General features: G+C 40.1%; 1 protein-coding gene across 1 annotated transcript; it reads right to left on the bottom strand.

Annotated features, from left to right (window-relative positions):
• Positions 1-34191: 34191 nt before the first annotated feature.
• LOC127029104 (importin-11-like) lies at positions 34192-140389 on the bottom strand. Its single transcript, XM_050914746.1, has 32 exons — positions 140344-140389; positions 139494-139572; positions 130366-130449; positions 129936-130079; positions 124398-124498; positions 118996-119068; positions 107242-107445; positions 103530-103662; positions 102517-102575; positions 101617-101665; positions 99848-99918; positions 98243-98435; positions 94987-95139; positions 94677-94720; positions 93741-93831; positions 91674-91721; positions 90917-91022; positions 85638-85764; positions 82782-82815; positions 82559-82599; positions 81351-81467; positions 79816-79929; positions 76554-76669; positions 74865-74941; positions 66833-66912; positions 66287-66367; positions 62633-62728; positions 58008-58121; positions 56996-57117; positions 45760-45855; positions 41652-41736; positions 34192-34563 (listed from the first exon to the last, which is right to left on the bottom strand). The coding sequence occupies exons 4-32, from the start codon at positions 130071-130073 to the stop codon at positions 34399-34401; spliced, it is 2928 nt and encodes a 975-aa protein (XP_050770703.1). The 5' UTR covers positions 130074-130079; positions 130366-130449; positions 139494-139572; positions 140344-140389; the 3' UTR covers positions 34192-34398.
• Between the last annotated feature and the right edge of the window lie 3790 nt (positions 140390-144179).

The raw sequence follows: 144179 nt of genomic DNA, 5'->3' as shown, positions 1-144179 counted from the left end.
TATAAAACTAATAAAATAATCATAGTAAAAGCAAAATTTGATAGTGAGCATACTATGTATCAGAGAAGGGTTGTGAAGTGCCTAAAACAATGGAATACTAGAAACAATGGGGCTATTAAGGTAGGAACGATGCAAGACTTGAAGCATCAGTGACCCTACCAACATATGGCATTGTGAAGCTGTCTCAGAGTAGAAACCAAAGTGAATGATAGTCTGCTTTGTTAACGATCCATGAAGGACCGCTTAGTGTTGCCAAGTTTAAGTGAACCTAAGGGAAAGGTAATTCCGGCAGGGGGAGATCACGACCACCGACTCATAGACCACCGACTCAAGAAACCCACCGACCCAAAAGGTTAAGGAAGTAAAGGGCTCAAAAATCGTAATGGGCATGCGTAGTAATTTGCATGGTAGGCGAAGAAATTTTAACCAATCATTTAATAGACTAACAATGAATATGTATTGAATGATTAAATATGTTAACATCTCGTGTATAAAAGGTGATGGATTTTGATGTGAAGGTGAACACAGTTTGGCGGAGCTATCCCCCGTGTTCCCAGCACTGAATTAAAGGAGTGCCTGCTTATCTGCATCTCATTGGTATTGATAAGTTCTTTTCGTCACGTTTGGTGACATAGACACTGTCATTTTATATGTATATTATACGTATGTATTTTTTATATATACACATACATACAAAGATATAAGAATATATAATGGTTTCCTAAAAATACAAGAATAAAGCTTAAAAATAGCTGTGTAGTTTCTCAGACAGTAAACTTGTTTTTTTAAGATTGCATAGAACTAAAATAGTGCAACCCCACTGGATCTCAGCCACGATTTTCTGGAAGGAATGGCTTTTCCTCCTTTCCTTCACCCAACGGTCAGTGAAGTGAGCAGCTCACCTTCGTGCTCAGACTGTGATGAGCTGTTCACCACAGTCTCACAGAAACCCAGTCTCTGATGTGACACACTTGCTGCAGTCTGTGACTAACCCCTCTGACACACTGTACAAGATGTGCAGTTCTTCTCTGACCATATCTATAACAAATAAACAAAATTAGTCCTGGAAAATGAGCAGTCAAGACTGCCAGTCAGCTTCCTTCTGGCTAGAATATTAAACAGTAAATGTGTCATTAGAATGAGATTGTTCCAGAGATATTCAAGTGTAATTTATTTTCAGAGTATGGCTGCTATGTGCATGTGTGCCTAGACACAATGATTAGATTCTTTAGGGAAAAAAAATCCCTCTATAGGTAGATTTCATTTTCCCACAGTACTTCAATTTTTCATCTTATTACAGTTGAAGAAGTTGTATTTTCACTGGCTTTTATTACCGCTTTCCTGTCTGCACCTGGGTATGGAGCCTCTTGATCTAGTCAGTAGTTTATTTCATCACTAAACTTATTGTGTAGAATGGAATACAAACAGCTGACAATAAAATGAATAGCTACACATAATGAAAAGGAGAATACACTTTTTTTCTTTTTAACTGCAAATTATATCTGCTTTAAAGCAAAGTCACAAACTTCTTTAGCTGAATTATAAATTAAGGGGTTTTTTTACACCATATAGTTTGATAGATTCCTACTAAGACAATTTTAAAGACTTACAGACTTAAGATTCCTGATATCTCACTTTTTCATGCCATCTTAGAGAAACAGATGATTAGATAACAACACTTAGTAGTTTCCTTCATGAAAGGAATGAGAGAGATAAAGGACATCTTAAAAAATAAAAGCCACCACCAAATGCTAGAAAACATTCATTTTCATATGTTTGAGCCCAAAGACTATAGACATGAAATTTTTGTGGTCAGAAGTATATCTTGTCAGCATTTATTTTGTGAATGAAGTTCTTGAAAATATAAACAATATATAAGCCACTGAAAATAAGACATGGAATGAGGTTAAATTCTGCACAGTTCTTCTTGCACAGCAAAGCTGGACAATGAGGGGACTATGGAAAATCTGCAAAGTACTCCTAGCTATTATGTCAAAAATGTCATCTTAGTTTTTTGTAAAAGCTTCTGAAAAGTATTATACTTGTCAACACTGTCTTCTTATTTTGGGGTTGCATTTATCTACTTCCCAACAGAAATTTAAAGCAGCTTGTATTTTTTGTCCTCCTTGGTCTTATAGAATGAAGACCATTGGCAAGAAGCTTTTATGGATAAGACTCAGGGATTTTATGATTATCCTATTCAAGTCAGTGAGACTTCTGCACCAAGTGATGGCCTTGCATTTTCATGCCCCCAAAATACCGCTTCATGGCCAGGAATTCCAATAGGATGATGTGGTCTATTGTGGTTGGTGAGACGGGGAGAGGGGAGATTTGTCTTGCCAGACTTATGCACACTTGGGACTGTTATGTCAGGGAAGCATGGCAGTATAGTTACAGAGGAATGGAAAGTGGCAAATGTGAAAGGAATTTTTTTTAATGGCTTCAGGGAAAACTTAAAAACTGTAGAAAACTACAGGTGACTGCTATGCCTGGTCAAGTGCTAGACACTGTAATAATGAATACAATTAGCAGATGCAGGGCTAAATCCAATATAATGAGGAAGAGTCAGCAAAACTACTGAAGTTCTTTAAAGGTATTGCTGGATATGCTGATAATGTTGATATGATGTATTTGGGTCTCCAGAATATTTTTGAACGGGAATCTGATTAAACCTTCAAAAATAAATTAGTTAAAGGGACAATAAGAAAGCTGTCTCATTGTTTGGTAACTGACTGGCAAGACAAAAAGTGAAAGACTATTAGTGGAAACTCATAAGGTCCTATGCTGGGAAAAAGCAAGTTTAGTGCTTCTAGGCACAAACACTGTCTGTAATCTTTGAACTAGATGAAACTTTTGAAAACTGTAAACAGTGTAGAAGTATACAAACAACTGAGCACTTTTTTCTCTAGTGCAGACATGAAGGTATTTCCTTTGGACTTTGTATAGTGCTTGCTTTTTCACTGGTGTCTGATTCTGGTTATTGGGGGGAAAAAGGTCTGCCTTCAAGGTTAGTTGCAGAAGCAGTACTGATGATGAACAGGTTAATGTTTTTGCAGAGCTGAAACCAAGCATGTGTTGTCACTGGTTAAAGGAAAGCAGGGTGGTGTTTCTGCTGCTCCACTGTAAACATAGCTTCTTCCTTGCCTGTGTGAATGAAAGCTATGAAAGAGAGAATTTAACAGTGGTATAAGAGGTATTTACAGGATAGCAGCTTTTCTTTGCAGAGTAATAAGCAAATAATACAGTCTAACACTTAAACTCCTGTCACTCCAGGAACTGGGAGAAAAACTTGTCCTCAGCTTATTAGAAATGGTCTTCATTTGAGACTAGTTTTCATTTGCTTTCTTGTATACTTGGTTTCTTATATATGATATGTATGAACTTTTTTGTCATGGCTCATATGTTTGATGGGATGAGTATCTTAACACCTCAGCACACAACTTCTGTGTGTGTCACCCGATCTATCTGTAGACTATAGGGCTTGGAAAAGAACAAGGGAAATAGTGGGTATATTTGATCCAAACTGCTTCACAAATTCCTGTTGCACAACTAACTTTATCCTGGGCAGCTGACCTTCCTTCTAGATAAATCAGTTTTCTAGCCTAAAAATCAACAGTCTTCCCGCTCTTCAGCACTTCAGAAACTGCTATTATACCTGATCTAGTTTTCATGCATGTTGTAGTAGGGATGTTCTTATTAGTACTTTTAAGGAAACCAACATTTACCTTTTTCTATTTGTTCTTAAAAAAAGAAAAAAAGTATTTTGTAAGCTATAGTTGTGATCTTGCCACACATTTACCCATGAGAAAAGCAATACTTTTGTGCTTTATTTTTATGACAACATCTTATCAATCTAAGATCATCTTTCAAGGGGAAAAAGTCTTGCAAGATCTGTTGAATAGGCCCAAGAACAGCAAAGACTCCCATAAATTGTCTAACAGGTGCCAGCCAAAATTGGCTTGAAGCTGGTTTTTTTTTTCAAGATCTACTAAAGGAAAAAAAAATCTTTTTTACTTTTGGTGGGATTCATTTCTCCTAACACTAGGTGTCTTCATATGAGACAGATGTTAAGATCCCATTATAGTTGATGGGGATTTTGTCTAAACAGTCAATACAGCATAACGTATCATTGTTCTCATCCTCTAGCAAACATCTATATATGGTCAAAGGCATCACCTCCTGGACTCTATTGACAGTAAAGGGACCATAAACACCTAAATCAGATGCAGGTATCCCAAAGTTATGAGAGATGAATCTCGTCCTGGAAGCAATTTACTTTTTTTTTAATCACAAAATTCATGTTGAGAGGATGAAAAAGGTGTGATCTTCCTGTACTTGTGCCTTATATTTAAATGCCAATGTGAGAAGCTGCAAAGTGAAATAAGGTGATTTGGGATGTTTAGCAATGGAAAAAAATATTGATAGAATCAATCCCATCAAAAATATCTGAACATGCGTTCATCGGGGTGTTCTGTCATGTTCAGGACCAGCTGATGCACTAGTATAGTATGAGAGGACAAAAATAGGATCTTGTGGGGTATGTGAATATATTTTCAAAATGTATTCAGACATATAAGGCAAGTAGCAGACTCCTAAGCAGTTTGGATACCATGTTTTCTGTTTGAAAATTGGCAAGTGTCATACAGTTTTTTAAATGCTACAGGGCATCTACCTTTGATACTTAATACTGTTGTAAATCTGGTTTGTAGCTTCTAATTAGATTCATCCATCTGGCAATATTTGTAAAAAAATTTAAAATATTCCCCATCATTAGATGCAAACAGAATAGTATTATTAAACTACAAGTTTACTGTCAAGAAAAGTGTATTAAATACTCTGTCTGGAGCAGATAAAATCAAAGCCAACTCTAAAAAATATTAATAATAATAAAAATTAGCTGGCTACATGTAGCAGTTGCGTTAATAAGTAACCACAACTGAGTGAGTAATAAACCCCATGAAGCACAGTTCCTAAAATCAACATTCATAATGGATATAGTGTGCCAAAACTAACATTGTATCAATACACTTTATGATAGAAAACTAGTTTAAAAAATGATAACGTTAAAAAATGAAGAATAGAATATCTTCCCATTAGCTATTTATTTTACCTTAATAGTGTCAAAGAAAGTACTCTTTCTCCTAAGCAAAACTGGAAACAGAAAAAGTATTGTGGCTTAAATGACTAAGTATTAAATTATTCAAGACTCATAAACTGTCTTTGAAAGTGGAAATTTAGCTAACCTGAAACCAGCAGATTAACCAGATATAAAATAGTAATACAGAGAAAGAAAATAATAGGGTAGGACCTTTCAAAGATAACTTTTTCAAATTAGCAATTTGCTTATGGGAACGAGATCTGTGAATGTCAGTGAGACCAATAGTTCGGAAAGATTTAGGCCCGTATTAAACATTAATGTGGAAATGAAAACCAAGCATAGTTATGCTAAAGACGAGAGAAGAGAATAAGACCTGGAGCAGGCCCTAAGCCATCTACTAGTGAAGGTTCACCTACTATATTACGAGCAAAGAGTCTGTAGCTATTTCTTAAAGGATTGCAACCCCTTCCCCTGAAATTCTAGGTTGGACTTTATGGACGTTATTATATTGGATTACATACTGTTGTGCTGCTCAGGTGTTGCAATTTCTGTGATTCTACCTTTAAGCATCTCTGTTGAGACATGAACATGAATGCTTATCTCAAATCCATGGATTAAGATTCTTCCTGTCACCATATCTGGATTGCATCACTCAGAGCTTTGTTGTATTTCAAGAGACTAACTCAGAAAGTTGAGAGAAATAGTCTGTCTCTCTGTGAAGGTTTAGAACTATGGATGATGAATGACAAAACCCTATGCTCTCTTGCATGGCAAAAACTATAATGTTGAATCTCCCCGGAAATTGAGAATGTTTGAACTGCAGTTTTTCACATGCTCTCATAACATTCTGGTTGGATCTGGTGTATTTGAACCATTGATGGAAACTTTTTTTCTCATGGGAACAGTATTTATGCTGGAATTTTTATAACCAGAAGAGGATCAACAAAGAAGCTTTATTTGCCACCCTTAGTTTCTTCTGATGTAAAATGTATTGGCTAGATATATTTTGAAATACTGTATCCTTTTATAACCAGATATGGCAAGCACAGACTAAATACATAACAAGAATGTGATTGCAAAACCCTAGAAAAAAAGGATGTTCAAGTTCTGCATACAAATCCCATATTTGCGAATGAAAATGGACTTTTAAGAATACAAAATAGTTAAACATATGCAGAAGAACCTATGTGCACATTACATTATGGCCCTGCACTCATAGTTATGAGAGCTGCTTAGAAAAATGAGCACATAGCTTTTCTCATGATGCATCTTTAGCTGCTTGTCTAGTGTACGCATCATCTGCCAGTGCCTTGGAAATTTGATTCTCTCTCTATCTCTTCTTCTCTCCACTTCAAAGCTAAACCAAACAGTCCCCTCCTAACTCTGCAGACCTCCCACAGAGAAACAAAGTGATCTTCTCCTCCTCCTGACAGCTTTATGAGTTATCTAGCTTAACTCTTGTCCATTGCAATTGACCCAAACTATAGGCCGAAATGACATGGATATTTGTTTTTCTGCTTATTCAATATCAACATAGCTTTCTTAACCAGTGCAGACAGGACTGAATATTTGCACTGTAGCAGTTAGGGGAGGAAATGTGATCAATGGAGCCGTACTCTGCCATCTATGATGCATACAAGCCAACTCAGCGTGGCCACTACAGAGGCAGGTCCAGGATCTGCTTTGTGTCAGGAAGAAGGCAGCATCACAAGGGATAAGGAAGGCTGGAAAGAAGGTTACAGCACAGAGCGGTAAGAGAATCCCCTCCTTACCCTCTAAGATACCATTAGGTACGAGGCCCTGGGTACGGTAGATGAAGTGCATAATGAGATAGAGGAGGAACCTGCGCAAGCAGTCTTGCCAAGGTCAGAGAGACCAACCCCTCGCAACAAAAACTGCATTAAGACCAGCGCCGAGAAGAAACAATGGCGAGTTATGGTCATTGGTGATTCCCTCCTGTGCGGAACGGAAGCACCCATTTGCAGACTGGACCCTCTTTTCAGGGAAGTTTGCTGCCTCCCTGGGGCCCAAATTAGGGATGTCACCAGATGACTGAAGAGCTTAGTACAACCTTCAGACTACTATCCATTCCTACTCTTCCACATGGGTACTAATGATGTTGCAACAAAAAATCTGAGGTCAATCAAAAGAGATTTCAGAGCCCTGGGAAGAATGCTATAAAATTCGGCAGCACAGGTAGTGTTTTCCTCAATCCTCCCATTAATGGAGGGAGACTTTGGAAGAAACAGGTGAGCCCAGGATATCAATACCTGGCTCCAGGACATCAATATCTGGCTCCAGGACTGGTGCCTCCACCAAAACTTTGGGTTTTTAAACCATGGAAGAGCCTTTGAGACACAAGGTATGCTGGGGCCTGACAGGATCCACCTGCCCCGATGGGGAAAACACGTCTTTGGGCGTAAGCTGGCGAGACTGATCAAGAGAGCTTTAAACTAAAATCGATGGGGGAAGGGGATACCAACAGGATTGCAGTAGGTAAGCCAAGGGTTGGCATGGCATCACCTGAGGGTGGCAATGCTAGTGGGAACATTTGCACTGCTCCTGGGAGCACGGAGGGCTCAGGAGCATATCTGAAATGCTTGTACACCAATGCATGCAGTATGAGAAACAAACAGGACGAACTGGAAGCGTTGGTTAGCTCCCAGATCTACGATATCATTGGTATTAGTTAAATAGTGTATTTTAAATTGGTATAGTATAGTGTATAGTAAATTGGTATGAGTTAAAAGACCGTTAAAGCTGTCCTCAATTTTTTATTGTTCTCTACTCACTGTATGCTTGACTGTGATAATTTAATGGTATCATTTCTTTCCCTAAGGACAACAGACATTATCCTTGAATTTTTAATGGGCTTTGTCTTCAAATAGAAAAGGTTCTTGACATTACATCTCTTGTTGCAGTTCATGTATCTGGACAATCAACTTCCCAAAGTAATACTGGATTTGAGGCAGATCTCAACAAATTCTTCTAAGGGTGGTGTCCTGGTTTCAGCTGGGACAGAGTTAACTCTCTTCTTAGTAGCTGGTACAGTGCTGGGTTTTGGACTTAGTGTGAGAATAATGTTGATAACACTCTGATGCTTTAGTTGTTGCTAAGTAGCACTTATCTTAAGCCAAGGACTTTTCAGTTTCCCATGCTCTGCCAGCAAGCAGGTGCACAAGAAGCTGGGAGGGAGCATAGCCGGGGCAGCTGACCTGAACTAGCCAAAGGGGTATTCCATACCATGGAATGTCATGCCCAGTATATAAACAGGGGGGAGTTGGCCGGGAGGGGCAGATTGCGGCTCTGGCATCGGTCAGCGGGTGGTGAACAATTGCATTGTGCATCACTGGGGTTTTTTTTTCTTTTTTTCCCCCTCTTTTTTTTTTTTGTTGTATTCCTTTTCATTACTATTATTATTATTATATTTCATTATTATTATTGTTAGTATTCTATTTTACTTTAGTTATTAAACTGTTCTTATCTCAACCCACGAGTTCTGCCGCCTTTCCCGATTCTCCTCCCCATCCCACTGGGAGCGAGGGGGGGGAGTGAGGGAGCGGCTGCGTGGTGCTTGGCTGCTGACTGGGGTTAAACCACTACAGGTAGGAAACCAGACACAGTTAAAATTATTTTCTCCAGCTCTGGTAGCTGGCTCTGATGGTGACAGGAAACATCTGTCATGTCCAAATGGTGCTGAAAGGATGTTAAAAGACAGGTTTATTTGTATTCTTGTATACTGTTGCTTTAACTGGGAATAACCCTGTTAATTTTAAATGGTGCTACCAAGATAAAATTTATTTAGGTGGAGGAACTGGAGAATTTAATTGGAAGCCACATTACAACAAAGCAAAATAGTAGTTAGCTTGGACTGGAGTTATGATGGCAATAAATCCCCAATAACTATGTTCTCTGATAAGCACTGCATCCTACAGCTGTTCAAAAGCTTTCCATCGTAATAACTTTGCAATTGAAATGTAGTTTTTTCAAAACACAAATTCTTTTAAGGGTAAAAACTTTATTTTGCAAAACATTTTGATATATTTCTTAGGAAGAAGGTAAGGCAAATTTTGTGTTCTGCACGATTGTTAAGGATTTTGTTCTAGTTGCAAAAATGCAATGCTGAAGTTTCTTATAACGGACATCCCAAATTTCCCTCATCTGTGCCACACTCTCACTTATCTCACATTACATTTACCTTGGTGAATTTCTCTGCATCTGCTGTGAGGAAAAGAATTGGGAAGTCACACTGACGTTTCAGGTTCGTGGAGTAACACAGGGATTGTAATGGCCCAGTGGAATTTACGAAGAGATACTAAATGAGATCTGGACTGCAGTTACACATTCCACAGAACCCACTCCACTGCCCATTGCCCCTTTTTAATGAAACCTCTCACCTGTGGAGAGGAAAAGAATTCCCATGAACTATAACTTCAAAGGAGTCTTGATGCCAAAAAGGTTGTTACCTGGGCCCAGTAATTTTGCAGGCAAGAAGACTCCTCATGGAAAGCTGTGATCTCCTGAGGTGGGACCCAGCTCCTCTAGGCTCAGACATTTGCAGCTGTTCCAGTTCCTTTCCAAGCCAACAGGGAAAAACGGACACTTATATGGTGTGGTGGGTTGACCTTGGCTGGATGCCAGGTGCCCACCAAGTCTCTCTATCACTCCTGCTTCTCAGCTGCACAGGGGGAGAAAAATACAATGAAAGGCTCGTGGGTCAAGATAAGGACAGGGAGATCACTCAGCAATTACAGTCACGGGCAAAACAGACTCAACTTGGGGAAATTAGTTTAATTTATTACCAATCAAATCAGAGCAGGATAATGAGAAATAAAACCAAATCTTAAAAAACCTTCCCCCCACCCCTCCCTTCTTCCCGGGCTCAACTTCACTCCCGATTTTCTCTACCTCCTCCCCCTGAGCGGCGCAGGGGAACGGGGAATGGGGGTTGCAGTCAGTTCATCACACATCATTGTCTCTGCCGCTCCTTCCTCCTCTCACTCTTCCCCTGCTCCAGAGTGGGGTCCCTCCCATGGGAGACAGTCCTCCATGAACTTATCCTATGTGGGTCCTTCCCACGGGCTGCAGTTCTTCACAAACTGCTCCAGTGTGGGTCCTTTCCACGTGTCCTTTCCACAGGGTGCAGTCCTTCAGGAACAGACTGCTCCAGCATGAGTCCCCACAGTGCCACAAGTCCTGCCAGCAAACCTGCTCCAGCGTGGGCTCCTCTCTCCATGGGTCCACAGGTCCTGCCAGGAGCCTGCTCCAGCGCGGGCTTCCCACGGGGTCACAGCCTCCTTCAGGGCACATCCACCTGCTCTGGCGTGGGGTCCTCCATGGGCTGCAGAGTGGATATCTGCTCCACCGTGGACCTCCATGGGCTGCAGGGGGACAGCCTGCCTCACCATGGTCTTCACCACAGGCTGCAGGGGAATCTCTGCTCTGGCGCCTGGAGCACCTCCTCCCCCTCCTTCTTCACTGACCTTGGTGTCTGCAGAGTTCTTTCTCTCACATATTCTCACTCCTCTCTCCCAGCTGCTGTTGCGCAGCAGGTTTTTTTTCCCTTTCTTAAATATGTTATCCCAGAGGTGCTACCACCGTCGCTGTTTGGCTCGGCCTTGGCCAGCAGCGGGTCCATCTTGGAGCCAGCTGGCATTGGCTCTATCAGACATGGGGGCAGCTTCTGGCATCTTCTCACAGAAGCCACCCCTGTAGCACCCCCCCGCTACCAAAACCTTGCCATGCAAACCCAATGCATAGGGTATGAGGGTCTGTCTTGTCTGGGACGCCTGCCTGTGGGTGGGATGACCTGTGCCTTAGAGTTGCCTGTAAGGGGAGCCTAAACAACTAGGTTGGACTGAACTATGTTCAGTCTGTAGATTTCTAAAACTAGGCAAGATGGATCCTTCCTTGTTGTTTTCCTGGATATAGAAGAAATCTCAGATGAGTCCTTTGATTTCCTCTCCTGACATACCTTTCACAGGTTTTTGCCACAAGAGTGAGCAATGCACCTTTGCTTTATAATGTGAGATGAAAGAAACATTTCAGAATTGCAACACTAGCTATAATCTGAAATGATCAGCTATATACAACAACAATTATATAATGGCATTAACCTAGTAATCATTGGTGATATCACAACAGAGAAATGTCAACATTTTAAAAAAATGGCAGGGCTTTATTTTCTCACACAAAACCTTTTTAGCAGGATTGCATAAGGTACCAAACAGTTCACAGTTGGACCCTTAGCAACAGAGATGTGCTGATGTGCTTGAGGATATACAGATTTTCAAACAGTATTTAAAAAAAAAAAAAAGCAGTCATCACACAATCCTCAGAAAAGAACAGTGAACTGGGTACGGAAATGAATCGGCACTCTCCAATATTAAAATATCCATTAACAAATATCAAGATGTCAGTAAATCCGTTTATATGTTATGAATACATGTAGCTGAGCTAGCTCTAACCTGTCCATCCTGAGAGAGAGATGGGATGGGATTCTGGTAATGAGTTTTGGAAAAAAGCTTTATTTTTATTCACTGCATGTCAATAAGAATTCAAGTCGAGCCTCACACAATTAAAGCAATATAACACTGCACAAGTTATTGAATTTGTTCAGGACTACTAAATAGTCTGTATATTACAGTATAGAAAGGATGTAATATATCCTATCATTCGAAAGTACAGACAAATTTAAAAGGGCATTATTTCTGAAAATAGAAAGTGTGACTATTTTTTTTAACTACAGAGAGAAAAATAATTCTACCAAAGTTATAAAGTATATTTTATATGAATATAAAACTATAATATTTGTGTGCACAGTTTCTCATAAACTAGACACACACACACAGTTCTGTTCTAGGAAATCCCAGTGGATTCCCCTGAATAGTTCTGATCATCTCTGTACATAAGAAATTCCTCTATATGGAAACCTTCCCTCCTCTCTATAAAGGAGTAGTGACTGAAACATTTATCTCAAGTTTAAAGACAAGATTCATGGATATGATATTGAAGTTGATGGGGGGGGTGTTCGAGTAGATCAGTTAGAAGAAGGATTTATAAAACTAACAACGTTCAGCACTTCCAGTTTAAATCGTATTGTGCTACAGACTAATGCAAAAAATCTCTGGTATATATTGAAATTAATTTCATAGATGAGAACAAATTACAAGAAGATTGCTACTGTGATGTGGAACTTTTAAAAGAACCTTAAGAAGCAGTGTAGAAAGATTCAACTGGAAAGTAAAATTGTAGGCAATAAAGATGTAGGTGTATCAAACATTCACTTTGCCTTATTTTCAGTCTGCTATTCTCCATTCAAAGAAGAACAGTACAAGGCCAACTGCTGAAGGGCTAGAGAGTACTACGGTAGGAATAATTAAGTATCATCCTGCAGTCATATCAATCACAACAAAATTCCACAGATCAAGGAGAACTGCTCAGGAGATGCTATATTTACTGTTCAAGCCTTAAAGTAAATCAGATCCCTGAACTGTAACTGAGAAATTGAAATGAGAGATTTTTGAAGTGCTAATCTTGACCTGATAAGAGCATACAGAGGCATAAAAGTTTGAGAGATGTGTTGTCAAATCACTGGAGGTGCTCAGTGCGTGATGTCCTTTTGCACATGAGACAGCATATGTGCTTATCCATAGAGACCTTCTGCACTAGCATTAATATCCCTCCACCACTTGGTACACAGACTAGGACCAAATCTTCACCTTCTCTTCTTCTCCATCAAAGGCTCCTGGAGACATTGTCTGCCTTCCTCATCGAAGGGAAAGTGGGAGAGCTGAGATATTGTGTTATAGGCAGTCCATCCCACAGAGCTTCCAGGTCAAGCTGTGGGGAGGACACAAGGTTTCCTTCCAAACAGCTCAGTCAGAAAGGCTTGGGCCTCTCCTAGGGATCTCAGTACTGAGCCTAGACCCCTCTTGAGCCAAGGCTAGAGCAAAGCTTCTGTACAATAGCAGAGGTGGGAACAGCATTCATCCACATGAGACATGGAAAAGAGTGCCACCATCACAGGAATGAATCTCAGGCTGATCAAGGAGCTCACACAGATAGAAACTGTCTTTTGGTTGTAAGAGAGCAACTCCACACCAAGCTGGGTGTGAGGATGACGTGCTCTGCAATTTATACCTTCTGTCCCTGGTGGGCAAGTACACAAACACATCTTCTCCAGGCAAAAAGGTTTTGCCTTTGTGTATATGTACACTCACAGGGCAATGTATATGTATGTTGTTTCATTTGAACTAGCTCTCCAGGAAATGAGAACACTGGAAAGCTACTGCCCCACTTCACTTTTGACTAAAAATGTGGGAAACAAAGAAATGTCATCATTTAAAAAACAAATCTGAAGAGCATGGTCAGTAACATTTATCAACTAACTACAGATGTTATTTTTATTTAATATGCCTACTAGTTTTATGTGCAATGTTCATTTTAATAAACTTACCTTTTTCTTTCTGTATCATATTTAAGATAGTTTTACTGAAGTTCTTACAATTATTTTAAAACATTATTTTCAGGGTATTTTAACTGATCTCCAACATCCACCCAAATGTAGGCAGACAAATATTCACCAAGAAAAACACCAATAATCTGAAAAGTAAACATTAAATTTCTCATTTTTTTCAACATAATTAAACTGTGAAATTTTAAAATCCCAGTAAATATTTGCTTAAGTAAATATGTAATGATTCTGTATAACCTTATGGTTACCAAAAATTACTGATGTTATTATAAAGGCAGTATTTAATTTGAAATCAGCATCTTTATAGCTATCAATCAACAGGAAACAACTTTTGTTAGCAAACAATTAAACAACAAAATGCAAAGCAAGATTAAAATTGATGTTGCTGATGTAAATCAGTCAAAGATTGACAAAATCTTTTTGGCAGCGTTACACAGCAATCACTCATGGAACTCCTCCTGAATCTTTCTGCAAGCTGAAGCATTTGGTGCCAATTTTCAGTGCTCAGTCATCTCTCCAGAGGGCACCTAAGAGCAGCAATTGGCTTTGCAGTTATTTCCATCACTATCTGTCAAAGTGATCTTAATGGACCATGTGTTCTCAGTAAAGGGTTTATTTCTCTACTGAATTCCTCTGCATACTGAGGAAGGATTATCCTGTCACATCACTGGGAAGTATAACACAGTCTCATAGGCAATCAAAACCCAAGTGCCTCCAATATTTTCTTCCCAACACAAGAGACAAAGCCATGTCTGCCAGATTACACTAAAGGGGCTTAAGCACTAACCTGCAGTGGGGCAGCATTGCTCCTGGGAGTCCCTTGGTCTCAGGTACAGCACAGTGCCACAGCTAGAGCTCTGCTATCTGGTAAATGTACCCCTTCAGGACGTATTTGGCCAGTTCAGTTACATCCGTCCCCATTTCAAGACGAGAAGCAGCACGTTCCTCACCAATACCCAATTTAGTTTTTCTTGGCACAAAATGCATTCACTTTTCACGTAGGCTCCCTCAGCCTTTCTTGCTTTTCTTGGTCTAAGATGTGACTTGGCAACTTCCCTCTTCTCCCAAATCTGCAAACAAGAAACAAGACTTTCATTCAACCTGGAGATCTCAGAGCTCTTCGGCTGCACTTCTTCAGATAGGGGAGAGCCTACACTAACCATAGCCGTACCAAGCTCAGGTTCACACAGGTAGGAGTCCAGCTACAGACATCGTGTCTGCAAAATGCCACATCATTTCTGATGTTTGTAGAACAACTCAATAGGAAACAGTGGAAATGTGCAGTGAAAACCTTAACTACTGTCTTGTTTTCTAACAACTTCAGCTTGTCAGTAACTCAACTCCCCTCCAGAGTTTAGAGAGCAAATGTATGTATTTAATCATAATTTATGTATATTCAGATGATAATTTCCTGGTATATGATCATTTTGAATATGTTAATGACAGTTGTAACTTGCATAACATGCCTGGATTAAGAAATTCTATTTATATATATTTATATTGCATGAATACTACTCCCCAAGAGTGGGAATATTGGTCCAGCGCAAAATATCCCACAGGGTAGTGATTGGCATATTTGATTATGCTTTTCTTTTTTTTTCCAGGCAGAGGGTTTTCTTAAGCAATCTGCCTAAAATGTTACATTACCCTCAGTGTACTAAAAACTTGATTACAAAACTCGCATCAAATCGGTATCATCAGATGCGTGCACATTAGAGTCAGTCTCTTGGTGTAAGTCTTTCAGAAACCCTGGGGACCAGATCCTTACAGGTTGCGCCACTCAGCGCGCGGTGACATGCAAACTCCTGTCATACTAATGCCGAAGGGCAGTTTCCATCCTGGGGAGGCTCCAGTCCACCCTGAGCAACTGGGAGAGGGAGGCAGAGGCCGAAGCAAACCTGCTCAGGGGGAGCTGCACAAGCAAAGCCCAAAGGAAATCCTGAGAAAAGCACTAGGGCATCGGCAGCACATGCTGGATTTCAAGGGAAGAAGATACACCGCAGGCAGCTTTTGGAGGGCCTGCACAGCTCTGGGTTTGGATATCTGCCCTCCAGGCAGCCCAAGGGAAGCCTCCTCCCGAGCAGTCAGAGCCTGGAGTCATGCAGGAAAAGCCAAAACATCCCCCTGACAGGAGCTCTGCTGCCCTTGGTAGTGTCTGGGTAACAGAATAACGCTCGGCCCTTTCAAGGGGAATGGAAGAAAACTCCTGTTGGGCTTGACAAAGCCAATTTTTAAACAAATTTGAAAAGAATTTCAGTATATCTCACCACTGCAAATTTGGTAAGCTGTTCAAAATCAATTGCCCAGTCCAAGCTGTAACAGGCAAGAAAAAAAAATTAAATCTACTTCAATGATGGCAAGGATATTAATAGCAAGACCCAAGAAACAGTGGTATATGCATGATGCATATGTTCCTTTGTGAGGATATGTGCACACAGCAAAACGAAGGTAAGGCTGCAGCATTAACTAACTTAAGTTAGAATAGGCAGTGATGGCAGTGAAGACATTTGCACAGGCTTTTGTATCTATCAGCAGCCATTCCTACCTTTCCCTGAGTGTTTTGCTCTCTGGTTGCATGGCTTTATTTGCTAGTACTCACCCCACATTGCTGTTTCTTCAAGGATGTTCTTTTATCCAAACTAGAGAGAATAAATTTGCACAAGTTGACTGTCATGTGATTCAGATAATTTCATGATGTGCCATTGATCTATCCTACCTCACTATAAGGCCTTCTGGAGTCACTTACCTGACTTTTATTGCTCCTGTCTCCCCGGGACACTTTGACAATTAATTACTTAGCAATTGCAAACATTTTCACCACCATTTTTGTATCATTTATGATAGAGTTGCATATGTATCTGAGAATGATGTGATGCATGCAAACCCCCATCAATCCTCTGATTTTATGTGCTGAATTATCCAATAACATGTTTACCCTGCAGCTATCATGACCCCAATTTTCTGAAGCAGAAGGATTGCTGTTGCAACGCCGAAGTAGTATTGTACAAAACGTTCCCTTAACTTAACTTGTCACATCATTTAAACTGCTGTTGACTATGCTGTTCTCTACATAGCTTTCAACAGACTTGTTCTTCAGCAAGCAAACTCAATGAGCCAGAGACCTGTGCACTCTCTCCCTTTGAGCAACAGGAAACTATGTGGTCTCGTGCTGCAGTACCAGTATACTCACCTTGCATCCCCTCATCAAAATACATCCCGTTCACATTGAGATCCATCAGCACTAACCTCTCTGGAGTACTATGTTGCGTTTCATTGAGTTGTTGGACTTCTAAACTCTTCAAATGCTCTGCTAGTTGAGGTGTGAGACACAGTGCTGGTCTGTCAGCAGTCAGTTGTCTGGCAGCACAAAAGAACATTTCAGAGCACCAGCTTCCAGAAGAGGCATAATTACTGACATTTGTGCTTACAGAATTATTCCAGCTCCCCTCTGTTGCTTACAAATCACTTCCATGAAAGAGGATAACATGTGAATATTGAAGAATATATAGAAAATCAAATCTATCAGATACTTAACACATCATTATAATTAAACATTATTTAATACAGTTTTGTATCATGTTAACAATCTAAAGACTTTGTCAGGAACGACTGTTCATTATGCTAATTGCTGTACCACCAAAGCAGGGCTGGAAGGAGCTGCAATTTGAATGGGGATGGGAGAGCTGATGGGGAAAAGGAGGCTGTAGTGGAAAATGGTGGTAGTATCAGTGGTGGAGAAGAGTTACCACAGTCCATTTGGTATCTGATATTTGAAAAAGTGAAGTATACGGAATATGCAGCCATATGCAAACAACATGTTCTGGCATTGCAAACACCACATCCCAGCACAGTCCTTCTCATCTACTCCTGTAGTTCCCTTTCACCAGAAGTCACTGGAGTCAGAGTTTGAAAAAGGCATTTCAGTTGCTATTTTTCGTTCTTATTTGCTAAGTTATTTTTTCATGTGTTTTGCAGGAAGACCAGAATGCATTTACAGTAGACAGTAATATATATTTCTTGAAAAGAAAAGAAAGGCATTTTTGGTCTTTTCTATGCATTGTTTGGTTTGGTTGCAAAGCCCAGCTTCATGTTTCTCGGTTGTTTCTGGTTGTGTAACAACAATTTCTCATTTCCCTTAGCAAGTTGCTGTTTTCCCTTATTGGCTAAATGCTTTGAAAATATTTAAAACCACTCAAAATAAACAATGACCTTTTTTTTTCCCATTAAGTAAGTCATTTGAATGTACAGTGCTAAGTCACAGCCTTCCCTCTCTCTTTCATCAACCCTATTGAATATTAGTCCTTCAGCATTCGTTGTCACTGAAGGCAGACATAATATTAATGGCTTCTTCTGGGAACAACAATGTTCGCTGCTTCTCATAAAGGCACAAAAATCTCATTCTGGCGGATAGGTCCCCAGTCAAAAGTTCTTGAAAACATTGGGTGATCTTCCTGGAACCGATGCCACGCATTCATAATTATAAAGAGCTGGTGTTTCCATCTTCATCCAGTGTATTGGGTTTGCATGGCAAGGTTTTGGTAGCAGGGGGGGCTACAGGGGTGGCTTCTGTGAGAAGATGCTAGAAGTTTCCCCTACGTCCAATAGAGCCAATGCCAGCCGGCTCCAAGATGGACCCGCCGATGGCCAAGGCCGAGCCAATCGCCAATGGTGGTAGCGCCTCTGGGATAACACATTTAAGAAGGGGGAAAAACTGCTGCGCAACAGCAGCCGGAAGAGAGGAGTGAGAATATGTGAGAGAAAGAACTCTGCAGACACCAAGGTCAGTGAAGAAGGAGGGGGAGGAGGTGCTCCAGGCGCCGGAGCAGAGATTCCCCTGCAGCCTGTGGTGAAGACCACGGTGAGGCAGGCTGTCCCCCTGCAGCCCATGGAGGTCCACGGTGGAGCAGATATCCACTCTGCAGCCCGTGGAGGACCCCACGCTGGAGCAGGTGGATGTGCCCGAAGGAGGCTGTGACCCCGTGGGAAGCCTGCGCTGGAGATCCAGTTTTTAGGAATAAAATGGCAAGATGGATGTCGTCACATCCCAATGGATGTGATCAACAAAATAGCAGCTATGTCTCCACCAACTAGTAAACAGGAAACACAAGCTTTCTTAGGCGTTGTGGGTTTTTGGAGAATGCATATCCCAAATTACAGTTTAATTGTAAACCCTCTCTATCAAGTGACCCGGAAGAAGAACGATTTTAAATGGGGCCCTGAGCAACAACAAGCCTTTGAACAGATTAAACGGGAGATAGTTCATGCAGTAGCCCTTGGGCCAGTCCGGGCAGGACCAGATGTTAAAAATGTGCTCTACACCGCAGCCGGGGAGAATGGCCCTACCTGGAGTCTCTGGCAGAAAGCACCTGGGGAGACCCGAGGTCGACCCCTAGGGTTTTGGAGTTGGGGATATCGAGGATCTGAGGCCCGCTATACTCCAACTGAAAAGGAGATATTAGCAGCATATGAAGGAGTTTGAGCTGCTTCAGAAGTGGTTGGTACTGAAACACAGCTCCTATTAGCACCCCGACTGCCGGTGCTGGGCTGGATGTTCAAAGGGAAGGTCCCTTCTACACATCATGCAACTGATGCTACGTGGAGTAAGTGGGTTGCACTGATCACACAACAAAGTCAAATAGGAAACCCCAGTCGCCCAGGAATTCTGGAAGTGATCACAGACTGGCCAGAAGGCAAAGATGTTGGAATATTGCCAGAGGAGGAGGTGACGGGTGCTGAAGAGGCCCCACTGTATAATAAACTGCCAGAAAATGAGAGGCAATATGCCCTGTTCACTGATGGGTCCTGTCGCATTGTAGGAAAGCATCGGAGGTGGAAGGCTGCTGTATGGAGTCCTATACGACAAGTTGCAGACACTGCAGAAGGAGAAGGTGAATCGAGTCAGTTTGCAGAGGTGAAAGCCATCCAGCTGGCTTTAGACGTTGCTGAACGAGAGAAATGGCCAGTGCTCTATCATCTCTATACTGACTCATGGATGGTGGCAAATGCTCTGTGGGGGTGGTTGCAGCAATGGAAGCAGAGTAACTGGCAACACAGAGGTAAACCCATCTGGGCTGCCCCATTGTGGCAAGATATTGCCGCCCGGCTAGAGAACCTGGTTGTGAAAGTACATCATGTAGATGCCCACGTACCTAAGAGTCGGACCACTGAAGAACATCTAGCCGAAACTATTAATAATTACACCCTTTACCTTTTCTCCTCGGAGAGCCAATCTATGGGGGAGACACCTTCCTTCACCTTCCCCTTCTCCTCCAGGCTAATTACAGTAGTGCTTGAGAATTTTGAAAATTTTGAATATCCTTGGAATGCTGAAAGTAACATGGTCCTATTGGTAGGAACTAGCATGTTCCTGAATGTGGTTCAGGTCTTGTTCAGGGTTAAACAACTATGTAAGAGATCTGCCCCAAGGCTGGAGAGTTATGAGTGGCAGGGTGTGTGGGGTAGCATGGGCAAATGCCTAGGACGGTGGGCACCTCCAGTGTTTTGGAACTTCACCCTTGAACAAGTGCAGAATCCTGAAAAACTAGTAGAACATTTGGAAAAAGCATGCTGTCACCCCGACAGTTTCCGGGAGACACAAATCACTGCAATGTGCTGGGGCCTGGCCCATGCCTACCGAGCCCTGTTCAACACTATTCAGTACCCTCAAGGGGAAGCGAAGGTCTCTGGATCTGACAACAAAATGACAGGCACTGCAGCCACTCCAACCCCGTGACAGTCACTGCAGCTGAACCAGAGAACCAACCCATGCTGGTATCAGTTGCCCCTGTACAGAAGAAGAAATACTCAAAAAAACCAGCTCACTTAGCAAAGGATGAAGGTGAACCAGGGTCATCACGAGAACAGGAGGAAGAGGCAGAACCGGATATGATATCATTGGTATTAGCAAGACTTGGTGGAATGAGTCCCACGATTGGAGTGCTGGGATGGAGGGCTACAGGCTGTTCAGGAGGGATAGGCAGGGCAGGCGAGGTGGAGGTGTGGCACTATATATAAGGGAGAGGTTTGATTGTACAGCCCTTACAGTTAGTGATGATGTGGTGGAGAGCCTCTGGGTGAGGATTAGGGGGATGGAAAACAAAGCAGATGTTGTAGTGGGTGTCTACTACCGATTGCCCAGCCAGGATGTAAGCACTGATGAGTTATTCTATAGGCAATTAGGAGAAATATCTGGATCGGTAGCCCTTGTCCTTATGGGAGATTTCAACTTCCCAGACATCAACTGGGAATACCATACTGCTGTGACGAGCAGGTCTTGAAAATTCTTGAAGTTTGTAGGAGATGATAACTTCTTGCCACAAGTACTCAGGGAGCCAACTAGGAAAGATGTCTTCCTAGACTTGCTAATTGTGAATAGAGAAGGACTCGTGGGAGATGTGATGGTAGGTGGCTGTCTTGGCCACAGTGTTCATAAATGAAATGGTTGAGTTTAAAATTTTCAGTGTAACGAGAAAAAAGGACAGCAGAGTTGCTACCCTGGACTTCAGGAGAGCAAACTTTAAGCTATTCAGGGAGCTATTTAGCAGTGTCCCCTGGGAATCTGCTTTTGAGGGCTTAGGAGTCCATGAGTGCTGGTCAGTGTTTAAGAATCACCTTTTAGAAGCACAGGAGCAGGCAATTCCACTGTGTCATAAGTCAAGCAAGCGGGGCAGAAGACCAGCTTGGCTGAACAGGGAACTCCTCGTGGAGTCCAAGAGGAAAAGAAATTGTATGATCTCTGGAAGCAAGGTCAGGCTTCGCAGGAAGATTACAGAGCTGGGGTTTGTATGTGCAGGGAGAAGACACAAAAGGCCAAAGCTCAATTAGAGTTGAAACTGGTCAGTGTTGTGTCAGATAACAAGAAGGGCTTTTTTAAGTATGTTAATAGCAAGAGGAGGTCTAAAGAAAACATTGGACTGGTACTTGTTGATGATGGTCTTTACATGTTGATGATGCCTCAGTCTTTAATAATACTGACAGACCTTGGGCTGCCCGGTCCCCTGAGTCGGAGGACCACGAGTGTGGGAACAGTGACTTTCCATTTGTGGACACTGAAATTGTAAGGGACCAGCTGTATCAGCTGAATGTTCACAAGTCCATGGGGCCTGATGGGATTCATCCCAGAGTACTGAAGGAGCTAGCGGATGTTATGGCAGGACCCCTCTTGATCATCTACCAAAGGTCTCGGGAGTCTGGGGAGGTCCCCGCTGACTGGAAGCTAGCCAATGTTATTCCCATCTACAAAAAGGGCATGAGGGAAGACCCAGGAAACTACAGACCTGTTAGTCTAACCTCAGTTCCTGGTAAAATTATGGAGCAGATCATACTGGGTACTACTGAAAGGCATTTCAAGGACACTGCAATCATCAGGCACAGTCAACATGGGTTCACAAAGGGGAAAGTCCTGTTTAACCAATTTGATATCCTTCTACGATAAGGTCACCTGCCTAGTGGATGAAGGGCAGGTGGCGGATGTAGTTTTTTCTGGATTTTAGTAAGGCTTTTGATACTGTCCCTCACAGCATCCTTCTGGACAAGTTGTCCAACTGTGAGATGAGCAGGTACATGGTGCACTGGGTGAAGAACTGGCTGAAGGGCAGGGCTCAAAGGGTTGTAGTGAATGGGGCTACATCTGGCTGGCAACCGGTCACCAGCGCTGTCCCTCAGGGTTCAATCCTAGGGCCAGTTCAATATTTTTATCAACGATCTGGATGCAGGAGTTGAATGCACCATTAGCAAGTTTGCTGATGATACCAAACTGGGAGGTGCTGTTGACTCTCTTGAGGGCAAGAGGCCTTGCAGAGGGATCTGGATAGATTGGAGCATTGGGCTATGATTAATGGGATGAAATTTAACAAAAACAAATGCCGGATTCTGCACCTGGGACGGAGTAACACCGAGCACAAGTATAAATTGGGAGAGGAGTGGCTGGAGAGCAGCCCTGCAGAAAGGGATCTGGGGGTGCTGGTCAACAGCAGGCTCAATATGAGTCAGCAGTGTGCCCTGGCAGCCAAGAGGGCAAACCACATCCCGGGGTGCATCAAACACAGCATAACCAGCTGGTCAAGAGAGGTGATTATCCCACTGTATTCAGTGTTGGTGTGGCCTCACCTTGAGTACTGTGTGCAGTTCTGGGCCCCACAATTTAAGAAGGATGTTAAGGTACTCGAATGCGCCCAGAGGAGGACAACAAAGCTGGTGAAAGGGCTGGAAGGCATGTCCTATGAGGAGCAGCTAAGGACTCTGGGGTTGTCTAGTTTGGAGAAAAGGAGGCTGAGGGGCGACCTCATTGCTCTCCACAGCTTCCTGAGGAGGGGAAGTGGAGAGGGAGGTGCTGATCTCTTCTCCCTGGTATCCAGTGACAGGATGTGTGGGAATGGTTCAAAGCTGTGTCCGGGAGGTTCAGACTTGACATTAGGAAGCATTTCTTTACCAAGAGGGTGGTCAAACACTGGAACAGGCTTCCTAGAGAGGTCGTCGATGCTCCAAGCCTGTCAGTGTTTAAGAGGCATTTGGCCAATGCCCTTAATAACATGCTTTAACTTGGTCAGCCCTGAAGTGGTCAGGCAGTTGGACTAGATGATCATTGTAGGTCCCTTCCAATTGAAATATTCTATTCTATCTCAAGAGGTCCCTTCCAACCAAAATGATTCTGTGAAATCTCATTTTCAACTGGGTGACCTTGTTCAAACTCTCTCTCCCTCAGCAATTGGACCCTCTAGGTTTCCATTTCACCAGCCCTGAGGAAAATGTGACACACGAGGGCTGATCCTGAACGTCTATTGCAAGGCTGATTAGCCTTTCCCAGCACTGAAGCTTCATCTGCCTTTGTGTTGCAACATCACCCTGCTCAGTTATGTTCCTTGCAGTTCTTATTTCACTGGCAATTTTTGCCAGCTCACTATTCATCAACACTTCCAAACCATAAATAAAGTTTGATAAGAATCAGTCCTAATACAGAATCTTGTAGGATCTTGCAATCTTTTGCCAGGTTGAAAATTGCATATTCACCTTCTTGCTTTCTACCTCTCAGTTATTTAGACGTTAGAATTTAATCTCTGACTGCACAACCACCCAGCCTCCTTACCAGCCTCTGTGCCGCAGCTCTCTGAAAGTCCAGTTCCTCTCATTCAGCCATACTTTCATCAATGTGCATGCAAAACCTCAAGAGGCACAAATAACCTTGTTGATTTCTGCACAGGTATTTTAGGAGGTGGAGGAGGAAAAAGAACTGCTGTGGAGCAGAACAATTCTGCTTGCAGGGCTCCAGGCCTGATTTCAAAAGTGAAAAAATACATCAAAATGCTTCAACAAATGAGCATGGCTAGCAGAAAAAAGCCAGAAGAGGACTCCTGGGATCCAGGGACTATTGACACATGATTCTCCTGTTTTTGGCTGGGACAGAGTTAACTCTCTTCTTAGTAGCTGGTACAGTGCTGTGTTTTGGATTTAGTGTGAGAATAATGTTGATAACATGCTGATAGATCATAGAATCGTTTAGGTTGGAAAAGACCTTTAAGATCGAGTCCAACCATTAACCTAACACTGCCAAGTCCACCACTAAACCATGTCCCCAAGTGCCACATCTACATGTCTTTTAAATACCTCCAGGGATGGTGACTCAACCACTTCCCTGGGCAGCCTGTTCCAATGCTTGATAACTCTTTCGGTGAAGAAATTTTTCCTAATATCCATGCTAAACCTCCCCTGGCACAACTTGAGGCCATTTCCTCTTGTCCTATCACTTGTTACTTGGGAAAAGAGACCGACACCCACCTTGCTACAACCTCCTTTCAGGTAGTTGTAGAGAGCGATAAGGTCTCCCCTCAGCCTCCTTTTCTCCAGGCTAAACAACCCCAGTTCCCTCAGCCGCTCCTCATAGGACTTGCTCTCTAGACCCTTCACCAGCTTTGCTGCTCTTCTTTGGACACTCTCCAGCACCTCAATGCCTTTCTTGTAGTGAGGGGCCCAAAACTGAACACAGTATTCGAGGGGCGGCCTCACCAGTGCCGAGTACAAAGGGACAATCACTTCCCTAGTCCTGCTGGCCACACTATTTCTGATACAAGCCAGGATGCTATTGGCCTTCTTGGCCACCTGGGCACACTGCTGGCTCATATTCAGCTGGCTGTCAACCAACACCCCCAGGTCCTTTTCCACCAGGCAGCTTTCCAGCCACTCTTCCCCAAGCCTGTAGCGTTGCATGGGGTTGTTGTGACCCAAGTGCAGGACCTGGAACTTAGCCTTGTTGAATCTCATACAATTGGCCTCAGCCCATCGATCCAGCCTGTCCAGATCCCTCTGTAGAGCCTTCCTACCCTCAAGCAGATCAACACTCCCGCCCAACTTGGTGTCGTCTGCAAACTTACTGAGGGTGCACTCGATCCCCTCATCCAGATCATTGATAAAGATATTAAACAGAACTGGCCCCAATACTGAGCCCTGGGGAACACCGCTTGTGACCGGCCGCCAACTGGATTTAACTCCATTCACCACAACTCTTTGGGCCTGGCCATCCAGCCAGTCTTTTACCCAGCAAAGAGTATGCCCATCCAAGCCATGAGCAGCCAGTTTCTCCAGGAGAATGCTGTGGGAAACGGTGTCAAAGGCTTCACTAAAGTCCAGGTAAACAACATCCACAGCCTTTCCCTCAGCCACTAAGCAGGTCACCTTGTCATAGAAGGAGATCAGGTTAGTCAAGCAGGACCTGCCTTTCATAAACCCATGCTGACTGGGCCTGATCACCTGGTGATCATTCTGTACATGCCGTGTGATGGCACTCAAGATGATCTGCTCCATAACCTTCCCTGGCACCGAGGTCAGGCTGACAGGCCTGTAGTTCCCTGGATCCTCCTTCCGGCCCTTCTTGTAGATGGGCATCACATTTGCTAACCTCCAGTCAACTGGGACCTCCCTGGTTAGCCAGGACTGCTGGTAAATGATGGAAAGTGGCTTGGTGAGCACTTCCACCTTGGGTGGATCCCATCCAGCCCCATGGACTTGTGTGTGTCTAAGAGGTGTAGCAGGTCGCTAACCATTTCCCCTTGGATTATGGGGGCTTCATTCTGCTCCCCGTCCCTGTCTTCCAGCTCAGGGGGCTGGGTACCTGGAGAACAACTGGTCTTACTATTAAAGACTGAGGCAAAGAAGACATTAAGTACCTCAGCCTTTTCCTCATCCTTTGTCACTATGTTTCCCCCCGCATCCAATAAAGGATGGAGATTCTCCTTAGCCCTCCTTTTGTTACTAATGTATTTATAGAAAGATTTTTTATTGTCTTTTATGGCAGTAGCCAGATTAAGTTCTAGTCGGGCTTTGGCCCTTCTAATTTTCTCCCTGCATAACCTCATGACATCCTTGTAGTCCTCCTGAGTTGCCTGCCCCTTCTTCCAAAGTTCATAAACTCTCCTTTTTTTCCTGAGTTCCAGCCAAAGCTCTCTGGTCAGCCAGGCCAGTCTTCTTCCCTGCCGGCTCGTCTTTCAGCACATGGGGATGGCCTGCTCCTGCACCTTTAAGATTTCCTTCTTGAAGAATGTCCAGCCTTCCTGGACTCCTTTGCCCTTCAGGACTGCCTCCCAAGGGACTCTGTCAACCAGGCTCCTAAACAGGCCAAAGTCTGCCCTCTGGAAGTCCAAGGTAGCAGTTCTGCTAACTCCCCTCCTTACTTGTACAAGAATTGAAAACTCTATCATTTTGTGATCACTATGCCCAAGACGGCCTCCAACCATCACATCACCCACAAGTCCTCCTCTTTTCGCAAACAACAGGTCCAGCAGGGTGCCTTCCCTAGTTGGCTCACTCACCAGCTGTGTCAGGAACTTATCTTCCACACACTCCAGGAACCTCCTGGACTGTTTCCTCTCCGCTGTATTGTATTGTATTTCCAGCAGACATCTGGTAAGTTGAAGTCCCCCACGAGAACAAGGGCTAGCAATCGTGAGACTTCTCCCAGCTGCTTATAGAATATTTCGTCTGCCTCTTCATCCTGGTTGGGTGGTCTATAACAGACTCCCACCATGATATCTGCCTTGTTGGCCTTCCCCCTGATTCTTACCCATAAACACTCAACCCTATCGTCACCATCATTAAGCTCTAGACAGTCAAAACACTCCCTAACATACAGGGCTACCCCACCGCCTCTCCTTCCTTGACTATCCCTTCTGAAGAGTTTATAGCCATCCATTGCAGCACTCCAGTTGTGCGAGTCATCCCACCATGTTTCCGTGATGGCAACTATGGCATAGTTTTCCAGCTGCACAATGGCATCCAGCTCCTCCTGCTTGTTGCCCATGCTGTGTGCATTGGTGTAGATGTACTTCAGTTGGGCTATTGATCCTGCCACCTTTTTAGGGGGGGGAGAAGCCCTAATTCCTACCTGACCGTTCTCAGGTGCTTCTGTGGTTTCTAACACATCAACAACCCTTGCGTCTTTGCTGCCGCATGGATCTCCATCCCCTATCTCCACTGAGATGGCAGACCAAAGGACCTCGCTAGCACACCGTCCCTCAAACATTGGCATGCTGCCTCTAGGCTTATCTCTAGTGAGCCTGGTTTTATCTCTTTCCCCCTTCAAATCTAGTTTAAAGCTCTTTCGATGAGCCCTGCTAACTCTTGTGCAAAGATCCTTTTCCCCCTTTGAGAAAGGTGTACCCCATCTATCGCTAGCAGGACTGGTGTCGTATAGACCGACCTGTGATCAAAAAACCCAAAATTCTGCCAGTGACACCAGTCTCAAAGCCAGGTATTGATCAGCTGGGTCTTCCTGTTTCTTCCCTCATCATTCCCTGCAACTGGAAGGATAGAGGAGAACACTACTTGTGCTCCTGATCCCTTAACCAGTCGTCCCAAGGCCCTGAAGTCTCTCTTGATTGCCCTCAGAATTCTTGTTGCAACTTCATCGCTGCCTACATGAAAAATCAATAATGGATAATAATCCGAGGGCCGTACCAAGGTAGGAAGTTTCCTCATCACATCTTTAACCTGAGCCCCAGGGAGGCAGCAGACTTCCCTAAGAAGTGGGTCCGGTCTGCATATTGGGCCTTCTGTTCCCCTCAGGAGAGAGTCTCCTATGACAATGACCCGTCTTTTTTTCTTAATGGAAGTGGTTTTGACACAGGGCGTAGGCCGACTTAACCTTGGCGACATTTCCAACCTAGATGAACCATCGTCCTCGTTATTGTTCAGTTCCACTTGCAGAACCTCATATCTATTATGCAAGGGCACCTGGGAATGTGGGGTAGTCACGGAGGAGATCCACCTGCTATGCCGGGCAGGAACTTGTCGCTATTGCTCCCTATCCCTTAAGTCACCGCATTCAGCCAGGTGGAGAGAGGACAGGGAATCCTCTGTATCATGTGTCCTGTCTGCCTGATGGGCCTGTCCCAGGGAAGGTAGGGTGCAATTCCAGTAGTCTATCTCTCTCTCGCACTCCCTGATACTCCTCAACCTACTCACCTCCTCTCGGAGTTCTGCCACTAAGTTGAGGAGTTCCTCTACCTGGGTGCACCTCCCACAGGTGTGCTCACTACTGCCGGCCGGAGAGTAGGGCACACCATGCAGCCTGACACCTGGGTGCAGTGTGTTCCTGTCGGAGCTCTGTCTGGGAAGCTGCATCAGTCGTGGCAGATGCAGAACTTCAAGTGGCCATGGCTTTCTGCTGGGTGGATACCATTGCTCCCTGGTTCAGCTAGCAGAGCTACAGTGCCCTTCCTGCGTGCCCTTCTGTGCGAACTGATGCGCCACACCCTGTTTGCCCGCCCTGTTAACTGCCCTGACATGCCCTTGCTGACTGTTGTGGTTTAACCCCAGCCAGCAACTAAGCACCACGCAGCCGCTCGCTCGCTCACTCCCCCACCCAGTGGGATGGGGAGAGAATCGGAAAAAAAAAACCAAACCCAACTCGTGGGTTGAGATAAAGACAGTTTAATAGGAGACAAAGGAAGAAAAATAATGATAATAATGATAATAAAATGACAAAAATAATACTAAAAGAATTAGAATATACAAAACAAGTGATTCACAATGCAATTGCTCACCACTTGCCGACCAATGCCCAGTTAGTTCCCGAGCAGTGATCTGCCCCTCCCAGCCAACTCCCCCAGTTTATATACTGGGCATGATGTCATATGGTATGGAATATCCCTTTGGCCAGTTTGGGACAGCTGTCCTGGCTGTGTCCCCTCCCAGCTTCTTGTGCCCCTCCAGCCTTCTTGCTGGCTGGCCATGAGAAGCTGAAAAATCCTTGACTTAGTATAAACACTACTTAGCAACAACTAAAAACATCAGTGTGTTATCAACATTCTTTTCCTACTAAATCCAAAACACTGCACTATACCAGCTACTAGGAAGAAAATTAACTCTATCCCAGCCAAAACCAGGACACTGACGTGCCACGCCCTGTTTGCCCACCCTGTTAACTGCCACACCACGCCATGCCCTGTTTGCCCACCCTGGTCGCTAGCGCTCCCTAGGGGCTTCTTTCATACGTGTGGGGGCTTGGCCGCCGTTGCTCCTGGCCCCGCCCAGATCTCGTCAGCTGCTGTCGCGTGAGCTGTGGGCTCTTGGTGGCTCTCTCGGGTCCCCCTGAGGTTTCCCCGGTTCAGGAAACCCCCCCTGTGCACCACGCTAGAGCACTCCGCTGCAGATAGTGCCGGCACCAGAGTTGCTCGCCTCAGCGACTGAGTGTTAGTTTCAGTTACATCGTGTTTAAATCTCCCACTATTGCTCCTGACCCCGCCCAGGTCTTGTCAGCTGCTGAAGTGACAGCTTGACTTCAAAATCTGTTGGTATTTTAAGAATCTAAAAAAAGAAATCTAAAAAAAGAAATACAACATTAAACCTTAGGCCAACTAAAATATTTTTGCCAACCCACCATTTTTCCCTTCTTCAGAAAGAGAATGAAAAAGTCAATTACTTGCATAGCTCCAGCACAGGAAACATGCTTTGCCACCTGCCGACAGCCACTGCTGACTTTTGTATAGTCACTTTTAAGGGGCATACTTTAGTTACATTTATGTATTGGTGGTAGAATTTGCTTGTTTGCAGCAAATTCACTTTTGCTCCTTTTCACTTCTTTTTAGACCCCTTTCTGGAAACTGATGTAATCACCCATTTTGTGTAAAACTGAAAAAGTTATTCCTTCATGATCAATATTTTTAAGCAAGTAGTATGCAACAGTCAGTGCAGTAGCATGCACTCAGCCTAACAAAATGGTACCTAGTCAGCGTGGAGAACAGAGGATGTAACATTTTTAAGCACTCCTTATGTATCCCAAATAAATTTTTGAAGTGGGTTGACTCCAATTAATTTGATTTCATTTTCCCCAAGAGTCAGCAAAGTCTGATATGAACAAGCTATTGTACCTTATGAAAAGTTTCTACAGAACCAGTCAAATCTGATTATCTGATTAGTCATCATTATTAATCATAACTAGCAGTAAGACAGAAATTGTGAACATTTTACAATTAGCAATTAATCATTTATTTTTTGAAGCAGCAGCGTGATGGACTTGGCAGTGTTAGGTTAACAGTTGGACTCGATCTTAAAGGTCTTTTCCAACCTAAACGATTCTATGATTCTATCACCTGAACAGGCACTACACAAGTTTTTCCCCACCATCTCTGAATAAGTTTTTCTACTATTTTAAGCTGAAATTTCTCCACTTTCTCAGTATTAGACTGCTGCTGAGCACAGATGGACACTTGTTTTGCATTGTGCTGACAGTGGTTGTCATATAAGCAGTTATGGTGATGATAATTATTTTCATTTATAGTCCAAGCCTCAGAGTAAAATCTTCCAAGATGAAAAGCTAAACATTTAGTGACAAATTTAACTTATTCCCTAATGCATACGAAAATGAATACACTTATTCAGAGGCATTACTCAGAAAAGTTAATCACAATGTTATCATGCCGTTATTAGCCAAAAGTATGTCCATCATTCCTGACAGAGTCTGTGCCAACATTAGTTACCATGCACTAAAATAAATTGCAGTTAACACTCCACCATGTGAGGTGACCTGACCGCAAGATGCTGCACAAGGTCCTGTGCATGTCTGTACAGCGCTAGGGGGCTTGGCCATGCTGCATAAATGCAGAGCGCAGCCTTTTGGCCGGGGCTGGACTACGGTACATAGGACCTCCCTCTGTCTGAAACGTCAGGGAGCACCACGCCGTGCTGCACAAGTGATTTTACCAAACCGTGATACAGAAGTATTGCTTCCTGACCTGAAGTTGTTCTGTACGCCATGCAGTGATGCCGTGCAGTGTCGAAGCTAGTGAGGCTGACCAGATCTGTGCTAGTTTTACACTGAGCCAAGCTGAGAGTCTCTACAAATTAACTATGCAACAAATGCAATTTCAGTCAAATGACATCAGATTCTGGTAACTGTTTGTAGTTCACAGCTGGAAGTGACCATTAGCACACCGAGTCCCTTCCCTTGCAAGTACCAAACATCACCAGCCAAAACTCTTAATTGTGAATATTGATGTTGGTGGATGATTGAGGAAATGACATGCACATAACATACAGACAAATTGTAACAATTCTAACAAACCTCCCTAGGCCAAGGTAAGAAGCAGGAAACAATGGGTTATCAAACAACTTCTGCAGACAGATGCTGCTGGCTAGGTATAGGGGAGGTTTTGCATTCAGAGGTGTGAGAACCCTAGCAGCCTCTGCCACTGAAGCCAAAGGAAAAGCAGGGAACTTCAGGCTGCTTCTGCAAATGGAAGGAAGGTTTTAAAAAACAATTACTCCCCAAAAGGGCAGTAAAGAAAAAGGCTCAGATTTTTAAAAGCATCTGGTTATCTGGTAAGATTATCAAAAGCCTTTAGGTCTTTAAACAGCTAATCACCTCTGGAAAAAAAAAACCACAAACAAACCTGTCCTAATAGCTTAATCATCCCTTAGTGAAGCAAACAAAGTTCACTTCAACTCTGAAGGTGGAAGATCAGAACTTAAAAGGAAAATCTCAAAATGCAAAAGAGCCTTCCCCCACCCCCCCAAGTTATGAAAGACAAAGGCACATAGAAAGGAGCAGCTTTATCCTGTCATTCCTACAGTTGTCCAGGTAACTAATAAATAATTAAAACTCAAAGCAAGCCTCACATTTGCAGGTAATTATTTGAATTGTGACAGTCTGGGCTCAAACTTTTCAGTAACAATTCTGAAGTATCCTGATGATATGCCTTTGATGAAAAAAGCAAAGAATTGAGGTACAAAATAACAGCAATTTTAAGTCCAGGTACAGCCAAGAATTAATTGGAATTAATTACTTGTTTACCTCTGGCAAGTTTCTCTGTATTATGACAGCTAAAAGTGAGTGTTACAAGCAAAAAGCAGGTGTGGATCCCTCAGGGACGAGGCACAACACTCAGCGAGTGAAAGCTTTGGCTTTACTGAAAGCGTAACGTTACCACGGTGGGAGCCCAGGACACCGACGTTAGTCAAAATGGGGACCCGATGCAGCAGAGCCCTGCTCGGGGGTGAAGCTCAAGGGAAAACACCACAGAGGAGGATAATAAAACTTGAGCTGATTAACATATCATACATATGCAATGTCTTGTTTTGCTCATTAGCAAACTCGCTGATGTAATGCAGGTGCTGTTGTCCAAATTCCGAGATCCGCAGCTGGCTGCCACTTGGCGCCTGTGCAAGGGTATGTGCAGATGGGGGGAAGTGAACTATCCTGGGTTACCGTGACAATGAGATAAAACGTGCTTGGGACTCTACATACTCAGATGGGAAGAAGCGAACTATCCCAGGTTACCGTAACAAGATAAGACGTGCTTGGGACTCTACATACTCGGATGGGGGAGGAGAGCTATCCTAGGTTACCGTAACAAAGTCTTCTTGTGCCCTACAGTGAGATAGAAGGAACTCAAGAAAAAAATAAATTTTTCATAATAGAAATAAAGAAATTGGTGATAAAAATGAAAACCCACATCTTCAGATAGAGATATACATTGACATTCTCTAACACTTCTTCAAATACAATTTAAGCATTACAATCTAAGTTTCTTTTTCTCCGAGACAATTCAAATGGGAATTATCTTTCTCTCATGAAGGAATATTTCTGCTCACAGTCTTACTGCTTTCCTAACTCTTTCTGCTTGTATGGTTGAATGTACAGTCAAGAAATGGTAATAGGAAGGGGAGAAAATTATAGGTATACAATATCAAGACAAGCAGCTACTGATACTGAATTATATTGCTGGATTAGTAGACACTCCATTAATATATATTACTAAGTTCCTTCAGAACTCTCAGTTTATGACATAGTACCATTTTTTTGTACCATCACTGGCTTTTTGGTTCACAAACCTATCTGAGACAGCATATACCATGTTAGGAATCATGGAAGTGTTACTTTGATGATAAAACCCTAAGTACATTATTAAAAACAACAAAGCGTTACCAAAGTTAGTTTAATAGCAACAACAGAAACTTAGGATGGAAAACAGTTTTTCTCTGTAATGGTAATGGAAAGTAATGGAAATACTAACAGTGTGAGGGTTAACTCATGCAAAAAAGATTTTAGTCAATCTTAAAGCAAATAAGAAAATTCAAGACAAGAGCTGTAGTGACTTACCCTAAGTGTCATTCCTTATAGATTCAATAAGGTCAGTACAGGAGGGCATCATTCTCTAAGTTACAGGTAGTGTTTTACATACTGTAGTAATGGCATACAAATTAAGTCAGTCGGAAGTGAGGTATCTTTCTAAAGTTTAATTGACACTTTCCCATTCGCCTTTTTGGAAGCATCAGAATTTGTAATGCAGTTTTACAGCTCACAGGGAACACAGGACTCCTCAGTTACGTGCTGCGCACAGACATCTATAGAGAAATCGTACTGTGCATTTTGATACCCCACTTAAAAAGTCTGCCACCATAGGAGAACTAGAAAAAAATTAGGTTTCTCCTTGTTCCCCTTCCCCTCAGCATTTTTTCTCTCTCAAGGAATAGAGGGAATGGAAAAACACTGCCTTTGAATCACCAACTATCTTCAAGATTTCTCCATCATTTTTCTTAAGTCTACTATCCTTGCTACATCCTACAGGGTCTGCTCTAAAAATCAAATGTACTCAGTAGATTTGTGATGTCCTTAATCTTATGAAAAGGACACTACTCAACAATGCTAAATATATCATAGAACCCACTCTTACTAAGACTGATAGCTTAAATACCTACAGTACACTCAAACCCTATCAGCTTGAAAGAGAATTCACATTTTGTAGTTTTTTAATTTGAAAGGAAAAAGTGGTGTTCAACTTCTTAAGCCTGGGAATCTTAGAAATACACCAGTTTATGTGCACATACAATGTTTAACAAAATTCAATTAAAAACTGTTTACTGCTGAAACAGTTCCCTACTTAAGCAGCTGCTGAAAAATGCTGTCACTAGCAATTAAGTATAAGGCAGAGAAATTAAGATGTTACCATTGCATAAAAAAAAAAAAAATCTCCAAAATCAGCTTCCACTTCTCAATGTGGAATCAAAAAAATCTTCCTTTTTCTATTAACAGCAGAGGAAGCAAAAAAATTAATAAACATATTTCCTCATGCAATCTATCATTCTTTATACACAGAAAAATCACACACACTCATGAAACAAATTTGTAAACTCTAGCCAGGAGTCAATTTACATTTATTCTTTCAACCTTACAGCAAGAGGAAAAAAAAAACAACAAAAAACATTCTGCTCTTTATTTTTTAACACAGGTTATTTTCAGCTTTCATTAGGCTCTTCCATACAAGAGGGAAGGCTAGAGTTTTTTCATATTTTTTTGAAAGGGAAATTGGACATACAAAATCTTGTTTATGCTCATTTAGAAGCCTTGTAAAAATTCTTGTAGCTGTGCAACTATTTCTGTATCCACTGTTTCCATAAGTGCATGAAAACCTTGTTCTCCCAGTAATTCCTGCTGTGCCTTTAGCTTCTCATAGATGAACTGCTGCAATGACACAGTGTGTACAGGGTCCTTCAGTGCAAGCTGTGGAAAACATGTAAGAGAAAAAAATATAATAATGCACTAAAAAAATACTCTGCGACTTACTCATCTCTTTTATAACCTCAGCCCAAGAAAGAAATCTTCTGCTTTTCTTTGTACTTAATTGAGAAACAAGAGGAAAAACTCCTGTAAAGCAAAGAACAAATTAATTATCATCAAACACAAATGTCAGTTTAAAACTATTTGAAACAGTCTCAAATCATGGACCCAGTCTGTTGTAAGATTTCACCCTTCTATAAGATAAAACAATTTCAAAGCTGCTTTGTTAATTACTGCTGAATGAGTTTCCCATAACTTCTAAGAAACACATCAGATGTTACCATGATAAGCACTTTAGAGATGGCATGAACTATGGTCAGTTAGATTTTATTAGTAAGGAAACAAAACAAAAATAATTGAACTGGTTTAGATTTATATGACAAACAACAGCTAAAATAAATTGTCCATATACGTAAAGAATAAACACACTTTTGGGCAGGGAGGGAAAGAGTATTGCTCTCTATTTTCCACATATTAACTGCTTAAAAGCAGTTTTTGCTTAAAAGCAAAAAGAGGTAAATGAAAGGCCTACATTGACAGAGGGCCTATTTATAATTTTAAAATCAGAAGAGAGGTATGGACAGGCTAAGGACATGGATAGTTACGCAGCATTTGTCTTTCAGCCCACCAGGCTGGATGAAGGGGGATGGGAGGTAAGGACACCTGGAGCTTGCAGCATCATAAAGAAGGAGGATGTTGAAATAAACATGAAATTACTGCAGACCCATGATAATCTGCTCATCTTAGTATCAAAACTAAACAACACTACTATTTATGCTGGAAGGTCAGGAAACAAAATATAATGCTAGATCTCAAAGCCCACTGAAATAGGAGACACTTCTGAGTTTGTAATACCCTGCTATACTGCTATTTCCAAATAAGTGAGGCATGTTAAACTTGCACAACTGCTCTTTCTTTATTCCCTCATTCTTATTTCATACAATTTATGGCATAAGTTTGCTGCATTATTACAGCATTATCTTATCAGCCACCATGTAAAAATCCAAAGTGAAAAGTACAGAGGATTTTCCTGTAGACAATGGATACAGCTGATCCCATTAAATTTCAGTAACATGTACATTTTTTGATCAAATTCCCTTGTTGAGTTGAATCAGAACTAGGAAATAAGGCATTTAATTCTTCTCTGATCAGAAGCTATGGGATACAATTAGTATCACATGGAATTTATATCAAATGGGAATGCAATATAGGAAGTATGCTTATTTAATAAACTACCTGGCCTGACAAATGAATTTGAACATAGACACATCATCAATAAGAGCATAGATGGGCTACTGCCTGAACCAGAGCATTCATTTTTTTGTAGCAGTAGTAAGCTTAGGTCATTCTCACCAAATGAGCTGCGTTATTTTTCTAACATTCGTGGATGAATTTTCTAATAAAAAGTTTCTTCAAAGAAAAAAATAATATTGCACATTCATAACTAATTTATACATGCCATAATGATGCATACTTTGAGATAAAAAACTACAATAAAACATGAAGAGAATCCTTTCCATTTTGGCATGATACAAAAAAAGTAATATTTGAATTTTAATACGGAGTAAAAGACTTTAAACCTTAAGAATATTTATTTATTTATTAAACAATATTATTCACAAAATGGGGGAAAACTGATTGAAACAACCACATAAATATAAGACAAAGAAAGAGTAAAACATCCAAAAACATTGTAATTACCACAAAAGATAAGTTAAAGTCTTATTTCTTATGAACAACTCCAGTGAATAAGCAGGGTGCTTCTTAGCATATTCCATCAGTGCCTGCAAGTTCTTCTTTCTTATTATGGTCACCTCACTGTTGTGGTTTAACCCCAGTCAGCAGCCAAACACCACGCAGCCGCTCCCTCACTCCCCCCCTGCTCCCAGTGGGATGGGAAGGAGAATTGGGAAAGAAGGCAGAACTTGTGGGTTGAGATAAGAACAGTTTAATAACTAAAGTAAAATATAATACTAACAATAATAATAATGAAATATAATAATAATAATAATAATAATAATAATAATAATGAAAAGGAATATAACAAAAAAAAGGGGGGGGGGGGGGGGAAGGAAAAGAAACCCAGTGATGCACAATGCAATTGCTCACCACCCGCTGACCGATGCCAGAGCAGCGATCCGCCCCTCCCGGCCAACTCCCCCCTGTTTATATACTGGGCATGACGTTCCATGGTATGGAATATCCCTTTGGCTAGTTCAGGTCAGCTGCCCCAGCTATGCTCCCTCCCAGCTTCTTGCACACCTGCTTGCTGGCAGAGCATGGGAAACTGAAAAGTCCTTGGCTGAAGATAAGCGCTACTTAGCAACAACTAAAACATCAGAGTGTTATCAACATCATTCTCACACTGAATCCAAAACACAGCACTGCACCAGCTACTAAGAAGAGAGTTAACTCTGTCCCAGACTAAACCAGGACACTCACCTTTCATACTGTAAATCTCAATCATTCCCTCAGTATTCCTAATATTGGCTTCTTAGCCTTTGATCCTTCACCATTTTCTAATATCCAGCTATTTTACATTTCAAAGGTAAGATATGATCTTTTTATTACTGATTCCTAACATTACACTCTTTTGAAAAGGGGACTAATTGCAATAATAATTTAGTATTCTATAGTAATTCTTCTCAGTATATGCAATCTGGTCTCTAAAACATAAACAGACTTTTCAAATTGAAATACTCTAACAATTTCTAAACCACAGCTACTGTAATCAAGATTTGCCAATGTTAGTGATATCCTTTTGTAACAGTGTTAGCACAATCTACAGGGTAAAAAAAAGATCATCTTGCCAAGCAAAGAAACTACCAGTTTCTGAACAATTTGCATTTCTTAACCGATGATTGTAATTTGGGACATATAACACATTTCTAATTAGTTAGTTTCAGTAATTTCATAGCTCTAAACAGTCATGTATAAAATGAATGTAGGGAATTTCGCACAGAAAAACAGATATTAAAATTGCCATAGACAAGTTTTCTCATACTTGTGACCCTGATACAGCAGCATGCATGACAAAGTCACCTTGGGAAACACCTCCAAAAAGCCATTCTTCAACAACCTTTTTACCCACAAACCAATTAATCTACATATTTAGTTAACTGTATGACTTATGTGACCCTACTATAAACCCTTGTTTAAGTTAAAGTACTCAGTATTAGAAAGGGAAGTCAGAACGATTTGCCTTAAAAATATCAAGTTCAAGTATTTTTTCTTTCTACTCTACCAAGACAAATTAATCTAATTAGTAATTTCATATTACAAAGTTTATTCCCCTGATATCTAAAAAAGAAAAAAAGAAAATAAAAGGAAACAGACTTCAAGTCAATGGTAAACAAACCTCTCATTTCTTATATGTCAATGTTCACTAATAAGCCTCAACTTTAAGTCCAAATTTTTTCCTAATTTTAACAAGCTACTAGAATACAACTATGCATGTAATGCTGTTCTAGCATCTGAACGGTGGTTTTCAAATTCTGAACAGAAGTGCTGTATTGTTTTGAAAATAAAGGATTTGAATCCTTGCTTATTTGCAAAGCTTGCTGGAACTTCAAGACTGAGCTATCTCTAGCATCTCTTATAATAATAATTATAGATCTGCTCTCTAGCATCTCTTAGAGGTGCTAACCCTCTAGCACCTGCCTCATGACAGGTGACGATGGGTTTCCAAATAATCCTCTGAATCATCTCTGCAATACTACTGAAAAGTAATCCTGAAAAAATAACCAAAGTGAAGAAGATGACAAAACTTAATATATTACAGAATTCAAAGTTAATCTTTTTTATTCCTAACTTAGCTGCTAGATTTGCACAATGCAGAGAGTTATAGAAACAGGCTACCGTATGCACTACAACACTGATACATAATTACACTGATATCAGAAGTATTCTAATTCCACATTTTCTTTTTCATAAAACTTCAGTGAAGTTAGTCAACTTTATATGTAGTCTTTCCATTAGATAGGAAAGTAACTGAAACATTTCTGATGCATATTTACCAACATATGTTCTATCAGGACAAGTGAGAAATTGTACAAAACTCTGTTTAGTTTATTGCAACAAGCATAAACCCATCCCTCACAGTTCAAAGCAGCAGCACTGTAAGCCAGTAGGGACTTTTGTAATACGATTAATGCTTGCTGCTAGAAGCAGCATCCAGTATCTCTAAGCCAAATGGGACTTAGAGTCTTCAGACTTAATTAAGGCGTCAATACACTGAGTTGATTTCATTCAGATAGTCATGTGTCCTGGTTTTGGCTGGGACAGAGTTAACTCTCTTCTTAGTAGCTGGTACAGTGCTGGGTTTTGGATTTAGTGTGAGAATGATGTTGATAACACTCTGAGGTTTTAGTTGTTGCTAAGTAGCGCTTATCTTCAGCCAAGGACTTTTCAGTTTCCCATGCTCTGCCAGCAAGCAGGTGTGCAAGAAGCTGGGAGGGAGCATAGCCGGGGCAGCTGACCTGAACTAGCCAAAGGGGTATTCCATACCATGGAATGTCATGCCCAGTATATAAACAGGGGGGAGTTGGCCGGGAGGGGTGGATCGCTGCTCGGGCATCAGTCAGCAGGTGGTGAGCAATTGCATTGTGCATCACTGGGGTTTTTTCTTTTTTTTTCCTCTTCTTTTTTTTGTTATATTCCTTTTCATTACTATTATTATTATATTTCATTATTATTATTGTTAGTATTATATTTTACTTTAGTTATTAAACCGTTCTTATCTCAACCCACGAGTTTTACCTTTTTTCCCAATTCTCCTCCCCATCCCACCGGGAGCGGGGGGGAGTGAGGGAGCGGCTGTGTGGTGCTTGGCTGCTGACTGGGGTTAAACCACGACATCATGTCAAAAATATTTCGAATAAATTAAAAAGTTTCCTGCAACAATAATAAATTTGCTTTCCTTTCACTCTACATTTTTGGAACTTGCATTCAGAACTAACAAAAAAATGAAATAGCTTGGTATAATTAGTTTGTCGACAATATTAGACAATCAGCTGCAGTCTTAGCTGAATAAGCAAGCAAAATCATCATTTTGGAAGAACAGTAAGCACTGTTCTTTATTCGCTGTATTTTCGTTATGACAAAATTAAAATAGTATCTGGTTTAAGAGAAGACCCTTAAGATGTTGTCAGACTATTCTATTTGTTTTCTGGAGGAAAAATCATCCTCTTGAAAATTGAGTCTCCAGCTTGCTAAGCGCTGAGCATCCAACATCGTTCTAGCACAGAACACAACCATATCAGTATTAACACTGGCTACATAGTCTGTAAACACTGGGTGGTCAGGGACCATCTTTTTGAATGTAAGTATGTATGCTGAATTCCTAGCTGTGTGGCCAGAGTTTTTTTGATTGAAATGCTCCTGATTCTGAGAAGAGCAAACCACACATTTTCCAGTTAAAAAAACCAAACCAAAACAAACCACCCCAAACAAAACAAACCACCAAAACCAAACAAACTAGAAAATTCCAACAGTTCCTTAGCCAAAACAGCTAAACACAGAAAACAGAAGCTTGGCGTTACTGAAATATGCTTTAAGCTGTTCAGTGAAAACTTGATTCGACTAGCTTTTGAATCTAGTTACTTTACAAATTGATCTTGAACCTGGACACAGGTTGGGGCTGGACTGAAGAAACAAATCTTCTACCTCACTGGTTGTAAAAAGCAGTTTGAAGGAGAAAAGCAGTACAGAGGTTTTAGAGAACAACCATTTCCCATTCCTCCAAACTCCACTCGCCAGCATCGATGGCATTCTGCAGAATTATCAGTTGTTTGAAACCAGTATTTGTTAGGTGGAACTCTTTCCTCAACATCTTTAGACAACACTACTGTCAAAAATCACACTGTTTCCAATATACAATTATATATTATTCCATACTAAAACAGTGATCTAATCATGACAAACAATAATACAAGCCAGTGGAATGGCATTAGAATGCAAGAACAGGCAATAAAAGTCTAATAAAACTCAAAAAAAGTGTGTTGGTGATATCTGAATTAAATTGTTGAAAAGATTTCCAGACCTTGAGATATTCTCTTCAGTTTAAGTATGGATACTTTGATACTAAAGAGGGAGCAAGAATGCACAAAATTATACATATTTACCATGATGGTTAGTACCTTGTGACTGTGATGCTCTGGGAAAGACTGGAAAAATCATTTAAAGAGGGAATGTATACTTTAGTTTTAACAGTGATCTAAGATTATAAAATGGAGCCAGACAATACGAAAGGCTCCTAATATCAAAGCTTTTTAACAGATTCCATTGGGACTTGGATTACATCTGTGGCTAATTTGTAGATTAAGTGTATAGGGAGAAATTATACCCCAAACAACTCAGTAAAAGTATTGCTTTTAGTAAACCACAATCATTCAGTTCCATGTTTTGCATTTACTCAATGTCAAGCAGTTCAGAGACTATTTTATTCTACAGCATTTGTACACTGCAGTTTTCTGTGTGAGGAACCCGTTTCCCTGAAGTCTTACAAAAATAAAGTAAATTATGAAACATTCACAGATTAGGTCAGACAAAAATAGCACAATTGCATGGTATCTAATCCAGATATATTAATCTAAATCTATGCTCCTTATTGAGAGTTCTTTACATTAGAAAAAGGTTCTATGCAAGCACATAGATCAATAGCTGTTCAGGTAAAACACATAATCCAATATAATATTGTTTTAAATATGAGAAATTTGGCCTGCCATGACATTTTGGTAAGCTTTAGCCCCTGCATTTTTCAATAAACTCTTTTTATAGTGTCTTAGTATTATAATGTCCAGATTTTGTGAACATATGATGTTTATTTTGGCAACATTTTCCAAGACTCAAAGGAATACAGAAGCATAAGCACTGTGGCGGCAAAGATTGTCATCAAAGCATTTTCCTTTTTCATTCAAGAGATAAATTTTCCAAGAACAATAGATGAACCAAATTCCAAGGGAAAGAATTTAGTCTGACACAAGTGAATCACATAATCGGTTCTATAATTGAATAATAGATCTAAAACTTACCTTTTTTTTCCTTTTGTCTTGTTCTGTGGGAGGTTCTTCATCTTCTGTTACTTTGGGCTCTTCAAAATGAGACATCAACATGCAGCTAAGAATGGGAATAAGAATAGTTTTAACATACACTATCATTAAAAATTATTTTAAAGCACTTCTAAAAACACAGGACAGATATGAGGGAGTTTGATGAAAATCAGGCAATCTCTGTTAGCAAGTCTTTTTTTTTTTTCCTGAGGACAGTGAATCTAAAGCAGCATTCTGTATCCTATTGATATGAAAACCAAAGTGGCACATATGCAAAACTAGCAAAGATTTCTCATTACATTCATGGTTTTTTCCGTGAGATCTTTAACAAGAGGATCTGAAAACTCATATGGTCACTGCTATTGGTTCTAGACACTAAAATCTGCAAGACACTGAACACTAAATGTTTAGGTGGACAGAAATGAGTTAGCTTCTGCAGTCATTTATTTAAAGGGTTTTTTTCTAGGCAGATAAAACAAGGCTTTTAAACTTATTTTTTTGTTTTGCTCCACCCCCAACTGATAGGTAACAATATGCACAAGTAAGAGTAATATTTTAATTATTATTTTTGTGGTAAGTATATGTCCTGGTTTCGGCTGGAATAGAGTTATTTTTCTTCTTAGTAGCTGGTATAGTGCTGTGTTTTGGACTTAGTGTGAGAATATTGTTGATAACACTCTGATGTTTTAGTTGTTGCTAAGTAGCGCTTATCTTAAGCCAAGGACTTTTCAGTTTCCCATGCTCTGCCAGCAAGCAGGTGTACAAGAAGCTGGGAGGGAGCATAGCCGGGGCAGCTGAACCAAACTAGCCAAAGGGATATTCCATACCATGGAACATCATGCCCAGTATATAAACTGGGGGGAGTTAGCTGGGAGGGGTGGATCGCTGCTCGGGTGTTGGTCAGCGGGTGGTGAGCAATTGCATTGTGCATCACTTGTCTTTTCTTGGGTGTTATTTCTTTTTTTTGTTATATTCCTTTTCATTACAATTATTATATTATTATTCTTAGTTAGTAGTGTATTTTATTTTACTTTAGTTATTAAACTGTTCTTATCTCAACCCATGAGTTTTACTTTTTTTTTCCTCCTCCTCCCATCCCACTAGGAGGGGGGAGGGGGAAGCGGCTGCGTGGTGCTTAGTTGCTGGCTGGGGTTAAACCACGACAGTATAAAAAGAGAAACTATGAAAAAAACTAGTTTAAATGCCAGAGTTTTTTCTGTCTCTTGAAATAGTTTGAATGGACTTTATAAAGACATTGGTGAAATCTATCCTATAGCAAACATGCTTTCCATTCACCTTGCATTCTCTACGTTGGAAGAATGCACAAATATTCTATCACTTTAGCAAATTTTTCCTAGAAAATCTGCTTTAAAACACAAAAGGATGTAAAATCACTCAGGTGACAGCAACTTGCCACTGTGCATTAGCTATGTTTTATGGCAGGAAGACACAATCCACATATTACAAAGTGCCAGGACAGATGCACATTATCGCTCATTTTCAGCTCTATACTAGTGTGCATTTTTAATTGCTGCATTTAGCTACAGGAACATTTCACCTGCTAGTGAAGTTGAATAACTTGCTTTAAAGGATACTAAAAAAAGTTGTGATTTTATGTGAAAACGTTCAGATTTACTCTGTTCATATATTCAGTTCTCTATTAACAGGTGTTTAGAGCTGAATGAAACACTTGCTAAATAGCATGGCAGAAGAGTCAAACGTTAACACAGAAGCCATTTCCAACAAAGAGATTAGTTATTTCAAAACACTACAGCAAATCTTATGTCTCCTCATAAATGGCATGATTTCTTGCAACTCAGTTTAAAGAAAAAGGAGACAAAAATATGTCAATTGCCAAAACATACAAAATGAAATGAAATTTTTCAGACCTCAATAAATTTTAAGTACCACAAAAAGTAATTCAAAAAACTAAAGGAGGAGGGAATAAAAAATAAAAAATAAAAAAAGAGAAGCAAGATGATAAAATTGGGAAATATGTAAATATTGGTGAGACAAGACTAGAGCAATGGAATGCTCCTCTTTCCAGAAAATCTGAGGTCCGTAAAGCTTTCTTGTAATTATCATTACAATGCAAAACATAAATGCTAGGAAACCTGGCTGAGTGTAATCCCTTTGTATTGTAAGCCAGGGCACTGTGTAATCATTTTCATAACCTGATCAAAATTCCATCTAAAAACTGGCAAGACCTTTATCTCTGCGTTTGTATTTGGAAAAGCTCTTCTAGAATCTCATTGCTCTAACTACAACAGTTTCTTCAAATTTCCAGTTTAAACGTATTCATGGTCAGCTTACACTTAAGCCAATGCTGTCATTTAATTTGTACAGTTTTCCTTGTGTGTGTTTACCCCCTCTTCATCCTTTATAGGCTGCAGTTCTATATTGCTTCAGCCTTGATTTTCCTATGCTAAACATGCATGTTGTTTTAGTCTCCACACTAAGGTAATTAGATATTATGATAATCAGTGGAGTACACAATTTTTTTCTGAACCAGTTCAGGCTTAAATTCATTCTTCTTCAACCTGGAGAGCCAGAATAGCACATATGACTCCAGATGAGTGCTCTCACTTTATTTACTTTCAGATGATGTTGGAATGTATAACACAAATGTCAGAATCTTTTGAACAGCCCATTCAGTATCCATCAACAGAAATATGTCCTTGGTTCAGTGTGTCTATATCTTATAAAGCAAAAACAATGTCCAGAATTTGGAAAAGTACAGTGACAAGTTCTACAAGCCTTCATGCTTAAAATATGAAATGAACTAGGACAAAGTTTTATTTATTTCTCTGTGAGAACTCTTTTCAACAAGTGCTGGCAAAGCAACATGTTTACAAATAGAAGGGACTCTATAATGTTGTTTCTGATAGTAAATAAAACACAGTGCCAAAGCACATTTCCAGACTTGTGAGTTAAATCTTCTATACTGATAAATAGTTAGGAAAAAAAAAAAAAATGTACCTTTGCAAGCAATTCTTGGGCATAGTTCAGGTTTAGCATTAGTGTGGACCATTCTCAGCACACACTTGTGTGCAGACCACCTGTTTAGGAGGAGAACTTAATAGCTTGCATGCAGACTGTTCTGTGCCAGCTGGCTTCAGTGCCAGCAAACATCCCCTTAAGCAATTAATTAATTAGTCCAGATACAGTCTGTTCCATCACCAGGTAATTATCTGAAAGTTAGAAAATGTTTGATTCTTAGCACCCAGTAAATACTGTTATTAGAATATATTATGTCTGTAGGGACATCCTGCAGAGCACCTGTTTTTTCTGCCTTACAACTCTCCATCATTCTAAAACTATGTAATCATTACAGAGAAAAAACAACATTAAGATCTCTGTCCAAAAAAACTACTTATTATTCAGTGCTTTTTTACTTCTCCAGCTTTGATGCAATACCACCAATAACCTGGGAGTCAGTAGGAGACAAACGAGTGTGGTTCTGGGTGGCAGTACACTCTGAGCACCCTGACACCCACCACCCCTCCCTGCCATAAATGAACCCTTGCTCCTGGCTCTGGAAACAGCCTTTTGAGGTATGCCCTGTAGCAGCAGGTGTGTTAAGTGGAACAATTGAAGGGGGAGAATTGTTCTTGTGGAATAGGTTTCCAAGTTCTCCAGGCCGTGAAGTACTGTACACTAGGTACACTCAATGAAGCCGAGGCATTTAGGAAAAAATCTTGGTTAAACTCCAGATGACATATTCAAAGAAACTCTGAGCTACCACCTATCAACTTATAAGCCTGTTGAATTGCAATTTTAGATATAAAATAGTCAAGTGAGCAAAAAGCAAAGCTAAGCATATGAACATTTTAAGACCTCATTTAGTAGATAACTTAATAAACAATATAAAAAGTTATACTGATTGTCATTTTAAGCACTCCCTTCCCCCATTACAATTATTTTTCTTAAGACCAAGAATTTCCTGTCTTCCTAAAACCTCCACTATTGTGAAAACAGAACTCTTATGAGCATGTCTCAACCACCTACAGATTTTTCCAATCAAAAGACTACATATATAACAGTACTACTACTGTCAAACACACAAAAATTAATTAGATTTTCCACTTACTCTTTGTATGTTCCTGTTTCAGTATCTTCAGTCATAACATCATGCAGCCCTTCCACCGAAATGTTGATGATACCACAAAATTGATCTTGGATAACACTGGAAAAGAACAAAATTTATCTTGGATAACAATGGAAAAGAACAGGAAAGTGACTTAGCTAAAGGAACTAAACAGGAAGTTTGATCAATAACTGTAGAGCACATTTACTAAGCAGTATTTGCATTGCTTACTGCTTAGCTGAGCAGGCTATCAAGCAGCTAATTCAATTTTTTTTTTAATTACACAAATGCCTTAAAGTTTTCAGAAATATGCAAGAAACATTAACTTTGAAAGTGTTTTTTCTTTAATAGAATGAAACCTTATGTGCCGCTGTTGAAAACATAGAAATAATTGCAAATTGAATAAAAGAAAAAATACATTAGCACAGGCCTCAAGAACTGAGTGGGGAAGGCATGCTCCTGCGAGTAGGGAGGTCAGGGTATTGCCTTCTATTGCTGTCCTGGTTTTGGCTGGGACAGAGTTAATTTTCTTCTTAGTAGCTGGTACAGTGCTGTGTTTTGGATTTAGTGTGAGAACAAAGTTGATAACACACTGATGTTTTAGTTGTTGCTGAGTAGCACTTAAGGACTTTTCAGTTTCCCATGCTCTGCCAGCAAGCAGGTGTGCAAGAAGCTGGGAGGGAGCAGAGCCGGGGCAGCTGACCTGAACTAGCCAAAGGGGTATTGCATACCATGGAACGTCATGCCCAGTATATAAACAGGGGGGAGTTGGCTGGGAGGGGTGGATCGCTGCTCGGGCATCGGTCAGTGGGTGGTGAGCAATTGCATTGTGCATCACTGGTGGGGTTTTTTTTCCCCTTTTTTTCCCCTCTTCTTTTTCTTTTGTTATATTCCTTTTCATTACTATTATTATTATTATATTTCATTATTCTTATTGTTAGTATTATATTTTACTTTAGTTATTAAACCATTCTTATCTCAACCCATGAGTTTTACCTTTTTTCCCAATTCTCCTCCCCATCCCACTGGGAGTGGGGGGGAAGTGAGGGAGCAGCTGTGTGGTGCTTAGATGCTGGCTAGAGTTAAACCGTGACACTAAGTTAGATATAACTTTTAGAATAAAGCATACCTATTTGTAACAGTACTATTGCTTTATCTATAAATCCTTTATCTTCCATCTGGAATCCAAAATGTTTTATTAAATCAATAGCAACAGTTATACTGTTCTATCTCTGTCTGCAGAGTGTATTGGGTTTGCGTGGCAAGGTTTTGGTAGTGGGGGGGGCTACAGGGGTGGCTTCTGTGAGAAGATGTCAGAAGCTTCCCCTATGTAAGATAGAGCCAATGCCAGTCGGCTCCAAGATGGACCCGCTGCTGGCCAAGGCTGAGCCAATCAGTGACGGTGGTAGCGCCTCTGGGATAACATATTTAAGAAGGGGGGGGGAAAAACCTGTACAGCAGCAATTGCGGCTAGAGAGTGGAATGAGAATATGTGAGAGAAACAGCCCTGCAGGCACCAAGGTCAGTGAAGAAGGAGGGGGAGGAGGTGCTCCAGGTGCCAGAGCAGAGATTCCCCTGCAGCCCGTGGTGAAGACCATGGTGAGGCAGGCTGTCCCCCTGCAGCCCATGGAGGTCCACGGTGGAGCAGATATCCACCTGCAGCCCATGGAGGACCCCATGCCAGAGCAGGTGGATGTGCCCTGAAGGAGGCTGTGACCCTGTGGGAAGCCCACGCTGAAGCAGGCTCCTGGCAGGGCCTGTGGACCCATGGAGAGAGGAGCCCACACTGGAGCAGGTTTGCTGGCAGGACTTGTGACCCCATGGAAAGGACCCACGCTGGAGCACTTCCTGAAGAACTGCAGCCCGTGGGAAGGACTCACATTGGAGAAGTTCGTGGAGGACTGTCTCCTGTGGGAGGGACCCCATGCTGGAGCAGGGGAAGAGAGAGAGGAAGGAGGGAGCAGCAGAGACAACGTGTGATGAACTGACCGCAACCCCATTCCCTGTCCCCCTGCACCTCTCAGGGGGAGGAGTTAGAGAAGCCAGGAGTGAAGTTGAGCCCGGGAAGAAGGGAATGTTTTAAGATTTGGTTTTATTTCTCATTATCCTGCTCTGATTTGATTGGTAATAAATTAAATTAATTTCCCCAAGTCGAATCTGTTTTGCCCGTGACAGTAATTAGTGAGTGATCTCCCTGTCCTTATCTCGACCCATGAGCCTTTCATTATGTTTTCTCTCCCCTGTCCAGCTGAGGAGGGGGAGTGATAGAGCAGTGGTGGGCACCTGGCATCCAGCCAAGGTCAACCCACCACACAGAGCAAAACTGCTCCTAATACAAAGACACTCCAGTAGCACAGCAGAGAGGGAGAACACGGGAGGTCTGGAGGGCAGAGCCTGGATACACTGCCATGGTGCCTCCTGCACTCTGTCAAAGCACACCCCGCTAGCAATCCCAGAGAAGCCTAGGAAATCTTAGAGATGAGAACTGCATGACGTGGCACAAAACTGCTGTGTACTCTAAGTTATATTTCATACTTGATCCAGGCACTTAAGACTCACTTTAGGCCACTTTTTTGAAGTCAGCTTATCCAGACAGGCCTATGTACGTTCTAAAAGTCACACCTTCAGTCCATGGCTTTAGTTTACTTCAGAATCCCCTGTGCAGATAAACACTTAGTGCAAACATGTGCGCAATAAATATCCCTCTCACTTAAGTACCTGAGATTACATCCTCAGTTTATCCATCACAGGGACTAAATACCTGCAATGTCCAGTCACATTAAAGGGGGAAATGGGAAACAACAAAATGAGATGGAAAGTTAGAGATTAAGCCTACAAATAGCAATGTAACTTATAAAATCACGATATATACTATAATGAGATCTTCCACTCAGCAAAACAAAGATGACAATGCCCATCAACAGCCATAGTCAAGGAAGAGACACTACAAAAGAATCAAGTCACTTTGCCTACAATGATCTCACAGAAGAAGCACGAGTTCATGTAAGGGGCAATGTATCATCCAAATATCTTTGCCTATAATAATCCAAGCTGAAATGCACGAAGCACATGAGCAAAAGAAGCAAAATAGACAAGGACACACTTTTGAAGAGGCTTTCTTCCAAATTCTGCCAAAAGAAACTTACATTTCTAAAGCTTTCAAAAACTATTTTTAACCATATAACTGGGTTTTTATGTTTGAAATCTGTAAAATGCACAATATCAACAGAAATTTTCCTTTAATTTTTCAACTTGAGCTGACCAAAATTACCTAGAGTTGGGATGGAGGGGAATGTTTAAAAAAAAAAAAAGACAAAAATTAACAATCTTCAATTCTATCAGAGTCAATACAATATCTAAAGTAAGTATCTCTTACAATATCTAAAGTAAGAAATCAGCAGAACCTGTAAAATTGGTCCATGGGCCAACTTTAGACAAAGCCTGTATCAGTTACAACCCAGAATTTGAACTGCATTTGGTTCTTCATTCTGAGACCATTAAACCAATAGGAAAACTAATTGTTCTTTAGAATGAATTATTTATTTTCACATTTTAATTTTAACAACGATTCCTTGTCAATACAAGCATGAAGTCTGAGCAACAGCAATTTGTCAAATTCTGCATAAAATGACAGGTCAAAGTAATTAAAAGAACATACAAGCACTGCACCAAGTGCTGCCTTTCCAAACCACCTCTATTTTCTCACTGATCCATGTTAGATTAAAGCCAATATAATTCTGGTTATGAATATTAGCTAGCATAAAATAGTCATCCAACTCAATTTATGTATAGCAGAAAAACATGCAACAAGTTCAAAAACAGGTTCTAAAGTTATCCATCTTTAAAATTTATTAAAGCCAATTTTTGAAGAGGGATTTCATTCTCATAATCACTACAAAATTATGTTAAAGCTCACACAATGGAGGAAAACCAATTTTTAGCACTGCAATTATTCTTTTGAGCTTATATGAGTGAAACTATCTGTTTCCCTCCCACTGTGTATTTATCAAGTACCTCTTCTTGCAGGTCCTTTCTTCTTTCTTCTTTTATTCTCCACAGGTGGGCTATGATACAACTTTCTTGTTTTGTTTTCAAATACCTACTCGCCTTCTGCTCACATCATTCTCCAGATACAACCTCGGGTCAAAGTTATTCAGCTGCTAACCTACTGCTTGGGTAGCATATACATCAACATTTAATCTCATTTCACCTAGCTACATCTAGTAAGACCTGCTACAGACACCTTATTAACTTATCAGACCTCAAAACCCTTTTTTGTTTTTCTCATTATCATCCAGATTATCTCAAAATTTCTGATTATCTCAAATATTGCAGACTCCTCCTAGTATTTCATATTCCTGCCTAGGTAAAAAATCTTGATTTGCTGCTTCAGTTACTGAAAATTTCTCTGTTCCACAGAGTGCTACTCCACTCTCTCATAATAGCAACATTGATTGTTACAAAGGGGAGACACAGGCACAGAAATTGTAATACCAAATTAATAACCCAGCAAAAACATTCCTGTTTAATAAACCCACAGTACTAAACATTTATATATGCAAACATACATCACAATCTATTTCAAAATTATGAAGCTGTCATTGTAACTTATTTTCCTTTTTATTCTTGGCATTTATTATTTTTGATTAAATTATCAAGCAGGTTTTGCAACATGCTGATAAACAGTAAGTAGTAAAATTATTTTACCCATTGAGGATAAGAAAATAAATGTCTCCCTTTTATAAATCTTATTTGGCTTTAAACTCTAGTAAAATAATATAACAGAAAGCTCATATGAAACTAAGAGCTCATTTTGAGAAATTGTTAAGAGTAAATTTCTCACCTAGTAGTAAATAATTATTGCACCAATGAACTGCATTTGTCATGCAAACTGACAAGAAAAAAAAAAGTTTTCTACAGAGTGAGCAGTAAGCCTGTGAACAAAACAATAACATAAAAAAGGTTGGCCATCAATGAAATCCACAGATGTGATATGCTGAGGAAAAACTATATTTATAGCTTTAGCCTCTACTATTCACTGCAATATTTAGTAAACTGTTCAAACTAGAAAAGCAATAAGAAATGTACTCAATATGAATGCAATTGAAACCAAAAGATTTAAAGAACTCAAACCAAAATAATTTCCCAAATTTCAACCAGAATAACTAATTCACCTCTAGAAATTTATTCAAAACTAAATCCAATTGTACAGCTTTCAGCAGCACACTGCCTGCTAGTTTAGGAGAAGCATAGGCATGCACTTAGCATAAGCAACTGATAGCTTCTAAAAATTTTACAAAAAAGAGAAGGCATAAACAATTAGTGCATTTCCTGAAAACTACTGTAGAAAATACCATACGCAAAATACAAAAGCTATTTCTTCTTTAAAAATACAAACATTCGTTATGCTACCTCACTAGACATTTCCTTAATATCAAAACTTGATGTTTTAAACCATCACTTTCTCATTAGACTGTTTGAATTTGAAATGTTCATTTTTAAGACAATACTTATTTGCAGAAGTTCTTGTAGTGACATGCGTTGTGTTGTTAACCACTCTTGGGATCTCATCTCATCATAATAGTCTTGCACTATTAAGAAAAGTCACAAAAAATCTCAGCTACTCTCAGGCAGTCTCAAATTTCAGAGAGTATAGAGCAAAAAGATAAGTAGATGTACCAAACCAGCTCAGAACAAGCTGGAAAACCAGCTACAAATCTGTACTGATTATTTTTAAAAATGTTACAATCTTGTGATTTTTGACTCATTTTTAATAATATGGTATACTTTAGTCACTGCTCATTCAATAACTAATTTGCAAACATGTAAACTGCACGTTACAGAGGATAAAGATAAAAAGTTTGAAGAAAGCTATTTAGTCCATTATCATCTTTTGCTGCCTTCTATATAATTAAAAGGTTCAATTTTAGGGTAGATTATATTTAAAAGAGTTTTAGGAAAGACTTCTGAAATTCTTTATATAGGTCACAAACAAAAGCAAGATATCGGCAGCAATCAATCCCTTATGACTGCAGTTTGTTTTCTGCAGCAATTCAGCTGCATTTACTAACATAATCCCTTGCCATCAATTGGTACATTTTCCCTTGCAAACAAGCCTCATGGGTCTTATGGGAAATGACAATTTGTTCCTGACCAGTCCATAACAACAATTAGGTGTATGGGAAAAATTAATGGAGATTCTGAACAAGCAAAGTTTAAAGAGTGCATCCTCTTGTCAATGCTATGACATGACATACAATTAAGGAAGTCTTAGTACTATATGTAACACTTGAATGATGCAGACTCTGATACTCAGACTAAGACCAAACCCACATTTTTCACTCATGTCATTAAAACTGCACTGCTACCTGGCAGGCAAACTAAACAAATCCAAGACCAAACATGGGCAACAACTGCAAAAACATAATTTAAAGAGCTCCTTTTAATGCTAATAGTCTATTAGATGTGTGGGTGAGCACACTTTTGACTAGAAGAACAAAAAAAGAGGAGGGGAAGATAGGGAAATGGCTTCAAAGGTACATCCTCCTTTCTTTATAGGGATGATAAAATGAGTTATGTAACAAATTCTGACTTTACATCCCAGACCTAGATTTTATTGCCTTTGAGTAAAAGCAATGTTGGCAACTTCCCATTCAAGAATGAAAGGCATAGCATTAATAACACTTACCAGCAAAAGGGGAGTGCTTAGCTTTCAACGTTGTGTCAAATGCTACCCGTGCTTACAGTTAGGACCAGACCAAGCTAAGCTGATCACTGACACTATATTTTTCCAAATTCTGTTGTTTACGTTTCCTATTAGAGACCAAAATATTCCTTTCACTCTTAAGCATCTTTCAGTAGTGTTTGTATTCTACCAAGATACATAGATAATAACTGAAAGAATTAAAAAAAAAAATCTACTTTGCTAAATAGATCACTAAAAACTCTCAATATCCCAAAATAAGGACTTCCAAAAACACTGTAATGCTGACATTATACAAAGTGACAAAAGCACAGTAAGCAAGCTGATTATGATTATTTCCAGAGATATATAGGTATGAGAAGGGGAAGAGGTACAATTTTAGCCACTTTTGTCTCAGAAAAAAAAAGAATGGTGAAGATGTGTATCTCAAAATGTAGCACCTAAGACAGTGGTGCCCACATCCTTTCCACAATGGCCTAAAGAAAATTTATGCTGCTGCTCCTGACCATGTTCACTAGGCACTATTTTGGGGACCAAGTGCACATCTAATAAAACCCAGCTACATCTACTGTACTGTACTAGAAGAGAACTCTTGAAGCTGTAGGATCACAGACAAGCAATTAAGATAGTAGACAAACTGGAACATGACTAAACTAGACCAGGAATTTGTGACATTTGTGAATGCGCTCATCCTTAGGACTCCAGGTTGCTGTCACCTCTCATGTCTCACACCCTAGCTCAGACATGATTCTCCTCCACCAAACTTCAAGTCCTTTTGTGTTTTTCAAAAACCCCTCACTGTTCTAGCTATTGTGTGTCTATGCATACTTCCCTCAGGTGTTGAGCATGGAGACACCATTACTCGATAAGTGTATCCTATTTGCCTAAATCTTGTTGCTGGACCCTACTGTTATTCCTTAAAAGGTCCTTTAAAAAAAATGGCCCATAGTTAGTAAAAAAAGATTCACTTTATTTTATGAAGTACCAAGAGCTTTTAATAAATGAATGAAAATGCACAGGGATAGATATGAGTGGCAAGCAGGCAGTAAGAGTACAAAATGTGGAAAATAATACAGATGCGTATATCAGTCAGACACAAAAAGTGCTAACACTGAGTGGTCAGACTCAGGTAGCAAATGCAGATAACTAGGTAGTATTTAGTTTATGCAAAAACCCAAGTAAAACCAGGAAATTACAGCTAAGTGAAAAGGTGCTGCAACACACTAATCAGGAAAGAAGCAGTTATTGTTCTTTTTAAAAAAAAATTTTTTTTTTTTTAATATGAACTTCTAAAGACTAACACAATGTGTAGCTGGACTGAAGGACTATATGCATACATGATTGAGCTGGTTTTGGCTGGGATAGAGTTAATTTTCTTCATAGTAGCTAGTATGGGGCTATGTTTTGGATTTGTGCTGGAAACAGTGTTGATAACACAGGGATGTTTTAGTTATTGCTGAGCAGTGCTTACACAGAGTCAAGGCCTTTTCTGCTTCTCACACCACCCCACCAGCAAGGAGGCTGGGGGTGCACAAAAAGTTGGGAGGGGACACAGCTGGGACAGCTGACCCCAACTGACCAAAGGGATATTCCATACCATATGACATCATGCTCAGCAATAAAACTAGGGGGGAGATTGGTGGGGGGCTGCTGCTCGAGGACTGGCTGGACTGACTGGCTGTTGGTGGTGAGCAATTGTTTTCATTTGTATCACTTGTCTTTCTTGGGTTTTATTTTTCTCTCTCTTTTTTTTTTTTTTCTTTCCCCTCTTTTCCTTACTACTACAACTATTATTATTATTTCTTTTCTGTTTGATTGATTTTTTTAATTATTAAACTGTTCTTATCTCAACCCATGAGTTTTCTCACTTTTACCCTTCCGATTCTCTCCCCCATCCCACCGGGGGCAGGGGGGGGAGTGAGCGGTTGTGTGGTGCTTAGTTGCCGGCTGGGGTTAAACCATGACAATGATAAAATGCGAAGGTACTGTTGCTACTGAAGACATGTCATTGCATATAACTCTGGATGATTTTGCCTACACAAGAAAGCTATAGTTTGGCTAATAAACTGTCACTTTATAACCTGCTTAGTTCAACTAATTAGCCTGAGAACCACTGTGAACTACAACTGCACTGCAGCGATTCCCATCTTATCTGCTCTAAAATCCTTCACTCATGACAGTCAAAGGAGCTATATTTGAAATAGGATTATTTTTTGTTTGCCATACTGGTTTTAACTGAATAATGATAGAAGCTTTAGCTTCACCTAAAAAGCAGAAAGTCATGAGTCCACATATGTACAGTTGTAAACACGACCACTAACTAGAAAAGTATCTAAAAACAATGAAATAATACTATACAGTTTAGAGGGAGAATAAAAAAGGTCACTTCTTAATATTTTCCCCAACATTTTATCCATAAAGCAACTCTGAGGGAAGAATGAGAATACACATTATCTTCATTTTTTCCCCCAATACTTTTGTCTATTCCCTCCCTTTCCTCTCTAAAATAACTTGATGCTCTCTGGGACAGCTCTAGCTATAGGCTAGAGGAAGCAACTGACAAAAAGAGCAAAATCCTCAGGAAGTGCTAGATGCAGCGCAGATGCCCGTTTTCCCTATAGCAGAATCCTGAAAACCTGAGCTTGCTACTGGTACCACCCCTGACCATTGTACAGGAGCAAGCTGAGCGTGGAACCCCACTTTGAAGCAGGAAGAGCCGCACGCTTGGCCTTCCCGAGTGAGCCCGTCTCACTGCCATCCTCAGGAGACAAAATTCTGTTCTGTCTCTGCAGCTGAGAAATCTTGAACTGGCATTGGATATCCGAAGGAATATCTAATCAGGAATCTGGTTAGAGAGGTACTCCAACAGGAAAAATTACTTAGCTTTTCTTAAGTTGTTTATATGAATCAAAATATTTTGTTTAAATACCGTATTGTTTAAAACATTTTTGCTTAAACTCTGCAAATTGACTTGCACAAGAAGCCTACTTTTGAAAAATTTTATTTTTAACAGAAGTTTCAGATATGAGATGCAGCAAGCACAAGTAATATTATCTCTATGAAACAGCAAAACCAGAGTGACTCACATTATTCACTAGTAGAAGGAACAATCACTTGACAGAATCAATTTCACACATTCTGTCAGAAGGTATGTTTGGCCCTGGCAGTCTATCAGTTGTATAGTAAAATTTTCGTAGCTTTTTCATAAATATGCCCACTAAAGAGAGGCTTTTATTTGAGAAGAAGCTTTCTTAAATTATTTGAGTATCTGAAAGATAAAGCTGTCATTTGCAGAAGGTTTTATTGTGTTAAGGACTGCCAGAAATAATTGGTTCTTGCAGCAGGAAATTTGGAGCAGCTGAAGGTAGTTCAAAATAACACAATTATTTAAAGCAAGTTCTTTTTTCCTTCCTCTCTTTAAAAGAAACTTCACAGGAAGACAGACATGTAGTTCTGCACCTTAAATTTTAGATAACACCTCTTTAAGAACCTTTTGAATATACTCATAAGTAATATAACATTGTTACATTTACTGAAAAAAATAAAAGCTTTCTCATAAAGCAGCTGCTTGGTTCACCTTTGGCTAGATATTTGTCCTGATGATCTGGGACAAAAAAAGGAAAGCTTCTGTGCACATTAAAAGCAATGAAACCTCTTTAAGTTATACATGTAAGAGTTCCCTGATTTTTTTTGGTAGTGACTACATATTCTACAGCTTTACAAATACTAACGTAGCTTTAGGATTTGTAAGCAACATCTAAATTACCATTAGAAAATACTTAAGACTTTTCAGGAAATCCAGCAGACTAAATGTAAATTCATGCAATATTGTCTTCCTGACTTTCAAAGCAGACAAGAATAATCTGAAGGTAAGTATGGACTGAACTCTGACCTAAACATGTGTTATACATGAATTCTAGTAGTGAAAATTTAAGTCAGTGTAACATTATTCAGCATCTTCATTAAAAACTTTCCTTTTGTGTGTTTATCCACCAATGACAATGGCTAGAGAAAGGACAATAGTATAAACTGCTTGCTATAAGAACTCTACAGTGCAAAAACTGTTTTCACAGTCTTTCGCAGGAACTCATCCACTTAATGTCATAAAGGGAAAAAACAGGGTGAAAGTTCAAGATCTACCCTCAACATGAAAGAAGACTGAACAAACATTGTCCCCTGAAAGGGACACCAAAATACTAACAAGCCAACTAAAGCAACTACTTAATCACAGATGAGAAAAGCAGCTAGTTCAATATTAACATGAGAACAGGCAATAAAATACGCAGTGCTGTTTCCTCACTTTTACTAAATGACATTTTCCATGAAATAGAAGAAAGTTTACTATATTGCTATGAAGCCAAATAAAAAGTTAATATAATGTAGCATGAAAATTCTACCCTTTTAAGTTTCTTTTGACGAAAAAAGAGGCAAAACTACTTATATTTGAATATTTATCTGTAGAATTGTGAAAGACCTTAAAAACCATCTTAAGGGCCTTTGCAGCATTCTTATTTAAGGCATTTTAAATTTGCTCACCTATTCAACGATGGCAGAAGTGAAAGCAATGCCAAAGCAGAAAGTTTTCTTCTTTCTGGCTGAGTGATGTTATCCATCCGATCAACCCACATTTCAATCATGTTACCAAGAATTTGATCCAACTGCAATGGGAAACAAAACGTTCCTCTTCATTTATGAGTACTTCAGCATATTAAGAAAATCACTTATTTTAATTTTTCTACCAATTCAATACATTATTCAATTTGGGAAAGACACCATACAGTTACGTATACCTGACAGAAGTAGCAGCAACAGGTTTTTTTTTTTTTAAATTTTCTATGACAGTGCTTCCAGGCCCTGAAGCCCCCTCACCATTAACTGTAAACTAGAAGTTAGAAATTAATTTAATTCATGGACAGATCACAGATTCAGAACACTGAATTACTCAGTCTTCACATAACAATCTAATACATATAAAGCATGTGAATTTACTCTGTTTTACCTTCATTGGTGGCAGCAACAACAACAACAGACTTGACTTTACCTGTTTGAAAACTGTATTATACCTGAGGATAAAAAACGTACTAAATTTCACTTAAAGACACAGTAAAACACTTGTAGTCAAAGAACCTCAGTAACCTCATCAGTGAAAACAGAGTACACTGAACCCGCTAGAAACTGAGAGAGAGTTCTCACAGGAGAATTAGACCATTATCCCTGGTGTAAGACTCATCAAGATGGGACAAGGAAAGAAACTTTCACCCTTTAATACCATGCAAACTAAAGGGGTTTATATGGCTTATTGTGGGATGTAGCAGGAAGAGAATTTAGAGATTGTATAAAACTTCTTATGAGATGTTTTAAATGAATTGTGGGAACATGTAAAACTTGTTACGGGATGTTCAGGGGAAGGACCAAAGGAGGGTAAAGAGCCCCTTTCAAGTTGGACTGGGGAAGAACAAGCATGGAAAACAGAAAAGTTCTTTCAGGTCAAAAGAATGCAAGACTTCCACATGCAATCCAGTTGAAATATCAAGACAAAAATTCTTACCTCCTGACCCAATTCACATGCCATCTGGCTCAAAAGTAATGAAAAAAAACTTGCATTTTGTAGCAGAACTCTACCCATGACCCCCAGATAAGTAGACATCACCACTGGGTATCTCTGAAACAAAAGTAAACCAAAACAAAGGGGTTCTAGTTTAATTAAGAAAAAGATACTTAACATATTGTGGTGGGTTAACCTTAGCTGGATGCCAGGTGCCCACCAAGCCACTCTATCACTCCCCCTCCTCAACTGGACAGGGGGAGAAAATATGATGAAAGGCTCGTGGGTCGAGATAAGGACAGGAATATCACTCAGCAATTACAGTCATGGGCAAAACAGACTCAACTCTGGGAAATTAATTTAATTTATTGCCAATCAAAAGTCAGAGTAGGATAATGAAAAATAAAAACAAATCTTAAAAAACCTTCCCCCCACCCCTCCCTTCTTCCCAGGCTCAACTTGACTCCTGATTTCTCTACCTCCTCCCCCCGAGTGGCTCAGGGGGATGGGGAATGGGGGTTTGGGTCAGTTCATCACACGTTGTCTCTGCTGCTCCTTCCTCCTCTCACTCTTCCCCTGCTCCAGCATGGGGTCCCTCCCACAGGAGACAGTCCTCCACGAACTTCTCCAACATGGGTCCTTCCCACGGGCTGCAGTTCTTCACAAACTGCTCCAGTGTGGGTCCTTTCCACAGGGTGCAGTCCTTCAGGAACACACTGCTCCAGCATGGGCCACAAGTCCTGCCAGCAAACCTGCTCCAGCATGGGCTCCTCTCTCCATGGGGTCACAGGTCCTGCCAGGAGCCTGCTCCAGCGCGGACTCTCCACGGGGTCACAGATCCTGCCAGGAGCCTGGTCTAGCACGGACTCTCCACGGGGTCACAGCCTCCTTCGGGCACATCCACCTGCTCCAGCATGGGATCTTCCACGGGCTGCAGGTGGATATCTGCTCCACCATGGACCTCCATGGGCTGCAGGGGGACAGCCTGCCTCACCATGGTCTTCACCACAGGCTGCAGGGGAATCTCTGCTCTGGCACCTGGAGCACCTCCTCCCCCTCCTTCTTCACTGACCTTGGTGTCTGCAGAGTTGTTTCTCTCACATCTTCTCACTCCTCTCTTCCGGCTGCAATTGTGCAGCAGTTTTTCCCCCTTCTTAAATATGTTATCACAGAGGCACTACCACCATCGCTGATTGGCTCAACTTTGGCCAGCGGCGGGTCCATCTTGGAGCCAGCTGGCACTGGCTCTATTGGACGTAGGGGAAGCTTCTAGCAGCTCCTCACAGAAGCCACCCCTGTATCCCCCCCGCTACCAAAATCTTGCCACGCAAACCCAATACACGTATAGAGCAGAAATACATGGAAAATACTTGCATGCATCCTTTATGTATTTTACTAAATTAGAAATTATAAATTGTAATTTAAAAGCCTCTAAGAACACAAGACTGAGTGAACAGTCATTACCAGAGTTTCTCAATTCTTACAATAGGAAAAGTATGGCAATCTCAAAGTCAATTTCCCCCCAAACAGCCAAGACAGCTTGCAAAGTGATTTTACTTTACATTTAAAAACCTGCATCTTAAGCAATAAACAATATATTGTACTGTTAAAAAATTACTTTCAAAGTTGATTATGGTTCAAAATTACTGTTTACAATTTTAGTAACATTAAAAAGTGCTTAGTATTTCTGAAGTTGTTGTTACTTATTTCTCTGAGAAGCTATAATAACATGTGCCAAAAACTAATTTGCATGTGTCTCAAAATTAACTGGATACACTAATAAGCTCATTAGTTTATTATCTTTTGTTATTATTTTTAATTTTAAAAGAAGCTACAGATTTCTTTTTATTAAACTCAGCATCTACCAATATAACAGTAAGTATTTTGTAGAATTGCCTATTTGAAAAACAAAATGTCAACATTTACCTGAAAATGTTAACCCAGACTAATACCTTTTTGAATAGGGGGCAATGAATTTATTAGTCTTAAATCAGAAGACATTTTAATAATCCACTCTCCAGTTTTGTGTCTTTCCTTCAACTGCAAATTGTTCAAACTATCTTTTTTTGTGTTCTGTACAGCAAAAAGTACATTGCTAAGTAATATTACTTGGTTTAATCTTGGAAATATCTTAATAATAATGGGAGCCAAATATTGATATCTGAAAGTCTTCAACTCTGAAAAAAGCAAAGGTTTTGATCAAAAAAGTCAAGAGCATAGAGAATTCCACCCACTGATTCTGCTGATAAAATTATTTTTTTCTCCTGCTAGTACTGCAAGGTTCAACATAGTTAAAGCATATTGGATTTTACTCCTTTTTATCCAACATGGAAAGTTGTTGAAGGCAAAGAGAGAGAGAAAAGGGAGAACTTAAGACATCTAAGCAAGGAAAAACTTAAAGCATCTTCTATCTCACATAAAGCGTTCTCACATCCTTCAGCTCTTCATATTAGTTATGTCAATCAGAAAAAGAAGAAAAAGAAGGTCAAGTCAATCTTCTCCTTTGTGTTGGTTTTGGCTGGGACAGAGTTAATTTTCTTCATAGTAGCTAGTATGGGGCTATGTTTTGAATTTGTGCTGGAAACAGTGTTGATAATACAGGGATGTTTTAGTTATTGCTGAGCAGTGCTTACACAGAGTCAAGGCCTTTTCTGCTTCTCCCATCACCCCACCAGCGAGGAGGCTGGGGGTGCACAAGAAGTTGGGAGGGGACACAGCCAGGACAGCTGACCCCAACTGACCAAAGGGATATTCCATACCATATGACATCATGCTCAGCAATAAAACTAGGGTGGGGGGGCCGCTGCTCGGGACTGGCTGGGCATTGGTCAGTTGTTGGTGAGCAATTGTTTTCATTTGCAGCACTTGTCTGTCTTAGGTTTTATTTCTCTCTCTTTGTTATTTTCCTTTTCATTGCAATTTATTATTATTATATTTCAATTATTAAACTGTTTTTATCTCAACCCACGAGTTTTCTCACTTTTACCCTTCCAATTCTCTCCCCCATCCCACTGCGGGGGGAGTGAGCGAGCAGCTGTGTGGTGCTTAGTTGCTGGCTGGGGTTAAACCACGACACCCATCCCTTTCAGTTTGTTTTTCTCTGGTGCAGGTACACTTAAAAAGGAGTAGTATAAGTGTCTTAAAGCACAACAAAAAACCCCAACACCTTCAAAGGATCTAAGTGTATAGTCATAGGAACTTTTCAGTATTAATAATGAAGGAATAGCAGAATAAAAATTGTATTATTTTATTAAAATAAACACTAGATTTGGTGGATTGACCCTAGCTGGATGCCAGGTGCCCACCAAAGCCGCTCTATCACTCCCCCTCCTCAGCTGGACAGGGGGAGAAAATAAAACGAAAGGCTCATGGGTTGAGATAAGGACAGGGAGATCACTCACTAATTACCATCACGGGCAAAACAGACTCGACTTGGGGAAAAATTAGTTTAATTTATTACTAGTCAAATCAGAGCAGGATAATGAGAAATAAAACCAAATCTTAAAACACCTTCCCCCCACCCCTCCCTTCTTCCCAGGCTTAACTTTACTCCCGAATTCTCTACCTCCTCCCCCCCTGAGCAGTGCAGGGGGATGGGGAATGGGGGTTTGGGTCAGTTCATCACACGTTGTTTCTGCCGCTCCTTCCTCCTCAGGGGGAGGACTCCTCACACTCTTCCCCTGCTCCAGCATGGGGTCCCTCCCACGGGAGACAGTCCTTCACGAACTTCTCCAATGTGAGTCCTTCCCACGGGCTGCAGTTCTTCATGAACTGCTCCAGCATGGGTCCCATCCACGGGGTGCAGTCCTTCAGGAACAGACTGCTCCAGCATGGGTCCCCCGCGGGGTCACAAGTCCTGCCAGCAAACTTGCTCCAGCGTGGGCTCCTCTCTCCACGGGGCCACAGGTCCGCAGGTCCTGCCAGGAGCCTGCTCCAGCGCGGGCTTCCCACGGGGTCACAGCCTTCTTCAGGGCACATCCACCTGCTCCGGTGTGGGGTCCTCTACGGGCTGCAGGTGGATATCTGCTCCACCATGGACCTCCATGGGCTGCAGGGGGACAGCCTGCTTCACCATGGTCTTCACCAGGGGCTGCAGGGGAATCTCTCTCTGCTCCGGCGCCTGGAGCACCTCCTCCCCCTCCTTCTTCACTGACCTTGGTGTCTGCAGAGTTCTTTCTCTCACATCTTCTCACTCCGCTCTCTCTGGCTGCAACTGCCACTCCCCTGTAACTTTTTTTTCCCTTTCTTAAATGTGTTATCCCAGAGGCGCTACCACTGTTGCTGATTGGCTCAGCCTTGGCCAGCGGTGGGTCCGTCCTGGAACCCGCTAGCATTAACTTTATCAGACATAGGGGAAGCTTCTAGCAGCTTCTCACAGAAGCCACCCCTGTAGCCCCCTGCTACCAAAAGCTTGCCACACAAACCCAATACATTAATATGTTGCTTTAACTCTTGTGCTACTATGTTACTATTTACAGACTTTTAAAATAGCTGTCAAAGACCTATCAGATGCTCTTAAAACTAGAGAAAGTGAGAGCAGTGTCAATATGAGAAAACTGGGCCAGATAACAGAAGGTACTTTCCTGTTCAAAAGGAAAAGTAGACAGTAGTTTAAGAGTAACTCTTACCTCCCCATCTATAATCCCCCTGAATACAGATGGCAGAACGGATTGAAACATTTGAGGACCCAAAACAGGGTTTACTTTTAGGACATTTTCCACAACCTTAAGAACAAAAGCAAATTAGACAATTAGTAAAGTACATTTTAAAATCTTAACTGTAGCTTTAAAACTACATATACTGGTCTATATATAAAGTTCTGGTAGGATGTTTACCATTAAATACCAGCAAAACCCAGGATTGCTGAAAGTATATTCTAGTGAAGTACTCTGCAAACCTGATCTGCATAACAAACCTGATGAAAACTGACATGCCAAGTGAAACCCACCTAGCCAAGCACCTCCTCATCAGCTTCCTCCTGGCCCTGGCAAAGCTGGCCAGCCCCAGGAAAAGCAGCTTGATGAGGTGGGTTGACAGGGAGGAGTGCCAGCAGTTTAAGGCTTATTTCCATAGCTTTGTCCTGTCACTTTTTTGAAGAACCATTGATTAGGACCTACCATCTCTTTGCAGGTGATCAAGTAAGATGTGCTATTCTCAGTACACACACACCCCAACCCCCCCACCCCTCATTCCCAGTTTTTACATTATTCTCTGCTCTTTTTTTCTTCCCCTATGAGCTGTTCCCCGAAGTAATTTTTTTTTTCTGTGTTCTTCAGGCTTTCTTCTCCCCAGCTGTTTGGGCTCTCTCCTTGAACCAAGATGGAGAGGGGAAGAGGCTGTGAGAATAATGGGCTGATACCTAGCCACTCCTATGGGGAGTAAGGATAGAGACCACACATCTATGCACAGATGTGTATAAAAAAGAAAGAATGGGGCAAGCATATAAAGGTACCTCCCTTAAATGCTCTTCCCAGTCTCCACCTACTTTCAAGCTCAGGGGGACTTCCTCAAGGAACTATTCTTCTGTGCTCTTGTCCAGTCTCCCCTGAATCCATGTTTATGTAAAAATCCTGCTGCTTGAAGAAAGAGCTTTGTTTTTTTGTGTGGGTTTTTTTTTTTTCTTTTTGAACCTTGTTCCTACTAGCTTCATTTAATAGCCCCTATTTCTTGCCTTGAGAGAGATGTTAAGGAGTTGACCCCTTTCACTGCCTCTCAATTTTGTAGACCTTTAACATACTGTTATATGGGGGAGAACCATAACTTTTCCCCCACTCATATCTTCTGGGAACTGAAAGTTTTGGCTAACTCATTTGTTTCTTGTACAGAATCTTTTCAAACCTTTGATGGTCTCTCTCAGATAATTAGAAAATCAAGTCACATCAAGCCTCAGCAATCTTGAAATAAATAGTCTTATCAGTCCAAATTAATGTTTTTCAACCTTATCCATTTATTTACTGTTCTAATGTCTATTTTCAATCCAGCCAAAGCTGCTTGTAAGAAAATATTTCAGAGAACGCTCCCAGGTGTTTATCTTCCCAATATTTATCTTAGGGTTTTTTTGTTTAACAAGTCAGCATAGTGATGCCTGACAAAACATTTTCTTTTTTATAAAAATACTTACATGGATTATATCTCAGTTATCCCTCTGCAGGTAGGCATACTAGGAAGGTGTTCAAAAGTATACTGGACAAACCTTGTGGGTAATGCAAGGTCACACTGGGAGCCAAGTGGATAAATGATACTATATTAGCAGCATCATTACATTTTAGGGATCAGATTACAAGCTGCTGCATCAAACATTTGCCCAACTATAGACTCTAAATAATAGTATTGATAGAAATGAATTGACATTTTAAACTACGGGACTAGAGTCCTTAAGCTCCTCACAGAAGAACTACAAATGGAGAGGACTATCAACTTCTGTTGCTTTCCTTTCCTGGGATTCTGCAAGCAGTTGTGCAACCCAAAGAGGTAGGTGGGCTCTAATTTTTGCCTCCATTACATGTATAATGAACTGAAATCAAGTCCAAGATTTTATAAGCAACACAGAGTTCCAAGTACAGCCACTGGAAACATAAAAAGTAATACGCTACAGTTACTACTCAACTATCTTTCAGTGCATACTCCAATTTTATTTCCTCCTGAAATTCTTCAAAAGGCACATTTAAAGTATCATGTTTAATATTTTAAAAGCTTATGAATTACATAACATCTGTTTCATAATACCATTTGAAGTTTGTGCGAAAATAGTTTTTTAAATACTTTGAAAAGCTTCTAGCAACTCTATTTAAGCAGTTGTTGCCATTACAACAGCAATTCATGACAAAAGCAAAGATTAGTTGAACACTGTCATGGTACAAATGCAAGTATGCTACACAAAGGAATGTGATAAAGAGAGCACATATATCCAACATTCAATAAAGATTGGAAAAGCTTGGCTCTAGACCTATTAAGTTCTAACAGTCATACAGAAATGCAGCAAAAAACCCAAAAAGTGAATCTTGATCCTTTAGTGCTTATTTAATCATAAAATCACCTAAACAGTTTTTATAATAATACACATGTATGCAGACTCATTACTTAACCCTTATCTTGCCAGTTATTCAAATGTGCAGTTACAAAAATTGAACCATATGATTATTTTTCTTATTGTATTGAATACTGAAAAGGAAAATTAATATATAAAAAAATTAGTAGATATAATAATGTTGTTTGTATGAGCAAAGGAATCAATACTAGCTGATAGGGTAGAGACAAAACTCACAATTTGGATGGCTAGATACAGCAATTAGATAAATACCTACCTTTTTACATTTTGATTAGAAACACTCAAAATGAACCCAGATTATTCATACACAAGTATAATTTTGGCTTTTTTAGGGTTAAATAATTTCTTAGTGTTGCATTTTCATCCAAATAATGAAAAATATTTTTCTGAATTCTGAACCAAGCTGAAAACTGAATTAGGACAGCTTCTAAAACTCATTAATTAGATTAATTTTGCCTTTTTATTTTGTAATTAGAAGTGTGAGTATCTTTTATGTTATACTTTGGTACTCTTCTCCATTCCAAAATTCAATTAGAATTGAACAACTCTAACTTCCATGAGTCCACTGATAGCCAAAGATTGAATCAAGTTACTTTGATCCAAACACAATCCTTGCTTTGCGACTTAATGCTCTCAAGATTTTCTATGAATAGCATCATCTTTGTGATGCAGTGACTGGTCATCTGGCTGTTTAAGCGTGCTGTTGCCAGGCTGTAGAACAAACTATTTTCACGAGGGTCCAAGCCCTCACTAACCTCCTTTCTCTAGTAATCTAGAAAATAATCAAATGGGAAAGATCTCTTAATCTAAATCCATCTGTACAAACTCAGACTCAAACTAGCTTAGAACTCATTTACCTAAGGACAACACCTTGGAATCACATGAAGTAAAGAAAGGACTGCAGAGAAGGTACAGGAACAGTGTGTTAGGTAATTATCTTTTAGGGTGCTCTCTTTGGGGCTATACTAACCTTCTCTTGGGAAAATTAGTATTTTTTTAAAATATATTTGTGTGCACATGTATATATGCACTCTCTATACACACACACACTTTAAATATGTAGTTTAAAACACCACTGACTCCAATGACGTGTGCTAAATAAGCTGTTTTTTTCCTACACGTTCTATATTCATCATACTTGAAAATATTACTCTAACCTGACAAAACACTACCAAGAATACAGATGTCCAGAAATGAATATCTGGGTATTAACATTATTTTCATTAGACTCTACCTTTAAAACTTGAACTTGACCTTCAGTAGTTATGTCCTTTAAGAGTTCACAAAATGACTGGCATAAGTCAGCAGCATACATCTGAAATTAAATGAAAAAGAAGGGGTTTTTTTTTTGGGGGGGGGGGGGGGGGTGTTGCTGCTATTTCCTGCTAGAACTTATGATCATAATTTTAACATGGCAGGATAATTAACAGAATAAGTATTACTAGCCTGCATAGGACCTTTTCAGGTACCAAAATACTAAATCAAGCCACAAAACATTAATTCTAAATAATAATCTTTCTCAAATATGATTTGATTGAGTGTCCACCATGTGCCATAAAGAGCTAACATCAGAACAATATGCTTGTATACACATAAATGAGTAAGAGTATAAATGTCTGTGTGTACGATGTTTCCCAACATGGGGGGGGGGGGGGGGGGGGGGGGGGGGGGGGGGGGGGGGGGGGGGGGGGACACACGGACATGACGGGACCAACCAAAAAACAGTTTGCCAGTAGGGAACTAAGGTGCTAATATGAAGCTTTATATAATGGTAACATACCTGTAAAAATTCAGAAGATGATAAGAAAATATAAGCATTGATGATCTTAAAGCAGTTTTTGAGGTTTTCTGAACTCAGCTCTGGAGAAAAAAGAAAAAAAAAAATCACAATTCAGAACGTCATCATCACATTGAAATACAACTAAAATGATTCACTTCTAAAAGTCTTTTTCCTCACACAGCATTTAAGTGCCAGATGCCTACAAATAGAAAAAAGTTATCTTAGATTCAGTACCATTCAGGTTCTGTCTCCCTGCTAGAGACAATAACAAAAGAGGGATGATAACAGCTCTCATGTTCTCAAATGGAAGCACAAGAAATCCTATGACCTCAAAAGCTAATGCTAATAAATAAAAAAATTAAAAAAAAAAATCAAGTTTTGGATGCGATAGTGGGCTAAGAAGATATTAAAGACAGAACAAATGAAACACATACTTAAGAGACCTGCAATTACTGGTGAATGATCTCTCACATTTGAGTCAGTAAATGCTGAGTAGAAAGAGTGAAAGAAAGATTGCAGTTCTGCTCTTCTGACCCAGGTGCCACATCAAATGGCACTGAGCTTTAGGTCATACCTTGAGTATTTCAGTAAGGAAAGCATATCCATTTAAGAGACAGATACACACGGGAGATGGTATACAGTAGCAGTTTGAAGAAAGAGGAAAAAAAAGACATGTCCTCAGGCAGTATCTGAAACACTGTTAAAAAAAAAAAAAAATCACCCCAGAACAACTACAAACACAATTCATAGCAAAACCAAAGGTTTCAAAGTTTTACTTGGAGTTTGATACTAGCGCAGAAAGCCAACAGCCCTTGTTGTCTGAAAACAAAACAGAACACCAAAAAACCTCGAAGGGCTTGCTAAATTTTCTTAAAACCAGGTTGGCACACAGACTACTCTTGGTAAAGTAAGTGGACTTCTGCTCTACCACCTTTAATTAATATTCCAATAAAATAATCATGGAGAGCCAACAGGAAAATATTTTAATATAAGTTTTAAATAAAGTTCCTTACTGTTTTCCATTATAACATCTGAAAAGTTCTGGGGAGTTTTGGCAGTTTCTCTTCTTTTCCCTCCCATTAGAAAGAGCATTAATGCTTCTGTTACCTGGCATGGCCATTGGACAGCTTTGAATGCATGGCTACTTTCATATCTCAGTGCTTGGACAGGTCATGTCTTGTTATCACTTATTTGGAATATTCACATATCTTGACTCGAAAAGAGATTAATTTTTACCTATCCATCCAATATCCTCATCAAAAGATTCCAATACATCTATATATTAGCTTTAATAGCTTATTACTAGTATTACACTTTTTTCTTGAAGTTACTGCATTCTCCTTGGAGGCCTGCAGCTTTTTTTCTTAATGATACAATGTCCTGGGTTTGGCTGGGATAGAGTTAATTTTCACAAGAAGCTGGGAGGGGGCACAGCCAGGACAGCTGACCTGAACTAGCCAAGGGGATATTCGATACCATATGATACCATATGACGTCATGCTCAGTATATAAACTGGGGGAGCTGGCCAGGGGGTAGGAGGGATCGCGGCTCGGGAACAGGCTGAGCATCAGGTTCCGGGTGGTGAACAATTGCATTGTGCATCACTCGCTTGGTATATTCTTTTATTAGTATTATTGTTATTATTACTGTCGTAGTTTAACCCCAGCCAGCAACTAAGCACCACACAGCCGCTTCCCCCTCCCCCTCCCAGTGGGGTGAGGAGGAGGAAAGGGAAAAAAAGTAAAACTCGTGGGTTGAGATAAGAACAGTTTAATAACTAAAGTAAAATATAATACTAACAATAGTAATAATAAAATATAATAATAATAGTAATGAAAAGGAATATAACAAAAAAAAGGAATGGGGGGGGGAGGAAACCAGTGATGCACAATGCAATTGCTCACCACCCGCTGACCGATGCCCAGTTAGTTCCTGAGCCGCGATCCGCCCCTCCCAGCCAACTCCCCCCTGTTTATATACTGGGCATGACGTTCCATGGTATGGAATACCCCTTTGGCTAGTTCAGGTCAGCTGCCCCGGCTATGCTCCCTCCCAGCTTCTTGCACACCTGCTTGCTGGCAGAGCATGGGAAACTGAAAAGTCCTTGGCTTAAGATAAGCGCTACTTAGCAACAACTAAAACCTCAGAGTGTTATCAACATCATTCTCACACTAAATCCAAAACACAGCACTGTACCAGCTACTAAAAAGAAAGTTAACTCTGTCCCAGCCGAAACCAGGACAATAACTTCTTCTCTCCTTGTGTTGTCCTATTAAACTGTCCTTATCTCAACCCACGAGGTTTTACCTTTTTCTTCCAATTCTCCTCCCCATCCCACCTGGGGGGGGAAGGAAGGAGTGAGCGAGTGGCCACGTGGTGCTTAGTTGCCGGCTGGGCCTAAACCACAACATACAACCATATTTTAAGTTTCAGATACTGATGCAGTAGACAAATTGTAAAGAAATGGTCATATAAACATGAAATGCTACCAAGCTTTCCATAACTTTCCATTCTGTGATAACTGATACAAAGGTAATAAAATATGAGTAGCAGAATTGCAATAAGTTATTTCAGAACAGAAGGAAAAAGCAGGTAAGATAGATGTCCTGGAAACCACAGAATTTCAGTCACTCATCTGTGTGTAAAGCTCAATGTTCAGTAAAAGCATTTTTTCTAAAAAGGTATTACCTTCAACTGATTACCTTTAGAAATCAATAATGCATCAATACTCTTGCTGGGTTTTCCTGAATCAAACACATCTTTTTCTGAATTACTTTCTTAGCCTCCTCTGGGTTTTGTTGGGAACCAGAGGAATTATTCCAGTTCCTGTAACCTGCTTTTTGCCATTACCTTTACAAGCTCAGCACAGGCACATTAAACCTGATGCTTCTTGAAACAGGTATGTCTTGACCATATTGCCAATCTGAAATTATATCATTCAACTGTCATTTTAAGCAGTCTCACTGCAGAAATACATCCATCCTCAAAGAATTAATGTATTCCTCCATTCCACATTATTCAATCTGCTGCACTGAGATGGATTAAAGAACCTCTGCAACCCCTCTATAGGGCAATTATATTTCAACAGAATTTAAACATTAGCAGTGCTGATATGAAAATTAAATATTACAATTATGCTGTGAACGATTATTGTACATCAGTGATAGCACCACAATCTTTGAAGGAAGGTCAGTTATGCAAGTGAAATCAAGTCTTCATATCTGTCCTGGTTTCGGCTGGGACAGAGTTAACTCTCTTCTTAGTAGCTGGTACAGTGCTGGGTTTTGGATTTGGTGTGAGAATGATGTTGATAACACTCTGAGGTTTTAGTTGTTGCTAAGTAGCACTTATCTTAAGCCAAGGACTTTTCAGTTTCCCATGCTCTGCCAGCAAGCAGGTGTGCAAGAAGCTGGGAGGGAGCATAGCCGGGGCAGCTGACCTGAACTAGCCAAAGGGGTATTGCATACCATGGAACGTCATGCCCAGTATATAAACAGGGGGGAGTTGGCCGGGGCGGGGTGGATCGCGGCTCTGGCATCGGTCAGCGGGTGGTGAGCAATTGCATTGTGCATCACTTGTCTTTTCTTATTTCTTTTTTTTTGTTGTTGTATTCTTTTTCATTACAATTATTATTATTCTTAGTTAGTAGTATATTTTTATTTTTACTTTAGTTATTAAACTGTTCTTATCTCAACCCACGAGTTTTACTTTTTTTCCTTTCCTCCTCCCCACTCCACTGGGGGAGGGGGAAGCAGCTGCGTGGTGCTTAGTTGCTGGCTGGGGTTAAACCACGACAATATCAAATGCAACATTCTCCTCCTGTATCTTTAAAATTTAAGGATAGCATTGATTACTTTTTAATAAGCAAATTAACTGATTTGTACAACTCCTCTGACATCCAGTTCCAACAGCAGTAGTATTCTGAAATGGATATGAAAAGCTCTTTTCAGAAAGATGAATATATCTGAAAAGAAACAACTATATATTACATTCAGACTAGTTAAAAAAGAAAAATCAGAAACATTTCTCTATTTTTCCCCTTTCAGTTGTTTGTTAAAAATTAAAGAGATGTCATTGCACTGACATATACCTATGGTGATATATGCCACAGGCCTGTGTCATGGCCATGATACAGGCATGTTCAAATAATGAAAAACCTAGTATGAATCACTAAAAAAAAAAAAAATCATTAACTAAATCTCAAACCAATTTTTTACACATCAAGCATTGGAATTGCTTGCCAACAGATAAGCGTGTTTTTAAAAAAATCTCCTAAAAGATGCAGGAGAAGCAATGGCAAGCAATTACTTCTCTAGGCTGTAAATTTAAATTAGGAATGAAAGTCAAAGAACACTGAAGGTATTCTTGTCAATAAGACAGACAATCAGCTCCAGCAGAGAAAGCACGAGAGGAGGCAGCACAGAGGTCTTCAAAGTTCAGGTTTCTAAGGTATTATTGGTAGACCAGGAAGCAATGATAGACAAGCAAGTGCTTATGCAGTACATAGTCTTGGTAAGCATCTTAAGAGCACTTCAAAAAAATTGTGCAACAGATGATATATTCATTTGCTGTCATCTAAACATGCATTCATCAACAGGAAACAAAACACAGCAACACCTTTCTATTAAATGATATTCATAGCACACTTCAAAAACTACCAGACATAATTTGTGCACAATATATCTCATTCAGTTTTATACCACTTTGCTGAAGAAAACGTACTGTTACAATGCAGAAATCTTAAATCAAGTTTTTTTTACTTTGATAGTTAAGCTAAACTCCCAAATCCAATGGGAAACACTAGATGCTCAAAGAGCTCTTAAGGGTCCTGAATCAGAACTGACAATCTATCACTGCACACCTGAATTTTCTGAAAAAAATATTGTATACAGTCACAATCAAGTCCCACAGGACCTTGCCCACAAAGGCAATTAATGCAAAGCAAAATCTACAACACAATGAATAACCAACAATCTCAATAATACACAATCCAGCCTATTATCTGTACCTCCTTCAACATAACCAAGCCATCTAATTTTATATAAATGGTTATCAATATTATTTTCCACAGTTCCTCTGGGTCTGAGTTATCAAAACTGCACTGTATCTATTTACATACACTGTTCAATTCCCACAGTAGTTTGTCCCCTATTATTGTATAGGAATATCTCTAATAAGTAACATTTATGCAAGACTTAAAAAAAATGCTATAATCCGACCATGAAGAAGATAAAATGTCTTCTCTCCCTCTCCAGTTTGATGACTTCTTGCCACATCTGTTTCCTCCTCTTCAGCAGGACAGAATCTGCTATATACCTCTAACATCCAAAAGTCTCGTGTATGAACTTCTTCCCTCCCTTCCTTCCAGCTCTTCTAGTTCAACTGTGTTGACCTCTAATAGGACACTTTTTCTGAAGGATTTAATTACTGATGGAGCAGTTAAACACACCAGAAAAATAGTTACACTACCTGTATATTAGAGTAATTCCATTCAGTAAGAATAAATTCAGAAACTAAAAGTCAGGAGGTTCATATTCCTTATATTTCATTTTCAACAAAATCATTTTCTGTAGTGCCTTGAAGCTAGTTCTCCACCCTGTTCCAAAAGACGTAAGCAAGGCAATCATCTACTCAGAACTTCCCTTCACCAGATCCGCCCTTTGGCTTCCACTTTGATAGCTTAAGACTGAATTGAGAACTGGTCTCAGGTAGACTTTTTGTTTTGCCTTATCTCAGGCAGCTAAAGCACACAAGACATCAGGATTTTGAAAGTTTACATTTGAGGATCTCAAAATTTGAATGGATTTCTGCATTTGTCCAACTGAAAACAGCAGACTTCCCAGTTAAAATACCTTGTCCTGACAGTTACATCAATGTGGTGAGAAGAATAGGAAGTGTTTGTTCTTAAATGACAGAAGTTTCAGGTGAATACTGCCACTTGTATACTGGAGAAACTGTACTACAGAACTAAGACTGAACGGTTAATTAACTAACTTGCACAGTTGATCATCATCGATCAATACATTTTCTTCTGCAAGGGGCTGCAGCTTAAACTGTGCTGTTGCACTGGATTTAAGTATCCCTTTTACAAGTATACTGAATCAATAAAGTAGCTGCTGGAGGGGTACTGGATGGAAGTATTGTACTGCTTTTATAACCACCAATTTTTTAAAACATTTAGCACTAATCTAAGATTCAAGCTCTATTTCAACATCACACTGCCATGGCTACGATGTGTGGAGGCTGTCCAGCTAGATTCTCCTGATGTAAACAGAAGGGAATTGCAGGCAAAGAGCGTACCAGAATGGTTTCCGCTTTCTAGCAAAACACACACCCATTTGGTCCACGGCAATCAAAATTTCTGCCTGACATGACACTCAGAAAACAAAAGGCTCTCAGAAAAATGCTCAGAAAGTAAAGTAGTATCAGAAGTCTATATGAGGAAATTGGTCTATGATTACACATTGCAAGGGCTGCTGTGTTTTTGCGACTCGACCCCATCCCCTGATTAAAAAAAAGATTTGAAAGAACTGTGTTTGAAGCCTCACCTTAAGGAAAACCTACCTAGCTTAACTGTACTACTTGCTGTATCAGCATCATAGAACAGCTTTCATTTTTCAGAACAAGGAACATTCCCTTGAGGATATATTTTTTTCCCAAAGGAGAGCATCACTAGTCTCCAGGATTCATTCATAAAATAAGGTAATAGTTACAAGTATAGAAGATTTCTGAATACCTCCACCTTTTGTTAGAAGAATATGCCAAGGTTTCTATTCATACTCATCACTACACTGGAAAGTATCGCATGAGGACCAGGTGGGACAGGGTGGGGAGAAAATAACAGTAGCAAATATAAGCAAACCACAAATACAGATTATTTCCGAATTTAACACAAGCAGAACAGCAGTGTGATACAACTATGAAAATCAAGACCATTTGTATAGTGCAAACTTCCTGTAGCAGATTCTATCTACTACTAACACAGAACAAAGAGGAGGAAGGGTAGGCGTGTAGATAAGAATGAAGATAAATAGTATGTCGGCTACAGAACCTAAGAGATAGCTCTGGAGTTAAATACTAAAACCACTACAAAACACTACTTTCCTGAGCACAGTTTCTGTCATTAGAGATCTAGTATACACAGAGAAATAACAGGAGGCAGTATCTTGCACCTACCCACCGTGATGCAACTTTCTATTGACCTTCAGTCAGAATAAAATATTAAGTGCTGAATACAGTAATCAATTAAAAAGCCAACTTCTGTAATTTTATAAACACATTCCTCTAAAAAAAGAATCCATTTGCTATATTAGCTCCTACAAAAGCACAGTTAAAGATTTCATTAAACAAAAACATATTTACATAATAAAATTAAACTGCAAAATTTTTATACTCCCTTTAGTTACAAAACAAAAAACCCCCAAAAATCAATATTTCCTAAGCACTGAATCTTAATCCTCATTAATAAGTTTATATTTTGTCAACAACTCAGGCAAAACTACTACTATTAATTTCAGTGCTGCTTGCCCAATACACTTAAAGACATATTTAGGCAGTTTGAAAACCTCCTACATAGTTATTAACTGAATAATGGAAAAGCTAATAATGGAAACTTCAATTCTTCAGACTAGAAATCATCATTCTAGTTGTAAGTAGAACAGGCAAGTATTTTATATAATCAATATCAGTAAAACTCAGCACATTTGGTGTTAAATTTCAGGAACTTCTTAAAAAAACCTCTGAAATGATAAACTGAAATTTGTCTTATCTTTTGGGTACAAAGCAGCTATCAATTTATTAAAAAACAGAACTAGGGTAAGTAGATAATAAATATTAAAGAAGATGGGAAAGTCAAACAATAAAGACCTGTTCTTCATTTTTGAGTAGTTACAATTTTGCCAGCCCCTTAGTTCTTGTAGCCACAGCAGCATTAATTAATGCATGAATAACACTGGCAGTAGAAAAAAAGAAGAAACAAACAAACAAACAAAAAAAAAAAACAACCAGAAATTTTATTAGTAAAAGACTCACCAAGAAGGGCAGACATGTTCTGAAATATTCTCAGAAGCTCAGGTGTAAGACATGGACTATTCTCCAATGTCACTAACCTAAGAATAGATTAAGAGAAATATTTTAGATGACCTATGAATAACATTGAGCAATCATTCTGACAGATGTAAAACATTGTAACTTATAGTAACCACCTATATGATCCTTAAATAATGTGAAATATGCTTCAAGGAATTGTTACAAGTGCAGTATTAGTCTTTACAACACACCCATCAATATAGGCACGGGTCTTGCTAAGGTAGGAAAAGAAAGAAAAACATGCTACTGTCTTTTTCTAAAGACAACATAACCTCAAAAATGCAGCAGTGAGAATGCTTAAGTACCCAACTTGGGGATCTCAGGCAGAACTCAGAGAAGGTGGGGAGAGAGGAATATTCATGGTGTAAGGACAACACGTGTAGCGCTCTACACCTCTAAGGAGCAGCTGTGGTGGCGACCAGCTCAAACCTTTACGTGTTTGGTTTTGGTTTTTTTTTTCTTTCCCTGAAATGATGCATTGATTACCATATGTAAAAGAATGACTATATGCTCAGCGCTGTTTGCATCAATTTAAAATTCCTGAGGTTTGAAAACAGTAACTATAAAAGAAATTCATACTTAAAGCCACAGCAACACATTCCAGTTTCTTCCCAGATCTCAGGTGTAGGATTACTGTATTTAAATAACATTTTTGATTATGTAAAGTATCTTAGCTGGCCTCCTGCTCTTGGTTCAGGAAGCAGTCAGTGTCCCAGCCATATCTGCCAGCCCCATCCAGATTTCTCTGATGCTCTAGGACATCTTAAAATATCATATATACATTCTTCTGCATAGGCATCAGAATAACCACCTCATGATCAGTATTATTAAGAAGATATAAAAGTTCTGAACTGATACATTAAAAAGGCCCATCTTAAATTTTATGAAGAACTTGCACTTCGAAGTTGCTCCCCCACCACCACCAGCATTATAAATCTTAGTTTTGCTGCACATAAAACAGATCACTTTTAAGTTAAGTATTTGTAATTCAAATGCAAATCTACAATTTATATCAAAGGAATCCCTCACTATTTCAAGACAAACTCAATATATTCCTTTTCTGCAGGAAACAAACATGTTGAATTCAGTCCAGGTAACGGTTTCCTCCTTTTAGAGTGTCAGCTGCACCAGAAACAAACAAATTAGCCTCATGGCAAACCAATCACAGTGCCACTTGTTGTTTTATGTTCAGTCACCAGATAGCTTGAGACTTGGAAGATGACTTCTCCTGCATTTTATCCTTGTAAACTCACCATCTCTTCCAGTGACCAGCTCTGAGAATCATTGGGTTAATGTGCTCCCAGTCAAGCATGTCAAATTGTTAGATTAGCATGCACATTATAGTGAGTCTAGACTTTTTGTCTTGCTGTTCATTTTCACAACAGAACTGTATCTTGCTATCAACTGCTTGAAAATAGATTACCTACTCAGTTATTTTTAATTGTGTTTCTTTTATTTACTTCCTAACCTCACCTCTTCTGAGAAAAGGTATGATATAGATGATGTCAAGGTAAGATAACAAGAACGTATAAATTCTTAATACAGTCAAAGCTTTTGTTAAATCTTTTTTTTTCTTCCAGGGATACAAAAATAAAATTTTAAAAATTAGAATTTGATAAAGAACATTCTTACCACAACTCTAAACCATCTTCCAGAAGATAGACATGCAGAGGCTGAGAAACATCTGTACTTAGCTGAATAATTGGAAGTAGAAAAGGATAGAGATTTTTGCTGTCTGCACCCAGTCCCTATAAAAGTAAATAAAAAAATGTAAAATACTTCAAAAACCTCAACTCAAGCATTTCAAGAACAGCACTGAAAAAGATCTGTGATGCTGTTCTATTCGCATACTGTAAACATGCATTCAAGAAATCAAAGGTTGAACTTGCAACCATTTCATACAAAAGAAAATATTTAGTTTGATACTCCTGAGCTTTCTCAACAAGTCTTGAGAAAATTACGTAAGTTTTTAGAGAACAAGCAGCTTATCAATGGTATGCAAGAAAAAAATTATAAACAATACACATTCCTAAAAACATTCATTGGTCATTCTCTTTCTGGGAAAGGTCACAGCTTTAACAAATACTAAATGCTGAATAAAATGTGTTAAAGATTAAGAAAAGAATTACTCTTTGGATCTTACCACATCCTAAATCTTTTGACATATTCTAAGAATCAGGAAAAGGGTTTGTTTTCATTCCTAAACAAAGAATCACAGATGGATGACAGTGATTTTATTAAGTGATCCATGAGTAATACACAAAGATGTCTTCCCAAGAACACAAAGTAAAAAAATTTTTCAACGATCACTTAATAAAAAACCCTAATTTTTAAAAATAAGCTAGAGATAACTATTGTCAAAACTAATCATAAATTAAAACTAATCTTAAAGATTGGAATTCTTAAATTGGAAACTACTGGCTATTTTGTAATATTACTAAAGAGAACTGAGGCTAGTTGAATGCTGCTTTTGCATAATTACTATATTTGGAAACTTTAAAATTTAAAATTATTTTATGTTTCTCAGTTAAAGCTTCTTTGTGGAACAGTTTATTTATTTAAACAAACTTGTCTTAAAAGAAGAAGGATCTTCCGTACATTTGTCTAATCTCTTTGAGTCCACCTATCCTTTTGGCCTCTACTGTGGCCAGTAACGAGAAGTTCCACAATTCGTATATTGTGAAAATATATTTTGTGTTTGTTTGAACTAACTCTGCTTTTAAAAGAACCCTAAATTTTCCTTTAGTTGTAATGTGTAATCATTCCCTTTCCACTTTCTCTCCACTGTTAATGTTTTCATAGATCTCTATAATAATATCCTTTATCCAGAAAGTCATGCCTTTCTGCAAGTTCAAGACTGCCTACATATTCAGTCTGTTCCTGTATGGACACTGCCCTACATCCTAGGAGCCCTTCTCTCGATCTTTGCTAGTTCTATAACATCTTTTTTGAGATGTAGTAGGGGTTGGAGAAGGTGGGATGGCATATAGCCCATATTAAAGAAGTGCTTAATAGCACAGATTCTGCAGGCAATATAACTACATATTGTTTTATTCTTCAATCTTTCCTCAGTAACCTACTACATTTTATTTGCATTTTTACTGCCAACAGCACAGATATTTCTAGATATTTCAAGTTTAAGGATTATTTAAGTTATACCAAGTTCTTTTCCTTCACTGATAAGAAATTCAGTTAATTTTAACTATTATCTCTAGATAAAGCAAGCAGCTAATAATTTCTGTAGGCTTCCAAAATTCTCTACCAAGGTACTTACAGTAAGCCTCTAGAGGAATTAGGGAATTTATTGTACATGTTTAGAAAAGCAGGGAAGAGAGGCAAATTACCATCAAGAATCGAAAACACCCAAAAGGTCAAAACTCATTTATCTGACTACAGATTACTAGCAACTTCCATTTAGATACAATGTTGCTCAACATAGCTATTAATGTTATATAGCAAAATCTGGGACCAAAAGTTATCTAGATTTCTTGAGTTTTGAGAACTGTAAGACACTAAGTGAACTAAACAAACTTAGCTAAATGAACAACTACGGGCAAATGAAACCTAATGTTAATAAATGTAAGCAATATATTCTGGCAAAGGAAAAGTTTCCTACAACACACAGATATACAAAAAAATCTACAATAAAAAAATGGTCTGAGAATAACTATGTTCACCTTTATTCTCAGTATTACTATAATTTTTTTTATTATTGCACTTAGAAGCCGCAGCCACGAACAAAGGTAAGGTGATAGTAGTCCCTGCTCACAGATATTTTAATAGTTCTGACCATTCTGTTTTAAAACAGACATTGAAAAAGAGGAGATATTCAAGTATAGTTAAAAAGAAAATTATGAGCACAGATGAATACTCAAAAGAAGAAAAAAAAAAATCAAAGATTGAAATACAAATAATAGGATGTGATACAAATCTATTATATAACAAAGCAGGCAGCTCAGATCTGCTATTATCTTTGTTTCACATAAAATATGAACAAAGCAGAAGAGAACATCATAAAAGCTGGGAAATTTAAGAAGGGATAAAATAAAATATTTTTTCCCCATATGCTATATAAACATGTTGCAGAAATCATTGCAAAAGGACATAATAGGTATCAGAGTTATGCAGTAAAAAGGTAATGGTAAAAATGGTAACAATAAAAGGGTTGGAATTCTACATAAACAAGATGACCCCCAATTAGTCAGTGCCAACAACACCCTTGAGAGACATTAAACCTAACAGTTATGATTTAAACAAGAAACATTTGACACTAATCTGAATTAAAACACAAATTTAAAGAACAGGCAAAGTGAAGCTTGTTATGGTGGCCCATATCTTGGCCTATGATTTAAAAATGGCTCACGTTCACAGAAAGTTTGCAACCAAAATAGAAAACTCCACATCCCTGGGAGCTGAATGGAAAGCAATGGGGAAACAGATGTGCCTATGCTGCAGAATCAAGTCTGAACCACGCACAACGTTTGTAAGAAGAGACTGACACTCTGAATGCCTGCTGGGAAATAAAGGAAGCCTGAACAAGTTCTTTTATATAGACTATAAAGGCACTAAAGGAGGTTCAATTCCAAGATTACAAAACCAAAACAAAAATCCTCCAGAACACAAGCAAATCTGCCTAAAGAACTGCTTTTACTAACAAGCCCCTGGAAACAAAACAGTTTAGTGCTTAACATTAGCCATGTTTACCTCCACTATCAGAGAACCATGTCTTTATTATAAGACTGAACAGCATTTGGAAATAGCCTATAAAACCAAAACATACCTTAATTTTACACCTTATACCTTAATATACACACACACACAGAGAACACGAAGGCATGTCTGAGAAAGAACTGAAGGAGATACTGGCAACATTTATGTGATTCCGACACTTTACCTGAACAAGATGGATAAGGGTGGTTAGAATGGCACATCGTAGCATATCGTGCTCCTCACTCTGTTTCCAAAGGAGTGGTAAATACTGAACCAAACATCCTACATATGGTCGTATCTGAAATTCAGAACACAAATTTTTTTCTTAATGTGTGAAACAAGGCCATTAATTTATCCCAGGCATAATTTCTGAAAGATTTAAGAGCTGCTTTTGTCACAGTAAAAATACAGAGTTTGCTTTAATTTACTCTTCTTTCCTCTTCCTAAAACACCATATTCCGTACTCAGTGACTGAAGTGACTTCTGACTGCACAGGGGTTTGAAAAGAACCTATTACCTATGGTAATGTTTGTGCATGACAATCAGGCTTAAGTACTAAATGGAACATAAAAAAATACTTAATTTGATAACTGAAGTTGTTTTCATATTATTATGTTCTTCACTTAGACAGGATTCCTGAATAACTGCATCCTCTAAGATGACCAGAAACAGTCCCAGGAAAAATAAAAAAATAAAAAAATAATGCTGAATAACCTCTGAAGTTACACATGCTTTGAGCAGGGGTTGGACTACATAACCTCCAGAGGTTTGTCCTAACCTAAATTTTTTCTATGATGCTCTACAACACTAAAGGGCTAATCTATTTGTCTTCTAAAGTATTTAATTATGAATTAACCTTAACGGACTCATAAAGGCTCTTACTCAACTTGGGTTTTTTCTGCTGCTTCTCCAGCTGATCTAAAATGCAGGGAAATCTGCTGTCATGTTGACTTTTCCTACAAGGGACAATTAAGAAAGCCAAATTTGGCTCTCAGACAGGATTACTTGTAGAAAGAGGAGATAAGCTCCAAACCATGCATTATCTCTGTCCTTAATACAGTAATATCACAAAAAAAAAAAAAATGGAGACAAAAGCAGTCAACAATTCATTTTTATTTCTACAAAAACATCTTCAATTTCTTTACGTTTAAGCTGAAGAATATACTTTAACACTAAGAAGGAAGTACTGAAAATTGAGAATGTGAACTAGAAACTTTGCATGCAGTTAAGGAGAATGCTGTATAGGCAATCACGATCCATACCAGTGCCAATGAGAGATTACAAATTTAACTGCACAGTCCCTGGGAATTTAAAGCATTTTGTCCCCCAAAATGTCTCTTTTAATATGTAAGGTTTAATAAAATACTAGCTCAGATATGAGACAATTAGAATTTGAAAGTGGGAATAAAAAAAAAATTGCAAGAAATGCATTAAGATAAGCAGTGGAAGTCATTCTGTACTCCAAAAGGTGAGTCAATGCAAAAAAAAAAAGTAAATAAAGAAGTAGTAACTGAGCAAGCACATATTACACAAAAGATAAATGAGAACTGAAAAGTGAGAAGAGAACCAAGTAAAGCAAATAATGCAGGCATCTACCATAACAATAACCATTCTATCAATGACATTTTTCTACTATTTTTGTATAAGTCAAAAACATTAAGAAGTCCTCTGTGTTCTTAGTACAAAGCTAACACTGCTTGAAGTCTATAAAAAAAATACCTGCATATTGACTCTTTCAATCACACAAGACAGAACGTGAAGAACATGCATTTTGGTGTCACATTCTGTTACTTCCTGAAGTAGCTGAAAGAGCAGTGTAAACATGGATTCCAGATACTAAAAAAAACCAAAAGAAACTACAGATTAGACCATCAAAAATACAACTGGCGACATGAAATGGTGATTTTCCCATATGCTTACAACACTAAGACATCTACGAACTTTGAAAGACACTTACAAAGTGTGCAGTGTTACTCTTTCATTTGGAAAAATGCACACTAGCCTAAACAAGATAAAATAATTCAGATACACTCTTGCATAACAGTTCAAGCATGTGATCAATTTGACCATATATAATTTTGATGTTTTAGTAAGTATAAACATGACTTCACAGATAAAATTCTATAAAGCTGAAGGCCATCTCTCCAGAAGAAACACTTTGTTAGGGTCAGAGCAAAGGTATGGTCTTCCAGCTTTTGGGTCAGTAGATAAAATTTAGATAATGAACTGAAAAAGACAGCTTAAAAAATTCCAATGTTTACAGTACAGATGCACTCTGCATTTTTGTTTTGTTTGTTCCCAGAGTTGCAATTAACATGGAGGTCCTAATCAAACAAGAAAAAAAAAAAAGCACCTGCTAAATTTGAGTGATCCATATTTGCTGTATTCATGACTAACATGTCGTTGTTTACTTAATGCCAACAGCAGTCACCACCATAAAGAACACGAATATAGGAAACCAAGAAAGTCTATGTTTTTAAGGCACTATTTTAACCACACACTTATATTTAATTTTGTGTGAAACAGCAAGTTGGTAAGTACTGTGTGAAACAGGCATACTAGAAAGTAAGTCACATTGGTGAGGAGACTTATTTGTTAAAGACAGCATTCATACTGTCTTAGCATGAAGAAACTTAGCATCTGATAACACATGATGTATATAATACTAAACACAATGATAGGAAGTTGTAATACTCATAATACTAAAAGGTTTTGAATTGTCTGTCTACATATTGCACATTTAGCAACCTTAATAGCAAGAGTATGAGTCTTTACATGCTTTGGCCTATGAAGACCAAAAAAATTATATACACACACACACTGATTACTAAATAGTCTGGTTTAAGATGAAATTGGAAATTATTTTTTCCTGCTTTCCTCTATGGATCTATCTGCTCATCAGAATATGCCCATATAAATGCTCTTACCGGTAAGAACTGGTCAGTTCTGAACTCAAAGTCATCTACAGGTAAACAACCATTAAAGAAAAATAACAGAGACTGCAGATGGATATGAAACTCAAATAAGCAAATATTCCGTGGATACACAACAACTATAATGTGAAGAATTTGGTAGTAAGTTTAAAATTGTTTATTTTCCAGTAGCTCCAAATTAAAAGCTAATCAAATATCTTTGCTAATAAAAGGATATTTAACTTCAGCGTCATAGCTGTCTCAATACGGACCTGAAAGACAAAAGCCAAGAAGCATCACACATGTCCATTAAACATTATTTTGATTATCAACATAATACCTGAAAATATCAAACCCGTTGCTGTTTTGGCAATTGAATTATCCTGCGTGTTCTGTCACCCTAAGAAGTGCAGTTAGTTTGTATTGGGTTTGCGTGGTAAGGTTTCGGTAGTGGGGGGGATACAGGGGTGGCTTCTGTGAGAAGCTGCTAGAAGCTTCCCCTATGTCCGATAGAGCCAATGCCAGCTGGCTCCAAGATGGACCCGCTGCTGGCCAAGGCTGAGCCAATCAGCGATGGTGGTAGCGCCTCTGTGATAACATATTTAAGAAAGGGAAGAAAAGTTACTGCACAGCAGCAATTGCAGCCAGAGAGAGGAGTGAGAATATGTGAGAGAAAGAACTCTGCAGACACCAAGGTCAATGAAGAAGGAGGGGGAGGAGGTGCTCCAGGCGCCAGAGCAGAGATTCCCCTGCAGACCATGGTGAAGACCATGCTGAGGCAGGCTGACCCCCTGCAGCCCATGGAGGACCCCATGCCGGAGCAGGTGGATGTGCCCCAAAGGAGGCTATGATCCTGTGGGAAGCCCGCGCTGGAGCAGTCAGTTCCTGAAGGACTGCACCTCGTGGAAGGGACCCAGCCAGGGTCAACCCACCACATAGTTCAACTCAGAAATATTTTCGTTTCCTTTTATTTTAGTATCCTTTACAGTTTATTTAGCATTGCTGAAGTGATACTGTGGTGGGCTGACCCTGGCTGGATGCCAGGTGCCCACGAAGCCGCTCTATCACTCCCCCTCCTCAGCTGGACAGGGGAGAGAAAATATAATGAAAGGCTCATGGGTCGAGATAAGGACAGGGAGATCACTCACTAATTACTGTCACGGGCAAAACAGACTCGACTTGGGGAAAAAAATTAATTTATTACCAATCAAAATCAGAGCAGGATAATGAGAAATAAAAACCAAATCTTAAAAACACCTTCCCCCCACCCCTCCCTTCTTCCTGGGCTCAACTTCACTCCCAATTTTCTCTACCTCCTTTGCCCCCGAGCAGCGCAGGGGGATGGGGAATGGGGGTTGCGGTCAGTTCATCACACATTCTCTGCCACTCTTTCCTCCTCAGGCGGAGGACTCCTCACACTCTTCCCCTGCTCCAGTGTGGGGTCCCTCCCATGGGAGACAGTCCTTCATGAACTTCTCCAATGTGAGTCCTTCCCACGGGCTGCAGTTCTTCACAAACTGCTCCAGCATGGGTCCCATCCACGGGGTGCAGTCCTTCAGGAACACACTGCTCCAGCATGGGTCCCCCATGGGGTCACAAGTCCTGCCAGCAAACCTGCTCCAGCATGGGCTCCTCTCTCCATGGGTCCGCAGGCCCTGCCAGGAGCCTGCTCAAGCATGGGCTTCCCACGGGGTCACAGCCTCCTTCAGGGCACATCCACCTGCTCTGGCGTGGGGTCCTCCATGGGCTGCAGGTGGATATCTGCTCCACCATGGACATCCATGGGCTGCAGGGGGACAACCTGCCTCACCATGATCTTCACCACAGGCTGCAGGGGAATCTCTGCTCTGGCGCCTGGAGCACCTCCTCCCCCTCCTTCTTCACTGACCTTGGTGCCTGCAGGGCTGTTTCTCTCACATATTCTCATTCCACTCTCTAGCCGCAATTGCTGCTGTACAGGTTTTTCCCCCCCCCCTTCTTAAATATGTTATCCCAGAGGCGCTACCACCATTGGTGATGGGCTCGGCCTTGGCCAGCGGCGGGTCCGTCTTGGAGTCGGGCTGGCATTGGCTCTATGGGGGGAAGCTTCTGACATCTTCTCACAGAAGCCACCCCTGTAGCCCCCTGCTACCAAAACCTTGCCACGCAAACCCAATACAGATACCACCTGTAGAAACTACTCAGGCAAAATCTTCATGAAAGTCAAGAAAGAATTAAACAAGGAGATATCTAGGCTGTGATAAAAAATCTTGCAACAAAGGAGTTTAACTTGGGATTATCTCATGGGTTGCTGTCACTCAAAAAGCACAGAATCAAATAAACTCAACAAATTAGCGTGTTCTTCCCTGGTAGATGTTCAGAAAGCATTAACTGAAAACAGTCACAACACTGACGCAGAAATCCATCCTACTTTGCTAAAGCTGTCTGGAATCACAGAAATAAATATTAGTAATTGGCATCTAACAGTTAACTAACAAACTAGATAGGTTTGTTTGTTTTATTTGTTGAGTAGCTGCTAGGTCAGTTTGCTTAAAAATAAAAAACAAAAAAACAACTGCAAAAACAACTGCAAAAACAAGCTGCTTAACCTCATCTGCTAGCAAACTGAAATTGTAGCTTAAAACCACAGAATAGTACTCAACCAGCTTAGCAGCCAATGCCATTTATCATATCCTGCCAGCAGATAACTATGTTGATGCTTAAATAATATTGTATACTGCAGATACTAGTAACAGAATAACTCCATTTTATCTACACAAAGTGTTCATTTGTTTATAAATTATTTATCTCAAGATGCTTCACAACTCTCTTCTTACAAAAAAGAGAGACTGTTGCTATTGCCATTCATTTTCCCACTGAAGCCATCACCTAGTGAACATCTTAAGGGTTCGTTTCATGTCTTTGATCTTGTTTTTCAACATCTCCACAATTAAACACCCCCAGAACTTCCCAACAGATTATCTTTTGCAAGACACAACAGACTTTAAGGTGTGATGTTATGAAGTTTTCAACCAAGTTTACATAAGGTATGGTATGTATGTTTCACCTGTGTTTACAGAACAAATGTGTAATCCAAAACACTACTTATACTTACCACTAAGTCTTGGTCTTGAAGCAAGTTACGAATTGCCTCATATAACATAGGCCTCAAGTCCAATTTGAATTTTACAGAAATCCACTGTCCAATCAGCCAAATTACTCGTCGGCGTATTGGCTTATACCTTTAAAAGTGGAAAGAAAAAAAAAAGTATTGTACTCATTAATTCATTATACTTGCTGTTCTAGAATGCGTTGATGAAAAAGAAATCTAAGAATCACTAGGAAAACATTATTCCCCAAAACAATTATTAAAATATTTAGTTTGTCAAGACCAACTTTAGAACTTTAATGCAGAAATTTTTTTAATCAAAATTCTTCACTAGAAGGCTCAGGAAACACCAACTTATGTCTGAAAAAAACAACTCTCTTCCTAAATGACTGAATCTTGAAAGTCTCACTAGAGATACAGTTTATTCTGCACATAGCACACCAATAAAAGAAACTAAAACTAAATCTTATATTATTACTGCCATCATGGCATCTTACTGCTTTTATCATACTTTCCAGCAATTTCCTTGACATTCCTTTTGTGCTCAAAATTTGAGGTCAGATACAATTTAAAAATGCAAACTTAGCTACTGCATTACAGAAACTGCCAGAGCATTTCATGTCATCAGTCTAAAACTATTCTCAGGAAGAACTGACATTACCTAATCTTGCACCAGTGCCACAACAAGGGCATAAACCAAACAGCTTTAGAGTCAATAGGAAGAAATAAGAACCAGAATAACAATGAGCTGAATTGCCTAACAAAGATTGAGAAAAGCATTCCATAGAGCCGCTATTTTTCTCCACTGATTATAAAAGCTGACCAGAAAGAGTAGCTCAGATTTAAATGTTTAACTTGCAGACATATAAAGTTAGGCAAGATGAACCCTATTCACAGAATTTTAAGTAACAAATTATTTTGCCTTGTTATCCTAATTTATTTTTCATTTGATGAACTTCTGCCTTATAAGCCATCAAGACAGCGATTTAAACTGAAGTTATTGAGGCTTCTTTACATTAAATAAATTTATTAAAAATTCCCATAAGATAATTAAAAAAGCACACCTTTAGAGAACATGGAAGTTGTGAAAGTAGCATGTATAACAGCAGTTCATTAGACTGGAACACAAAGCTAATGAGGAATAACATTCCAGTGTTGTGAAGCATGAACAACCCATTTCCTACAAAATATTGCTGAAGCATGACTTTCACAAGATGTTGCCTAACACATCCTTCTATTTATTCGAGAAACTGTGATGATGCTACTTTTTCTATTCTTAGAATATTCATGCCTGATACACAACCTTGTAAAAATCAGAATATTGAAAAAACCTAAGAGTTTTTCTTGAGATTGGCATTGGATAGTTTTCAAACCACTATCACATAAAGAAAAGTTCTAAATGACACTTGACATAAGTACATAACTGTCTGCTGACAGCAAGGATTTTCAGCTCTGGTGATATTTGTTGTACAATCCATACCTCCCTACCTGCATCTTTATATATTCTCTCTCTCTCTCTGGTAGAGAAAATATAGCGTGCATTTGGGGGGTTTTGGGGTTTTTTTTTGTTTGTTTGTTTGTTTTTGGGTTTTTTTTTGTTGGTTTTGTTTGTTTTTTAAAGGACTTAAGTTCCTAGAAATTCTTCTACTCATAGGTGCTCATTTTTGAGGTCCTACCTTTTCTATGTTCATTACTTCTGGGGCAAAGCTCACCTCTTAGTATATCATTAGCTTTTATGCTAAGAGCACACACTAAGTATAAGCAGGTCGAGCCTGCTGGACCTAAAGTTCACATGGGAAAGTGGCCATACTGCAAAATAAGGCAGCTTCTGTTGCAATAGCCATAGGATGGTAGCTTTAAGCACTCTGGACAGCATTCACACATTCACAGTCAAAAGTATCATACTTGATACCAAAGTACTAAGTGTCACATTGATACTTTCTCTCTCAGCAGGAAAAGAGTTGTTTTTAAGACTGAATTATTGCAAAAGACTGTATTCAGTAAACTATTTTCATGCTATGGAAAAGTTTCTCCTTAGTCAGTACAAAACTAAATATTATGGCAAGTGATAAATTTGGCAATGCAATGTTTCTAAAAGTCTTTAAGAGGTTTATTTTTTCATTAATCCCATATTTCTCCTACTGCTATGGTCATGGTTGACAGTCTCACTATCAACAGACAATGAACCACTCAAAGAAAACAAAACACAGCAAATCCTATGGTCACTGCTGACAACACATAGGTTTGTGTTCCCAAACATGAACTAGTTTGTGAACAACCATGCTAATCACCATGGGACATTCTGTAGCACAGCAGATCATACCCTCCAATCTGCTTTATCTGAACTGCATATGTATTCCTGAAGTTGTCATTAAAGCAACACTCCATTCAAACTACTAATGCTGTCTCCTTTATTCCCATGGCAGACTCCAAAGATGCTGGCAGTAGAAGCAGTTCAAGCAAACAAGGCTTCAAACTTCTGGACAACTTATACTGCAAGCTTCTGTCCCCACAAGAATTTCATCACAAATGCCAACCAGATGGTTAGATCAGGTGTCTTCCCTACTGTAAATACAACTATATCAACTGTAGAAGACTTCTGTCAGTTTTACTGTATGGGTGGATGGCATAAAAATGCCAGAGCCAGCATGTGCTACAAATATCATGGCAGCTTTATTCAAAGATTGATGCTGGTGCAGCACAACAACAAAGGATCAATCGTATATACAAGATCTCTAATTTTTTCCTGCTCTTCTGACATTTAGCCTAACCATTAGAGTGCTTGGCCACTGGTAGAGAGTAGGGTGAAGTTGAGATCATATAAACAAAAAAAAGACTAATGAGAAAGAAAAAAAAACATTAGGAGACACCAGGTAAACAACTGTGGCAATTATTCTGTGACCCTGAAGTAAGGTTACACATCCAAAAGTAAATAATTCATTAGGAAAAAAGTATATTGTAATGAAAAGAATTTTTGTAATTTTAGCAGGATCTTACACTTTACATGAAATTGAACTGTATTTGTAAAGAAAATGTTTATAATTGGCATTTGGAAATAAAAAAGCTGGACAGCAACTCGTTATGGAAAATCATTTACAATTTATGGTAGCTCCTAAGGTTATTAGCAAACAAATTAGTTCATATTTCAGATAATGTCTGGTAAGATGAATTTCAAATGTATAAGAAGAAATAGTAAAGTCTTTCAAAGGCCATTAGGGTCACTGCCAATGACTCTGATGAGAAAAATAGGACATCTTTATTCAGAGTCAAAGGGTGTTTCGGAACTTATCTGATTAGGATTAGCATGTACAATAGCATTCACTGTCCTTCTCCTGAGGGAAGAGTGACAGTTTGAGGAACTGGGAGGAACACTGTCTTCCTAGTCAGTTGTAGATATGGATAGCTCAGTCTACACCAAGATGCCAAAACTGATCTTTCAAAACACTCTATGATATCCACTAAACAAAACAGAGGTATTCATGTGAAGGCCATCCAAGTGAAGAGTACCTTGGTGAGAAGGAAAACCCACAGCAGATGGGCTATATAATACTCTTCACATAGAACCAGCCTGTAATCATTCACACTTTACAACACAAATCAAATCCTTACTTCCCCACTTTATTACTAGCAAAATTAACTGAAGAGTGTTACAGAGGACTTCTATTTGAACTAGTAAAGAAAAACAAATCACTATTTTGGCTAAGCTACAGTTTCACAAAGATTATTTCCACATATTTCAGTGGGACTTTGCTGCCTAAAGGGCTCTGGGGACTCGGGAGGTATAAGCATCTTTCTTCAAATGAGCAAAGGTGGTTGTCCTGAGAAAGTTTAATCAACTCAAATATATGCAAGAGGACAGACTTATAATAATAATCGGTCTAATATAACAGAATCCTGGAAGTAGCCACCACACAGCAATTTAAACATAAACAGAAACTGCCACTGTCATGAACACTGTCACTTCTGTGACTGTATCAGTTATTGTGGTGAGCTGACCCTGGATGGATGCCAGGTGCCCACCAAAGCCGCTCTATCACTCCCCCTCCTCAACTGGACAGGGGGGGAGAAAAATATGACGAAAGGCTCGTGGGTCGAGATAAGGACAGGGAGAGATCACTCAGTAATTACAGTCACAGGCAAGACAGACTCGACTTGGGGAAAATCAATTTATTACCAATCAAAATCAGAGCAGGATAATGAGAAATAAAAACCAAATCTTCAAAAACCTTCCCTCCACTCCTCCCTTCTTCCCAGGCTTAACTTCACTCCCGAGTTCTCTACCTCCTGCCCCCTCGAGTGGCACAGGGGGATGGGGAATGGGGGTTGCGGTCAGTTCAGCACACATTGTCTCTGCCACTCCTTCCTCCTCAGGGGGAGGACTCCTCACACTCTTCCCCTGCTCCAGAGTGGGGTCCCTCCCATGGGAGACAGTCCTTCATGAACTTCTCCAATGTGAGTCCTTCCCACGGGCTGCAGTTCTTCACAAACTGCTCCAGCATGGGTCCCATCCACGGGGTGCAGTCCTTCAGGAACACACTGCTCCAGCATGGGTCCCCCACGGGGTCACAAGTCCTGCCAGCAAACCTGCTCCAGCGTGGGCTCCTCTCTCTCCATGGGTCCACAGGTCCTGCCAGGAGCCTGCTCCAGCATGGGCTTCCCACGGGGTCACAGCCTCCTTCGGGCACATCCACCTGCTCTGGCGTGGGGTCCTCCATGGGCTGCAGGTGGATATCTGCTCCACCATGGACCTCCATGGGCTGCAGGGGGACAGCCTGCCTCACCATGGTCTTCACCACAGGCTGCAGGGGAATCTCTGCTCTGGCGCCTGGAGCACCTCCTCCCCCTCCTTCTTCACTGACCTTGGTGTCTGCAGAGTTCTTCCTCTCACATCTTCTCACTCCTCTCTCCAGCTGCAGTTGCGCAGGTTTTTCCCCCCCCCTTCTTAAATGTGTTATCCCAGAGGCGCTACCACCGTTGCTGATTGGCTCAGCCTTGGCCAGCAGCGGGTCTGTCTTGGAGCCAGCTGGCATTGGCTCTATTGGACATAGGGGAAGCTTCTAGCAGCTTCTCACAGAAGCCACCCCTGTAGCCCTCCCTCTACCAAAACCTTGCCATGCAAACCCAGTACAGTTATTTATATGTATTTCATACCTCTGCTCATTTAGTGGATATGTTTAAATATTGAGTATTTTTTAAGTCTGCAATTATTAGACATTCTATCTTACCAGATTTGTATCAACAGTTCATATTTAAATGATGAAGACATAACAAACCAAGGTGTTTACCTGTTATGAGAAACCTGTAGTTCTGCTAATAGTTGATTTTTAAACCACTGATCGAAATCCACACTATCAAATAATTCATAAGCAGCCAGTCCAACTGCATTATACACTAGGGAAAAACAACAGTTATGCTTATTGTTTGCTTGAATGTTTAATTTTTAATTCTAAATAATCAGACTAATTTAAGTCTCAAAAAACATTTTTTATAACCTGAGCATAATAAAGAAAACAAAACTAAAGCATATACTCTGAAGAAAGATATTATCAGACCATGGTGAAGGGAATTCTGGAGGAAATTTTAGTAAAAGTAAGGTATTACAGAAGAAATATACAGACTCTTGAAAATAGTTAAAAGCCATAAGAAAAAATGAAGATCTCATTCTAACATCAAGAATGGTTCAATCAGAGGCCTTAGACAATTCTTTTCTTTTGCCATAAAATCTCCTTATTTGTAAAATGGACAGACTATCTCCATTGAAGCACTGCAATTCATTTATTTGTAGAGGGGAAAGGACAGGACAGTAAAGGAGACTGTCTAAGTCTTTGTTTCACAAAAACGCTGAAAAAACCACGATATGTTTACATAAGCATTTCTAAAAGTTAAGACTGACATCAAGTGCATGGAGAAATAGGATTTAGGTCCTACTTTTCAAATGCCTTAAAAATAAATCTTGCAAATTCTTCATATAATTTTTAAGAAGTCAAGCACATAAACAAAAGGGGCTCTATTCCTTCAAAGGTAAAGTAAAATTTAATTTACCAGCATCTTTAATCAGTATAGTACTGGTATCCTCCATGTTGGTAGATCCTACAAGACAAAGTTAAAGAAAAAAAGCATAACTAAACGAAGAACGTAAGCAACATTGCACTTTTACACTTTAAATAAGTATGCTGTGAATTAAGACTGCTTCACTATTTTTGTTTTATTCACAAGTTCAGTATTTCAGTTTTGATACTTTCTTGAGTGAATATACTAAAATCAAATCTCTGCTTTCATATCCTATTTTTGACTGACTTCCTCAGTGCTGAACATTTTTAACAGCAACATGCAAGTAAATCAGAAGTATGTATTTTAAAGAACAGACTCAAACCCCACAAATTGCTGAAAACTGTCTACCACGTGGTACTATTTCCAGAGTCACTACTTAGACCTAGTTCCCATATACTTTATATATGTGTGCAGGTGTGCTTACAATGTATAAGTAAAAACTTTCCAAAATCTTAAGAATTAATGAATTCTTAATATCATCTAGTACTTCAACAATAACTCTCAAATTGAAAACATCCAGAAATGGCTACTAGGGGCTTCAGGAGAAGAAGAAGAAAAAAAAAAAAAAAGTATGTATGTGTACCTTTTAGTATGGAAGTATTATCTTCCATAATTCTTGAAAAACAAAGTGTCAACCCTTTTGAAAGGAACCTTTTACCATTCCCAGTATCACAGCACAACAAGCCATCCTGAAACTTATGTACACAAAGTATTTTATGAAGAGATTCTGGATGCGAAGTCAGAAACCACCCTCAGAAAATTAATATTTATTTCTATTTAATAGAATGTACTGATCCATTCTGATAAGTTCAAATATAAAATATTATAAGTCAGGTACAATACAACCTGGGGAAACAACCTAAGCCGAAATGACAGGGAAAACAAAGTGGCAGCTACCACTTGTTATCTTCCATGGCCACTGTAAAACTCAGTTTAGGGGTGAAAAAAACCTGAATCATTCCTCAGTCTATTAAGACTTCAGTCTTCATACATAAAAACACTAAACTTTTAAAGTAGATTCTTCAGATGTGGAAAGTCCTCTAGACTCTCCAAAATGACAGCATAACTTGAACTTTCTGTTTAAAAGGGTTTTTTTCCCAGGATTTTTGCAGAAACTTGGCAGAATTACCATAAATTGCCTTGAAACATTTGAACAGAAAGTTCCTGGTAAAAAACAACCTACAGAATTTATTAAGTTTGTCAACCATTCTCAAGAAAGCCTGAAATCTCATGAAAGTAGAACTGCCCCAGTTTTTGTCAGTCATCTAAGATATGACAAAAAGGAAAGAATCATTAGGATTCCCTCTTCCTATATACACACTGCATTCTCCTTGTCCTGGTTTCGGCTGGGACAGTTAGTTTTCTTCCTAGTAGCTGGTACAGTGCTGTGTTTTGGATTTAGTGTGAGAATAATGTTGATAACACTCTGATGTTTTAGTTGTTGCTAAGTAGTGCTTATCTTAAGCCAAGGACTTTTCAGTTTCCCATGCTCTGCCAGCAAGCAGGTGTGCAAGAAGCTGGGAGGGGACAGAGCCGGGGCAGCTGACCTGTCAGCTCACCACCTGCTGACCGATGCCTGAGCAGCGATCCGCTCCTCCCGGCCAACTCCCCCCTGTTTATATACTGGGCATGATGTTCCATGGTATGGAATACCCCTTTGGCTAGTTCAGGTCAGCTGTCCTGGCTATGCTCCCTCCCAGCTTCTTGCACACCTGCTTGCTGGCAGAGCATGGGAAACTGAAAAGTCCTTAACTTAGGATAAGCGCTACTTAGCAACAACTAAAACATCAGTGTGTTATCAACATTATTCTCACACTAAATCCAAAACCCAGCACTGCACCAGCTACTAGGAAGAAAACTAACTCTATCCCAGCCGAAACCAGGACACTCCTTATGATAGGTTTAGAAATAATTTCAAAATATTAACACATCCTTTCAAAAACAGAGTGAATACACTATATAAAATTAGATATCACGAGACAAAATTGTTTAATAGTTGACAAAAGCAAATGTCAGAATTCTGCATTTTACAGTTCCTTTATTTTTTAAACAACTTACCTTGTAGACAGTGAACCATTTCTAAAAGCACAGGGGTAAGAGTCTGATTATATTCATGGAAAATATCAATAAAAAGAACTTCCGTGCATGGCTGAAAAATTTAAAAAATCTGTTTTAGAATCTATCAAAATAAAGGCAATTAAAATGTATTTTATGTTAAAATTTTTAAGTGCTGCATACCTCGCACCAAAGGCTGTAATTTAAAATGCAATATACTGCAGCAAAGTTAGTATTATATGAAATATCATTTCATATTATACAGTATGCTTAACTCTAGCAAGATTTTGATGGCTGTATCTATATTAGCAAGTTCTGTGGTACAAGAACAATGTAGGTATCTTACAGTTTCCTTTTGGATTAGCCCTAGTTCAGTCATCTGGACTGAAGGTCCATTTGCACTTGGAACACACTAGATGCGCAGGGTTGGGTTTTTTAGTTTTAATCTGAAAGTAACCCAGCAAATAAGCTTTGAGATCTCTTTGCAAAGCAAACCATAGCAGGGATAATTGGGAGATTCACTACAACAGCATACTTGTGATTTGAACTAAAATGCTAATATAGACGCATCAAACTTTCTTCATCATGTCTACTAATAAAGTCATTAGCGATAATATCAATTATCAGTTCAAAGAAGAGACAACTTCTACTGGTTTTAATAACCATCAGATACTACATGATACAAACACTGAAGCAAACTCCTTTTCCCTCCCTCCTAGAACATGAAGCGCATAGTTTCCAATGTATTTCAAAATGTTTGAACATTGATCAATGAACAAAGTTCATTTATATTAATTCTAATTAAATTTCTCTAACAAAAGATTTTTTTTAAAAGCATGAGCTTATCTTTCTACCAAATATCACCTCTCTTGGGTACAAGACTATCAAGAAATGCATCCAGAAATGTCAAATGGTTTTATTTCAAATTGAAACACTTACTCTGAGACTGTACTTCCAAGAATCTCCTCCCGTCTCTTCTACAGCTATTATTTCACAAAGAAAAAAAGAAAATATTATTTCAACTATGGTTCAAATAAAGTTTAGTATTTAGATATGTGAATATCATGGACTACTGAGAAATCTCTTGTTATGAAAACCATCTCCAGAGGGAATATTTGTCCATGTAACAAAACTGTAGAAAATAAACCAGCCAATATCGCATGGGCAATTTGTAGAGGCAATGTGGATATGAAACCTCTTATGCCAATATCTAATTAAACTGCAGTCAACCATACAACACATTTCTTACTGAAGCCTTCTGGGTCCTCTTCCCACATTGTTAATTCTTCCTCTGTCAGCAGCAAATAGTGAGTGACTAATCTCCTACATATCTCCGTTAGCGTTGGATATGTGAAAAACGCTGTCTTTATCTTATGTGCTTCAAGAGTTTCAGGACTGCTATCTGAAATAAAACATAGGAAAATCCAAATTACAATTAAAAGGCTTAATGATCAAACAGTAGTCTAGCAAAACTAGAAAGAAATCAATAGATAAGAAATCCTCAGAGAAAAAAAAAAAGCATTTTCATGGCAGATTTTCATAACAGACTTTCAAGTGTACTTTTTTTAAGCAAGTTAAACTCCTAATTTCATTTACATTTAAGAGAGTTCTTTAAAAGCAAAATTGGACTGAAGGGTTCAAAGGGCTTCATGAAGTATTTATAATACTTTTCAGCTACTACGTAGATGAAAAGAAAAACTTATAGCTGCTGATTTTGGTGCTTTTTTAATTTAGCATTACTGAAGAAGGTAATTAATAAACACACAGCACTCAAAGAAAGTTTCATTTATACCTATTCAGAAAGTTTATCCAAATATAATCTTAAGAATAACTTGGGGTTGTTTTTTTTTTTTAGGAGTTAACATTGGTTAAAGAAAGTAGCAATAAAAACAAATACTGTATGCTATACAACCAATACAAACACTCTATGTCAGTCAGAAATTAAGAAAAATAAATTATTTTTCTCTATATTTTAATTTTTAATCACCCAGTTCTCAGAAAGTCAAGTGCTACAGCTTTTATTAGAATATGCTATATTCTTTTTGTCAAGTGACTACATTTCTATTTCAAAAACTCAAACACAGCTATGAACTTTTGCGAGTAGAAATTTCTGTTAATAATCAGTGGATTTAGGATATCAATGTATTATAAAATTATGGAATAACACTGAAATACATCAGTTTTATACTTCTTTCCGCGTCCAAAGAAGAGCAATGAAGCTGGTGAAGGGTCTAGAGAACAAGTCCTATGAGGAGCGGCTGAGGGAACTGGGGTTGTTTAGCCTGGAGAAAAGGAGGCTGAGGGGAGACCTTATCGCTCTCTACAACTACCTGAAAGGAGGTTGTAGCAAGGTGGGTGTCGGTCTCTTCTCCCAAGTAGCAAGTGATAGGACAAGAGGAAATGGCCTCAAGTTGCGCCAGGGGAGGTTTAGATTGGATATTAGGAAAAATTTTCTTCACCGAAAGGGTTATCAAGCATTGGAACAGGCTGCCCAGGGAAGTGGTTGAGTCACCATCCCTGGAGGTATTTAAAAGACATGTAGATGTGGCACTTGGGGACATGGTTTAGTGGTGGACTTGGCAGTGTTAGGTTAAGGGTTGGACTCAATGATCTTAAGGGTCTTTTCAACCTAAATGATTTTATGACTTTTTTATGAATATTTTGAAGAATTTTAAATGCTATGTTTGTGTAATCTTTCTGACACATACTGGTATGTTCATGAAACTCCCCCCCCCAATTTAGAAAGAGAATGCTAATTGTTATCTAGTCACTAGCAAATTTCAAACTAATGTAGAAGTTAAATTTTTTTTGAAAAATATAGTTCAATTCTAAGGAAAGCTATTTTTCATTATCCATTGTACTGGGTTTGTGTGGCAAGGTTTTGGTAGCAGGGGGGCTACAGGGGTGGCTTCTGTGAGAAGCTGCTAGAAGCTTCCCCCATGTCCAATAGAGCCAATGCCAGCTAGCTCCAAGATGGACCCGCCGCTGGCCAAGGCTGAGCCAATCAGCGATGGTGGTAGCGCCTCTGGGATAACATATTTAAGAAGGGGGAAAAACTGCTGCACAACTGCAGCTGGGAGAGAGGAGTGAGAATATGCGAGAGAAACAACTCTGCAGACACCAAGGTCAGTGAAGAAGGAGGGGGAGGAGGTGCTCCAGGTGCCAGAGCAGAGATTCCCCTGCAGCCCGTGGTGAAGACCATGGTGAGGCAGGTTGTCCCCCTGCAGCCCATGGAGGTTAACAGTGGATCAGATATCCACCTGCAGCCCATGGAGGACCCCACGCCAGAGCAGGTGGATGCCCGAAGAAGGCTGTGACCCCGTGGGAAGCCCATGCTGGAGCAGGCTCCTGGCAGGACCTGTGACCCCGTGGAGAGAGGAGCCCACGCTGGAGCAGGTTTGCTGGCAGGACTTGTGACCCCGTGGGGGACCCACGCTGGAGCAGTCTGTTCCTAGAAGACTGCACCCCATGGAAGGGACCCATGCTGGAGCGGTTCGTGAAGAACTGCAGCCCGTGGGAAGGACTCACATTGGAGAAGTTCATGAAGGACTGTCTCCTGTGGGAGGGACCCCACTCTGGAGCAGGGGAAGAGTGTGAGGAGTCCTCCCCCTGAGGAGGAAGGAGCGGCAGAGACAACATGTGATGAACTGACCGCAACCCCCATTCCCCATCCCCCTGCGCTGCTCGGGGGCAAAGGAGGTAGAGAAAATCGGGAGTGAAGTTGAATCCGGGAAGAAGAGAGGAGTGGAGGGAAGGTTTTTGAAGATTTGGTTTTTATTTCTCATTATCCCACTCTGATTTGACTGGTAATAAATTAAATTAATTTTTCCCCCAAGTCGAGTCTGTTTTGCCCGTGACGGTAATTAGTGAGTGATCTCCCTGTCCTTATCTCGACCCACGAGCCTTTCGTCATATTTTTCTCCCCCCCGTCCAGTTGAGGAGAGGGAGTGATAGAGCAGCTTGGTAGGCACCTGACATCCAGCCAGGGTCAACCCACCACATCCATACATACAGAAGTGTATGAAGATTCAGAATGTAACACAGTCCTATAGAAACAGAACATATAAACTGCTTTATAGTCAACTGCATTTCAAATTCACTGTGTTTCTGTATTTCAGAGTACTGGTATTAGTTAATTACAACAAACACCAAGCATTTTATCAAACTTTTCTCAAGGGAAAGAGACATCAAACTATTTGACGAAAATGAATCAAATTCCATATCTCAATACTTTTTAAAATTAGTTCGGTGAAAACTAAAACAATCAACAAAAAGATATTCATAGTCCTCGTGGATTTAAAATGACTTTAGCAAGTCAATGGCCATATATATTAATACTTTAACCATCAAAATAAGAATTATCAATATAGACAGAAGCATATATTACTAACTATTGAAGCATTAAGTGCTTCAAAAGAATGTCTTAAAGGAGTTTAACTCTTGGTAACAACTAGCAAAATGTTACTCAAGATATAAAAAATGTTTTTAGTAAATAGCAGCATTACCTTCAATATTTTTGGATGGCTTGTAAGCATAATTTTTTACAATCATCTTAATAAGATTCAGGCACTGTACAATAAACCGCCCAAATACAACTCCTTTGCCAGCCTCTGTGAAAACATAGCTTACAGCAAACTCCAATGACCTCTGAATCAAAGGGGTAAATGAAAAAGGATGTTGATCCAGGAAGTCCAAAAGCTAAAAATTAAGGAAGTAGAAGAGCAAGAAAAAGAAATAAAATGACTTTTTGTGCAAGTCTTATATTAAATGTTTTCATAAACTAGTTATCAAAAACAAGTGCCTATTTATATAAAATTATATAAAAGAAAACTGAACAAGGACAGGAAATTAGGAAGAGATCAGTATCAATGATTAATGAAGCATTATTTCTCCCTGAAATTCTTGATTCATATTCAAAATTACCTTTTGGTTTTTTTAAGTTTAAGGAACAATACCCATTTTCAACTAGACCAGCTTGCTAGCAACACAGTATATAAAACATATCAGCCACATTTAAAACCCTGAACATTTTAGCAGATCATTCATCCCTATTGGAATTATTGTAAGTAAAAGAGGCGTGAGGGAAAGAATTCTTCATTCTTTTTTTCTCCCCCCCCACTGCAGTACAAGCACTTGCTTCTTCAGCTTAGCTTTTCCAACTAGTGGTCTAGAATGCACTGGTCAATTCTTTTCATCTCCTCTACTACTGCAAAAATGTCTAAACCTAAATTCTTGCATCTGAATTTCTACAGATGGTAGATTATCTATGAACAAAGTGTATTTTCTCTTCGGGTCTATGAAAAAAAGATACACATGCCTCATATACTTTGCTTGTTAGTTCAAAGAAAGAAGTACTATGACAGACTAAGAATGCTGGGTCAAAGCATCTTCAGTTCAATTTTGGTGAAGCTGACAGGTGCCTCCCACCTCTGATAATTAGGCTGAATATTTAAATAAGACCCATGGCCCCAAAATAGAGTCTGCAAACAATGGGAATTCTGTAAGTTTTATATCTATTAAAAACAGAGCATGTGACAATACTAAAATTACCTTCTGATAATATATGCAATTAATGGTTGCACAGAATTAGCTGAAAACTGCAAATGTATTATATAATACAGAAGTCACAGAGGGTAAGAGAGTTTTTTTTGTTAATCTTCTTTCAATAAACTAAAAGTGGCCAGTTATTCAATAGAACTAACAGTGCCTTAGAAATAGCAATCTAACTACTTATAAAAGACAGGATGAAAAGTTTATCTCTTCTTTATTCATCAATGCTGATACCAATGTTTTCGCAAAACTTCCAGAATTCTTTTTTGAGCAAAATCCTAGTTAAATAATTTACTTATGGAATGCACTTAATTTTGTTTGAGCTAAGGAAATGCATTCTTCACTCCTGCAACTTATGTCAGCATGAGTAAACAGATACCTTTTTCTTTAAAAAAAAAATTAAAAAATATATTTCATAACAAAGAAGTTTTAAGTTGCAGTATCTTCCATTTCTTTAAAAGATCTGAAACCTATTGGCTTTAAGGAACATATATATCTGAATGGTGACTGCAACTCCAAAACGGTAAACTATTCAGTAACTAAATGGTGAATTTACTTACCACTTTAGTGAACAGAATTATAGTCTTTTCTAGACGGTCTCTGCATACGTTTTCTGCTCCTATACTTCTACCTGGTAAATCAGATATTTAACAACTATCATTTTTTTCAGACTTTCCTGTTCTTTCTGGATAGCTACATTTTAAAAAATTAACACTGGAGAACACCTTGTTTTATCTGTAGTTCAGGGATTATGGCAGCCAGAAAAAAGTTCTATGGCAGAATAAATTCAAAGTCATAAATTCAAGGTAATGGGTACTGGGGGGGGGGGAGAATCTTTAACCATTTCTCTCAGCTGCAGTGAAATTCACTGTAACTGATCAGAATAAAACAATCGTAAAATCATTACAGACAACTCAATGATAAAAGACAGTTAAAATAATGCAAGCAAATGCTAGCATAGACAAGAAGTAAAAAAAGCACTGAAAAGCTGAAAATGCCCCTATATGAAAACTATCGTATATCCTTACTACATAATACTATGTGCTTTTCTAGAAACCCCACCTTAAAAAAAATTGATTATGGACACTGGAAAACATTCTGAATTTACAAAAAACAGATAAAGCTTTTATAAAAAAAGATAAAAACAAAAAGAGCCATAATGAAGGCATACATGCAAAAAACATGATATAACAAAAGTAAACCCTAATCTTGTAAGGTAGTCGTGCCTGCTTTTGCAAAACAGCTTATTGATTAGAAAAGTGGAGATGGGAAGCTTCAGCTCAGTTATTATCTTAGGACATTCAAACCCCACAGTCCCCATGTTCTAGGGGACTCTGATAACCACCAAGCTTCAGGATTGGGATGGCCTTCAATTCAGTCTATTAAAGCTAGGCAACTATCTTGCCAAAAACGAAAGAAGGGCCAGAAAGAGCATGACTATACTATAGTAGAAGGGGCAAACAGTTGCATGCAGAGAAGCCTGCATTTTAGAAGAGCAAAAAAGGTATTTTATTTTGGCATTGAACACAGTGGCAGTTTCCATCTTTTCTAGAAACAAGGCTCAGAACCCAAATCAGCCCCTCTCACAGGTTCCTGATTCAAGTACCTTCATTTGTATAAAAAAAAATTCTTTCTACTCAGTTTAGACATCTATCCTCAGAAAAAGCATTGCTGAATCCTAAAAGACCTGACAGTCTTTAAATAAATGAATGGCTTGTACCAGGCCTACTACAAGTGCACAAGCAAGAAAGGAGGAGTGAGTTCAGATGCAACACTGCCGAACATCTCCTTTTTGTTTGCTTCAGGTAACCTCCCTGCAAAAGTACTAACACCTGCCAATTATGCTTATATTTCTGTTGACTGTGTTAACCTGTGGTTGCCTGTCTCAGACTACTACTCTTCCAGGTATAAAGTACATATAGCTGAACATGGTATTTCCCATTTGACACTTACAAAATACATAGCAAACTCCAGGAAAAAGAAAAACAAAACCCTCCCAAACAATAAAACTCAAGATGATCTGGGTTTTAGTAGCATCTAGATATTTTAATACGTATACTTTGTCACTCCATGGCTTAAGATTTTTTTTTTTTTTTTTAATTGGCATTATCACATCAAGTATAATTTTGGTGGGATTTTAGTCTTTTAATATAAAAGGACATTTTTACTGAAGTCTTTCCTGTACAGTTTCAGCAGCATTTAAAGTAATAGCTCTGCACTTATATCAAAATCATTTAGGTGCAAGGTATTTTTTTTATAACTATATTATTCTTTCATCCAGTTTCTAATATTTAACAACCAATACAAGGAAAAAGATTCAGATACTTACTACACTCCAGAAACTGTTTTAGCCGTTCAAACATTGCATGTAGAAAACTCTGAAAAATATATAAGTATGTGTCTTAAAGATCAAGCTCATTTTGCACTGTATTACAAGAAGAAAGTTGAGTCAAACTGAAGTCAGTTCAGATGCGTTACTAGCTCAGACATCACCTTATCACTTTTAACTAAACTGATTATCTTGGACAAGCAATTTCCTCATGAAACAAATAATTAGCTATCTAGGAGACTGCATAGATGATCCAAACTGACCTTATTAGTACCACACAAACAGCATAGCATCTATAATAGGTGTATGTAAATTTAGACATATGCTTACAATCTGCTTATCCAGTTCTTTCCCGTTCTCAACTTCCTAATTTAGGATGTAGCTCTTGGGTACCCAATTCTTCCAGCAAAGCAGGCAGTGTTTGGGGTTAAGGGAGAGGTTTGGGTTTCTCTCTTCTTCCCACCCCCCCCCCCATGGGCTGCATACCACAGGCTTTCATCTCATAATCTGACAAATTCTATCAATAGAATTTGATAGGACAAATATGCCGTTACATTCATCATTAAATGAAAACATCCTCTTCAAATGATGGCAGAGAATACACATAAGACATCTTCCAGTAGAGAACAGGGGTGTCACTATCATGTGACATGTAAACTGGAAAGTGCACTTTTTTTTTTTTTTTTTAAACATCATGTCATTGGTATCAGCATTTAGGAGCTACCTAGGATCTGACAGTTCTTAACTGATGAGAGGACAAATTTGAGTGTGTTGTTTGAACTTCCTTTACATAACACAAATGCGTGCCTTTCAACTATCTTTAAACATAGCTCTAACAACACCTGAAATCATCACAAAAGATTTCTAATTTAGAACTAGAAACAGATATATGTCACTTACCATCACCTCTACGCTCCAATGAGGTTCTACAAACCCATGGACTGTCAGTTTACGAAGGACTGGGGGGGGAGGGGGGGGGGAAAAATTACTCATGTAGATATTTCTCAGCCCTTGTTCCAACAGATTTCAGAACACAATTATAGTTACAGTTGCTGTGCCTTTCTTCCAATTCTCCAAATTAAAAAATACATTTAATTTTGGGCCTTTGGATGCCTCAACCATACCTAACATGAATCTAATCTTGTTGAAATTACTTTAAAATTCAGTACATTATGTGTAAAACAATGAAGAGAACTCCAAGAATTATTGAATTATCAAGAATAATTCTGCAAAAGCTGTAAGTATTCAGCCCCTGAAAGGTTTGTAACAGGAAAAGTGCCAGGTACAGTCAACTAGGGTCCATAAGCCATCTTATGAATTTTCTCAGGTTTATCACTGCCAGTAAACCAGAGAAGCCACATGCTGCACATTCTGAAACAATTCAAGACTGATATAATCTAAATTGCAAGCCCCCCACACAAATATCTCAGTTCTTCAATACAACAAAGTACAGTAAGGATATGTATTCATCCCACTGATAAGTACGTGAGCATCAACCTAAAATCTAAACTGACTGCTAAGGCTACCTCTTCACTGACCATGAGGTGAACTTAACGCAACAAAATTCATAGCTCAGCTTCCTCAGTTAAGTGTCTAAAGATAGATGCAAGCCTAAATTACAACACACACAAAAAAGCATCCTGTTATGCCCTCCACTTTCCCACCTCCTAAACTTTGACTTCTTACAACACGCATATCAGAATGATACATACTGAGAAACAAGAGTACCTTCTCCCCCTTCCATGCCTTCTGCCTTGCTAAAGGCACAGGTAAAATAAACCAAGATTACTAGTTTTCCCAATGGACATGGCTTTGTTAGAGAACGTTAAGACTCTTTACCAAAGAGGACTTGATCATTTACTGTGAAGAAACTTATTTCATTCCTTATATTTAACATCATTCTATATTATTACCTTTCAATGACAACAAGGTTCTTTCTAATGAATTTGTGGCTGCAGCTTCATCCTCTGTACAAACTTGCTGTAGGAATGTATCAGTATGATGATTCCACAAGGAACATGCAAAGCTATAAATACCTGATGCAAGCTGCAAAAGGAAGAAAGACCAACAATATATTTGATTTCCTGAATTTGGCTATAGCATAATAAATTCCTAAATTTTAAAGGCCAGTTTAGACTGTTAAATTATTTAATCCATCTTCTTGTATAACACATGCCACAGTATTGCACTTGCTTCTTTGTTGTATGGAGTTGTACTGATCCAAAGATGTTTTCCAGAAAAATGTCTTAATTTGAAGATGTTATGATAGACTTACCTGCTTGCCTGACTACTTGTTCTACAACTCTACCACTTTAAAGATAACTACTTAGGCCTCCTTTCTTATCTGATTTTCACTAACTCCAGCCATAGGTCTATAATAGTGTATGAGGCTTTGTGGTGGGTTGACCTTGGCTGGGCACCAGGTGCCCACCAAGCCGCTTTATCACTCCCCTCCTCAGCAGAATGGGGGGGGAGAAAATAAGATGAAAAAGAACTTGTGGGTCAAGATAAAGGCAGTTTAATAAAGAAAAAGCAAAGGCCACATGCAGAAGCAAAGGAAAACAAACAAAAAGATTTATTCTCTACTTCCCATCAGCAGGTGATGTCCAGCCACTTCCCAGGAAGCAGGGCCTCAGTATGCATAGTGGTTGCTCCAGAAGACAAATACCTTAATGATGAATGCCTCCCCCTTCCTCCTTTCTCTTAGCTTTGATTGCTGAGCAGACATCATATGGTATGGAATATCCCTTTGGTCAGCTTGGGTCAGCTATTCTGGCTATGTCCCCTCCCAAGATCTTGCCCACCCCCAGCCTACTGGTGGGGGGGGGCAATGTTGGAGAGACAGCCTTGATGCTGTGGGAGCACTGCTCAGCAGTAGCCAAAACACTGGTGTGTTATCAACACCTTTCTAGCACAGCACTATGAGGGCTGCTATAGGGAAAGTTAACTCCATCCCAGTCAGACCCAATACAGGCTTCAAAAAACTATCTTTTCTCCTCATCGCCTCCTCTCCCGCAAGATTTAAACTATTTGTCTTACAGCATAGTTAACATCTGAATTGGCTTACTCTGGGATACAGTTAGCAGTTACATGCATGTATCTAATAAAAACAGTATTGAACAATGTCTACACTGAAACTTTATTTTGATGATAGCTGCAAACCCTGACTTTCTGCCTCAAGTTATTTTAAATATAGAATGAGAAATAGTTTCTAATTAGCTAGCACTGAACAAATCTTAGATTTAATTCACATTACAGTTTCCAAACAGCGCTTATCTGATAAAGATATTTGAAGTAAAAGCAGAAGATAAAAAATTTCTCATTCAGTTATGGTAGCACTTGACAGTTTCAAAGCAGAAGGAAGAAACTGCGCTTAGTCTGCTACATGTTAGATCAACAGAATCAAAAGCACGTATTACCTGCTTATTTAGTTCCTTTGACTGAGTAAAGGTGAGACAACAGAAACACGCCTTATCTGTAAGCATGACCTCATAATCTTCAAGTACCATATTACATGAGAAATGTATCAAGTGTTTCTAAAGTTGAACTAAAAATGTTGAAATACCCTCTGTAACTACTTATTTGAAAGCATCAAGAAAAGTTTTTAATCTGTTACTTAACCTTTTAGAACTTTTAGCTTCGAATGGCTACGTTCTGAGAAAGGTTTTTCGACTGTCCAAGAGAAGTCACATGCCACTCAACAGATGTGAATTCCCTTTATCAGGAGACAGAAGAAGCAGATGTCAAAGTTGTTCAATTTTGCCATTATTAAAAATAAAAAAAAAATCCTTAAATGTGAACCCCGTAGTGCCAGATGCTCAGAAAATTTCCTTTTCCCACCTAAAGCTCAAAAAACTGAACATACACAGTGTTCACAACACAGTGAAACTAGATACACTAAAAATTGTCATTCATTACAAATCGGATGATAGAGGAACTATGCATACTGAACATATGCACAATTTAAAAACCAACATTTAAGCATAAAAAGACTGCTTAAAGAGTATGCTTATTAGAATGAAATTTCAATGGTATTTTTGACAAGAACTGCCTGACAAATCTAAAAAAAATTGTTATAAGCCTTTTCTTCACATCTGAAGTTGTCTCACTTTCCAAACAAAAGAATATACAAAGAAAATACCAAAAGAAATTGCATTCCATAAGGAAAAAGGTTCATACAAACTTAATGAGTTTCTTGGAAACACAAAAATGACTGAAGGTAACTGAGCTCTTTTTGTGCCTGGTAAGATGGTGGAAATACAGCAAAGGTACTGTTGGACATGACAACTTTAACAACAAATACTGGACCTTATGACCTATAAATTCCTTTCTGTCCCTGTATTGAGATAGTATGGATTTGGCTATTTTATGAAGGTGGGGCTTTGGGGTTGGGTTTTGATTTTTTTTTTTTTTTTCTTTTTTTTTGGCTATATCTTTGAGCATTAACAGTATTTACAGCTGCATATCCAGGCTGAAAAAAGCAACATCTTGATTTAGGAGAGATCTAGAAAACAAGTCATTAACTCACTCTTTCTTTATTTCTTTGGAATAAATACCCGTGAATATACCAAAACCTGTATTATACATGATCTGACTACTTGTACAATAGCCTAATAAATTTCAAAATATAAATACAAATATTTCCTATACAGAGATTATATTCATCCATACCTATATATGGCAGAGAGAAAAAAACCTGTTCCTACACACACACATCTCATAGCAACATATCATCATCTCAGTCCTGTCCTATTACAGGAGCCAGCCTTCAGTTCTTCAGACTCCTAACAACTAAAATTTCACCTTAATGATATCCCTGCCAGAAAAATTTTTCTGCATATATGAATAGGTAAACCTTCAGAAATATACTTCATTATCTGCACTATAAACTTTTCTTTGAAATGGAAGAATAAAATGAAGTTTTGAAAATTCAAATGTAACATGTTTGGAAAAGGTGTTTAACTCACTAAATTCAGCTAACTGTAAAATTAAAAACTGTAAAATTGGATTGGAGATGCAACAGCCTACAGCCAAAGGTAAATCTGTGTTCTAATCAATGGATTCTTACAATGGAGAATGTAAGCTGCATGAGACAAGATTTGGCATTTGCATTCACATCTTACCTTTCAATTAACCTGGAGAAAGAAGTTGATCTGGAAAAACCCCAATCATAAACACATTCCCGCTGATGATAGAAGCCAAAATACTGTGGTATGGAAGTCCAAAAAGCAGTGTTTTTTAAAGACTGTACTGAATTATGAATCCAGAGCACTCTTCCAAAACCACTGCAATTTCATATATAATAAGATCTGCTGTACAGCACGATAACGTAAGGCTATTATGCATATATTGTGCTGTAGATGAAGCTCTGCTTCTTAACACAAGTTATTAAAATAACACTCAAGTTGCATGCAAAATTAATAAAGATCTCAAACATTTCACCTAGAAACTGACTTCCAATTATATCATATTGTACATATACCCACCAAAGTAAGAGCATTTCTGTTTCAAAGGCAGACATTAAGGTCAACATACCTACCCTTTAATGCACTGCCAGCTAATCGTGGGCAGTGGCAAGCATGTAAAATAAGTTGTTTGCATGCTCTACAATACTACATTACTTACATCATAGAAAAGTTTCCTATCTGCAGCAAGTCGTTTGGATGCCAGGGTCTTTGTAACATGATAAAAGGTAAGTAATGCTCTGTGTTGTTGAAGATCGTCCTGGACTTTCACAGATTCTAGAAGAATAGGTATAAGTTCTGGCCATTGCCTTGGGCAGTCCACTCTGGCAACTTTAGCAATCAGTACAGAGATTTGAGTTGCTATCTGCAAAAAAGCAAAACAAAAACACAGGTACCACAAAGTCAAAAATCATTTAAGAAATGTACACTGCAGAAATTAACAGCCAAATAAAACCTAAATCAAAAAAACCTAGTATGGATTGCTAGTGTTTTGTGTGGGTTTTTTTCTTAAACTATTTTAAAGTTTGCTGAATGCAAATAAAAGTGGAAAAAAAAATTTATTTCTTCCATTTTATGTTTATAGTAAATATTTACATAAAATGCTAAGCTGGCTACTTTGTTTAAATTTTACATAAAGACCACTAAAGTTATTTGTTCTAGAAATCACATAAATGAAGAAACAAATATTTAGGAACCACTTTTTACTTAGTGATATTTTCTATTGCTTTTTACAAAAAAAAATATATACTGCTAAATATATATCGCCCTTATTTCTGCTATATCTAAGTTTGAGCTTTTAGACAGAGACGTTCCTTCCCCCCAAGCACACTGGCCTGTGAGCTGCCAGTCCCATCCCAGTGGCTGAAGCAGAGACTCTCACTTGCTCCAGATCCTCACACTATAGGCGAGGGACATGCACACCCCCCCACCCCCACCTCACTTCAGTTGCTCACACCAAATCCCACTCACGCCAGTCTTGCCAGCAGCTTACACCCAGTCCTTGCAGCATGCACACACACCAGAGTGAGATTACACAGAAAGATAGTTAAGGGATTTAACCAGAAGATAGGACAGCCTGTGGTGATGAGGTGCAGGGCTTGTTCATACACAGGTACTGACCAGCAATGATTTACATGACTGGCCCTTTTTATACCTCTTTCTGTCTATTCCCCCACTTTGCTCCTCTCCAACTCCCTTCTAAATATTCCTTAAGTTTTGTATAGTCCCACATAACCCCACCTCAAATATCCAAAAACCTCATGTCGTTCTTGTTTTCCCCGTTCTTATACTGGTCACATTGAAAAGGTCCTTGATTGGATAACCTTAGTGAAGCAGATGCTCTCACCTTCCACATATACCCTTACAATAACCACTACACTTGAATCCTAGGGAAGAAATTACCTTCTGATGCTATAAAAGGGAATCCAAGCAACTTACAGGCATAGGAGGGAATAACCATGCCCTCCTTTACTACTTCATTAGCTGTTTCACAAGAAGTCTGACCAAATAAACACTTTCTCATACGTGATATAAGAAGCAACCTCTACAGGGATGCTAAGAGTACTTTTTTCTTGAAGACTGGCTTTTTAAGTGGGGGGGGGGGGGGGGAGAAATCTGTTGTCATATATTTCAAGGAATATTTTGTTCGTCTCTCTTCTCTCCTGTCATGGTTTAACCCCAGCCGGCAACTAAGCACCACGCAGCCGCTCGCTCACTCCCCCCACCCAGTGGGATGGGGGAGAAAACTGGAAAAAAAACCTCGTGAGTTGAGATAAAGACAGTTTAATAGGACAGAAAAGAATGACAAATAATGATAATGATAGAAATATGACAATAGTAATACTAAAAGAATTAGACTATACAAAACAAGTGATGCACAATGCAATTGCTCACCACTTGCCGACCAATGCCCAGTTAGTTCCCGAGCAGCGATCTGCCCCTCCCAGCCAACTCCCCCCAGTTTATATACTGGGCATGATGTCACATGGTATGGAATAGCTCTTTGGCCACTTTGGGTCAGCTGTCCTGGCAGTGTCCCCTCCCAGCTTCTTGTGCCCCTCCAGCCTTCTTGCTGGCTGGGCATGAGAAGCTGAAAAATCCTTGACTTAGTACAAACACTACTGAGCAACAACTAAAAAACATCAGTGTTATCATCAACATTATTTTCCTACTAAATCCAAAGCACTGCGCTATACCAGCTACTAGGAAGAAAATTAACTCTGTCCTAGCCAAAACCAGGACAGTATCCACCCCTTATTCTATACCATCTACATCATGCCCAGGTCCCACACTTTCCAATGCATTTCCAATTAATCACCACCACTTTTCCTGTCTTTTGATACATATACACACAGATATCATTCCTTCAATCTATAGGCCTTTAAAATGTCCATTTAAAAAGTTCACTGAGTTCATTCAGTCCATGACTTTGGGCTCTATCTATCGTAACAGTCTGTCTGGGCAGGAGGGATGATGCAAAGTCCACTCAGTCAGCAGAGCAGGATCCGGCTGTGGTGCAGTGCAGCGGGCAGATGACATTGGGCGCAGCAGGAGGATGGTGTGTGGTGTCGGATTGTTGCATGCTGAAATCAGTCCTGGTTCCATCACTACTGCACTTCACTCAGTTTTATCAAAGTTCATTCTTTATTAATTTAGATAATTCTTACTATAATACCATTAATATAGCACGTAACAGTTATAATAATGATGACATACAGTGGCAGGATTATATAGCAATTAATAGCATACAATTTAATCTATTGGCTGTTCTCACCTAAAATCAAATCCCCTTGAGGCACACATCGGACTTCCCCATCCTTCCGCATCACCCACCAAGTGCATCCAGGTCCTTGAGCAAAAGCAATCCCATGAATGGGTTTGCCTTTGCCTGAGGCAGGAATAACCCAGACTGTCTTCCCTAGCATATTTTTTATGTGCACTACAGGGACTTTATCCCCTTCTACAGTAGGTAAAAGTTCTGATCGGGCAGGGCCAGCTCGATTGACAGATCCTCTAGTGTTGACTAACCAGGTGGCCTTTGCTAGATGTGTATCCCAATGTTTGAAAGTCCCACCACCCATTGCTCTCAATGTAGTCTTTAACAATCCATTGTATCGCTCGATTTTCCCAGAGGCTGGTGCATGAGAGGGGATGTGATACACCCACTCAATGCCATGCTCTTTGGCCCAGGCGTCTATGAGGTTGTTCCAGAAATGAGTCCCATTGTCTGACTCAATTCTTTCTGGGGTACCGTGTCGCCATAAGATTTGCTTCTCAAGGCCCAGGAGAGTGTTCCGGGCAGTGGCATGAGGCACAGGATATGTTTCCAGCCAGCCGGTGGTTGCTTCCACCATTGTAAGCACATAACGCTTGCCTTGACGGGTTTGTGGGAGTGTGATATAGGCAATCTGCCAGGCCTCTCCATATTTGTATTTCAGCCATCGTCCTCCATACCAAAGAGGCTTTAACCGCTTGGCTTGCTTAATTGCAGCGCATGTTTCACATTCATGGATAACCTGTGCGATAGTGTCCATGGTCAGGTCCACCCCTCGATCGCGAGCCCATCTATATGTTGCATCTCTTCCCTGATGGCCTGAGGGGTCATGGGCCCACCGAGCCATGAATAATTCACCCTTATGCTGCCAATCCAGATCTACCTGAGCCACTTCAATCCTAGCAGCCTTGTCTACCTGTTGGTTGTTTTGATGTTCCTCAGTGGCCCGGCTCTTGGGTACGTGGGCATCTACATGACGTACTTTCACAACCAGGTTCTCTAGCCAGGCAGCAATATCTTGCCACAATGGGGCAGCCCAGATGGGTTTACCTCTGCGTTGCCAATTACTCCACTTCCATTGCTGCAACCACCCCCACAGAGCATTTGCCACCATCCATGAGTCAGTATAGAGATAAAGTATTGGCCATTTTTCTCGTTCAGCAATGTCTAAAGCCAGCTGGATGGCTTTCACCTCTGCAAACTGACTCGATTCACCTTCTCCTTCTGCAGTGTCTGCAACTTGTCGTATAGGACTCCATACAGCCGCCTTCCACCTCCGATGCTTTCCTACAATGCGACAGGACCCATCAGTGAACAGGGCATATTGCCTCTCATTTTCTGGCAGTTTATTATACAGTGGGGCCTCTTCAGCACCCGTCACCTCCTCCTCTGGCGATATTCCAACATCTTTGCCTTCTGGCCAGTCTGTGATCACTTCCAGAATTCCTGGGCGACTGGGGTTTCCTATTCGAGTTCGTTGTGTGATCAGTGTGACCCACTTTTACTTACTCCATGTAGCATCAGTTGCATGATGTGTAGAAGGGACCTTCCCTTTGAACATCCAGCCCAGCACTGGCAGTCGGGGTGCTAATAGGAGCTGTGTTTCAGTACCAACCACTTCTGAAGCAGCTCGAACTCCTTCATATGCTGCCAATATCTCCTTTTCAGTTGGAGTATAGTGGGCCTCAGATCCTCGATATCCCCGACTCCAAAACCCTAGGGGTCGACCTCGGGTCTCCCCTGGTGCTTTCTGCCAGAGACTCCAGGTAGGGCCATTCTCCCCGGCTGCAGTGTAGAGCACATTTTTAACATCTGGTCCTGCCCGGACTGGCCCAAGGGCTACTGCATGAACTATCTCCCGTTTAATCTGTTCAAAGGCTTGTTGTTGCTCAGGGCCCCATTTAAAATCGTTCCTCTTCCAGGTCACTTGATAGAGAGGGCTTACAATCAGACTGTAGTTAGGAATGTGCATTCTCCAAAAACCTACAACACCTAAGAAAGCTTGCGTTTCCTGTTTACTAGTTGGTGGAGACATAGCTGCTATTTTGTTGATCACATCCATTGGGATGTGATGACATCCATCTTGCCATTTTATTCCTAAAAGCTGGATCTCCTGTGCGGGTCCCTTCACCTTACTCTGTTTTATGGCAAAATCAGCTTTCAGAAGGATTTGGATTATTTTCTCCCCTTTCTCAAAAACTTCTTCTGCTGTGTTGCCCCATACGATGATGTCATCAATGTATTGCAGGTGTTCTGGAGCTTCACCCTGTTCCAGTGCAGTCTGGATTAGTCCATGGCAAATGGTGGGGCTGTGTTTCCACCCCTGGGGCAGTCGATTCCAGGTGTACTGGACGCCCCTCCAAGTGAAAGCAAACTGTGGCCGGCACTCTGCTGCCAAAGGGATTGAGAAAAATGCATTGGCAATATCAGTTGTGGCATACCACTTGGCTGCCTTTGACTCCAGTTCATATTGAAGTTCTAGCATGTCTGGCACAGCACCACTCAGCCGTGGTGTGACTTCATTCAGGCCACGATGATAGTCTACTGTTAGTCTCCACTCTCCATTAGACTTTCGCACTGGCCCTATGGGACTGCTGATCACTCCTTGGCTCTCCAGTCGACGAATCAGCTTATGGATGGGAATCAGGGAGTCTCGGTTGGTGCGATGTTGCCACCAGTGCACCCTTGTGGTAGCGATCGGCACCTGTTGTTCTTCAACCCTCAGCAACCCCACAACAGAAGGGTCCTCAGAGAGACCGGGCAAGGTGGACAACTGTTCAGTTTCCTCTGTCTCCAAAGCAGCTATACCAAAAGCCCACCGATACCCCTTTGGGTCTTTAAAATACCCTCTCCTGAGATAGTCTATGCCAAGGATGCACGGGGCCTCTGGGCCAGTCACAATGGGGTGTTTTTGCCACTCATTCCCAGTTAGGCTCACTTCAGCCTCCAATACAGTTAGTTGTTGGGATCCCCCTGTCACACCAGAGATACAGATGGGTTCTGCCCCTTTATAGCTTGATGGCATTAGAGAACACTGTGCACCGGTGTCCACTAGAGCCTTATACTCCTGTGGGTCTGATGTGGCAGGCCATCGAATCCACACAGTCCAATAAACCCGGTTGTCCCTTCCCTCCGCCTGGCTGGAGGCAGGGCCCCTCTAATCCTGGTCAGAGTATTTGTTACTTGCTTCTTGTAAAAATGACTTAGAGGTCCCTTCAAGAGGGTCAGAAGCCCTTCTACTCTGTCTGAGGAATTGCTTGCTGGAAACCGGAGCGGCATCTTTCCTGGAAGAATCCCCTTTTCTGGTTGTTTTTCCTTTCAGTTCACGTACCCATGCATCTAGGACCGAGGTAGGTTTTCTATCCCACTTCCTCATGTCCTCTCCATGGTCACGCAGGTAAAAACACAGGGTACCCCGTGGTGTATACCTTCTGTATTCTCTCTCTTGAGCAGAGGAATGCTCACTCCTAATAGCTGAGATATTGGTCCGTCCAGGTGGGGAGTAGGACTTTTTGATCAGTTCGATCAGTTTTTCGGACTTTTTGGACAGTTTTTCCACAGCTGAGACACAGGCTCGTAGGGATGAAGAGAGATTTTCTTCATATTGCCGGAGTTGGCGAGCCATTTCATCCACTGTCGGTGCCTCTTCGTCTTTCCAGGTTCGTACTGCCAATGGGTTGGCATAGGATGATGGTGTGCTCCGTACAAACTTCTGCCACATGGGTCGTGTGCATTGAACTTCATCTGGATCTCTGGGTAATTGTGAACTGTCCGGGTCATAATAAATCATCTCTAGCACGGCTAATTCCCTCAGGTACTGGATACCTCTTTCCATGGTGGTCCACTTGCCTGGTTGACATACAACATCTTCCTTGAAGGGATACCTTTCCTTCACGCTTGACAGGAGTCGCCTCCAGAGGCTGAGGGCTTGTGTCCCTTTTCCAATCGCCTTGTCAATGCCCCCTTCCCTAGAAAGGGATCCCAGCTGCTTGGCTTCCCTACCCTCTAATTCCAGGCTACTAGCCCCATTGTCCCAGCATCGGAGCAGCCAGGTGATAATGTGCTCACCTGGACGACAGCTGAAATCTTTTCGCATATCCCACAGCTCACTCAGGGATAGGGACCGGGTGATTATCTCCGGTTCTGCCTCTTCCTCCTGTTCTCATGATGACCCTGGTTCATCTTCATCCTTCACTAAGCGAACTGATTTTTTTGTATATTTCTTCTTCTGTATAGGGGCGACTGATACTGGCACAGGTTGGTTCTCTGGTTCAGCCGCAGCGCCTGTCACGGGGGTTGGAGTAGCCACAGTGCCTGTTGTGGAGGTGGGAGTAGCCACAGTGTCTGTTGTGGAGGTGGGAGTAGCCGCCTTGCCTGTCGCCGGGGTTGCAGTAGCCGCTGTGTCTGTTGCAGGGGTTGGAGTAGCCGCAGTATCTGTCGGTCTGTTTTCCCTCCCTTCCCCCTGAGGGTGCTGCACAGTATCGAGCAGTGTTTGGTAGATACTGGCCAGGGCCCAGCACAGCGCGAAAAGTTGTGCCTCTTTGGAATAGCCACAGCATTTTCCTTTCAGATAGTCTATCACTTCATCAGGGTCCTGTAGTTGTTCGGGAGTGAAGTTCCAAACCATTGGAGGTGAGAAGTTCTCTAGATACCTGCCCATATCCTCCGACATGCCATGCCACCCATGGCTATTAAGCCTCGGGGCAGATTTCCGAAAGGTATTCTTAAACAGTTGTTTAACCTTAAACAAGGCCTGGAACACATTCAGGAGACATAACAATAGGAACATGCTGGTTTGAACATCCCAAGGATATTCAAAATTCTCAAGAGGTACTGTAATTTGCCTGGAGGAGAAGGGGAAGCTGAAGAAAGGTGTCTCCCCCATGGATTGGCTCTCTGATGAGAAAAGGTACAAGGTGTAATTATTAATAGTTTCTGATAGATGGCTCCCGAAGTATGGAGGTGACGGCAATGCTGAGTACAAATACCAGATTAGCTTCATGACCAGCAATTCTATCGTATCATAAGCCAGTGTTACAAAGCAGAACAACATGATAACTCTGGTCCAGTTCCCACAGGTGATAAACAGCACAACAGGGAGCATATACTGCAAGTAAGGTATTACATAACACACCTTTAAGAACAAGCGCACCAACTTTGAGAGCGAATACATCAACATTGTGACCAGCAACTATTGAACTAATATAATGTATGTTTATAACAAATTTGTTCTAACGCATTCCAGTCAGATTTGTCATTATCTCAACCCGTCTTGCCCCACGTTGGGCGCCAAAAAGGACTGTCGTGGTTTAACCCCAGCCGGCAACTAAGCACCATGCAGCCGCTTGCTCACTCCCCCCACCCAGTGGGATGGGGGAGAGAATAGAAGAAAACCTCATGGGTTGAAATAAAGACAGTTTAATAGGACAGAAAGGAAGGAAAAATAATGATAATAATAATATGACAATAGTAATACTAAAAGAATTAGACTATACAAAGCAAGTGGTGCACAATGCAATTGCTCACCACTCGCCGACCAATGCCCAGTTAGTTCCCGAGCAGCGATCCCCCTCCCAGCCAGCTCCCCCAGTTTATATACTGGGCATGATGTCATATGGTATGGAATATCCCTTTGGCCACTTTGGGTCAGCTGTCCTGGCTGTGTCCCCTCCCAGCTTCTTGTGCCCCTCCAGCCTTCTTGCTAGCTGGGCATGAGAAGCTGAAAAATCCTTGACTTAGTATAAACACTACTTAGCAACAACTAAAACATCAGAGTGTTATCAACATCATTCTCACACTAAATCCAAAACACAGCACTATACCAGCTACTAGGAAGAAAATTAGCTCTGTCCTAGCCAGAACCAGGACATCTCCATATGGTAAATACCTTCAGAGAGCATGGAAATTATGCTCCCAACATATGGTATGTTCTGTTTTTCTTCTCTCCCTCCCTAGAAATCAGCTTGAATCGTCACATCACAATACTACGTCCAATTCTTATATTTTTGGGTTGTTTTTTTTCTTTATATATACACAAGGGTCATAATTCTTCTACCTTCAATGATGCAGAAAGCACAAGCAGATAGCAACTGTGTTATGAAGTATCTGCGACTGGAAAAGAACGCTTATCAGGAACACAAGATATCAAACTTCAGGCATATCAAGCAGACTAGGGACTAAATGAAAGGTGCCTCTGAAAGGAAACATCAAGACACCTACAACACAGATTGGGGAATAGGGGAGAAAGGAGGGGAGATGGACTGAAATACCTTTCTGCAGTTGCCAGCTGTCAGTGCCCAAAGAACCTTACCACCAAAGCATATTAGCAAACAAAGTGCAGGATACATGGCTGCATTGGGTTTGCGTGGAAAGGTTTTGGTAGCAGGGGGGGCTACAGGGGTGGCTTCTGTGAGAAGATGCCAGAAGTTTCCCCTATGTTTGATAGAGCCAATGCCAGACGGCTCCAAGAGGGACCCGCTGCTGGCCAAGGCTGAGCCAATCACCGACGGTGGTAGCGCCTCTATGATAACATATTTAAGAAGGGGGAAAAAAAACTGCTGCACAACTGCAGCCAAAAGAGAGAGGAGTGAAAATATGTGAGAGAAAGAACTCTGCAGACACCAAGGTCAGTGAAGAAGGAGGGGGAGGAGGTGCTCCAGGCGCCAGAGCAGAGATTCCCCTGCAGCCCCTGGTGAAGACCATGGTGAGGCAGGCTGTCCCCCTGCAGCCCATGGAGGTCCATGATGGAGCAGATATCCACCTGCAGCCCGTGGAGGACCCCACACCGGAGCAGGTGGATGTGCCCTGAAGGAGGCTGTGACCCCCGTGGGAAGCTCCTGCTGGAGCAGGCTCCTGGCAGAACCTGTGGACCCATGGAGAGAGAGGAGCCCACGCTGGAGCAGGTTTGCTGGCAGGACTTGTGACCCCATGGGGGACCCACACTGGAAATGTCTGTTCCTGAAGGACTGCACCCCATGGAAAGGACACGTGGAAAGGACCCACACTGGAGCAGTTTGTGAAGAACTGCAGCCCGTGGGAAGGACCCACATTGGAGAAGTTCACGGAGGACTGTCTCCCATGGGAGGGACCCCATGCTGGAGCAGGGGAAGAGAGTGAGGAGGAAGGAGCAGCAGAGACAACGTGTGATGAACTGACTGCAACACCCATTCCCTATCCCCCTGTGCTGCTCGGGGGCAGGAGGTAGAGAATTTGGGAGTGAAGTTGAGCCCAGGAAGAAGGGAGGGGTGGGGGAAAGGTGTTTTAAGATTTGGTTTTATTTCTCATTATCCTACTCTGACTTTTGATTGGTAATAAATTAAATTAATTTCCCCAAGTTGAGTCTGTTTTGCCCATGACAGTAATTGGTGAGTGATCTCTCCCTGTCCTTATCTCGATCCACGAGTCTTTCGTTATATTTTCTCTCCCCTGTCCAGTTGAGGAGGGGGAGTGATAGAGCAGCTTAGTGGGCACCTAGCGTCCAGCCAAGGTCAACCCACCACAATAGCATACGATTTTGTGCTGCTCATTTGTGGTTCATAAATCATGCCACAGACTTTAAATGAGCATCAATAAAGTCTCTGTAAACACACTTCAATATCACAAAAATTGTTTAGGCAATCATTTAGGAGCAGGCTGCTGGCATAAAATAAAACAATCATCCACATCTTAAAAGACTACATCCCAAATATGTCATAAGGACACACAAATAAATACATAAAGCCGCTAGTCTTAATGTCCAATCTCAGCCTGCAACTATACTCTCAGAATTGCCTAACTGTTCATCAGCAATGGAATTTTAGAAGTATAAAATATACCATACTATTGTATTAGAAGGCAAACTGTTTAAAAACTAATAGAAGTACAGAGAAATTATTGATAAAAAGTTTGAATTGTTTTATGTACAATGCAGTTAACATTAGGTTTTTAGAAATGTAAATATCATGCAACCACTTCAAAATTAAGTATTTGATAAATTCTGTACTACCTAGTAGTAGCATAAATGAAACACACTTTATGGTCCAACATGACATACTTCATAGTTCTTTTTGGTTGAAATAAAGAAATAAGCAATCTTTGTTCATATTTTTTACATTGAAACTATACCTACACTACAAATTTAAAGATATTTTCTATGCCTGCTTGCATTGTAAAAAATTGCATTTCAAATTTAAAAGAACCCAAACTTTAAATTCTAGTCAGTTATCATTGCACAAATTACTTCTAAAAAGAATAAATTATCCTAGTTTTGATATATTGCTTTAATCCTACAAAATAACATTAATCCTATTGATGAATCTTGAAAAGTTGAAACCAAACTGTCTGCAGAATGGAATTTTGTTTGCTATACCTTTTCCTTTTAAGCTTTACCTTATGCAAAACATTTCTACGTTTTCTTCAAAGTTCTTTAAGACCTAGCTTAAAATATTAGTAAATAATTCCTTTCAGAATCTCATACTTACATGAGCAAGAATAAGTTAGCAGAAGGAAGACTGATTCATCTAGCATATGCATAGTCTGAGCCCCTAACATTAGCTCTAAACTCAATTTAACAATAAATCCTTATTCTAATCAAAACAGTAGCTTAGAATTAGGTACTTAAAATATATTAAGACAAGACACTATCATACTGAAGCTTTATTATACCTATTTAAATTCATTAATGCTGTGATTAGTCACTTGACAGCAATACTGCTTTAGGTGGGTTTATGCAGCAGCATTCTCAACAGGTCATTCCTGCTACACCACTACCACCCACCACCACAGTTCCTTGTATGGCTATACTGGGAGTCAGCTCAGGGAACAGATACAGCTGAAAAAAGAAAATCACTCGGGGGAGAGGTTATTTTTGAGCTACATCCATTCCCTGAAACATTTCACCAAACGGTTGCATAACAGCAAGGGACAACATAAACTGCCACTGCAACAAAAAACAAACCAAAGAGACAAAACATGTTGAATTATGATCTATGGAAAAGGACTGTGAGTCAGGATCTCACTTCAACATAAAGACCTGTTCAAAAGGCAAAATGTAAATTGCAACTTGTCAACTTTATTATTAAACACTTTGTAAAGAAAGAAACCAAATTATATACCAATACAAGCATTTGCTAGGAGAGTAATAATTAATCATTCATCACTAACCTGATTCACTGGCTCATTAAAGTTGGTGATAAGTCCAGCACGCAATGTAGTTTTTTCTTCTTCAGAAAGACCACTGTCAGGGCATATTTATTAGAATATCATTTCATTTTCAATAAAACCCAACTATTAATTCATATTTAGAATTATTTTGCAACTACTACTAGACACAGAAGTTAAATGATCATTTCCATCTGTGTTTGACTGGATGAAGTTTACTTTTACACACCATTTTCTTGAAACTAATATATTTCACAGTTTGATAAACTATCAAGAGAACATCCCTTGTTTTTCCACTATCTCAAAGATATTTGAAAAGAGAGGGAACAGTGAAACAGATAAATATTTATGAGGCCTTTTAACATCAGGTTTTGATGCAACCTTTGTAAGCACAAATAGCAACAGAAAAAGTTCATAGATAGGATAAGGTACACACATAAATTATGAAAATAAGGGAAAACTATACAAGTTATAAACTTATTGTTATTAGGCATTTATTATACAGTTATTACCATGACGATTGCTGACTCAAGCATGACTTTGCTCATATATACTAATGGATAATGACAAAAAGGTGTCCAGTATAAGGCAATCATGGTATCAGATGATAGCTCTTTTTGCAAAAGCAATAATCCTTTTCTACTTACTAACAAGAAAGTCATATAGCTACACTTAAAAATCCAGATCCTTTGAAAATTATACCTTTGAGTGAAAAATATATTGATACAGTCTTCAAAAAATGCAAGGAAAAGTAACAAGAAGGATAAGTTCTAAGCCATAAAGGTTAATTTTCATTCAAGTGAAGCTTTACGCTATCTTTATACTTCCTTTTAAGTGACCTCTATCAGTTTAAGACTACAAGTTACAGTATCATATCACTCCTGTACTACTTCAGACTTTATACGACCTGTGTAATTTTCTTTAAAGTTCTGGGCAGGAAACATAACAATCTGCTTTTAAAAATGCTTTGTTGGTATTTATAGAACATACAATCAGGAAAAAAACCCAAACACTTTAATTTACTGATAGCACCTAGAAAGACTTAAATTATCACTCAAGGTTGTTTAGATGAAACTGTTTCACCTAACATTGCAATGATTTAGAAGCATGCATGCAATCATCACATCTCAAATGAAGTCTAGTAGCTGGGAATTAAGAATAAACACACTAACACAACCACTTCCTGTTGTCTGATCTCCATTACCAGTCACAGACACTAACCTACTAGTTTTATATAGTGAGATTTAAAATAATGCCTCAAGTTCCCTATAAACACAGCTTTTACACTAATCTAGACAAATACTAAATATTCATCTCAAAATAATAAAAAAGAGGTAGGATTTATCCTAAGATCAAACATTTGCAACAATTTCCTAGTTTTTACTTTTTTTCCCCCTCTATATAACGCAAGTACTCACTATATCCCAAATCAAAGACTTAACATTCTAAGTACAGTACACAAGGGGACCGACTTATTGTTTCATTGGTGACTCAGAACTGCACACTAAGTCTTATTTTCAAATGTAATTTATAGCATTCAGGAACCAAATCTGAATGACTTTTTAATCAAGATTTAGGCTCCAAGATATTTTTACATGAAATTAAATTATGCCTAAAAACATTTTGAGTAAAGTTTATAAAAATTTCTGCAATAGTAAAAGTTTTTCTGCAGGGAACTATTTCAGTTATTAATCTGAAGCCACTAGATGACATTTTAAGAAAATAAATTTCTATGATGCCTGGCTTTTTTAAATACACAAATGCAGTATATAATTTAATTTCCAGATGTACAAGCGTACTCTGAATCGTTTCTAAAACTTACAAGCTACTATTAAGAAATCTAGTATCAATTAAATGTAGCTTGTACAATAACTCACTTTCAGAGATAACAGAAAGCACCTAAAAACCTGTTCTGTAAAGAAAAAAAATCCTGTTCAACTATATTATTTCATTTACATTGTGAGCTCAAGGGCCCTTCCCTTAATTATATTATCTTTACCCTCCTTTAACACGTTCCAAGGCCCGCAACTCCATACAAAAGTTATAGCCAGACCAAAAGTTAGGAAGAATGCATATCATTCAATAATTTATTTCTCTTCAGCACTGAATTACACCAAATAAAAAATTAAACCAAGTTCTTCTAGAGAAGAAGTCTTTATGTTGTAGTCTTTCACAATTTGCAAATTCAAAGTTTCTGATCTTTTTCTGTGTTTGTGGTATGAGGAAACATGTATCCAAAGGTTTAAAAAGTTCTTTTAGAGCTTTTTTTTTTTTTTAAAATCTACTATTTTATAAACCAGAAATCCAAATATGAAGAGTTATGTATAGTTATAAACACACACACGGACTTGAGAAGTATTATTAAAGTTGATAACACAGTAATCAAATCAAAGAACAAAGTCCACAAGAGACAGGAATTAACAGTAATTCTCTATAAAATCAAAAACATGTTCAGGAAAAGGAATTCTTAATAGCACTCAAATTCAAGAAAAATAATTTCTGAAGAAACCAAATACATGTGCAAAATCATAAAGTGAGACCACCTTTTGAGGAGGCTGATAATTAATAAATAAATAAATAAATAAATAAAATAGGCCAAACCATGCCTGAAAAGAGGCTATGACAACCCTAGGCTCTTCTCCACAGCAATCTGGAAAGCTGCCTGAGAAAACAGGAGAGAAAGTTCATAGGCCCATCTCTAAATTCACTCTCACTGGAAAACGCTGCTTTAAGTCCAAGACAGGTAGAGAACAAGTAGCATGAACTGGACAGACAACATTGGTGAACATGGGCAAAAAGCAAAGTACTTCACAAGGATCACTTTCTCAAGGGGAAAAAAAAAAAAAAAAGTTGTTTGTATTCACTGTTCTGTAGCTATGTATTTTAGAAGAATGAAACACTCAACTACTGTACTATCCAAAGAATTCATGATCTCAACGTTTTCTTGCTTTGTAGTAGTATCAGCAGCTGAGAAACCACAAATGCTCAGCAGAAGGGTAAAGCTAGCCCTGCTTGGTTCAACTGAAATTAACTTCAGCACACTTGTACAACAGAAGCATTTAACTTATTGGGACAGTTCTTGGAGATTGAAAGTTCTCCACAGGTACATAAGTATTCAAGACAAATAGTTCTAATAGAAACCATCTTTATCTCTTATTTACTAAGGAATTAAGGCTATATGAATGTCTGCAAGGCTATATGAACATCTGTCTGCAAGGACTCTCTTCCAATTCTCATAATTTTTCAAACTACCTGTCAAATTTCAACTAAATTTGGCAAAGAGCAGAAATGTCAATGGTGTAATTTTTCCTTAATTTTATGAAAATCAACAGCTGAGTAAAGCATATAAACCTGAGTTTGCATCCCACTGAAAAAAAAAACCACAGTTATAAAATCAGTCCTTTCCTTCAAGAGGCAGCAGAAACCAGTCACCTCCAAATCCAACATCTGCACTACCAAAAAGGCTGGGTAGATCAGAACAAGCTTTGAGGTACTACCATGGATGGACATGGGACAGCTGCCGATGTGAGAGATGAGACAAAGTGAAAGACAAGAATTTTGCAATGACAACAAAAATACAGCCTGTACAACGCAATATTCAAAAAATCATGGTATCCAAAACACAATTGGTTCACAAAACAATCAACTGAGAAATTACAGCTTAAAAGCAGCATTTCTCAAAACACCCTTGTCCTGGTTTCGGCTGGGACAGAGTGAACTCTCTTCTTAGTAGCTGGTACAGTGCTGGGTTTTGGATTTAGTGTGAGAATGATGTTGATAACACTCTGATGTTTTAGTTGTTGCTAAGTAGCGCTTATCTTAAGCCAAGGACTTTTCAGTTTCCCATGCTCTGCCAGCAAGCAGGTGTGCAAGAAGCTGGGAGGGAGCAGAGCCGGGGCAGCTGACCTGAACTAGCCAAAGGGGTATTCCATACCATGGAATGTCATGCCCAGTATATAAACAGGGGGGAGTTGGCCGGGAGGGGCAGATAGTGGCTCTGGCATCGGTCAGCAGGTGGTGAGCAACTGCATTGTGCATCACTGGGTTTTTTTTTCCTCCCCCCCCCCCCTTTTTTTTTTTGTTATATTCCTTTTCATTACAATTATTATATTTCATATATAATGAATATATTAAAATGGCGCCCAACGTGGTGCCCAACGTGGTGCCAAAAGGACTGTCGTGGTTTAAAACCAGTCAGCAGCCAAGCACCACACAGCCGCTCCCTCACTCCCTGTCCCATCCCGTCCCCTGCTCCCGGTGGGATGGGGAGGAGAATCGGGAAAGAAGGCAGAACTCGTGGGTTGAGATAAGAACAGTTTAATAACTAAAGTAAAATATATTATTAACAACAATAATAATAATAGTAATGAAAAAGAATATAACAAAAAAAGAAGGGGGGGGAAGGAAAAAAACCCAGTGATGCACAATGCAATTGCTCACCACTTGCTGACCGATGCCCAAGCAGCGATCCGCCCCTCCTGGCCAACTCCCCCCTGTTTATATACTGGGCATGACGTTCCATGGTATGGAATATCCCTTTGGCTAGTTTGGGTCAGCTGTCCTGGCTCTGCTCCCTCCCAGCTTCTTGCACACCTGCTTGCTGGCAGAGCATGGGAAACTGAAAAGTCCTTAACTTAAGTGCTATTTAGCAACAACTAAAACATCAGAGTGTTATCAACATTGTTCTCACACTAAATCCAAAACACAGCACTGTACCAGCTACTAAGAAGAAAATTAACTCTATTCCAGCCGAAACCAGGACACCCTTTTTGAAATTACACCTACTTTTTAAAGAAAAAAACCAAACTTCACACAGAACACTGAGAAGTATATAGTTCTGTAGGTATCACAAATTATAATGGCACTGTTTGTAACTTAGAAGTAAATTATTTGGTGCTCAAGAACACTGGCTAGATTTTTAGCTTCTTTGGAGAACTTTTTGTCATGCATGATCAGAACCCACATATCAGAACAACAAAAAAAAAAAATTAAGATCAGAACTTCCTATTGAGATAACTACTGCTTCTCACATATATATTCAGTACAACTTCTGAATCAACTTAAATGAAATGTCTCCTTAATAATCTCTCCAAGAGACTGCCTACCTTTCACGTCTGCCACTATCAGAAAGTCCAGGTGTTAACTTTATCAAGCTTATCACGTCACTTCAAAATCTATGAAAAAGACTTCTAACTCAGTTTTTAAAAGTAAAACATGAACAGAGTTGTAAGAAGTACTATGAAAACAGACTGATTCATTAATGAGTCCTAATGTTGAAATGCTTTATCAATTTCACCATAAATTCTAAAGTAACTTCTATCAACCAAAGAATTCGCTGTTTTCCAGTTTGGCAAGTGTAACAAAACCTACTGTAGAAGGTTAAGTGGAAGAAAATTAGAACTTACTGCGGTGCGACCCGTCTCCAGTAGTGATCAATTCCATTTTTAAAGTACAGCACAGCTAACCATCTTACATTCACATCCAGAGTATGATTTGTAAAGATACTCTGTTAACAAAGAAGATTAAGTTAAAAACTGCTCAACATGCCACAGACAGGATAGAAGTTGTATCAACACATGCACTGGCGTATGTATAAATACACGCACTTCTATGTACAGGTGTATATAAAAAAATGTATTAGCATTTGACAGACAAGTGAAACTATGTGTTAAACATTAATTTTAAAAGATTACAAAAATGCTTATCACTAGCCCTAATACTTGATTTGTAAAAAATAAACCCAACATAAAGGGCAAATGTATTTCTAATCTCATCTGGCTGAGCAGGGAATAAAAGGGTAATAATTACTAGCACCAGCCAGTTATTACACTCTTTAATGATATAGCTGGATTCTGACTAGAGTAAGAAGTTATTCTTTATTGTGCGGTGCCACAGACTTCTGAGATCTTTCAGAAGGTTTCTTCATTATCTTGACATGTGCCAAGAACTGTCCTGACTACCAATGTTGACTGCAAAACAGTGATCTGGCAGGACAGCAATTGTCAAACTTGACTGCTTATTCTTGAAAACTAGTTTCTACTACTAAAAAGATATCTATACATATATCTATCTATACACATTTTCATGTACATATATATACACACACACAGAGGAATTATTTTATATAGTACCATTGTAAAATTAACCAATCAGGAAAATCTAAAGTAAAAGGTAGGCTATTGAATCTTAATACAGGCACTACTCTGGACAGCAGCTCTCCTCCCGTTTTCCACATGGAGAATGACTGCATCAGATAGATCCTTCTCGAGGGAAGTGAGACATTAGTCCTTCTTTTAGGGAGCAAATAGGTGTGAGCTCAGTGGTCTTATTCTACAGTGGACTGTAGGAAAAGAGTGCACCACTTGTATCAGTTGCTTTTAGAAGCCCACTAAGAAGGGACATGAAAAACGCAGGGATTCAGGTCAAGAGCATCTGCTACTTTTGGGTGCTATGTTTGAAGAAACTATAAATAAACCCTTCAAAGAACACAGCACTATAGAAACCTGGGACCTCATAAAGCATTTTCACTATAAATTCAAAGCTTAACCTTCTCACAAACTCTATTTCTATAACAACAACAGCTTTTTAGATATAATGCCCAACAAAAAAACCCTCACAAATTCCAATCACTACAAAGGAAAGGAAGACTTACATGCCAACAAAGCTATTGACTCAAAACTAGCAACCTTTAGAAAAACATCAAAAAGGTTGTACCCCAACAATAAACACCACACAACATGAAAAGGATCTTTATGTAATACGCCTTCCTTTCCCAAAACTCATTTAGGAAAAGGGATCAAATCTTTGAAAGATTTGACCTTTCCCAAAAGCAACTTAAGCATTTTACAATACAAAGAGGAAACTTCCAACATTGTCACACCACTTTAGCCTCACATCCATGCAAAGCATTGCAAAACAAATGAAACATGGAAAACAAGAACTACTTGTTCTGAAACTCCCATTGGGCCTTCAAATTACCATTCCTTTCCTTGCTAAAATATTCATCAGAAGCAAAGCCTCCTAAGATCAAAATACTGTAAAACTAGAGTGGGCCAGGATAAGAAATAAAGAAAAAGGTAAAGTGTGGTGGGTTGACCTTGGCTGGACACCAGGTGCCCACCAAGCCACTCTATCACTCCCCCTCCTCAGCTGGGGGAGGGGGAAGAAAATATAATGAAAAGCTCATGGGGCGAGATAAGGACAGGGAGATCACTCAGCAATTACTGTCACAGGCAAAACAGACTCGACTTGGGGAAATTAATTTAATTTATTACCAATCAAAAAGTCAGAGTAAGGTAATGAGAAATAAAACCAAATCTTAAAACACCTTCCCCCCCCCACCCCTCCCTTCTTCCTGGGCTCAACTTCACTCCCGATTTTCTCTACCTCCTCCCCCCGAGTGGCACAGGGGGACGGGGAATGGGGGTTGCTGTCAGTTCATCACACGTTGTCTCTGCTGCTCCTTCCTCCTCTCACTCTTCCCCTGCTCCAGCATGGGGTCCCTCCCACAGGAGACAGTCCTCCAGGAACTTCTCCAATGTGAGTCCTTCCCACGGGCTGCAGTTCTTCACAAACTGCTCCAGCATGGGTCCCTTCCATGGGGTGCAGTCCTTCAGGAACACACTGCTCCAGCATGGGTCCCCCACAGGGCCACAAGTCCTGCCAGAAAACCTGCTCCAGCGTGGCCTCCTCTCTCTCCATGGGTCCACAGGTCCTGCCAGGAGCCTGCTCCAGCATGGGCTCTTCACGGGGTCACAGCCTCCTTCGGGCACATCCACCTGCTCCGGTGTGGGGTCCTCCACGGGCTGCAGGTGGATATCTGCTCCACCATGGACCTCCATGGGCTGCAGGGGGACAGCCTGCCTCACCGTGGTCTTCACCACAGGCTGCAGGGGGATCTCTGCTCTGGCGCTTGGAGCACCTCCTCCCCCTCCTTCTTCACTGACCTTGGTGTCTGCAGAGTTCTTTCTCTCACATATTCTCACTCCTCTCTCCCAGCTGCAGTTGTGCAGCAGTTTTTCCCCCTTCTTAAATATGTTATCACAGAGGTGCTACCACCGTCGCTGATTGGCTCAAGCCTTGGTCAGCAGCAGGTCCATCTTGGAGCCGACTGGCACTGGCTCTATCAGACATGGGGAAAGCTTCTAGCACCTTCTCACAGAAGCCACCCCTGTAGCCCCCCTTCGCTACCAAAACCTTGCCACGCAAACCCAATACACAGATGATTATAAATGGAGAGATAGTAAGACAGTTAATCTCTATGGGATAGGGAAAGTAATATAATTAGTCAGATACGTTTGCCTCTCCTGGGATGATCAGGATAGAGAAAACTATAATGCACTGTGAAACATGCATCTTTGAATCTACAGTTTTTAGTATCTAGTGGAGTTATTAACATTAGTTTCTGTGCTTCTCTTTTGAAGGTGGTGTTTACCTCTCTTTGAAGAACAGAGCTGAAAAGTCAGAGATAGAATGGTTGTTTTTGAAAAGCAACCTCTGTCCTTTACCAGTTGTATCAGTTTATGTATTGTTTAGCTTCATTCCTGTAATTTCTACACCAGCATTAGTGTGTTATATGAAATACTCTTTGTTTTGGGAATTTCATATATGGATACAGAACATATAGAGAGGTTTTGCGGGTTCTTGTGTAGATACCTTGGTGTATTCAGTTTGTGTGGCAAGGTTTTGGTAGCGGGGGGGGGGGGGGGGGGGCTGCAGGGGTGGCTTCTGTGAGAAGATGCCAGAAGCTTCCCCTATGTTTGATAGAGCCAATGCCAGACGGCTCCAAGAGGGACCCGCTGCTGGCCAAGGCTGAGCCAATCAGCGACGGTGGTAGCGCCTCTGTGATAACATATTTAAGAAGGGGGAAAAACTGCTGCACAACTGCAGCTGGAAGAGAGAGGAGTGAGAATATGTGAGAGGAACAGCCCTGCAGACACCAAGGTCAGTGAAGAAGGAGGGGGAGGAGGTGCTCCAGGCGCCAGAGCAGAGATTCCCCTGCAGCCCCTGGTGAAGACCATGGTGAAGCAGGCTGTCCCCCTGCAGCCCATGGAGGTCCATGGTGGAGCAGATATCCACCTGCAGCCCATGGAAGATCCCATGCTGGAGCAGGTGGATGTGCCCGAAGGAGGCTGTGACCCCGTGAAGAGCCCATGCTGGAGCAGGCTCCTGGCAGGACCTGTGGACCCATGGAGAGAGAGGAGCCCACACTGGAGCAGGTTTGCTGGCAGGACTTGTGACCCCATGGGGGACCCACACTGGAAATGTCTGTTCCTGAAGGACTGCACCCCATGGAAAGGACACGTGGAAAGGACCCACACTGGAGCAGTTTGTGAAGAACTGCAGCCCGTGGGAAGGACCCATGTTGGAGAAGTTCCTGGAGGACTGTCTCCCATGGGAGGGACCCCACGCTGGAGCAGGGGAAGAGTGTGAGGAGGAAGGAGTGGCAGAGACGACGTGTGATGAACTGACTGCAACACCCATTCCCTATCCCCCTGTGCTGCTCGGGGGGAGGAGGTAGAGAATTCAGGAGTAAAGTTGAGCCCAGGAAGAAGGGAGGGGTGGGGGGAAGGTGTTTTAAGTTTTGGTTTTATTTCTCATTATCCTACTCTGATTTTAATTGGTAATAAATTAATTTCCCAGAGTTGAGTCTGTTTTGCCCGTGACAGTAATTGGTGAGTGATCTCTCCCTGTCCTTATCTCGATCCACGAGTCTTTCGTTATATTTTCTCTCCTCTGTCTAGCTTAGGAGGGGGAGTGATAGAGCAGCTTAGTGGGCACCTGGCATCCAGCCAGGGTCAACCCAGCACAGTCTGCTTCCCCCCACCCTTTTCTGCTCCACCAAGAAGGTGCCAACTCTCTGCTCTACCAGGCAGTCCGCCTGTCATAATCAAGTTAAACAAAGAAGCAGAGATTCTCTACTTCTATTTAGTTTGGAAGATTACTGTTTATATTTCACACTTGAAGAAAGGCTGATGTGTCCCCAAACAGGTCTACTTAACCACATTAATAGCATTAACTTCATTTGATCCTTTTAAACCCTGCATTTTTAGCCCTTAAATTTAAAACTAACTGCCATCAACTTCAGTTACAGCTGTGAGTGCTCAACTTGTCTACAACCTGAGCTGTAAGGTCTCACAGCAACATTCAGAACATAAAGAATGCCCAGTCAGTGGCTATTTCTGCTGTTTTCTATCAAGATTGTTTATCACCACAGAAACACTATGACAAAGGGAGTGGGTAAAACACAATTAGACAGTTCAAAAGTCAGATATTTTTTTTCCCCCTTTCCCTAAATCCCCTGACTCGCCTTCAACTTTTCAAACAAATCAAACAGAGGGTCTACAGAGAACAGAACATGTAACTCCACAACTCTGAGTCATTCATCCTGTGCACTAAAGACAGATGTTTGTAGGAAAAGCTGTTTATCTGTATGTTTTTTAAGACTATTATAATATAAACACATACACATAGGAATCAGAGTGTAACAACACTGTTAACTTCTGAGTGTCTTCTCTGAAACCATTGGGTCTCCTTCTTTGACTATGTTTTCATCACCTTGCACCATTTTAATGCATCTATTTCACCAACAGTAGTAGTACCTTTAGAAGTATTCAACCTTTCCCATTCCAGGAACCTTACTACCAGCTCAGTCAGCTAATCTCCCTGGGAATCTCTCTCTGCTGTGTGACAGTGTGCTCCCCCCCCAAAGCAATCCCAGCTGTGTATCAAACTTCGTACAATGAAAAGCATGGGGAAACTTTTCTTCTACAAAAACTGTCAGAATGCATCACCTCCACAATAAAGAAAAGGTGGTTTACTGCCTTGGTATATACAAGCTCAAAGCTTCTCTCAGCCAGAGGTCATGGTTCAACAGTATTCTAGAAAGCCACATTCAAAATTACTCAAAATTTACGTAATAGCACTTTTCCACTGTATCTTACCAACAAGACTGAATAAAAGCCTGGCTGTGTCTCCCACTGCTTCAGTTGTTCCTCAGCTGGTTTCAACACTGCGGTATCTTGACTAGTAGCTTGGGTCAAGACTCGCAAAACAATAGTGCTAGCACTATTGAGATCCATGAAAATCTGAGAACATTTTAAAAGGAAGAAAAACACTTAAGAAAAAAAGACAGCAAATATAGATAGATATTTTCCATTCATATTATCTAAACACTCCACACTAATTTTTCATTAGACTACACTGTATAAGATAGTATTACACCCACTCACAGGCAGTGTCAAGGTACAGTGATTAAACTATTTTGCTTTCAGAAATTTCTCAGTAGAAAAAGCAAGCATTAAGTCTATCATTACAAGCACATTTACAAGATTTGAGGAATTACAGAAAATATATTGATTTTAAACTAGTTACCTCTCCTGTGAAGCACAGCAAACTAAGAGCAAAACCGCAAGTAGCAATAGCTTCAGCTGTAGGCAGAGCAAACCATGAGGCTATCTGAAAGAGGCAAAGATGCAGAGTATTAACATTTTTTTATTTTCTGAAGTTTTTCCCCAAAAGAGAAACTGACTCATTTCAGATAGATTTGAATTGTAGAATTTAACTATCTAGACATTTTATATCGATTTAAAAGAGGATGAATTATAGTTTCACAATTAGAGTCCTAAATGAAACTGAATTTTCCTCAATATATTTGTATTTCTTCATTATCTATTTAGCATACAAAATGCTAATCAGCTGAACTGAGAATGCCAATTGTCTAATTTCCAATATAAATACATTCTTGTACTCTATAAAGACAAAACAAAACATTGCTCACCAGATGACATAAACAGAGATTACATTGATAATGACTGCAGAAACAGCATTACAAGAGAAACATATATAAAACCAACTATGAAGTCTGACAATTAAAATTGGTTTTCTGTCTATAAAATCTTCCATTTGTAACCTATGTAAACTTCTGATAATACAGATATATGTTAAAATATTTATGGATTAAAGTTTTCTAAATAAACAACCAAGCATAGTTTATTTCTCTTCTACAAACAGCCTTGAGGATTTGCTATTGTTTAACACTAAAACAAGTTTATCTTTCCAATCTTCAGGGGAAAAAAAAAAGTGTAAAATTGTTAGGGTGATGGTAAGAAAGTCAGAGAAATTAAATCTTATTCTTATACAGGTTTAAAATTTTGATTTTTTGAAAAAAACAACCATCCTAACAACAAAACAAGCAACAAGATTAAAGACCTTTATACCAGTAATAGTCCTGCACAATTAAAAAAAATATATATATATCTAAATCTAAGAACTCACAATATGTAAGTCTCCAACCATCCTCAACAAAAACAGACTAAAAATTCAATATCCTAAGGTTAAAAAAAGTATACTTTCAAAACTACTAACCACAAAATCATCTCTCTTTACAGCAATAACTGAACAGGACAAGTAACAACCTCTGTTTTATACTACCCATGTGATGCATCTTTTTATCTCTCTGCTTTATCTGCCCTGCAAAACTGATCTACCTTTTATTTCTTCGTATCTTCTTGCATCAGTCGTTTCAATCTTTATCAACTTGCAGATTTTCTAAAAATTTCCTGTGATTATGGGACCTTTGCATAACAAATTTAAACATTCAAATTCTCAGCTCACTTCTCAGAAGACCATTAATTTCCAGGGAACCAAGACCCTGATTTAGACTATAAAATCCAATTGGGACTGGTTTACCCTATGTGTAATAGTGCCCAGCACAAAGAATTGATGTCAAGGCAAGACTTCAATGTTATACTAGAAGTCCTGCTAGCTTCATTTTTACACTAAAAATAATCATGAAATAATAAATTTGTAAATAATGTTGTTGACAGGACAGGCAGTAAAAAGAGGTATTTAGGTGCGGTATCTTTAACTTTTTTCTTTCTGCAGATATTTTGACATCTTGAGTACCTTAGGCTGTCTGCGTCATTGCTCAGCCAAAATTGGCCAGGAAGCAGCAATGTAACGACAACACTGAAAAACACTGGGTTAACTTGTAAGGATCATAATAGGAACTCCGTATTCACGGCACATAGAACTTGAGTAAAATAACCACACACAAGAAAAGCAGCAATAAAAGATATATTCAGATTTTTCTGGTATAAACACTGCAGTACTGAAGTGTCTAGTATAGTGTCGTGGTTTAACCCCAGTCAGCAACTAAGCACCATGCAGCCGCTTCCCCCTTCCCCCTCCCAGTGGGGTGAGGAGGAGGAAAGAGGGGAAAAAAAAAAAAAGTAAAACTCGTGGGTTGAGATAAGAACAGTTTAATAACTAAAGTAAAATATAATACTAACAATAGTAATAATGAAATATAATAATAGTAATGAAAAGGAATATAACAAAAAAGGAGGGGGAGGAAGGGAAAAAACAAACAAACAAACACAAAAAAAAAAACCACCAGTGATGCACAATGCAATTGCTCACCACCCGCTGACCAATGCCCAGTTAGTTCCCGAACCGCGATCCGCACCTCCCGGCCAACTCCCCCCTTTTTATATACTGGGCATGACGTTCCATGGTATGGAATACCCCTTTGGCTAGTTCAGGTCAGCTGCCCCGGCTATGCTCCCTCCCAGCTTCTTGCACACCTGCTTGCTGGCAGAGCATGGGAAACTGAAAAGTCCTTGGCTTAAGATAAGTGCTACTTAGCAACGACTAAAACATCAGAGTGTTATCAACATCATTCTCACACTAAATCCAAAACCCAGCACTGTACCAGCTACTAAGAAGAGAGTTCACTCTGTCCCAGCCGAAACCAGGACATATAGCTAACAATTTCAGAGCACCTAAAAATGATAGTGAAGGAAAGGGAGAAAGGAAAAGTAGTATACGGGGAAAAAACATAACAGAAGTAGGCGTAGAGTTTGCACTAAGGAGGAAAACATAGCTCAATTCCTGCAAGATCAAGACTACACTTCATGTTATGATTTCCTTTATTTCCATTCAAAAGTGAAATTACTGTATTTCTAAAGAAATATATTCTTATCTTACACTATCAACCAAGACCTGATAAAGTATAATTCTGAAGCACCTAATCAACTAAAAAAATAGCAGACCATCAGTCTGATTATTAGATGAAAACCAAAAAGAGAGAACTTCTAAAAGTTAGTAAGCTGGCAGTGCAGGTGTGTGTAAACAAAACTGTAAATAACTTCTTCAACTTCAGAGTTGATTTTAGGCCTTTTGCAAAACAGTGTTCTTCAAATAATGAGTTGCCATAGGAAAACTGCACGTGTAGCAATAGTGAATCTGCAGCACATACCCAGATACTTGCTAAAGATCCATTGCAAGGACATGTTCATTTGAGAGTGGAAAAAAAATTAATTATGGAGCATTCATGTAACAATTGATTTTGCACTACAAAACTAAGATCATGTCAGCTAAATTAAATTATTTCTCAGCTACATTCAAATCTAATGCAGAAAATGAGGGTTCCCCCCCCAGGGAACGGTGCTGCTACTAAAAATTTATATACTTCACCTAGAACAGTTCTCATCAGATGACTTATTGAAGTTAGTACAATACAAACACAAAAACCATGAGGCTGTTTTTCATTTTCTTATTTCAAAATAATTAGCTGGCAGATCTAAAGATGACCAAAAAAAAAAAAAATCAAAGAGAAATATTCTCAAAGCTTCTTTTTTATTAATGTTTTTCATTCTTGGAAAAGCTTGTATTTTCATTGAAAAAATGGAGCAGCCACTGCTTCTCAAAAAAAAAAAAAAAAAACAAACCAACAACAAAAAAAACAAAACAAAAAATCCCAACAAAACAAAAAAACAACCAATCCACAACTTTCATTTAATCCAGTATTCTGTCTTGTAACAAAGACCATAGAAGATGCCCATGCCCAGGTCAGAACAGGACAATCTTCTAGCAATATTTCTGAAGAATACTCTCCCATTCTCCAGAAAACTGCAGTTCAAGAACTTCCTAGTAAGAAGCAAGGAATTTGAATTTAATAGCCCTCAAGAAATTTAGTCTTCCATGAATTTGCACAATTGCTTTTTGACCCCATGTAAACAATAGTCCTCACACAACTGAGGCTGTCACAAACAAAATAACAAAATCGAAGATAAAAGGAATAACCTCCCTGAAGATGGGGCAATCTTTAGATAAAGTTTATAAACAATGTAAAATATTTAAGGAAGCAGCATATTCTATATGATTTGGATGGCAAAAAATTAACTAGAAAAACATCTGATACACGGATGGCAAATACAAATGGCAATATGCACAAATGGCAATAATGCTTCATTATGGCTGGGATTTCCATCAGAACCCATACAGAACAGAACAAGAAGCTGTCCACTGCTTTTACGTTTAAGAAATTCCTCTAAGCTGTTTCTGCTTTCTTCTGATAAGTCATTAGAGTCTGGTTTTTTACAATTATTTTCCTTTTTTTTTTAAATATTAAAAAAAAAAAAACAAAACACCAACCCTATTTCAAACCAATGTACAAAACTCAAATTTGCAGTTTAAGCTAACTACAAATAAGGTAAGCTGATATAAACAGGCATGGTCACCAAAATAAATAGTATCATCCTTTGCTTGTCCCTGCACCCCTTAAATACCTGAAGCTGGAGTGGGTGGGAAAAACGCACAGGTTTGTTTGGATCAAGCTCCCCAATCATTTCCACACCACACTGCTAGACAGGTAAATGTGCTAGGCATAAAAAAAGCTGGCAGAACAGACACAAGCAGCTTCTGCACTGTGCAACAGATGCACTGCTTCTTCAGCAGCAGTGCTGGTTTATGTCAGCTTAAGGTGTTCACCTAACTGCAGTTTTAATAAACAAACACTTTGACAACTATTGGGAGATCCATGACTTTATACTAGGGTGCTTACCAGTACTGTAAGAGTGAATGAGTAGCCACATTTAGGGATCTCCCTTCCCAGTGAGATGGAATGCTATGGTATTAGCAACCCCTCTTTTCTCACAAAAATCAATCTTAACACTAGAAAAGAAAGCAATTTTTTCTTTATCTTAAAAAAAAATTAAAAACAATTACCAGATTCAGAAAAACAAAACTATAGCATGCCTTCAAGATAGCTTCAGCACTCTTGTCAGCTAGTGAACTTTCAAGTAAAACTAATACCTAAAAGCAAAACCACAAGTTCCTGGGATCCAATCCTGTATATCAATCTTCTTTTGTTTTTCTGTCTTATCAAAACATGAAGTGAACTTAGAGCAAACTGACATATTACAACAGAGCCAACTTAATAATTGCCCCCAAAAGGGAGACATCTTTTTTCCCTTTCCACCACACCCCCAGACCCCAGTTCCTCCCTTTCCTCACCTTTTTTTTTGTCTTTCCACTCCTTTCCTTTCACTAGCTCTGGTCCTCGCTTTTGGTAAGCCAGCTGAACTCACTAACCCCACCTTATAGTTCTCTGGAGGATTTATTTTTTTTTTTTTCCAAAGTTATTGAGTCAAGCCATCTGAGCACACTGTTCAACAGACACCAGGAACTGTCTAGGGGAGGAAGGAGGAATACGGGACTTCTAACAGTGTCAAGCCATTACAGTCTCAAGTCCTAACAGGCAATTTCAACTCTGATAAAGTCTCTCCTTACATTCCCTTCTCACAAACAGGATTTCTATTGAGAACTTGTCCTCTGCATGCACTCTGTAGAGATGATTGACTCAATGAGGGCATCAGCTCATACCTTATGTGTTAATGGGATCCTCCCAAAACATAGTTTTAATTACTGCCATGTACAGATGCCTTTGCGAAATCAATTCCTGCGGACAGAACCCAGCTGTACTTTAGGAGGTTAAACCCAGATCTCTCAAATCTGGATTTGTTGTGACCTTCCCCCACTTACACCCCCCCTTTTTTTTTTTAATTGATGGGCCAGGGCCTCTTCAGATCATAATTTATACAGAGGACACAGATGCTTTTACACCACACAGAACAGCAAAGGCCCATGAACTGCAGCTCTAATATTGTGGGATAGAAACAATTTTCATCTCTTACAAATCAGAAAAGGCTTTTCTGTTGCACAGCAAAGGCAGAGGGACATGGGTTACACCATAGATGGGTTACATCATAGGGACAAGGATTTTCTCCACAGTCTGTTGAGTACTTCTAGAGTTTAACTCATTGTTGAACGAGTTCTACAAGACTGTCCTAGAGATGAAACAGAGAAGGCGAGTATTAAATAGCTGCCATCTTTTGGGTACCTTCACAGCCATGAGGCGTGCATAGAAATGCTGGTAGAGTCTATCAACCTTATAAGCAACATTTTCTTAGAATGAAGACAGGGTCTGCACTTCAAGTCATAACAGCCAGAATTTCCAAGTCTGATCATTGGGTAAGGTTAGCATTTCCCATCTCTACTTACTAATCTCAGACTGTGTCTTCACAACAAATGTTGAGCAATTTCAGGAATGTTGCTTGCTTTCTGCTGCTCTTCTGTGGTTCATAATCATTGCTATCATAAGTAAGTAGCATGCACTGGGGGGGAAGGAAAATAAATCCCTTCAGCTGACAGTGTTGAACATTTTCTAATTGCAAATCCAAGCATGGGTCTATTGCCATGCCAGAATTTCTGCTTGTATGAGGGGAAAAAAAGCCTAATCACACACAACAAGGAAAAGCTACTCTCCAAGATCCCACTGAATATGCACAGAACTGAGACAACAGCATATTCTCAGTTGACCGGAGGGGGGGGAAGCTCAGTTACACCTAGAAAATATGCAACACATCAAATGCCACTCCTCAGCACGAGACAGTGGTGTATTCAGAAACCACAAGTACCAATACAATCTCATCATTACCATCCAATGTCCTGCACTTCCATTTCCACTCCCAATCTCCTTCATCTCCTTTTGCTTGCAAAAATCCAAAACCCACTTCTCCTGTTCTACTCTTCAGTCCTTAATTTCCTTTCTAAGGAAGTATCTGCATACACGGTTTACTTCAGAGAATAGTCCAAGTCTCTTGAATGTTCTGCCACACTGGTTTAATGTTTTCCCTGACTAGTCAATCCTTTTGATAGAGCCAAAAGAGTATGCAGGTACTTTTCCCATAACACTGAAATACATCCAAATTTTAAAATCACATCAGTTATGAAAACAAATCAAAGATTGCTATATATCTGCAAGGGAACAAAACAAAAGATTTCATCAGTAAACACCTCCAAACTTCACTTTTTCTGGACTTCAAAGAATGCAGTATAACAAATCATATCCAAGCAATTAATTCTGTACATTTTTTGTTATCTTTTGTTAGGCATTCAATAAATTATTTTCCACTGTAATGAGGTCCAAGAATGGATTCAGTTAAGATTCTCTGAAATTAGAAGGAAAGTGGTAAATATATCACCCTGTCCTGGTTTCGGCTGGTTCAGTATTGATGACATAGGGAAAGCCAAAGGGATACACAAAGACAACAGAAGAATATTTTTAATGTTTAATAGTATGCTTATAGGATGACCAGTCTCACAAGACCAATCTTGTTCCTTTGACTTCTTCCTAGTTCACCTCATTTTAACAGATTTTCAAAAAGATAGGACAGAACACTTTATAACAAATTATTGTGCAACAGCTGAAATAGAAATTCAAGTTTCAGTCTGCCCTCATGCTCTGAAACTGCTTTAAACCATTTCAGTTTCACCACAGTTAAAACCTACTTCTGATGATACAGTTTTAAAATTTTATATGTAAAGCTTGGGCAACAAAAAGCTCTGTCATTTATATATGGTACTAAATGCCCTTCTGCAGAATGGTACAATGAAAGAATGAGAGAAGAAAAGCAGACAGCGATGAAAAAGTTTAGTGTTACAATGAAGTTTCAAGAAGTCAAAACCCATAAGGTACATGCTATTTTCAAAGACTGAGGTAGTTCTCACATATTATGAATGCCTGTGACCGGTACCTCCTGCTCCTGACCCCTGGTAATATGGTTAGCATAACTAATGCCATTTTAGGAGGCAAGCAGCCATTCTCTGTGACCGAGCAGGTCACGTATTCGTTCCCTTTCCCTCATTATCAGGCCCTGAAGGTCCTGTGGACCAAGTAGACAAACCGAACAGATTTCTTCCTCCCCTCCCTACCGGCCTCAAGATTCCTGGGCGCCAGGCCGATTACTCCCTTCCTTACTGGCCTTGAAGGTCCCAGGTGCCCGGTCAACCAGGTGTTGTTGATGACCCCATCACAGAACAGGGAAGCATAACAGCACACAGAGCACTGTCTATAAAATCAAGCAGTTTGTCCTGGTTTCGGCTAGGACAGAGTTAATTTTCTTCCTAGTAGCTGGTATAGTGCTGTGTTTTGGATTTAGTAGGAGAATAATGTTGATAACACACTGATGTTTTTAGTTGTTGCTAAGTAGTGTTTATACTAAGTCAAGGATTTTTCAGCTTCTCGTGCCCAGCCAGCAAGAAAGGCTGGAGGGGCACAAGAAGCTGGGAGGGGACACCATCAGGACAGCTGACCCAAACTGGCCAAAGAGCTATTCCATACCATATGACATCATGCCCAGTATATAAACTGGGGGGAGTTAACTGGGAGGGGGGATCGCGGCTTGGGAACTAACTGGGCATCGGTCAACAAGTGGTGAGCAATTGCATTGTGCACCACTTGCTTTGTATAGTTTAATTCTTTTAGTATTGCTATTGTCATATTATTATTATTATCATTATCATAGTTTTTCATTCCTTTCTGTCCTATTAAACTGTCTTTATCTCAACTCACGAGTTTTTTTTTCCTGATTCTCTTCCCCATCCCAGGGGTGGGGGGGCAGTGAGCGAGCGGCTGCGTGGTGCTTAGCGGCCGGCTGGGGTTAAACCACGACACAGTTACAAGTCCTAAGTGGGAAACTTGGACTGGAGCTGCTGCTGGACAGTGAGACCCGTGACCCCCTGGTGGCCAGGGACGCCTCCACTGTCGTCTGCTTCCTCCGAGGACTGACTCGTATTCTTTTATATGATTTTCGAGTTTAGATTATGATTGTTATATTGATACAGCAAACCATGCATTAAGATTTGACCTGATCTGCAGAGGGTCCAGGTGATTAGAAATTACAAGTTAAGTTGTATTATAAATTCTGTATTACTTAGGTGATTAGAAATCATAAGTTAAGTTAGGATCTAGGTGATTAGAAATCATGAGTAAAGTTGTATTATAAATTCTGTATTACGCTACTTATAGATTGTACTATATTGATTCTGCTTGTAGAAATCCTGTGCCATTCTAATCATAAATTCTGTGCTAATCCTGTTAAGAAAATAAAGCTTTAATTGTAACTGCAATTTAGTGCCGTCATCATTCTGCCAAGGATCCCTAAAAGAACCTGTCTGTCCCCTTAGTGTCAGGTGACAATACCAATTTGAAAGCCACAGCAAATACATTACAGACATCACCTGACCTATGAGACAAGGAGAGCAAGGCGCATAGTAGCAGAAGTTGGAGGCAATATCAGTACTGGATGCAGGGCTATGTTCTTACATTTTACACATTGTCTTCTAAGATAACATAAACTGGAGAAATAACTCACCACTACTGCACTGACCCTGCCTTTGATTTAGAGAAGAATCTGTTTTCCAGTAAGACTTCAACTGCTGTTCTTCAAAAACCTGTAGGAAGAAAATAACCATCTTTAATGAAAGACCAATAATTGCCCTTTCCTACAAAAAAACAACTTCTGTCAAACCACACAGCTTAATGCTTCATATTCTTCTGATGCCTTCCCATTGATTCTACCCAGACTGAAAACTGTTTCAATTTGAAACTAGGAAATAGTTCCCTGGAATTAAGTAACAGTTCTTCTTTTCTTCTGACTCAGAGAAAGCACTTTGCCATTGCCAAACAATATAAAACGCAAAGCCGAGTTGTCTTATCCTTGGCGATCAACAGAAGTCAGCACAGAAAATGACACACAACATAAAAGCAATGCTGCACTAGCACAGAACAACACCTGGTAGCTCAAATAAAAATACAGAAGACGTAAACAAACAGTCTATATATACGGGTGAAGAGCGGCCGGAAAGAACATCGCTCGGTGCACTCCAACTTTAGGGCTCCTTCCTCCAAGCTGTGCCTTGTTCTAAGCTGAAACCATTTTTCCCTCCCTTTCCCTCTCCCCGGCCTACCGCCCGCCTGCACGGCGCGACGCCCATCCGAACCCAGCACCGACCGGCTCCGCGTCGTGCCGCCGCCCGCCCGCCATGCCGAGGGACACGGGAGGCCGGCCGCCCGCCCGCCCGCCACGCCGGGGCGGGGCGGCGCGGCTACTCGCAGCCGCCCGCTCCCAGGCTCGCACCGCCGCCACCCCATCGGTCCTAAAAGGGCGGCCCACGATGGCGGGGAAGCCCCTGGGCGGCGGCAGCCCCGCGAGCGCGGCTCACCGTGGCGGCTGCACGCGGAGCAGGCCTGGCACTCGCGGCCCCGCCTGTTCCGAAGCTCGCGCCACGAGCTGGGACCAGCTGCTACCGCTGCGGCACCCCACCTCCCCCGGCGCGCCGCTGCTGACATCATCGTCCAGCGACATGCAGCCAGCTCTCCCCGCGGCGCGTGCGGACGCCGTCGGACAGTGGGTGAGGGGTTCAGCGCACTCTCTCGGTGTGCATGCGCCTCTCACCGCTGGAGGCGGACAGTTGAGGTGGTGTGGGTGGGGTGCCTAGAGCGCGGTGCCGCCTGACGTCAGCGGCTTCGACGGGTGGTAAAGGTGGGGGAGGGCTTCTCTATAAGAAGTGGTGAGGCCGCTACTGGCTCTCGGGGTGGGTGGAGCTCTGTCACCCAGTGTCTCTATCTCCGCCAGGGACGGCCCTGCTGTTCAGCCATCCCGGAGAAGCGAGCTTAAACCTATGGTGCAGCGGGCTGGGGTTCACGGCCGCCGAATAACGGCCCATGGGGTGCGCTAGTGCCGCTCGTCTCAAGCCCGCTAGGAGACGTTACCGGTGCACAGCCTTCGCGTGGGGAAGTGGCCTGCAAACCTAGGTTGCTGCCACACCGCTTCGGTGCAGTGCGGATGTGAAACCGTGGCTGAATTAATTGCAATTTCCTGTTTTAAAATAATAAGACTATTGGGCTTCCCTCACAACCGTTCACTGCTTCATTTGTGTATTTCACATCAAATCAGGATAATGGCTTTCTCCTAGTGAGTTTGGTGTGTAAATGATTGAAAATAATTGAAGAAAATTTAAACTTTTAATAGTTTTACTTATGTATTGTGTGATTATTCTGAACAGTTATAATGACAGGGAAGAATGGTATGAAGGGGCTGTAGTAGAAATGTATGATATTTACATTCACATATAATTTTAGTCAGGTGTCTAATGTTAAGTAACTTGATTTTTGTTTATTTTGGGGAATACCAAATATTGAAAAAGTACCTGATGAAATCCATAGGCTGAACTCTCAGATATCTCTATGTATAACTGGATAAGGAGTTACTGTGTGCAAGTGTAGCCCCACAACTTAGTCTGTTTCCTCATGTGTAACAGCACTTGGACTCTGTAACAGCAGCAGCAAAGTGCCCACCCATACTGTGTGCCAACAATAGAGGATTATTTAATTATAAACTACAGTTTCAGATTATAAACTGATAGACCATTTATGTCCTATGGAGTTAGTGAGTTAAAGCATCCTGTTGCTTTATCACCAGAAATTGCTGAGAATCACCTTTTAAATCATTTTTTTCAAGGTTGAAACATAAGGTTTGCATTAGATAGTAGGTGCTGGAACAAGGGAGAACCCTCCAGGACTGATGAAAGAAGAAATAATTCTAGCTGTTTATATACAACAGCGTAACACTGAATATTCTGACCCAGAGAAATTTAAAAAATGTTTTTCTCTTTCCCCTTGTTATCTGTTTTCCCTCAGATTTTTCCTGCCTTCTATTCATCCACAGTTACCTGGAATGGGTATTATTCTGGGTTATTTACCTCTCTCAGTATCACCCCTCACCACATGGCAATAAAACAAAGCCTAAATAGCCAATGCAATTGACTTCCCACTTACTATTTATTAAATAACATGTATTTAGCTAGGAAAACATGCTGTCATTCTTTATGACATTACGGCTGTGTATGTTCCCACGTTTAGGTGCTCTTCCTAATAACTCCTCCTGAAGAGTCTATTCTCCAGACATAAGAGATCTCATGCTATGTGCTATATTTGTAGCCCTGCAGCTGAGCTTTTTTTAACCGAACAGGGTAACACTGCTGCAAAGCTCACTTGCAGCTTCTGCAGGAGCTTGTTTTGGGCGCAGAGGGAAGCTTTTGTAGGGAAGATCGTGCTCTGCTCGTAAAAACCGCGATTCTTAAGCTAAATGTACCAGCAGAACCTGAAGCAACAGCAGCGAGAGAGCCCGGCGCAGCTGCCGTGCGGTCTCGCCACGAGCGATCTGCCCTGTGCGGGGTGACTCAACCCCAGCGAGGAGCACCGGAGCGGCCCCGACACCCCGCCGGACCGGGCGGGCGGTGTCCCCCGCGGCGCCCCGCCCGCCTCCTGTGACGCGCGCCGGCCCAGCCGCGGTGCTCGGCGTTACTTGTAGTCTCCGCGCGGCGCCAAGCACCTCTATGCCCAAGGTGCGGGCGGGGAAGCGGCTGCGGCAGGAGCGCAGGGAGGGCTACACTACCGGTGAGTGCGGGCCGGGCTGAGCGGCGACGGGACCGGGGCCTACCGCCCTGCCGCGGCCTGTGTTCTTCCCCCCTCCCCCCGCCGCTGCCGTCCTTGGTCGGGGGACGCCTCGGTGCTGGAAGCGGCCCTGTAGGAGGCTCAGGGGAGGGCTGCTCTCGGCAGGGAACGTCATTTGATCTGAAAGAAGCATGAATGCCTGCTGCAGATAAAGACCTTCTTCTTAGGTAAAGGTTTCTTGTTGTGTTTCCACGGGATACGTTTTCATTTTGAGTAACTTTGCTGCTCTGGCTGCACTGTACCGTAGGCATCCTGTTCAACACTGGAGCTGGCCAACACATCTTGAAAAACCTCCTCGTTGTCAATAGCATCATTGAGATGGACTGCGGCCACAGAGCAGGATGGCTCTGCACTTCGGTTTTAGAATAAACACTCCTCTGTGGTCTCAGCTGCAGACTTAAAGCTTCAGGAACACCTCATTTCATATACTTGTGTCATGGTTTAACCCCAGCTGGCAACTAAGCACCACACAGCTGCTCACTCACTCCCCCCACCCAGTGGGATGGGGGAGAGAATTGGAAAAAAAATAAAACTCATGGGTTGAGATAAAGACAGTTTAATAGGAGACAAAGGAAGAAAATAATGATAATAAAATGACAATAATAATACTAAAAGAATTAGACTATACAAAACAAATGATGCACAATGCAATTGCTCACCACTTGCCGACCGATGCCCAGTTAGTTCCCGAGCAGCGATCTGCCCCTCCCAGCCAACTCCCCCAGTTTATATACTGGGCATGATGTCATATGGTATGGAATAGCCCTTTGGCCAGTTTGGGTCAGCTGTCCTGGCTGTGTCCCCTCCCAACTTATTGTGCCCCTCCAGCCTTCTTGCTGGCTGGGCATGAGAAGCTGAAAAATCCTTGACTTCTTAGTATAAACACTACTTAGCAACAACTGAAAACATCAGTGTGTTATCAACATTATTTTCCTACTAAATCCAAAACACAACATTATACCAGCTACTAGGAAGAAAATTAACTCTATCCCAGCTGAAACCAAGACAACTTGCTAGGCAGATTCACAGTCAAGCATTCAGTATTTGTGCTGAAGAACCCAAACGGTTAGTCTTTTCAATCTGTGTTACCTGACAGCAGACTTTGAGCTTAGAAAATAGTGCTGAGGCGTTCAGACAGGCTAACGTGGGTTCCCTATCGATGGGGAAAAGCCTGTGCCCTCCATGCCTGTGGTGCCCAACAGCTGCTGCCCCCAGGGCTGGGGAGTTTTTTTGAACATGCCATTAGGGAACCAGGTGAAGGAGGTGATTGACCAGAGCTGCTCTCGGGGTTGAGCTGGATGCTTGCTTACTTTTCTATACTCGGCCAAGGATCTCTCATAAATTAGTTTTCACTGTTTCCCTCCCATCCCTTTCTAAATGACATTCACACTCCTCTGTTACCTGATTTCAGCTTTTTATTGAGGTGCGTGTACCTTTCATTTTAAAATTATATGATTGCTTGAAATCGGTTCTAGAAAAATACTGAAATGCCGTTTGTTCTTAGGCTGCCTTACGACGTACAGATGTCATTCTGGAAGTAGGC

Source organism: Gymnogyps californianus, unplaced genomic scaffold (assembly GCF_018139145.2).
Source record: "Gymnogyps californianus isolate 813 unplaced genomic scaffold, ASM1813914v2 HiC_scaffold_72, whole genome shotgun sequence".
Taxonomy (NCBI): domain Eukaryota; kingdom Metazoa; phylum Chordata; class Aves; order Accipitriformes; family Cathartidae; genus Gymnogyps; species Gymnogyps californianus.
The sequence above is the reverse complement of the archived record's forward strand: the minus strand, read 5'-3'. Positions and strand labels throughout refer to the sequence as shown.

Coding starts and splice junctions, on each gene's coding strand:
- LOC127029104 (XM_050914746.1), bottom strand. CDS start 130,073: ATGGATCTCAATAGTGCTAGCACTATTGTTTTGCGAGTCTTGACCCAA. Junction 94,721..94,986: donor AGAGGACCCAGAAGGCTTCA/GTAAGAAATGTG, acceptor GTGAAATAATAG/CTGTAGAAGAGACGGGAGGA. Junction 82,600..82,781: donor AGCTATGACGCTGAAGTTAA/ATATCCTTTTAT, acceptor ATGGTTGTTTAC/CTGTAGATGACTTTGAGTTC.